General features: G+C 42.7%; 1 protein-coding gene across 1 annotated transcript; it reads right to left on the bottom strand.

Moving 5' to 3' along the window:
• Positions 1-30,401: 30,401 nt before the first annotated feature.
• On the bottom strand, positions 30,402-96,797 carry LOC309560238 (protein phosphatase 1 regulatory subunit 14A-like). Its single transcript, XM_082263814.1, has 4 exons — positions 96,073-96,797; positions 61,847-61,927; positions 51,487-51,519; positions 30,402-30,685 (listed from the first exon to the last, which is right to left on the bottom strand). The coding sequence occupies exons 1-4, from the start codon at positions 96,262-96,264 to the stop codon at positions 30,575-30,577; spliced, it is 417 nt and encodes a 138-aa protein (XP_082119940.1). The 5' UTR covers positions 96,265-96,797; the 3' UTR covers positions 30,402-30,574.
• Between the last annotated feature and the right edge of the window lie 47,382 nt (positions 96,798-144,179).

Below are 144,179 nucleotides of genomic sequence, written 5' to 3'. Positions count from 1 at the left end.
TGTGGTTTTTATTTTTTTACGCTATTAACAAAAAGACCGTCAATTTTGAAAAAAATAAAAAAAATGTTACTTTCTGCTATTAAAAATATCCAATAAAAAAAATGTAAAACATTGAATTTCTTCTTCAGTTTAGGCCAATATGTATTCTGCTAGATATTTCTGGCAAAAAAAAAAAATTCCCAATAAGCGTATATTGATTGCTTTGTGCACAAGTTATAGTGTCTACAAAGCATGGGATATATTTATGGAATTTTCAATTTTTTTTTCACTAGTAATGGCGGTAATCAGCGACTTATAGCGGGACTGCGATATTGCGGTGGACATCGGGAACTGACACTTTTTTGGGAACCAGTGACACTAATACAGTGATCAGTGCTAAAAATATGCACTGTCACTGTACTAATGACACTGGCTGGGAAGGGGTTAACATCAGATGCGATCAAAGGGTTAACTGTGTACCTAGCCAGTGTTTGTGTACTGTGTGGGAGGTGCTTTTACTAGGGGAAGGCATGGACCAATGTCCCTGCTTTGCAGGAACACAGGATCCATGCCTTCCTTACTGACAGAACGGCAATCTGCCTTGTTTACATAGGCAGACTGCCGTTCTGCCTCTGTACCAAATGAATGGCAGGTTCAGCTGGACATCGAGTCCATGGTACCTGCTTAATGGCTCCCGCTGTGTATAATCACAGTAGGAGCGAGCCACCACTGCCCACCAGCGGTGCACATTCGCACCCGCTAGCCAGAAATGCTGAATCATGTATATATACACGTGATCTGGCACACAGCTTCCCCCCTGTAGCAGTAAAATTGCTATAGGGCGGTCAGCAAGTGGTTACCATCCACACATATATGCGTCCGGGACGGCCAAGGTTTCTGTGTCGACAGCGCGCTCACTGCGAGCTCCCAGCCTAGGTACTGAGATATCATAGACAGCTCCCGGTCTCCAGTAATGATGGTCTGCGGACTCACAATTATGTGACAACCATTCACAGTGGTCACAAGATCGCTCAGTTCTCCCCCTACTAAAGACCCTGTTAAAAGGAACGCTGGGGCTGGGTGTAAAGGGGTTAAAAAACACCAGTCTGTAGAAAAACATTTCTATTATTTCTATAGCGAGACGTGCAGCTGCTGTTATAAAAATGTCCAAAAAATTTCCAATAGGCTCCTTCAACAAAAGTTGATGAAACAACTTTCTTTTGTCGAACCCAGTAGGGCCACCCACTCAACAGGAACTGGCCAGTGTTTTCTCAGTGTACCGCGAGTATGGCATTTCTCTTCCGTTTTTTAAGCAGTGAGGGCTTCTTATCTTTGAGCCTCATGCACATGGCCATATTAAAATATTCCTATCTACGATGGACCTTTCTGCCAAGAGTTGGCAGAAAAATCTAGTATAAAAAATACTTGTTTTGGCGCATAATTACAAGCGTTTATGCGTGTTTGCAGGCGTATGGCATTTGGAAGCATATGTGCATAGACTGGCTCTGTTGGGTAGAATATTAATTTCTTCTAACCACTGAAATAAATTTACGCAAATGTATGTGGGTGTTTATGCACGTTTAATGCATAAAATATGCTTGGAAGTGCCTGTAGAAATGCAGGTTTACTCCTACGTTCAGAAGGAAAAAATTAATGAAAACTGCTCGCGTGCATGAGGCCCAAACTTTTAAACTAGGTACATATTTTTATGTTTATCCTTTTCTTTCTCTATAGCAGACATAAAAATGTTTTAATTGGAGTTTTAGGCCTCTTGCACACAGCAGCTTGAAAAAGCTCAGTGCAGTTTTTTTTTTTTTGCGGAGCTGAAATACAGCCCAATATTTGTAATGTGCCTATGCACACAGGTACGTAAATATGGAAGAGCCCTGGGGCCATCATAAAAGAAATTTTAAAGATTTCTGAGTTTGAAAATATATATATATATATATATATATATATATATATATATATATATATATATATATATATATATATTTTTTTTTTTTTACAGAATTCTGAGTTTGAAAGTCAGAATTCGGGGATTAAAAGTCAGAATTCTGACTTTGCAAGTCAGAATTCTGAGATTACAAGTTTGGACCATGCTAAAATTTATTAAACACAATTCTGAGATTAAAAGTCAGAATTCTGAGATTAAAAGTCAGAATTCTGACTTTGAAAGTCATTCTGTAAAAAAAAAATATATATATTTTTAAACTCAGAACTCTTTGAAATTTTTTTTATGATGGCCCCAGGGCTTTTCCATATAAACAAGCACTGTGTATTCTTCAGTAAAATTAAAATAGAAAAATCTGCTTTTTTGGTCAGTAATTTATGCCTCCTGTGTGCAAATGCACACAAATGAGTGCAAATGTCCATACTGTGCAGAAAGTGAACGCGAGAATACGTTTTTCCGCGGACGTATATACATAAAAATGCACGTAAATACATACAAAAAAGTCTGAAAAGGTAGATACTCAAACAGAAGAATCATGTGAAAGAGGCAAGAAAGGCTGTCAGGATAGCTGCAGGTTGTTATAATAAACATAGAACAGCTTTCATGACACTGTTGCTCTGTAAAAGCTGAACTCCAGGGGAAAAAACTATATTTGCACATTTGCCATGTCTTTGCACATTATATGTCTTTGAACATTATAAGTATTTACTATTCTATTGTTGTGTGTCCCATTGGTGAATGCTTCTGGTTAGGAGAAAGTTGTAAGGGCAAGCTGTAATGCAGCGGCTGATGTACAGTGTGGTGCGGTCCCGCATAGATCAGCACAGTGGTAATGTGCCAATATTGGCGCATCACACGGTTTCAATTTTTTTTTTTAACAAACCTTATTGAGATGTCACACAGAAATCATAAAGGACAATTGCTGCACGTGCAGCACCAGTCAGTAGATTGCCTTGCACTGTGCTGAAAATAAGTACTGTACTGCACTGCAGTGGTGTGAACTGGGCAGATCAGGGGACAAGGCACTTTGCCTTGTCATATTGTGGGACTCCGCTGGAATAGCGGCCCAAAACAGTCCCACCATATGTGGTGTGAATGAACCCACAAGAGCTCCCAGCTCTAGAACATTGTATAAAGTGAAGGCTTTGTGGGTCGCTCACACTCCATCTCCTTCATTCATATAAGATTTTGTATTCTTTTAGGTTAGATTTTGTGATTGGATGAGGGGAGTGTCACGATCTCCCCTCCAGTCACAGAGCACCTGTGATTATGAATATAAAATGTTTTATAAACATGAAAAGGTTGCAGTGCTGAATTGATAAATAAACCAAAATATGAATAGAAGTGCAAAGAATGATAGGATATCTCAAATCAAAATGAAATGTCCAATAAATCAAATTCAAGTGAAAAAAAGTCCGGGTGAAAAAGGAAGTTATCGAATGCCAAATTCCCAGCACACGATGTGATCTCAGGTGTCACCCATATTTTCTTTCCTTCACCAAATAGTTAAAATGCAAACTCACCAGAAAAATATGCTGTCTAGGTTATAGGACAGCAACCACGTGTTGAGATATGAATGTGTTTCCTCTCTGGAGATTTCAGTTTGAATCAGCAAATGGTGCTTCCACACATTAAGGCCCCTTTCACACTAGGGGACTGTTCAGATCCGCCTGTCAGTTTTTCAGGCGGATCTGAACGGATACCCCATGCATCTCTATGGGGCATCAGATGTCAGGGGAGACATGTCCGCTGACATCCGATCCGATCCTGTCCATCAAACCCGGACGGATGGAAACCCTATTTTCCATCCATCCAGCGGATCGGATTGGATGAGAACGGACAGGCGGTCCGTCCTCATCCGATTCCCCCATAGAGAATAGCGGGGACCCGACACAGCTCTGTCTCCATCGGTGATTGATCCCCCCGCTGAGAAAAATGGAGTCCGCCGATGGACTCCCATGTGTGAAAGGGGCCTTAGGATGAAGCCATCAAGGAGTATTCAATCAGTCAAGCAGGGTAAATCATTAGGCATGAGAAGAGAGTCATTTCTCAGTCTAGTGTAGTAATTTATTCAAACAAGGTAAAACAATATACTAAAACAAAATAAAATGAAAACAAAAACTAGACTCATATGAGCCAAACACCGGTCAATATGAAAAATACTGCCGTTAAGGTGCAATAAATAAGGTCTTTTTGTCCAACCTTGTTTATTGCACCTCAACGCTAGTATTTTGCACATTGACTGGCGTTTGGCTCATGTGAGTCTAGTTTTTATTTTATTTTAATTTTATTTTGTTTTAGTATATTTTACCTTTTTTGAATAAATGACTACACTATGAGAAATTACTCTCTTCTCATGCCTAATGATTACCCTGCTTGACTGTTGTTCACATTAGTGTTGGTATATTGGCACTGTTTACATGCTGCTGACATCTGATTATTTGGGAGCTGACATTATCACATTTACAAAAGGTTTTATGAATGGAGGAGATGCAGTGTGAACAACCCACATAGTTTTTAGTGTATGCAAAGTACCAAAGCCAGGAGAATAGTAGGCAGGAGTTCTATTTAATTTACCTTTACTTTAACATATGCCAATACCATCTTAAATTAAATAAATAAATAATGCAGACACACCGTACTTTTGGAAATTAATTGGCCGCGGCCATTTATTATTTGTTTAAAATGTTATTATCATTAAAACATCAACATTGAAAAACTTAAACAACCTAGCCACTACGGCTCAGGCTGTATCAGCATAATTTCATAACTCCCAAAAGACAGAAGGGGAAAAAACAACCCCTTCTGTCACCAAACCCCCAGCACCGTGGCCATTTCAACACATAAGCCTAGGTCTGCATTAAAAATATTGAGACCTATCTCAGACAAATGAACCCCGTGATACCGATATAGACCCTCAGAACCACCCTCCAACTCCTTATGCCTAAAAGTCAAAACCCCTATCTTTCCTAGTAACTTAGCCAGTGCTCTATTTATGCATTTTCTAATTTTTTCAAATGGTCGCAGAGAAGGAGAAATAACCCACCGTAACCTCTGCACCAGTTCTGAAAAAATGACTACCGTCTTTGGGGAGGATAAGCTAAAATTATAAAGATCTTTACTAATCCTAAATACCAAGTCTAACGTCTTAACTAGCCCAATATCATTCCCTCCCAGATGCACAATAAGCACATCTGGAGAAGAAACATTTTGATGAAGCCTGCACAGTTCCATAAGCAAATCAGACCACACCATCCCCCTCCTACCACACCAAAAGATCTTGAATTCTTGCAGATCCAATCCCTAATTCTCTGTATACACCCTCTACCCCGCTCTCTGATGTGCTCAAAACACAAATGAATGGCCGATAATCCAAACCACTCTTATAACCTGAAATGAATTAAATAGAAATGTTAAAGCAAGTATACAACTGATAGCAATCCGATTTTCATCTACCCATTTTTTGTGTAAAACCCAATCTAGACGCTTCCGTAGCTGCCCCTATATGGAAGGAATGAGATGTTAACTTCCTGCAAGTTTAAACTATCCACACATTTCTTAAAAACTGTAGTAAACTGGTACTTTGTCAGAAGAAGGCCTGACTCGTGGATGAAAAAAGAAACAAAATTCCCCACAGGTCTAATGTGCAAATAGCTCTGAGGCAAATTTATCGGACAAACTGCCGAGCCACTAAAAACATTAAGGTTGATCCAAATACCCTTACCGCTCTGATCCGTTTTTTTTTTTTTTTGAAAATTCTTTTTATGATCTGATCCGTTTGACCGTCCAATAAAAATCCTCGCCATACCTTGTGACACTCTCACCTCCTCTGTGCGCAGACTAATCAGCTCTGAGATCCTCAAAGCCGCAAAGAAAGCAAGTGAGAAGGCCGCTCTAAAAAGGAACCCTTCGAACGATGAAAAACATATTTTTACCCGTAGCTACACATAAATTACCAAGAATCTTTGGGGTTATTGGATTTCGCACGTCCTTTTTAAAGGGCTTTCTCTTATAACCCTTTAATGCCTGCTTAACTGAGAAAAAAGAAACACAAGACGGTAAATTATTCAATTTAAGAAAAAATTACACTCCGGCCAAGATCTTCTGTACATGAGCCCATGAGTACTTCTGCATAAATAAGGACTCCAGAAATAGCAGAACCAGACCTTCAGAGAAATAATAATTTTTCTTGTTTATAGCATTCAAAAACAACAACCACATAAACCAGGCCGACTGATATCCGCCCATGTGGAGGAAGCAACCGAATTCTTAATGAGACTAGAAATTTAACCTATACGAGGGTCAATTAACAAGGGTGTACTGGCGAAAAAGGATTGCAGGGTAACCATCAATGAACCTTCTGAACAAAACATAGGACAAATGAAGGACCTAAAATGTATAAAAACGAGTCCATAAAGTCCATAAAACACAGCAGGTCTATGAACACTTGAAGGCAGCTCTGTCACAAGTGGAGAAGGTGAACTTGCAAAGTACTAGGAGAGAAAGACAGGCGCCACTCTAAGTGTAATATGACTTTGTGTTTATTAGAAATTCACCAATTTACATACTCACAATCGTGCAAGTAGCAAAACAGCAGTGGATATGCATCTCAGGGGTGCGATGAATCCGGATGCCTTGGCAGAAAGGAACCAACTTGTCCACTCAGAAGATCCGTTGCAGCCCGTGGAGATCGGCGTAGCCTGGACCCTGGGGACCCTTCTCATATATACGGGATGGAGTGCATTTATTAGAACTTTTGGCACCATACAATTGGGAAGCCACTTATATGTGGGCATCTCTGGACGTTAACTCCTTATATACCAGCATTCCCCACTCGGTTGGTCTCCAAGCAGTTTCCCTTTCTCTGCACAATTGCTGTAATATTAACCTGGCACAGGCCCAATTTGTTTTGGATGCAACGTGTTTTTGCCTCAACCACAATTATTTTGAGTTTGAAGGGTCCTTTTACCTACAGACCAACGGCAAAGCGATGGGGGCAAATTTTGCCCCCATTTACGCTAATTTGACCATGGCTATGTGGGAATCCCACTATGTCTGGAATAACAATCCTTTTACCTCCCATCTGATATTTTATGGGAGGTATATTGACGACATAGTAGTCATCTGGGACGGCCCACAGTCCATTTTCTTGGATTTTGTTCAACATTGCCATTCCAATCCATACAATTTGTCCTTCACCTCGGTATCTAGCCCAGTGGAATTGGCCTTTCTGGACCTGTTGTTGTATCACAGAGAAGGAAAAATTGAGGCCAAAAATTACACCAAGCCGACAGCTGGCAACTTGTTTCTCCATTTCCATAGTTGCCACCACCCTAGGTGGATTCAAAACATTCCAAAAAGCCAGTACTGTAGGTTGCGGAGGAATTGTACGAATGATGAGGACTATTTGGAACAGAGTGGGCATTTGAGAACTAAATTTATTGAAAAATCCTTCCCTGAAACCCTGGTGGATACCGCACAGAACCTGTATCTGAAAGGTTCCTTAGAAAAGAATACCAAACAATCCGATATACATTCTAATGGCCCACGTTTTGTCACACAGTTTCATAATAAGTTTAGGAAGATGGAAAAACTGATCACAAAACACTGGTCCATTCTTTTGGAAGACCCACATCTGAGGGATAATCTACCCCCTAGGCCCAAAATTACCTATAGGAGAGCCAGGAATATCAAGAGTATGGTGGCTCAGAGTAAATTAAAAAGCACTCCTCTTACATCTCATCTGAACCTTATTCCGTTAGTAGGCATGTACCAATGTCGGAAAAAACTTTGCCTGACATGTAAACACGTGACCCACGGGCAAAAAAAATATACCATTAAAGGCCAAACTTATCCTATTAAAACATTCTTTAATTGCTCTACAGAATTCGTTGTGTACTGCCTGACATGTCCTTGTGGCCTTTTTTATGTTGGGAGGACCATTTGTACACTTAGAAAAAGGTTCGGAGAACATCGAAGGTTCGTTGAAGCAGGTGATGACAAACATAGTGTCCCCTGCCATTTTTTGATACACCACGACCATTCCTCTTTAGGGTTAAAAGTTTGGATAATAGAATCCATACCTGCCACCCCTTCAACAGCCCAACGCTTCAAACAGCTTTGTCAAAGAGAAGCTTTTTGGATCTATACATTAGATAACTTGGTACCTGGGGGCCTTAACGAGGAGGTAGAAACCAATTCTTTGGTATAGGGTTTCCGTTATTTAGGGTCTTGGTTTTGCCACTTGTCAGTTCCCACTTGTATGTTGTGGTTCTCATGGTCCATTTCACACCAGTCACATGTGCTTGTGTGTATATAGGGCTCTCCTTTTTTTAGAATTTGATATTATACTCTATTATATTTATATTTTTATTACATTTTTATTACATATTAACATTAATATAAGAAGTTTTTTATACATTTCAACTTATCACGATAGTTGTGATTTTTATTAGATCTTAATTCCTATTTGATTGTAATAATTTATTCTAATATAGACTGTATACACATGACATGTATATGCACACATGACTCCTCTTCTTCTTATCAATAAGCCAGACAATTTATTTATTAGTTAGATATTTGGTATTTGTCCAATTTATTTAATTTATTCATTATTATTTTTCATATTTTATATATATTTTTTATTTCTATTTTTTCATTTTTTTATTATTCATTATTTTTTTATATTTTATATTTATTTTATATTGAATTATATTTATTTTCATTTTTATTTGTATTTATTTTTATATTATTTTTGCATTATCAAGATCGGTTCTAGATATTGTTTTTAAAATTGGTATGCACTTTCTTATATTGTATTATATGACCAGTCCCATTTGTTTTTACTTACAATCGTCCATGACTTAGTTTAAGTCATCACTACCGCTCAGGTGTTCTTAGTAATGTTTTCATAGCATTGGACTTACTTTAGGACCTTGCGGTAGCTTAGTTCCTCTTCCCTACAAAATGCCCCTCTCTAAGATGGCGCCACTAGAGGCCTGAGGAAGGAGCGCATGCTCCGACAACGCGTCGCCTACGTCATCACGCTCCACGCCCAAGCCGGAAGTACGCCGCCGGAAGCTCTGACTGTGTCCCCAGGGTCCGGGCTACGCCGATCTCCACGGGCTGCAACGGATCTTCTGAGTGGACCAGTCGGTTCCTTTCTGCCAAGGCATCCAGATTTATGGCACTCCTGAGATGCATATCCACTGCTGTTTTGCTACTTGCACGATTGTGAGTATGTAAATTGGTGAATTTCTAATAAACACAAAGTCATATTACACTTAGAGTGGCGCCTGTCTTTCTCTCCTATACGAGGGTCCATAAACATGGAGGACACGGAGTACCAACCTGGTCCGCTTCCGGTAGCAGCTGGAAGAATCTCTCCATCTGAAAGCGAGATAAAGCATCCGCCATGTCATTGTCCTTACCCACCACATGTGAAGCTTTCAACCATATCCATATGTTCAAAGCTAAACATTTATAAATCATATAGCTCAACAAAGCAATGACAGGGGGGGAGACTTGGATGTTAAACAGTTTATGGCATACAACACACCTTTGTTATCAGTTCTCACCATTATTCTCCTATTCCTGAATTATTGCCCCCAAACTTCCAAAGCTACTACAATGGGGAAGAGTTCAAGAGGAACTATGTTTCTCAATAACCCCTTAGCCTTCCAGCTGGGATCCCAATGCTCAGCACACCAATGCGTGCGCCAGATTGCTGCAAACCCAGCTGCACCAGCTGAATCTGTAAAAAGTAAAAATTCCCTATCCAGAATAAATTCTTCTTGCCATAACGTTCTACAAATAAAATGTATTAAAAACTGTAACCAGACTAATAAATCCTCCCTCATCTCGTTCGTTACTCTTAAATGTGAAAATGGGGACTTCAAATCTGATATTGCTATGTATAGTCTCCTCGAAAAAGCCTTTCCAATTGGCATAACTCTAGATGCAAAAGCCAGTAAGCCCAAAATCTCCTTTAGGCATACTTTCTTTTTCCTAATAATAACCAACAATCTGTTAATGTTTTCTTTCGGCAATCTAAGTTCCATAGCCGCAGTATCTATGGTAATTCCTAGGAACTCCAGACATGTAGATGAACCCTAGTTTTTTCTTCCGCCAAAGGAATGCCAAACCTTCAACAGTAACTAAAAAATTATTCTAATAATAACAAACACTCCTGCGAATCCCTTCTACCCATGAACAAGAAATCATCTAAATAATGTATTATATTCCCTGACCCTGACTCATGAACTATTACCCATTCTAAAAAGGATGCAAATGCCTCAAAATAGCTGCACAACATAAAGCAGCTCATTGGCAAGCATTTGTCCAAATAAAATTCCCCTTTTAAACAAAAACTCAGAGAATTGAAGCAATCAGGTTGAATCGGGAGCAACCTAAAAGCTGACTTAATATCCACTTTCGCCATTAAAGCCCCTTTGCCAAATTGCTTCAATATTCTTAGAGCACCCTCAAAAGATGCATATGAAACTAAAGCTAGATCAACTATTATTTGATCGTTCAGAAATTCGCCCTTCGGGAATGACATATGGTGTATTAACCTAAAAGAACCTGGCTCCTTTTTGTGTACTATACCTAAAGGGGAAATTCTGAAATTAGTGTATGGAGGAGTACTAAACTTACCTGCCATCCTTCCTTCCCTAATTTCTTTGTTAACGTTATCTACCACAATGCCCATGTACCTTTCAACTGATTTTAGGTTGTTAAGAAACTTACAACCTTGTCCAAAAAGCTTGGGTAATAAAAAACCCTCCTTAAAACCGCTAATTAGCAGCCGGGCCCTCTCCTTGTCTGGAAAAGACCAAAGGTAAGGCAGCATTTCTTGCAGCCTCACCGGAGACCATGCATTTTGAAATATTGCCCTGCTGCCGATTGGCACTAGACATTTTTTTTTAAACACTTGGACACAGGGTGCGTTCCTGAACAGAATGCACACTCATGTCTGTATCTACACAAGTTGAACTACTTACATTGCCCATCATTGAAATTAAAACAGACTCCTTTCCGATAGCTAGCACTGTTGGGCTGATTACCTGCCGGCTGCCTGTTAAAGACTGGACTCTGGCCAGTTTTTGTCTAAACGCTTCATCATAGCTGAACCATGCTGAACTACCAACATTTTTATATGCTTCTAATATTAGGTCTAAATGCTGAAACAAACCAGCACTTTTTTCAGGAAATTTCTCACAAAACACTGAAGCGTAAAACACCTGTAACCAGTTATTAAATGACTTATGCCCCATACACACATGCAGATTATCTGCAGACTTTTGTCTGCAGACTTACCTTTTTTATGTAGTGCAAGGGCCTGCCGGATTGCATACAAATTGAAAATGTTTAGGTTTGACCTCATATTATATGGTTTTGGTAAGTCTGCAGACAAAAGTCTGCAGATAATCTGCACGTGTGTATGGGGCATTAGTCTCTGTCCTCCTCCTATCCTCGTCCATTTTATCATCTTTATCATCGGTTTTTAAAATAAATTCCTTAGCCGAAGGAAGCAAAGACAAAATGTCTATAAAATCTACATGTCAGATCTTTTCCTTGAGTGTTAATGTCAAATTAAATCCCAATGGTGAAATTTCACAAGACAACGCCTCTTTAAAACAAGTTTCTGGAATGTTTTGTGATTTAGCTGAATGAAAACCAGACACATGTGCATTTAAATCTGTGAGTCCAGAAGTCTGCCTGCTGTTGGTGACATTTCATCCAAGATGGCGCCCAAACTTCTGCAGTGGAAACTTCGTGCTGTAGAATAGAGACCTGCTTCTGACACTGCATTTCACTAACGTCTTTTCACAGCTTAGTTACATAACATGTCAATGCTGGACAGGATAGGCATAGATACTGACTCACCCTGTCCGTCCATTGCTGTTCGAAGGACTGATGTGCTGCTTCTAACACTGGAATAGCTTGTCATCCGCTCTTCATCTTCTCTTTTTCCTTCCTGAAGAGTCACCTGTTGCCATGGCGACTGTTCTTCAGGCACCGGAACCTGTCTGCAATGTTTCACTGTCCTCTCTTGCCTGCCGCCCCTTACCAAGCCTCCGGTCTCTTCGTGCCTGCACGGTGTGACACACGCCCAGCGCCTCTCGCGGGAACAGACCACCCTGGTGACGGGGAATGACGTCTTCTCAGTATCCACCTTCTCTTCGCCCGCCCACCGGAGGTGACGCTGCTTCCTCTGCTCCGACCTGGATCTTCCTCCCGCAGCTCACCCACTTCTTCTTCCGGCGGCGGTACGGGGATGTCTTGTCCTTCGGCCACCGCAGCGGCTGGTGAAGCTCCCACCGGAGCCCCTTGACTCACCGACCTGGGTAATTCCAGGCATCTCCGGACCCATTCTTCTCCGCTGTCTTCTCCCACTCTCTCAATCAGCTGACGAAGGAGACTCCTCGTCTTGCCTCAGAAGGCGCTGCTTTCTCAATGGAGAAAGGCTCCTAGAACACCACAGCTTGTGCCTTCTGAGGCGAATGAGCCCCGCTGAAAACTGAACACTCTTTTATAGCCCCCCCCCCCCAGGCTATTCTAGAATCTTCCCCAGAGGTCACGTGTCCCTGCAGGTGAATACAGTCACCTGCCAATACACGTGACCTCCTCAGCCTACACTTGACTGCCTCAGGCAGCTCTTCCCGCCCTTTTTTCCCTGAGGAAAAAGGAAGGGATATAGAAATGATCCCACCTTACTGCGCCAAGGGGGAAACTTGAAACCTCCCTTCCCGCCACTTCTCTCATGAGGAAAAGGGGGCATAGAATCTGCCTTCCCCTTTTCCTATCATTCTCAGAGCTGCAAGGTCAGCGCTTACAGCAGTATCAGATAGAAAGTATGCAACATCTCCAATGTGATGCACATCATTGGGGGTATATCATTTTTACATAGCAAATGAAGAATAATTTATTTTTTCCCCAAGACTCTTAACAATTTTGCAACCTAAATTGCAGGTAACGGCACACAAATTAAGTATTTAAAATGCTTACTTGTAGAGTTTAACCCTAAAAAAAATGTTTTATGCAGTTGGAATATGTTTTTGAATTTGCTAGCAAATGTGACTTTTACATGAAGAAGCAATTCCCTTGCACCTCCTTGCACATCATAGTTCTCCCCTCTTCTGGAAGTGCCTGATTGTTATCTTTGCTGGCCCAGCTCCTCCACCTCTACTTTCACCTCCCTAAATAACCTTTCATGTAGCATCCAGGAGACAGATAAACGGGAAAACATGCTAACACTTTCTCTGAGTGAAGAATGCTTGCTGTGGAGAATTTTATTGCCATTGACCACCATTGATCCGAGGGCACACCGGCAACTACACCGTGCATGTTAGCAAAGCAATTTCCCCACAGAGCTATTGTGTTCTGACAGGGGAACACACAGGCCCAATGTCGATGTTCGGCCTGTGTGTACCAGGCTTTAAAGTAGACTTAGAGAAAGGGTTAGCTTACTGTTAATTATTCTGTGTGCAGAAAAGTAAATACAGGTTTCTGTGTGTCTATGAGGCTATCTCTTGTTGAAAAGTAACTAAGACGTATTCTGTGGGTACAAGGAAAATGACATATGCATGCAGTGTGTGGAGCAAGTAATCTCGGACTCTATTTATTTATGCTAGTTAGGCCATGCTCACTATTTGTTGTGCTGGATGTAGGAAGGTTGAAAAGTGTTTACAGTTACTTAACCCCTTTCCCAGCCTGGGCTGGCTAAGTGTGTTACCTCAGTTCCAGGGCTTTTGGTCCTAGCCAGCCCACCTGTGTTATAAAAAGGGGGATCAGCCAAGGTCTGAGGCTGCCGATACGTGAACGGGTATGGGGGTACCAGCAGATTCAAGTGCTGTGGGCTCTTTGCTGCGTTAATGATGGAACAGGGAATTACGGAGGACATCCAAGCCACGGACAAACCAGAATAGAAAACAAGGGGAAAAATTTGGGACTTTAATTGAGGCAAGATGGCGTTGGAATATTAATCATGGTTAAGAACCATATGTTTATTAAATAACAAATAGAAATAGAAAACATATATCGATGGCAGCATCCATATGCTTTATCCATCAATACCATAATGGACTCTCACCTCATGGAGGTATGTCTGGGCCACTGCATTATTCTAGTTAGGATCAGGGAAAGGATGTTGTTCATACTGAACTGGATGCCGCATCATGTCCAGTAAAGTTATGTTAACCGTCGTGGGCCGGGGATGAAGTTATTTAAAGGGGTGCATGTTGGTTCTGGCATCTTCTAAAGAAACTGGGTCTGTAAAGCACATGTGGAGTATGAAGTAACACTACTACAAAAGGGTTAGCTCAGCAAGGCAAGAAGAGAATGTACTTGCTAACCAAGTAAAGGAACAAGCTACAAGCAACCAGTCATTAAGCATGGTATCTGGTAAGGTGAAAGGTTCTCCGGTAGCAAAGGGGGTTGATGTTCTGGCTTCCTCCCTAGCAATCATTATCCAATATCACCCGTATCCGAACCTGCATTACAGAGATCTATGGCCTGGTCACAAGGTACAGGAAGGAAAGAGTTAAGTAAGAGCAGGAATGAGGTCCGCACTAGGTGCTCCCCCGGTCCCCATTCTGTTACTCGGGGTGAGGTAACAGAGGTATGTTGGACTGGTGGAGTGGGCGCAGGGCTCAGCACTTCCCTCCTAATGCAAACATTTAAGTTACAGTGTGTAGTAACATGGGACAAGTTGCCTTTTAGAGGAACTCTGCACTTTATTACTGCACACAGTGGAAGCTCATTTTTAAGGCGGGGAACTGCCCTAAAGTAGAACTATAGGCAAAACTATTTATTTTTTGGATAGAGTAGTGAAGGATTATAAGCCCTGTCAGCTTATTTTTTGCCATTTGTGTTTCATTGGGAATATTTTTCTACATTTCCTGTCCCCTAGCCAAAACAAGAAGTGAGAGGAAATCCCTGAAAATTAAGGGAATCCCTTGGGGACCCCCAGGTCACTAGAACTAGTGTTGGAAGATTTCCCCTCTATTACGTTTCTGGGGACAACCCAAAATTTGGGATTTTCTTTTACTTTCACTTTCCATGTTAATGGTATACAGGACAAATAGAGAGATTAAATCGCCCCAACTGTGGAACGGACGGCGATACAAACCTGACAAGTGTTCTAATCCCTTTGCACTCCATCCAAAACTAAAAAACAAGTTTTGCCTTTAATTGTATTTTTTTCTTAGATTCTTCACATGACCGCAGTCTCCACCTGGTCCTAGGCATTGGTAAGCATGCTCGGCCCAAGAGTTACCCCATGTGCACGGGTGCAAATGACCCCACCCACATGCATGTCATCTTCACTAGTGCGTCCCTCTTTCTCAAATTTTAGTTTGGAAGTACAGTAACCACTTAATATCTACATGTCTGCATGTAATGCTTCCCTTAGACTGCAATGAGGGTGAAGCGATTGGTATAAATCTTTTTTTCTTCCAAATGGTTAGTAATGCGTATAGACTACATTAGAGTCAGATCCTCCAATAGGTGGAGTTATGACTCCTTGGCATGCCGAATCTAAAAGCTGGCCATACACAGACAGTCTGCAGGCTAATAAAAAAAATCAATCAGATTCTCCCATCCATGCGCTACAGCACATATGGACGAATTTCCCACTGTGATTATTGTATTTTGACATTTGGCCCCGTAGGCTTTCAAAATACCCAAACAGCAGCTGCATCTGATTGGATGTAGCTACTTTTCAGCCAACAATTTTCACTCTTTGTTTTTTTTTTTTTTTTAACCAATGTGGAGCAGGAGGCAGCTGACAGGGCCACCCACAGAGAACATTTTATCCAGCTCACCAGGAACAAGCCAAAATTCAATTATGTTGCTTTAGAATCTAGGTGTTCCAAGGCCGAGTTACCAGCACTAAGAAGTGGCATGGTGTAGCCACGCAATGCTAGGATGAAAAATAAAATCCTGATGGTGTTAGACCCTATTCCCTTTAATGTGTTTCAATTCTAATTATTTAGATCTCACTGAAGAGCATTGAGCATATGTACTTGTAGAGAGGAGCTGTGAAGTCACGCTAAGGGTCTGCTTCACACTCAGATGCAGCATGTGATGTTTCCCACAAACAAACACAAGATGTTTCTCTGTATAATGGAATGCTTCTTATTACTGAAGAAAAGCAAAATGCTCATTAGCCCTATTAGACTAGCTCTGGCTGTCACAGGGGCACTGATGGAGGCCACATGTCTATAACCCTACAGGAAAACAATGACTCATTCATGGTGGGAGTCAGAGAAGAGGACAGCCATACACAATAGGATCCATCTCCAGGGAGTACCAGAATCTTTTCCAGTTCCAGACATCCAGCTTCTAACAACCGTACTGATAATTTGCAAACAACCATAAGCTGAAAAGTCTCCTTATGCGGCTTATTATCAGGTAGATTGTACTAATACTTTTTGTGAAACAAAAATACTCTTTGTAAAATACACGTATTGTAAGAATTTTAGTAAAATTAGCTGCAGATTTGCACCTGCTTTTGTTCTGTAAACTCTGAGACAGGCCTTTATGCTGCTAAGTGGAAGGGTTTGGTATGCAGCTTTTTAAAGCCCAACTCTAGTAAAAAATTAGACCTAAATAGCAGTGTTAATTTCGTCGACTAAAATATTTTAAAGTAGGACTAAAACTAAAACAATTCAGATGACTAAAATACGACTAAAACTAAAATGGTATTTTAGTCATCAAACTAAAATACAACTAAAATGACATTTTAGTCAAAAGACTATGACTAAAACTAAATCGAAAATGGACATCAAAATGAACACTACTTTGCTGGCCATTTCTAAATTGGCAACACAATTCCTTCCAGAGCCTGTAATAATAGTACAATAAAGTTTAAAACATGTATTGCAATACCGCATAAGCATAAGTAAGAGGCTAGATATCTACTAAGCTGCTGAAAGAGAATTTTTTTTTTATAAAAAGGCTTTTCTTGTATTTTTTCTTAATAATTCATGTTGGTAATATATTCAGGTAATATGTGCAATGACATTACAGCCAATAGAGTTTACAGTTTTTTGTATCTTAAAGTTGCACTTCTGTTTGTCAAAATATTGAAATGAATGAATGTCAAAATATTGAAATGAATGAAACTTGATTTTATTTATAAAGACGTTGTATATCACAATGGCTAAATCTGTGTCTGTAGTGCATGTTCAAGCCTTAATACAACAAATAATAAGCTATTGTTAGATTTTTGCACTAGGGAGTATATAATTTGTTTGGACATTCTAGAGAAATGTTTAAATAATGCATTACAATTTACCTAAACCCATTCGATTTGTAGTTGACTAAAATGTATGAGATTTTAGTCGACTAAAATAGGACTAAAACTAAAAATTCAGATGACTAAAATAGGACTAAAACTAAAATAGCATTTTAGTCAAAAGACGATGACTAAAAAACTAAAATCAAAATTTGCTTCAAAAATTAACACTGCTAAATAGTGCATTTTTTATCTTTCTTCTTAGTCTTGATTCCAAACCTCTTTCTAAGCCATTCTGCAGTGTGATGGATCATTCACAGTTTCCTCTATGAATCAAGCTAATTTTCTGCCCTAGGGATCAGTCATTTTCCCCTGCTCTTTTTTTTGGGGGGGGGGGGGTATTGGTCTCCTTACTTCCCCTTGTGCGTTCTCCAGCCCTGGAGTCTGTGAGAGGACCTGCATGCCGCTGTCGCCTACACCAATAGGAGGTGTCCACATCATGCAGGCAGTGATGTGGACACCTAAAAAGGGACCCCAGGTAGTAAAAAGAAAAAGAGGGGATCATCATGTGACCGTGGCTTCAGGTACGTAAAATGGGCACTTGTACAGTTTTTATTTTGCGGTTAGTTGGAAAGGGGTGAGAGGGAGGGTTACTAATATACTGGAGTTGGGCTTCAAATAACATACCAGTGCTTACAAACGTATGGCCACAACCATTACCTAATAGCAGATCAATGCAAACATGGCAATCACTATGCGAATACTCTGGAACCTAAAGGTTTTCTCTTCATAGCACTGCCCCCCCCCCCAAATCTGTATTATCTCCGTGGTACAAAGCCAGGGTGACATACTACCTCCGCAGCCTGATGATAGGGTTATTTTTACAAAACTAAGGAAGTACTTTTGCAAAAGCAATACATTTCACAACCCATGGAAAAAATGATAAAAAAGCCAAAGTCTACTACTTACTTCCATATAATAGGATGATTAAACCAATTTAGCAACACTTTTTTTTTTTTTTTTTTTAACACCCCAATGATTCACGGGTCATTTATTTTCAGCTTTGCTTATTTCAAAACGTCCTTTCTTAGAAGTTTGAAATATTTTACATGAATTAAAACTTTTCTATTCAAAATTGTACAATCAAGGTTTGTTGTTTTGTTTGGTGAATTAAAAAAAGCATTCACAACACTTTTCTAGTGGTAGGTTCTTTAAAACTACCTGCGCCTAATTCAGACAAGCATTTGCATCAGTTTCAGTAAGATTACACTTGCAACAAATTCAGGCAGTTCTTACTAAAAATCACTTTAAGAACATGCCATTATGGCTGCAGATTCTTAAAGAATTACCACCAATTTACAGATCAGGAAACTGGCGGTAATTAGGACCAGCTCTAAGCTGGCGTACAGAGAGATGGCAGCGCTCAGAGTGAGGCATTGTGTGCGGAGAAGCTGTCAGCGTGACAGCTTCCCACCATGGATGTTTACTAGCAAACAGTGACTCATCCTTGGCCTTATTCAGCTGCTGCGCCAGGAGATTATGTGGCTGAATGTAAACAAAGGGACTGATTTTTAGGGAATCGGTGGTGAAGGTCCTTAGAGAAATGTGTGACTTACAGATGGGACTAGAAACCCAGATGTTATTGCTGATGAAAAATTGACGATTTATAAAGGTAAGTCAATATGTTAAAATATCTATGCAGTTTTCTATATCCCAAGGAGCCGCAAGTATACTGGGATCCCCCACCCTGCACAACCAGGCACACCAAATTTCCACAGTCACTCCAGAGTCAGAGAACAGCCCGTGACTGTTTTTTTTAGGGTAATAACATTATGGTAATAACATTATGGGATGCCCACTTGACTTTCAACAAACTTCAGGGACACCTCCTAGTATATATCGTCTCTATATACAGCTCCCCTTCCTCCAGCAAACACTTGCTTGCAGAATCCAGCTATGTCAACCTGTAGTAGTTTTTGTAGCAAAGGCCCATTACAGGCAGGGACTCGCAGCCCCAAAAAAGATGGGGTGACACAGCTCACACTTTCCCAGCAATCCTTCTCTGTGGTCACTGCTCCTAGCATCACCTTTTCAGGCCCTGCCAGCCCTTCTGGCTGCAACAGCCTCTTTCACTAGCCCTAAAGGCTAACCTCTCCCACACTCCTCCAGACTGACACTCACCAGCCCACCCGGCTGACTCCCAGGAGATCTCCCAGACGTGCTGACCTGCTCCTGCACCCGGTCCCCAGCCCCCCCTCCAGACTTAGGGGCACCCTCAAGGGCCACCGACAGCCTCTTTAGCACTCCATCTTCCACCCAACTCCCCTGCTGGCATGACTCCTGCCTATTTTAAAGGAGGTTGCCAGCCCTTTTAGTGGGGATTGGCGAAGGTCTTCACAAATATTCCTAACCCTCTAATCTCGAACATTCTCCAATGTTCCAGAGAATAGGGGGGGGGCACCAGAAGAGCTGTCAGGATGAGTCATCCAGCCCCTGAGTCACGGATTCCTGACCCAGATTCACAATCCAGGCCTGGCTCTTAGCCAAGCCAATTTGTCTACACTAACGACAAAACATATCTACACTAGCTAGAGGGTGCTAAATATGAAATTGACCTATAATTTATTGATATAATTTGACCCATTAGGGTAGGAATTGTCCAAGAAAATGCAACAAAATTTTGTCAGCCTGGATAAAGAGATGTACACCGCTCAGGCAGTTTGGAACTTCACAGCCAAGGTAGTGAACAAGCACGCTGTGAGTCGTGTGAAACATGTCTACCCTCCATTTTGCTGTACCTTGCATCCTTGTTCAATAAAGCCTTTCTTCGTGAGCTATTGCCTGGTGTGCGGCCATTTCTCTTGTAGCCTGGATAGATGCCCAGAGTATTTAGATGTGTGACATGGGAGCTGCCTTTGGGACGTCCATAGGCCTTCCTCTTGCTCTACCCTGGTTGATTACTTTGGGCCTTGCTCCATGGATTTCCCATTATATTTTCATTATCCCCCTTCTCCTACCTTCTCTGCCCTGCCCCCCACACACCTTCCTTCTTCATAGTGTATATCACTTTCCTTAAATGATTGAGATTGCCTTAATCCTAACTGAGTGTTCCTCATCAGGCTCCACCCACCCAGTCTCTGCCCACCCCAATAGGAAACTCAGTGGTTATGTGTGTCTGTCTGTGTGATGGGCACAGTAGCTGTGGAAGGAGCTTAGTTATACACTCCGGCCTAAGTGTCACCACCTAAGACAGATTCATGTACCTGTTCCCAGTACATGGAAAGTGTCTACAACACTCTTTTTGAATTCCCTCCACTATGTTCCTTATGCAATAAAGGATTCTTACCTTCCTGCTCACAAACTGTTTGCACTGTACATTGAGCTGCACATGCATAGCTCATTGTACAACCTAGACATCTACCGGGTGCCGTGATGAACGAATTCCCACTTGCATGCATGGGAGTTACGTCATCCCAACCTCACCAATTCAGATGGCCTAAGATCCTGAACCTGAAGGAAGCAAATGAAAAGATGTTGACACCATCAGGGGAACTTGTGAATGTCGCATCACTAGAGTAGAGTTGTATATAGTTCTGCTTAAAGTGGAACTAAACTCTCCAATCCTTAACAGCCAAGGAAGCTGCCATCTTAGCCTCTGTTTGATCTGCAGTTGCCATGGTGCTGCACATGTGATCAGCTATTACACCAAGCATTTGATGGTTTGACAGTTTAGTTGAAATCTAACATAACCACACTAGTGACTGACATTTATCATTTGAATGATTGCCTTGAATGTTAACCGTTTTGTGGATTTAGTTGCACTCTAAAACTTTCAAGCCTTCAGATGGTTTTCTATTGTAACCAATCGCATGTGCAGCCACATAGCTACTGCAGATCTAAACAGAGGCCAAGATGGCTCTGTCTTAACCTATAAAGGGGGGTTTAAGGGCAGTTCTGCTTTAAGATTGTTCAACAATTAGGTTCCTGGGCTTGGGCAGAAAAACAATTCTCTGCGCTCAGATTATGTGTGGATAGGGGGTTAATAAATGAAATATCACCATGAATCAGAATTTAGTTACAAAACGATTTATGATTATTTAATTACATTATCCATTGTTCAGGGGGCATTAGAAGGCACTGCTGGCCAAGGCTTGTTAAAAGGGAAAAATAATCCAGCAAAGCAATGTGTTCACAGGACCAATGGAAAAAAGGCCACCCAATGTGACATGACCAGCCTCCTACCCAAGGAAACCAGCTAATTTTGACTGTTGAGCCTAATGAGGCCCAGTTCACACTTTGACATTTTAATAAAGTTGAATACAAATGAATATTTGGCCAAATTGCATGAGAGTTCTGCTATTATAGTCAATAGCACTTAGATTTACCACCTGACTGGTAAAAATAAGACTTCCTGCCAGTGCTACTAAGCCCAACAGCTTGGTAAAAATGGTAAAGCTCTGCTGATTTCCATCACCCAATCATGTGCAAGCAAACATGTTTTTTTTTTTTTTTTTCCTGGCACCTGATTGGGTATTCTTTACAAAGTGAAGCTTTACCTCATTACATTTACTAAGGATAATGAGTGCAACTGCACTTGCTGAGTACAACATGGTATGTTTGGCACTAGTGATTTAACACCATAGATTGTATAAATAGAAAAAGAAAGAAATAATCAACAAATCAGTTTAAGAACAAAAAAATAAAAAAAACTATAAACACTATTACAGTTTCCTAAAAACACACACAGACGCACAGTCTGAGAAAATTGACACCACAGTGGACAATACCCTAGAACAGGGATCCTCAAACTACGGCCCTCCAGCTGTTGTGGAACTACACATCCCATGAGGCATTGTAAAACTCAGACATTCACAGACAGGACTAGGCATGATGGGAATTGTAGTTCCTAAACAACTGGAGGGCCATAGTTTGAAGTCCCCTGTCCTAGAACCTCCAAATACCACTTACAGGAGTTCTATAATCAAAGCATAAAAGGTTTTATTTTATAACCTAGCATTGTAATAATACAAAAATAGTTATTCACAATCCAGTATAGGCTTACTAGAAAAAAATCTCCTTTCATGTTGTGAAAATATCCTTTCCTGGATTTGCATGTTCTTTTCTTATGTTTTCTAAAGGACTACATATCCCATGGTACCTTGTGGCCTGCAAGTAGAGATTCCTGTACTGACTTTGCCTCCTGAAACTCCTCCTCTCAGCACCTCTAGTTTAGAAGACAGGCTCTGTGAAACGTGTGACACAACAGGGCATAGTGAATTAGTGTCCTAGAATTCAAGGAAGTAAAAGTGTGGGGATCTTCACAGAGTAATTTTTCAAATTTCAAGATTGTTCAGATTAACCACTTCCCACCAAAAGGACGTCATATGAGCTACAGGCATTACTCATATCTTTTCTTTCAGCCGGTGATTACCTGCAAAATAAAAGCCAGTATAGTGGATGTTTCACTGCTTGATTGCTTTTAGCCCCCCCCCCCCCCCCCACACACACACACACACTCAGGGATGCTCTTCGGTGCTTCTCCCGGCTCGCCTGTGTGATCAGGAAGCTGGAGAATGAATCCACCAGCAAGGGTGGTTTACCATAGAGCTGGCTGTAGACCTGATGGTTCTTGGCCATCTCTTTGACCCTCAGAGGCCAGAAGTGATGCCATCGTTTCCTGGTCTCTCACCCAGAGCTTCATGGGGTTCGGGTGGGTGATCAGGAGATTCGCACGGCTTTGTTCGCCAACGATATTCTCATCTTCACATCCCAACCCTCCACTGACATCCCTTGTATTCATAACATTTTCTCCACCTTTCGCCTCTGCTCTGGGCTAAAAATAAATTTTAATAAAAGTGAAATCCTCCCTCTCTCGCTAAACCTCCACCTTGGTCGACTAGCTCGGTTTTTCAGATAGCCCAATCTCACATTAAGTATTTAGGTATCAACATTGGTAAATCCCCCTCTTCCATCTACACGTTAAACTTCCCACCTGTTATTAAAAAAATTGTGACCCAGTTGGAAGCATGGTCGGAACTCCCCCTCTCCCTTCTTGGTAGGTGTCATCTATAGAAAATGATGTCCTTTCCGAAACTCTTATACCCCCTTCAGACCATACCGCTACTCTTAAAACACAAAGACTCCCATATTCTAACTAAAGCTCTGCAGACTTTCCTATGGAGGAAGAAGCGCCCCCGGATCTCTCTCTCCAAACTTACTCTTCCAAAGAGGGACGGAGGGGCCAATCTCCCTGATGTTAGGCTCTATAACATTGCTTGCCTCCTGCGTATTGGGTTGGATTGGGTGTCAGGTATTTCGCGCTACTCTAACATACCTATTGAATCTCAAATGGTTGCTCCCCTCTCCTTGGGTGCTCTTTTACATTGCTCTTTGGCGTCTATCCCTCAACCTCTTAAATCCAACTGCCTCCTTAGGGACACTATTATAGCTTGGAGGGAAGCCTGCAAATTCATACCAGACTCTTACCCCTGGATGGTCATCCTTTATTCCCTCACCCGCGACAATACTCAGCTTTTGGAACTTGGCCGGGCAAGGGACTGCAATTTTTTCATCAATTATTTCACCCTGACACGGGCGATCCCCTCCCGGTGGATACCATCACAACTCGTTATCATATCCCTTCTAGCCATTTTCTTCATCTCCACCATTCTATCACCTTTGCCATCAGCCTGTGGCGTGACAAAATCCAACGCTTCAGCCCTTCTCTTCTGGACAAGTTTATGGACCTTGCTAAACCAAGTATCTCGGACATCTACAAGCCCCTCCAGGCTCACCGGTTATCCCTCCGGAATTCCCCATCTCCCTCACCTTGGTACAAAGACTTTCAATATGACAATCTCCAATATTATATTCTCAAGGGATATCACACAACGCGGACCTTTGTAATCAATGAATTCTGGAGGGAGCAGCAACTTAAAATCATTCACCGGGCATATGCCCCTTTCTCCATGGATCCCTCATCCAATGCCCCTGGTGTATGGCCCATAGGCCCTCGCTAGCACACAGGCTATGGAACTGCTCAGTTATCGCTGGTTTTTGGGACAGGATTGAATCCTTCGCATCCTCTGTTACAGGCATTCCTCTTACACGTAATCCCCTGATGCTCCTGTTCAGGCTTTTAGATGGGAGAGTGCTTGCCCTCAATTCATACCATACGTCCCTTATGGTACAACATAGACCTTGGCTCGCTACTCTCTACATGCTGGGCAGAAGAGCTATTCTCAACAAGTGGATCTTCACCTCCCCTCCTACTCTCCATGACGTGCGGACGGAACTTGATCAGCTTCTCAGGAGGGACTTACTGGACACTCTTATATCCGCACGTTCGAATCCTCAGTCTCTCTCCAAATGGGACGCATATTTGGCCAAATATCCTGTCCCACAGGCCCTGTTAGGGGGCGTAAGAAACCTTGACGTCTCATTGGTGAGATCCTCCTCGTTACAGGGACAGACAGCTCTCTCCCTGCGACATCCCAACTCCTCAACTTCCACAGACATCGACCAGCAGACCTGAGACAGCTTCACATTACTTCCTCTCCACCCTCTCCCATATCAGGATGATGCAACAAGCACCAAAAAAAGAAAAAAAAAAAAAAATGTCATGGTTTACTTGCTGATACTTGTTGGACTGGTCCTCCCCTTGTACGGACTCTACTCAGCTCCCTATATATGCAGGACCGGTCTCTACCTCATAGAAATTAAGCATTTGTAGTAGCTCAACTTCCAGAATGTTCTATGACTGTTTGCCTTGCCTCAAGAACTAGTTCCATATGTTTCTTTAGCCACATATTTCGTATTTTGTGCCTCTTCTCCCTCTCTTTCCCCTCCCCTGCAGTCATTCCTTCCTGTTTCCCCCCCCCCCCTTACCTTCCGTACCTACCCTCTATCCACTTCCTCCCCTCCGACCTCTCTCCCTGTCACCCCCCACCCCACCTTATTGGGTCAAATCTATTGTTACTACTTCTATGGTCGCCTTATTTGGCTTTGCCTGTTACTTTGACCGAGTGTTATTTGTTGACTCTTGCATTACAGTCTATTTAATGTCTGTATCACTTTTTGAAAATTTTCAATAAAAAGAAGTGATGCCATGACGTCACTTCTGGCGCCAGCAGGTGTAAACACTACCATTTTTTTTTTTTTTTTGCTGGAAAGCCTGAGATCTATTTTTTTTTTCTAATCTTAGGTTTTCCAGCATAGAGGAGAAATGTGTAAACCCCAGATCTCTGCGTTAAGAGGACCTGTCATGCCCTATTCCTATTACAAGGGATATCTACATTCCTTTTAATAGGAATTAAAGTGATCAAAAAATAAATAATGAAAGGGAAAGTGTAAAAATAAAATAAAAAAATAAAAATAAACAATAAAAAAAATAAACAAAGCTCTAACTTCCCCTCAAGCTTGCACGCAGAAGCAAATGCATATGTAGGTCGTGCCCGCATATGTAGTAAACGGCGTTCAAAAACCACACATGTAAGGTATCGCTGCAAATGTTAGAGTGAGAGAAATAATTCTAGCACTAGACCACCTCTGTAACTCTAAACGGGTATCCTGTAAAAAATGTTAAAGCGTAGACTATGGAGATTTTTAAGTACTGAAGTTTGGCACCATTCCATGAGTGTGCCCAATGTTAAAGCATGACAGATTAAGTATTCATTTACTCTGTGTAACATCTTTCACATTATACAAAAAAATTGGGGGTAAATATTGTGCTTTTTTTTTTTTTTTTTTTAGAGCCGGTTCACACTGGGGCGACCTGTCAGGCGACCTAGTCGCCTGACAGGTCGCCGTAGGTCACCTGCCATAGAGAAGCTGTGGACCCGTTCTAATAGGAGCGACAAGTCGCTCTGACTTAGAAAAAGGGTCCGGAGCTTCTTTCGACCCGGAGCGACCTGTATTGACTTCAATTACATGAAGTTCATGCCGGCCGCTCCGAGGTCGCAGTGTGAGCTGCTCACCGCGACTTCACAGGTCGCCCGGCAAAGTTGGCTCGCCCCAGTGTGAACGGGGTCGAAATCATAAAAGTGTTTTTTTTTTTGTTTTACTGTGTGACATAAAAATTGCAAAAATGACAGACATTTTATTCCCTAGAGTCTCTGCTAAAAAAAAAAAAATATTTAATATGTTAGTAGGAGTCATTTTATAGCAAAAAAAAAAAAAAAAAATTATGATTTTTAGAAGTAGGAGAGGAATGCCAGAATTGACCCGGTATGGAATTGGTTAATAAGAGCAGGCTAGAAATCATTGAAACAAATGTGGAAATGAACATAATGATTTTACATCTTGACCATAGATACACTTTAACAAACTAACAATGTAAAGTAAAACATTTTATTATAAGTAAAAACAGAATAGCATCCAAGTTATTTCTCACATGAAAAAGTAACAAACTTTATAAATAGTCTGAAAGAGCCTCAAAGCTGTGTAAGAAAACAAGGCGGCAGTACTAGTATATGATGTGATAAAATCGGGTGAACCATTTGTAAATCATGAGACATGCAGATTAGGGGTGCTCTTGATTATGGTAAAAGCTGTCACAAAGTGAGCAAAACAGACCGATAATTTTACTGCTGAAATGTAACACTGGGTGAATTAAATGCGTCTTTAAAAAAATGCCAGGAAGGTTTAATGGCCATGTTCTATATACAAATCTGTTATAAAAAAAGAAAAAAGAATTAAAAATAACCCGCTTTTTTAAGCTGAGGAAGGCAGAGAGTAAAAAGGGGGAAATGCCTCAATAAAGAAGTCATTTGACAGATGTCACCATCCCTATAAAATCATTGCACTCAGTTACAGTTCTAAGTAAAGGGAACAGTAGACTACCTTCCTTGTAGAAGATAAAACTTATGATTTCTTGCTTAGACCTCTGCATATTTGCCATATTTCCCTCTTACAGCAATGATCAGATACACTGCTACTATAGGCCACTCAGCATTAAAGCCCCCAGTCTTAAAATAAACTGTTCTATGCTGGATTTCATGAAGACTGGCTTACATTAGCAAGATTAATGGAAACTCATTGCAAAGAAATCTCTGTATTCCATAGGGTCCTTTCACACAGGCTTTCCGCCCAGTGAACTCCGTTTTGCTCAGTGGGGGATCGATTCGCCCATCCCCACTGAGCAGGCGGATGACAGGTTGGTCTCCGCTTACTTTGCAGAGGCCGACCTGTCAGATCCCTGCTCTCCTCTATGCGAGATCGGATGAAAATGGACCACCTATCCATTTTCATCCAATCCTATTCAATCTGATCCTCCAGACGGATGGAAAATAGGGTTTCCTTCTGTCTGGATTTCACAGACCGGATCGGAGAGCAGTGGGGGTCAGCGGAGATATGAACGCTGACATCCGCTGCCCCATAGGGGTGCATGGAGCATCCGATCAGGTCTGCCTAAAAAAACTGACAGGCGGACCTGATCGGAAAGCCCGTTTGAAAGCGGCCATAGATTAATTCAACTGGATGATCTAACCCATATCCTACTTCACATTTGCCCACTGGCCTCCAAACTAAGCTGTTGTGTCACAAACCATTGGAAGAAATAAAGAGACTGCTACTGCTGACCACTTTCTGAAAATGCTAGCAGCCTGGCTGTCCTACTTCAAGGAATGGTTAGCAATGGAAACCTACACATACTTCTCTTCGTACCTTACAAAAGAGAAATGCATTGTAATACTCCAATAGCAGCTCAATTATCTTCCTGCTTATTTCCCCCCTTTGTGTCTAGACAAAGCCACTGGCTGTCCTTGTCTAAAAGAAAATTCATGATAAAGAGCTGTGTTCGTTTTCTATGTTGGCAGATACAGGTCCAGGACTCGGGAGTGGTCAGGATTAGAAGGGAGTGAAAGTGTAAAAGTTCCCAAAAAACACTGGAACATCTAAGGCTGACCATACACTATACAAATTATACAAACTCTTTTAGATTTACCATCAATATTGCAGTACAACAGCTCTCCTGATTCGATTACCAATTGTCCACAAATTTATATACTTTTGGTAAAGCTAAAGGAGATTGTAAAATCAGATTGGATAGAGTAGGGCCAGATTAAAGTAGTATTAAACCCTCAGAATTTTTTAGTTGAACATACTGAGCATAATAAAATAAAAAATCCCCAGTAAACTATTTGTTACAATGCTTACCCTGGCACTTGAAAGACAAACACATAATGAGCTAGTATGCATTGCATACTAGCTCATTATGAAATACTTACCTTAGAACGAAGCCCCGCAGTGTAGCCCGCTCACCTCTCTCACAGGTGACTTGTTTGGTCGCCCTTCTTCCGGGTTTGCGGCATCCAGCCATCTGATTGGCTGGAGCCGCGATGACGTCACTCCCGCGCATGCGCGCGGAAGCCGACGGTCACGGCACAGGGCTCTGAAGGAACGGCACGAGCGGCCATTCCTTCAGGAGCGCATGCGCCAGTGATGTCACTGGCTGCATGCAAAGTAAATATCTCCTGAACTGTACATGTTTAGGAGATATTTACACTACCTATAGGTAAGCCCTATCATAGGCTTACCTCTGGGTACAAGTTGCAGAGGAGGGTTTACTTCCTCTTTAAGTTATCTGCTAAAGTAGACCTGTGATTCTTGACTTTTAACCTGTCTATCATTTCTTAACTTAATGAAACCCTTACAATTAACCTCAACACACCCTAGTTCTGAAACCACTGATCTGTTTTTTAGGTTTTTTTATTTAAAAGACTAGGTTACAGGATTAAAAGCTGCCCTTCTGCCATGTAGCTCTTCACATCCTAATACATTTGATCACAGTCAATATGTTTTATAAAAAGGTAATTCTTGCATGTGGCACAAAAAAAAAATGTACAGATTTCAGAAACATATGCTTTCCAGACTCCCTTCCTTGCCTTGTACCAGAAAAAGACAGCTGGCATCTAACTGGCTGCTGTAGGTGACAGCTCCACTTCCTTAACCTAAACTTAAGTTTGCAAATATTAAAGATGCAGGCAAGGACACTCCTACATTTCAAACATTTAAGACACAGCATTTTCCATTAGCACAAGCAACATTTCACTCGCACGCTGGAATGATATAGAATTCCAATGCTTTGGTGTCAAGGCATGCTTTTCTGACACCTTTTAGTAAAAGTTCTTCCTTTACAGGAACCAAGTAAAAAAGAATCCAATTTTTTTTAATATAAGCTGCAGCAATACAATGACCAGCCTGACCTCCAGGCACATCACACTGTAGCCATTGGTGCTCTCCAAGTAAATACATCTAAAATACATTCATTTGAACATTTGCCAAAATAACTAATTCTGTTTGGCTGCTCTTGTGTTTCACACAGCTTTGACACTGACAAGCGAGTCAAGTGACCGCACTGTTCACTATTGCAGTCCTACCCCATCCTTAGTCATCTGCCTGGGGTTTTACAAGGGCATCTTCACGGTTTCCTCCTCATATCAATTTTTTAAATACCCCCCCCCCCCCCCCCCCCAAAAAAAAGGTGTGCGTTTTAAATGTATACTGTAGATAAATGGTATTTTTAAAATATCTTTGCTGGAGTTTTGCCTCAAATTATGGCTCTTCATTATGCATCTCTACATTTACCTATTGCAGTGATGGCGAACCGTGGCACCCCAGATGTTGCACTCATGCACTCATTGACCTCATGCACTCTGCAGTGTAGTTGAGTATCATGGGAAATGTAGTTCCTAAACAGCTGGGGTGCCAAGGTTTGCCATCACTGGCCTTTTGAGTGGAATGTATCATTTTGACCAGGATCACATTAAAGTGTATATAACAGTTTACAGATCTTACAGAGGAATAAACAGGTCATCAAGAATTACTAGGGTTACACCTTCTGGGTCATTTAGGACCAGATTATTACTAATGGTTTATCACCAATGTCTAAATACTGCATATTACACCTCCAAGAGGAATTAGGAAGCCACTGGCATAACCCAAACATTCCCAGGAACAACAAATTGACCTTAGTTTAATAATACACCAGTAACAGTGCCATACTCCTAAGGATTTTCTCCCTAGGAATAGCAGTCCCATGTACAGGCTGAGCTGTTATTTCACATTCAGTAGTCAGGTTTCATGAGCAGTTTTTATATTGCTGCGTAATATTAGAAGCTCCATGCCAGCAAGTCAAAAGAGGGCTTGGTCGTGTCTCGTCAACTCTAGCTCAGGCTTCAGGCCTGTGATAGAAAAATGGTGAGGCCTTTGGTGAAGAAGCAGAACAGAAATGTGGCCCAATGGTGTGGTCCTGTCACAAGAATATGCCTCAAGAAAAGTCCTCAGGGTTTACATGTCATGAAATGATAATCTAAAACAGCGAAATCAAAGTCTCTGGCTTCATTTAAAACTTGTGCTCTTTGACCAATGACCGCAGTTGGTGTGGTGTTCTGACAGGGTCACGCTTGCTCTAGAATTGGCTCCTCATTGGGGACCTCCAGTCCATTCTTCCTCAAAATTGTCTGTTTCTGAAGCCCTTTTAGCTTTAAGAGAAGGTCTTGAATGAATTCCTGTATATAAAAAGAAAGAAATAATATTATTTGTTCAAATATTTAGCTGTTCACTGAACAGAAAGTTGTAACGTAACCAAAAAAGTACCAAAGCACTTCTTAAAAAGAGATCACTCAAATTAGAGGCAGCAGCTTGAAGAACAGGTGGCTAGTAATCACTTCATATCTGTAGACTCTGTATAGCTTCCTGTCAGGACAATTTGTTCAGAGATGTGTCAGTTTCTTGCAAAATTAATTTTGAAGTCATCCTAACAAAATTATATATTTAAGTTTTCTTTTTTTAACCATTTTAAAACAGGGCACTTTCATCCCATTCCTGCCCAGGCCAATTTTCAGCTTTCAGTGCTCTCACACTTTGAATGACAATTAATCAACATTTTTATAATTTTTTTCAAACAAATAGAGCTTTCTTTTGCTGGTACTTAATCACCACTGGGGTTTTTATTTTTTGTGATATAAGTGAAAAAAAGGTTGAAAAAAAAAAAAAAAAAAAAAAACACACTTAAGCTTTTATTGTAAAATTTTGCAAATAGGTAATTTTTTGTTCATAAATTTGGGCCAAAATGTATACTTCTACATATCTTTGGTAAAAAAATAAAAACCCAAATTAGAAGATAATTCTTAGTCTGTGTGAAAGTTTACAAGCTATGGTGCCAATCATTAAAAATTAATCATACCTAATCACACCTGATGTACTGACGGCCTATTTGAATTCTTGAGGCCCTGGAATGTCAGGACAGTACAAATACCCCCCAAATGACTCATTTTTGGAAAGTAGACAGTCCAAGGTATTTAGTAGGAGGCATGGTGAGTTTTTTAAAAGTTGGAATTTTTTCCTACAATTCTTGGGAAAATCAAGAAATTATTTATTTATTTTTTTAAACAAAATTGTCATAAGTTATTTCTCACACACAATATATGCATACTTGCAATTACACCCCAAAATAAAATTCTGCTACTCCTCCTGAGTATGGCGATACCAGATGCAAGACTTTTACACAGTCTGGCCACACAGAGGCCCAACATGCGTGGAGCACCATCAGGCGTTCTAGGAGCATAAATTTCACATATAATTTCCTGATGACCCATCACATATTTGAAGGCCTTGGAGCACAAGGACAGTTGAATTACCCACAAAATGACGCTATTTTGAAAAACAAAAACACCCAACGTATATTCTATGAGGCATTATGAGTCTTTTGAATGTGTAATTTTTTTCCCACAAGTTTTTGGAAAAAGTGGAAAGAAAATGAAATATTTTTTTTTTTTTTTACACAAAGTTGTCAATTTATAAGATTTTTCTAACACATAGCATGTACATAGCATATGCAACCAGTGCAGCTCAAGATCAAGCCCACATGATTGCCTCCATAGCTTGCTTGCCATGAAGCCACTCAGAAGGCAGGAGAAGCCAGGATCTCCAGTGGCGGACCCCAGGAGGAGGAGGATCGGGCTGTTCTGTGCAAACCTTTTGTACAGATCAGGTATGACATGTTTGCTATTTTTTTGTTATGTTGATTACGAAAAAAAAAAAAAAATCAAAAACTTTTTAATCACTATAAATTATTCTAGTTTAATTTATACAGTGAGGAAAATATAATATTTGATCCCCTGCGGATTCTGTAAGTTTGCCCCCTTACATCTATGATAATTATAGAACCTTCATTTCTTTTGTATTTTAAATGATAGAGACAGAATATCAACCAAAAATTTCAGAAACACATGATACAAATGCTATAAATGGAGTTGCAGTTCAGTGAGTGAAATAAGTATTTGATCCCCAAGCAAAACATGACTTCGTACTTGGTGGAAAAACCCTTGTTGGCAAGCACAATGGTAAGAGGTTTCTTGTATTTGCTTACCAGGTTTGCACACATCTCAGGAGGGTTTTTGGTCTACTCTTCTTTACAGCTCTTCTCTAAATCCTTAAGGTTTCTTGGTTGTCACTTGGCAACTCAAAATTTCAGCTCCCTCTATACGTTTTCTATAGAATTAGGCTCTAGAGACTGGCTAGGCCACTCCACGACCTTAATGTGCTTCTTCTTAAGCCACTCATTTGTTGCCTTGGTGGTAATTTTTGGGTCATTGTCATGCTGGAAGACCCATCCACGATCTATTCTTAGTGTTCTGGCTGAGGGAAGAAGGTTCTAATCCAAGCTTTTACAATACATGGCCTCATCTATTGGCCCCTCAATGTGGCAAAGCTGGCCTGTACCTTTAGCAGTAAAACAGCCCCAAAGCATAAGGTTTACACCCCCATGCTTGACTGTAGGGATGGTGTTCTTAGGGTTATAGTCAGCATTTTTCTTCCTCAAAAACACAGCGAGTCGAGTTAATGCCAAAGAGCTCAATTTTGGTCTTCTGACCATAGCACTTTCTCCCAATCCTTCTCTGAATCATTTAGATATTCATTGGCATACTCCAGGCGCGCCTGTACCTGTGCCTTCTTGAGGAGGGGGACCTTGCGGGCACAGCTGGATTTCAATCCATGGTGGCAAATTGTGTTACCAATGGTTTGTTTCATGACTGTGGTCCCAACTACCTTGAGATAATTCAAAAGATCCTCCTGTGTAGTTCTGGACGGATCCCCTACTTTCCTCATGATCATCCTTACCCCATGTGGCATAATCTTCCATAGAGCTCAAGACCAAGGGCGATTGATGGTTATTTTGCATTTCACCCCAACAGTTTCCTTCTCACCAAGCTTCTTGCTGATAGTCTTGTAGCCCATTTCAGCCTTGTGCAGGTCTACAATCTTGTCCCAGACATCCTTTGACAGCTCTTTGGTCTTGCCCATGATGGTGGGTTTGAATGGAAGAAAGATTCTGCGGACAGGTTTTTTTTTTTTTTTAATACGAGTTGTCGTTAGGAGCACCTTCTTAAATTGACAGGACGAATCTGTGCACCACATGAGCACATACTGTAGCCAGTCTGTGGGAGCCAGAATTACGGTTTGTCGATAGGGGATCAAAATCTTACTCCCTGAACTGCAACTCACTTATATACTTTATAACATTTGTATCGTGTTTTTTTTTTTCTGGATTTTTGGTTGATATTCTATCTCTATCATTTAAAATACACCTATGATAAAAAAAACAATAGACCCTTGATTTCTTTGCAAGTGGGCAAACTTTCAAAATCTGCAGGGGATCAAATAATAAAATTTCTCCAGTTTAAGTAATCTTTATGCCCCTTTCACACAGGCCGCCTGATCCGGTCCTCCTGACAGTTTTTTTTAGGTGGACCTGATCGGAAGCTCCATGTTAGTCTATGGGTGGCCAGATGTAAACATCCATTTACATCCAAAGGAAATAAAAAACAGAAAAAAGGCCTGTGTCATTCAAGAGATCTAACATAGGCCTGGAAATTTCTGGTTTAAAATGCAGCTAATAACTGAATGGACACACAATTACAAAAGTAACATCTATTCTGATTGGTTCCCCTGCTGGTCGAAATAAATAGTACTTGTGTAAAAAGGGGCCTAAAGGTGCCCTTCACTCACCTTTGCCTTCGGGCTCTATCACTGCACTAATTTACCTAAGAAACTCACTTATGCACTATTATTAAAGTGTATGTAATCAATGACAATGAACAAATATTTGTTCTTTTTGTCTGTCAAATATACCAATGAGAGTGTTTTGATTCATCTGTTTAAAAAAAAAAAAAAACGACCTGTTGATCCTGGCAGAAATTCTTGCGAACGGATATTATGGATTATTGGCTGTGCTGATTTATCAGTTTTATTGTTCTCAGCGATCAGTTATATTGTTCTCAGCTATCCATGAGGACTACAGACCCAAGCTTCTTTAGAAGCCTTGTTCATATCTGTCCGCCCCAATGCATTTTTGAAAATAGCTCAGGTCCTCTTTTTCCCACTTTAATGCTTTTTGAAGCCCATTTAAGTCAACAGTAATACATGATAGTAATACAGTAATACATGATAGCACATGTATGTTTTTGTATACATATTCAGCCCCACTAAAAAGCCAAAATAGTTTTTTACTGGTCAACATGAAAAATGCATTAAAACACATTGAACATGCACTTTAAAAATACATGAAAATGGAAATGCAAAGGTGTGAACCGAGTTACGGAGAAAAGGAGAGGGGTGGAATTCCCTAGTCCTATCTTGATTCGGTTGTCCAGATACAGTATGGTGGGTGAGCGTTGACGAGACTATCTTCAGACTAAAAGTGTGGTATAGTAGAATCACCAGGTGAAAATAAAGGGAAAAAAAAAGCTTAAATAAGGAAAACTCATGCAGCCATTACGTCTTAGGACTGCTGAGCTTTAAAATGTTTATTTTTTTGTTTTTGATATGCAACAAAGAGACTGAGTTGCTCATTCAGGACAAATTCTTAAACAGAGTAAAGCCCACCACTAACCCACTTATACTTGTTTTCCTGCACTCCTCTGCAGCTCCGTCAGAGCCGCTGCAGAGTGGCTTTATTGCTGAATCACTGACCTACAAACAAGAATGCAGCAAGCAAAGTCAGAGGTGAGTCAGGACTCCTAATCTGTATACCTTTTCCAGGTCAGGGACTCAAAAAAAGTACTGTAGCCAGCAGGTCCACATAACCAGGGAACATGCATTTTTTTGGAAGAAAAGGCTAGAAATGACCCTCCACATATTTTCTAAATATGGGTTTCCTTTAAAAGTCTTTTTTGCTTTTGTAGATACAGAATACACACAACAGTCAGCTTGCTGGTAAACAAGTGGATGAACTGTGAATTCGAAAAATGCTGCCTGGTTAGATCAAGTCTTACGGTAAAAAAACAAAAGAAAGAATTTTAAAAATACTCTCTACTCTCTACACAGGCTACCTTCTTCCCTATATTACATGACTTGCAGATTCTACAGAAAAGTTTAACATGAACATTTATTTATAGCAAGTTACATGGTAAAAGTTACAAATCTGACACTTGCCCAACAATGACATCAGAATGAATCACAGCTACAAAAAGAGTTCACTAGCAAAATGACATCAATGGGGACCAACTCAATTTAGATCAGCTCTTAAAAGAACTGGGTAGAAGCGGTATGTGAAACATTCACTATTGAACAGACTTTCCAATAACTTAAATGTGAAAAACTGGATTTTTGGCTTACTAGTAAAATCCTTTTCTTGAAGTACAGTACAGGACCCAGAATCTTGAACTTAACCACCAGGTTATATGCAGCTATCCTAACCCCCTTTCCCGCACCCTAGCAAGCCTTGGATTCAGTGGCAGCCAGTTCATAAGGGGTGCCATCCCCCTAGTTTGCATGCGGGGCGCCGGAGTAATGCTATCCTATAAGGTCGGTCTTCTTTTTTCAAGCACATGATTAGAGCCTGAGGCTCTAATTGGCTGCGCCCCGAACCCTCCCACTTGTGATGCTATCGAATCAATATTTGTTATCGGTTTCTGGCTTCTCCTCCAGGCCAATAAAGACAGGAGGCAGATATAAATACGACCGGGTTTACCGGGCTGAGAAGCCAGGGAAGCTGTGGCACTGTGACCGCTGATGGGGTGAATGCGGACCTGGGGGGGGGGGGGCTGTTTGCCACCCCCCCAAAATGTTTAGCACCAGCTGTCACTGCTTAGTTTTGTAGCAAGCAATAGGGGGATTATAAGGAATAGATGGAGGGGCTTGTATCCTGTAATAAACTCCAAGAAAATAAATTTGCTGGCAAGTACAAAATCCTATTTTCTTAATCATACCAGTATAGGATACAGGATCCTAATCTTAACCATGAGATGTCCAAAAGCATTCCAACTGAGGGGTTGACATCAAAACCGCAATAGGCCCACATAACAAACTGGTCATAAAGGGGGTTTTGACAGAACTCAAAGAGCAGCTTGCAACACCTTACACTCAAATCTGGCATCAGAGGCGGCTTGAACATCCACCTATTAGAACTTGTGCATGCAAACAGAAGACCAGTTGGCAGTCTTGCAAATCTGAGAAACAGATGGCATCAGGGGCGTAACTACAGGGGTTGCAGAGGTTGCAATTGCAACCGGGCCCCATGCTCCAGGGGGCCTGTGTGGCTCCCCTGTACACCTGGATAGGAGGGGCGGCGGGGGCAGCATGTAGAGAAATCATTGTCCTCCTCCTTTTTCCTCCTGTAGCTGCAGGAGGAAAATGGAGGAGATTGGTTCCTCTGTATGCTGCCCCCCACCACCACTCCTATCCAGTTCACTTGTGTTCTTCTGTCTCTGGGCCCCAGTGTGGTTTCCCCCCCCCCCCCCCCACTGTGCTCCCTCCCCTCTCCTGCCGCAGGGGATGTGTCACAATAGAGAACCAGGAAGGGGTCGGTAAATATTTAATTTTCCAGCACCTTCCTTTTCTGAAAGGACAGAGTCCAAGTCAGTGACACTGTAAAAAAATAAAATGATAAAAAATAATACAATTAAAATACCGAAAAATAAAAACTACTGACACCAGTGGGTGAACTTCCAGGATCGCAAAGGTCACACTTGAAACCGGGACCTGGCATTCCACCACCGCGGGGAGGCCCCAAGATGGCAGGAAGGGAGCCCACTGCCGAACCTGTGAAAGGGTCCCGCTGCGGGACAGTAATAAAGGGCCCCGCAATGAGAATAAAGGGCCCGAGGATCAGTGGGAAGAGCCCCAAGCTTAAAGGGAAGGGCCCAGGCCAGGGGTCCGGGGGGCCCTTCATGGTTTCTTGCACCAGGGCCCTGAAGGTTCTAGTTACGCCTCTGCCTGATGCTGAAAAGCCCATGAACCACTAATGGATCTGGTAGGTTTAGACCTAAGGCTTAGGTGATAACTTGTCTAATTCACCTAATAATGATGGAGTTAGAAGCAGAGAACCCCCAAGAACCCTCAGAAAGGACAAAGGAAGAATCAGATTTTCAAAAAGGGTCTGTAGCCAAGGGGTAGATGTAGCATTTCAAGACGGTGAAGGAAAATTTACTTGGGATGTTTCAGAGCAGGAAATAAGGAGCACAGGGCAATGTCCTGGCACAGGTGCCAGTAGCAAAACAACTTGGGGAGAAAGACATTAGGCCTCAGTACAGCCTCGTGCTTGTGTAACACCAGGAAAGGCTCTTTAAAAGGATAAGGCTGCTAACTCAGAGACCCTCTGCACTGAGGTGATAGCAATCATAAAGCCCATCTTGTGAGTGAGGTCAGACAAGTGAATAATTCTAAAGGTTTTAAAGACCTCGGAAGGGTGGAATTACCCAGGTTAAGGCCACTTGAGTCACAGGGGATTTTACAGGGTAGAAATGTGTGCGACATCCTGCACAAAGGCCTTAGCAAAAGCCAATGGTCTCTGAAACAGAACAGCCAGGGCTGAGATTTCGCCCTTGATTTTACTCAAGGACAGATACTGGTCCAAACCAGACTGGAGATAGGACAGAATGTGTCCAATTGAGTACTTCCTAGGATAAAATTTCCTAGCCTTGCTCTACTGAAAGTATGCAAAGGTAGAGTTTGTGAGAAGTTTGTTTCCTAGCCTTCAGGAGGGAAATGATGACTATACATGATAAGTCCCTATCTCTATGAAAGGGTTTACCTGCTATTCTGGTAAAACCAGTAACCAAGAAGCAGGATGGTGGATCAGCCCTTGGCAAACAAAGTCCATAAGGGCCCATCATGAGTCAGCCAGGTGTTAAAATACCACCTCGTCCTGGGTCAGTCGGTACAATGAGAATTTCCAGAACGCCTTCCATTTCAATCCTGCAGGTCAAATGAGAGAGAAGCTGTAGAGAAGAGAAGGCTTAGATGAGGTTAAGCAAATTGCACAATTGAGTCTCTAGAGCAGGGGTGGGGAATGTACAGCCCCCCCCCCATGTCATCCCAAGTCTCCCACGAGGTGAGGTGTCTGTCTCAGCTGAGCTGTCAGAACGGAGCCGATGTTTCCTGTATAGTTCCGGTGTAACGTGAGAATTACCTACCCCGTGAGAAAAACCTACCCTCGTCATTTCCGGCCAGGAACAGCTGAGCAGCGCAGCAGTGCGCATGCTCACAGCTCCGGATACGTAATGTAACAGCTGAGGCGCAGACTAGTGCGCATGCGCACTAGTATGAAATTATCACTGTGTTCCGTGAAAAAAACCTACCGACACGGCGGTTACATTAAAACATCTCGGGTGCAATACGAGTCATCTCCGCTCCTTTCCCTGTGACTTCCCTCATCTCGGCTAGTAAATATAAAAGCGGCTGGCGGCTCCGTGATTTATCTTTTCATACACCCGCCGCCGCTTTTATATTTACTAGCCGCGATGAGGGCAGTGACAGGGATAGGAGTGGAGATGACTCGTATTGCAGCACAGCTGTTTTAATGTAAACGCCGCATTACACACACTGCCGTGCAACCGGAAGTGACGAGGGTAGGTTTTTCTCACGGGTAGGTAATTCTCACGGAACACCGGCTCTGTCCTGACAGTCTGAATGAGTCACAGGTGGAGTGAAATCAAATGCACTCCACATGTGAGGAGACTAACCAATACAGGAAGCATCTTCCTCCAGCTTGGCACCGCTCCCGAGTCCCCACACGTGACTCGCTCCGTTGAACTTGTCTCTAGCCAGCATTTCCCACCAGCAGTACCAGCCAGCACTACCAGCCTGAGCCAGCAGTACCCACACAGCAGTACCAGCCAGCAGTACCCACACAGCAGTACCAGCCAGCAGTGTACTAGCCTGAGCCAGCAGTACCCACAGCACAATACTAGCCAACAGTATCAGCCTGAGCGAGCAGTACCCACAGCACAGTACCAGCCTGAGCCAGCAGTACCCACAGCACAGTATCAGCCAGCAGTACCCACAGCACAGTACCAGCTAGCAGTAACCACAGCACAGTACCAGCCAGCACTACTAGCCAGCAGTGTACCAGCCTGAGCCAGCAGTACCCAGAGCACAGTACCAGCCAGTAGTACCCACCAGCAGTACCAGCCAGCTGTACCCATTAGAAGTACCAGACAGCAGTACATGCCAGCACCTCACCAAAGAGAAGCAGTTCCAGTCTTCACATTAGGGGTGAGATAATTAAATGTTTGACCAAATATAACAGGCTAATTTTTATAGTGATCATTTTGTACGGCCCCCGAATAATATTATAAAATATCCAAACGCTCTTGGCAGAAAAAAGGTTCCCCACCCCTGCTCTAGAGAATCCATTGTGAACACCCAGGGGGCACTGGCCCTTGAAGAAAATGGTCCAATTTGTTGTTGTACCTGGATACCAAAAGATGCACAACCAGCATCCCCCACTTGTGGCAAAGAGTTTGGAACAACTCAGGTTTGAGAGTCCATTACCCCCAGACGCTGACATGCCTGGCATGTATATGGTTTACAGGGCCCGGAATGAACAGATAGGCTCAAATCGGAATTAGGTCTGCGTTTCGTAGAGTGGCATGACATCTGGTGCCTTCTTAATGGTTGATGTAGGCCACAGTAATGGTTATGGTATGACTTGATTCTGCTTCAAAGAGAAAGGAGCAGGTCTAACACCAAGACAAGCACCTTGGTGAAGAACTGGGGTGCTGTAGACAGGAGTAAAGGAAAGGGCAAAAAAAAAATTGTAATATTGACAGCTCACAGCAAAATGTAGATAATGTTGGTGGGGACGAAATGTGGGAATGTGCAGGCAAGCACCCCCCCCCTCACCCCCACCACACTTTATTAGGGACAGGCACCACCACAGACTATGGCCTTGGACCTATATACCTCTGTGGCTATCAAACAAGATGCACGGCATGCTTGGGTGAGCACTACCCAGGACCCAGTGCTCAAAGCAACTTTACAGGCTGAATACAATTCTCTAAGACTTAGCTGAGGACTCAACTGATCCAGAAATTTGCTGGAGTAAAGCTGCAGTGGCCACAGTGCAGCTAAGAACCTGAAAGAAGAATCCTGAGAGAAAAAAAAAAACCTCAACATAAAATAGGTAAACTTCTCTTAGAAGTGAAAAGACATCTATCATCTAAAGACACTAGCAGAAAAACGAGATTTGCCTGGAGTGTGAAAGGTTGTTTAGGGGATGTCACTGCAGCTTTTTTTGCCAATGTCCAATCATCTTAGGATAGCTGTATTCAGGCCAAGATCCTGTGTACTGTACTGTACAGTACATTTAGGAAATTCTCTTTATTTGAAAGGCAGAATGTTGACAAGTCACATCTCTGAAATTTAGTCCTGCCGCATTATCTGCACTTCAAATAAAAGAGATTTCCTATGAAAGATAGAGTTATAATTGATCTAATTTCCTTGCTGTACACAGCGAGGACTGAGGGTCCCTTATTTACCGCCATAGCGTTTCCATAAACTATACTGGTTCCCTTGCAGATCGCTGGCTCCTTGTCTACTTCCTGTGGCTGTACTGTGGGCTGCCCTTTCCTAATGGATGGGTCGATGGGGAGGCGCCCGGCAGACTTATGGTCGACAGGGAGCAGAAAGATGGCGTTGGGATAACTTTCTGGCTCATGGTAGTAGCGACCGGGAGCCCCGGGTGGCTGCCTGGGGGTGTATTTGGTGGCCACCTGTTCAGGAATTGAGCCAGTCAGTGATGTGTGCTGCACAGGTAGGCAAGCTAAACTATAGGGTGTCATGGTTTGTCATGATTATTATGCGGTTAATATGTCAGGCTGCCAAAGTAGGTTAATTTGCTGTTTAGGCCTTATGCACACAGAGCGTCTGAAAAAACAAGCTGCAAAGCCAGTTTTTACGCCAGGAAAAAGCAGCTGTAAAAACGTTCTTTTTGAAGCGTTTTTATTGGTGTTAATGTACGTTTTAGCCACATTTAGCAGCGTTAGTGTTTAGAAGCCTTTCTCTGCCCTCTTCTAGTTTCCAACATCAAATCCAACTACTACAGCTTAACCATTTTACGACCACCAACCGCAGATTTACTGCAGCAGGCAGCTGCTCCTGGGCGAACCGACATAGCTCTACGTCGGTCGCATGCAGGCAGTTAGAGGGCGAGCGCGCGCCACCGGCGGCACGCTCCTGCCCCCGCTCGTCAGCGGGGAAGCTGGAGCGTGTGTCAGACGGCTCCGATTGCTGCCTGACTTCGGCGATCTCTCGTCGGCTGATGTAAACACAGCCGTCTGTCCTTCTCCCTGCAATGATCACAGAGACTATGTGATCCTGCTATATAGGATCGCATGTCTCAGTGATCATTTCACAAGCCCAACCCCCCCACAGTTAGAATCACTCCCCTAGGCTTACATTTAACCCCTTGATCACCAACAGGGTTAACCCCTTCCATGCCAATGGCATTATTACAGTAACAGTGCATATTTTTAGCACTGATTACTGTAGTAATGTCACTGGTCCCCCCAAAAGTGTAAAAAATGTCAGTTAGGGGTCCGATCTGTCCGCCGCAATATCGCAGTCCCGTAATAAAAAATAAAATAAAATCGCAGATCGCCACCATTACTAGTAAAAAAAATAAATAAAAATGACAAATCTTTCCCGCAGTTAGTAGACGCAATAACTTTTGCGCAAACCAATCAAAATACGCTTATTGCTATTTTTTTTGCCAAAAATATGAAGCAGAAAACAAATTGGCATAAAATGGTAAACAATTTTGATTTTAGTCATGTAGCAGAATGTAAAAAATATATATATATTTTTTTTTAAAAAACATTGCACAGGTGATCAAATACACCAAAAGAAAGCTCTATTTGTGGGGAAAAAAAAGGACGTAAATTTTGTTTGGGTACAGCGTCGACCGCGCAATTGTCCTGTTAAAGTAACAGTGCCAAATCACAAAATAGGGCCTGGTCATTAAGGGGGAAAATTTTCCGGTCTTAAAGTGGTTAAAAACTTCTGACGTGGCCTAACGTTGTATGCAGCCTTTAGCCGTGTCCGTCCAGGTCTCTGTTGCAGTGGGTCAGTACATATCTACTTATGCGTTATGCAGAATATGTTTAAGTAATGTTGGTAAATATACACATATAATGTATTGATATAGGCATGATTAAATGTGATGTATATATATGATGTATATATCTAATGGATTTTTGTATACATTCTTGCAGAAATATTGGTCTGTTTTAGTCTCTCTGGCCCTGAGGAAGCCTTGCTGCGAAATGCATCGGCTTTCTGGGGACCCTAGACCATGCTACTTAGAGTCCGTACCATCTTTGTGATACACTGTATCAGCATTCCCTATGGGAATTTATTTCTACACGCGTTTTTCTTTCTTTTATATTTTCTACTGGATATAGGTCTATGTGATATATATTTTTTTATACATACATGCACAAAACCTCCTCTTTCCAATTGCCTATACAAAGTCCCATCTTTTCTCAGTCTTATATTTTCTATTTATCCAGGGGTATGGGCTACCTATCAAAGTTGAGAAACACTGTTTTAGACTACTGGGTAGAATAAGGTTGGGCTTGGTCGATATTATTTTTCCTTAACTATCAGCATCATGTCCCCATTCCATTTGCATAAACTGGAACATTGTTTCTAGCAAAGTGTTCTTGTTTATGGAACTATTGGCCAATTCTGCTGAAAGCAGTCACCCTTGCCAGGTCTATAGTCCCTATCACTTTTGCTGAAAGGTGGCACTGCATTGGCATTTTCTCCTAAGTCAGGATGTGGCGATACTAAAGGTTTGGGGGGCACCAGGTCACACAGGAGATGACCATTGCTGCAAAAAAAAAAAATAGCAAGGGCTGACAGCTTATTTGATTCTATTTAATTCCAGTATATATTGCAACAGGTTTACTTTGAGCCAGTGTATAGCAATGAAGGACCTCACTGAATCAGAGCCCACACAAAAAGTTGGATGTATTCATGCATAATAAAAACATCGATTTTCTTTCTCCTCTTGTCAGGATATCCTGTTTAGCTTGTTTAATTGAAACAAGTGGTTGTAATGTTCAGAGTACTGTACAGCTGTTAAGAACTTTGCAATGAACCTGTAGTTATAATATGCCTTTGTTGGAAATTCTATCGAGTTAGCCCGAATTATGCTGACAGGGTGTGATTTTTATGCTCACGCAAATTCTGAACAGGAAACATTTGTAAAGAGGTAGCAAGGAGGGGCAGTGTGGCCCCAAAAAGCCATATATCCTGTGCCTGGAGGAGGAAATGACCTGGGCAGATATCACTGCATTGCTATATTTCACAGGCAAATATGAAATCCCCAGCACTGAATTTTACACAGGCCAGTTATAAACACTAAAGCTACCCATACATGGAATACATTTTTGCTGGTTCAGCAGGTACCTGCCGAACTTCAGTTCATGCATGAACACTGGCTGTACAGAAGTTCATCTATCGAAAAATTTCTCTTGATCAGTGTAGGCTATAGCCTCTGGGGATATTTAGAGGACTTTCAAAGCGGTAGTAAACTACCAGCTTTTTTTTTTTTTATTTAAAAAAATGTAAGGAATCCACGCTGATGGAAAAATAGGTGAATGAGCGGCTGCAGCCTACCTTCAAAAAAAGGTATATGCCTCTAAAAAGGGGCAATGTACCAATTGAGAAATAGAAAGGGAGGAAGGTACTTGGCGCTGCCACACTGGTAGGGTGTAAATAAATAAATGTAGGGAAATAGATATGGATGATAAGTATTGATATCTCTCCAAGGAGTGGTGTAAATGGTTAAGAGTGGTGTAAATGGTTTCCCTACATTTATTTATTTACACCCTACCAGTGTGGCAGCGCCAAGTACCTTCCTCGCTTTCTATTTTTTTTATTTACTTACCTTAAAATGAAGACCTCCAGCGGTGCGCTGACAAGGCTTCCATCTTAACCGGGTCTTCCTTCTGGTCTAGTGGGCTCTGGTCCTTTGATTGGATGAGCGGCAATGACGTCCTCCCCGTGCATGCGTGCAGGAGCCGCTGTTTACAGCACAGGACTCTGAAGGAACGGCACGGGTATGCCATTCCTTCAGAGCGCATGCCCCTGGCGGCTTCCCAAGTAAATATCTCCTTAACGGTGCATGTTTAGGAGATATTTACCGTACCTATACATAAGAATTATTATAGGTTTAACTATTGGTAAAAATTAAGCAAGGGAGTTTACTCTCACTTTAAGGGGGGCATGCTACCCTAAAATTTCAAGTTTTTTCCCAAGTGCACTGCAGTGTGAGCACTTGTAAATGGGATTGTGATTTTATTGTTTATGAATAAAACACCGGTTTATGCAGTTCAGCACTATGTTGGCTTTTTTACCTTTTTGAGCACCACCTGCATGAAGGCTACCGCACAACCAACAGAAAATCTCTCTATGAGAGGAGGAAAGTTGAGATCCCTTAGAACAGTGGTTCTCAACTCCGGTCCTCAGGACCCACTAACAGGCCAGATTTTAGGCATTACCTTGGGGGAGATGCAGACCAGAATACAGCAAATGATATCACCTGTGATGCATTTCAGTTATCTTGCAAACCTGGCCTGTTAGTGGGTCCTGAGGATAGGAGTTGAGAAACACTGGCCTAGAAGCTGCTTGCCATTGGACTAAACACCCTTAAAGGAAAGGCAATGTTTAGACCTTTTGTAGGTCTTATTGTAAGGGGAGCGCATAAATTGGCTGGTGGTGGGATACAAGGTGGTTTCTCAACAAGCATTCACAGGAGAACGAATATTTAAAAGGACATTGTTCACCTTCATCGAAATAATATAGGAGCATTTTGATACACCCAGTTTTTTTTTTACTAAAGGCTGTCACCACTTTTTTAGTCAATATATTACATTATAAACAAGCAAGGTCTGACCAGACTTCTGAGGTTGAGCACCCCACCCCCCACACACACCTGTACTCTATCAGTGTCCACTATCAAGTAGATATAGGAGGAGTCTCTTGTAGTGCATTAGCACATCTTTCCCAGGAAGGAGTGTTATCTCCAAGGGTTAGAAAGGCTGGATTCACCCCTTTTCTATGGATAGTGTAGGACCCACTGATAATGGGGTACTTTGACGCAGTGGTGGGCTTGAGCACGATATGGCCATATGGTGTGACTAAATGTCATGGTCTTACCTTCTTGCTGTTCTCCTTCGTTTGACATGTGCTGGCGGCCATCTTGGTTTCTGGGTTTCTTGTAGCCTCCCACCCTGCGGCTCCTCCTTCCCACTGGGAGGAGCTGGATGCCTAGCTCATATATATATATATATATATATATATATATATATATATATATATATATATATATATATATATATATATATATATATATATATATATATAGGAGGTCTGTGGCTTCAGTTCCTTGCTTGGTCCTCCTGTGTTCACATGCTTCTAAGACTGCTGCTGCTTCTGGTTCCTGATCCTGGCTTCGTCTGACTACCCTGCTGGTTCCTGATCCTGGCTTCGTCTGACTACCCTGCTGGTTCCTGATCCTGGCTTCGTCTGACTACCCTGCTGGTTCCTGATCCCGTCTTCGTCTGACTACCCTCCTGGCTCCTGACCTCTGGCTTCGCAAAGACTCTGCTTCGGTTTTGCCATCCGTTTGGACTTTTGCTTTACAGCTTGATTTTCAATAAAGCCTTCTTATTTTCACTTCTGTTGTTGTACGTCTGGTTCATGGTTCCGTGACACTAAATCCCCATTTTTATTTATGGATTGTCTCCATATTTGATAGTCATTTCTTTTGCATGTGTGCGCTATTCTTTTTTAAAATATATTACATTAGTCACGGATTGTTTTTGTAAATGATAGAATTATTACAGTAATTTGCACGTTTGAGTGTGTCATTGGGGGGGGGGGGGGGGGAGAATTACACCACTGTTATACATTTGCTCTATACTTACATTTTTCGGCGTATGCATTATCAGCAGTTGGAGTTTTTTATGCATTATCAACACCTTCACATATATTAGATCATCATGGGGGCTAGGTGGCTTTTATCTGTAGGGTGTGCTGGAAAAACAATCCTGAGCCATGGAGGCCCCACCTCACAACTTACATGACTTAAAGGATCTACTACTGATGGCTTGGTGCCAGATACCACAGCATACCTTCAGAGGTCTAGTGGCACCCATGCAACGAAAAGTCAGGGCTGTTTTGGTGGCCAAAAGGGGGACCTATGCAATGTTATGTGGGCCATCGTGAGGTTATATCTGATTGGTGTAGTTGTGGCAAATATAACTATACACAGATTGTACAGAAAGCCACATGTATGGTGAGCTTAAAAATTGGTAATTAGTGGTGCTGTTCTAGCTAAGGAGTACACCATACGGTATAGCTGACAAAGTGCTGCAACTACATAGCTGTCCTATTCACAAATACAGCAATCAAAAAAGATGTGGGTCCTTTTAGGGCATAGAAACCAGCAGCTGACAAATTTCCCTGCAGATACGGATAAGCAAGACTTGATTGAAAACATCATAATGTACATTACATTCTTCCATGAAGATTTCAATAAATTATTTTGGTCTGCAATAAATGTAACCACCCATCATGTCACAATCCATTTTCTTATTGTGGGAACATTAGGAAGTATCAATCTCTGCATCCTCGGGCATTAGGCTGAAATTACTCAGAAAAACAGAATTTCCCACAAGTCTGAAAGAATTTAATAGGACAAGTCTCTGAACAACATTGAATGCCCGGGCGTTAACATTTTTCCCTCAGCACCGACAAATCACGCAGTCATTGGCAGTGACAGGCCAGTATAATTGTTCCCAAAGTAGCAGACAAACTTGGACCAAGCCTGGCCTTTCACACATGTCCTGCTGATCCCCTGAGCAATGGGAATATTTGGGTTGTTCTGACTTTGCCCATATCAGGAAGAAGCTAAAGCTTCAAATGAAGGCTGGATTTGTGACCAAAAAAATACAGGCAAAGTCTCCAATACCTTGGAAAAAAAAAAGCTCTAAAACCTAGATAAGAGCAGCATAAAACTTTAAAGGAGACTTTTAAACCCTTTTTAAACAATATAGAATGTCCAACCCAAAACATTGTAATGTATTGTATTATGTTCTCTTAATGAAGACCTAAGCAAATACAGGATAAATTATACATCAGGCACTCAGGCCACTAGTGACATGAACCTCTCTCAGAGGCGTAACTAGAACCTTCAGGGCCCCGGTGCAAGAAACCACGAAGGGCCCCCCGGACCCCTGGCCCGGGGCCCTTCCCTTTAAGCTTGGGGCTCTTTCCACTGATCCTCGGGCCCTTTACTCTTGTTGCGGGGCCCTTTATTACTGTCCCGCAGCGGGACTCTTTCACAGGTTTGGCAGTGGGCTCCCTTCCTGCCATCTTGGGGCCTCCCTGCGGTGGTGGAATGCCAGGGCCCGGTTTCAAGTGTGACCTTTGCGATCCTGGAAGTTCACCCACTGGTGTCAGTAGTTTTTATTTTTCAGTATTTTAATTGTATTATTTTTTATCATTTTATTTTATTTTTTTACAGTGTCACTGACTATGACTCTGTCCATTCAGAAAAGAAAGGTGCTGGAAAATTACATATTTACCGTCCCCTTCGTTTTTCTCTATTGTGAGACACATCCCCTGCAGCAGCCGGCAGGAGAGGGGAGGAGCACAGTGGGGGGGGGGGGGGACCAGGGGAGCACACAAGGGGCCCAGAGACAGCAGAACACATGTAAATTGGATAGGAGGAGTGGCGGGGGCAGCATACAGAGGAACCAATCTCCTCCATTTTCCTCCTGCAGCTACAGGAGGAAAAAGGAGGACAGTGATTTCTCTACATGCTGCCCCCGCAGCCCCTCCTATCCAGGTGTACAGGGGAGCCACACAGGCCCCCTGGAGCATGGGGCCCGGTTGCAATTGCAACCCCTGTAGTTATGCCCCTGACCTCTCTAAGGCTTTAGATTGACCATTGGATGAACCACTCTAGCTGTTTCAATGTGGGGAGACAACTACAAATTCTAAAAAAAACGCAAATGCATAAAAACCAGTGGGTGAATCTGAAATCAGTATTCCTAAAAGGTCAGTTCACAATTGGGGATAATATAAATCCAATAATTCATCCAATCTTCATAAAAAAAACTCAAAAACAATTCAGAAGACGTAAAGGTGTAGCAGCTGATAATGGAAAAAATAAATCAAAGTGAAATTCTATTTAAAACCGATGTGGAAAATTGTGAGTATAATGAAATGTATAAATATTGGTTTCCCAAACTAATGCAAAAAAGTGCTGGAATGATGTTCAATATAGTTAAGTAAAGTGATCTGTGTCAGTGTAGAACATATATTGTCAGTGTAGAACATATAGATGTGCAAATCTAAAGACAATATTCAGTGGTAAACATAAAATAATCAATGTAGAACAAAAATCTAAAAAGGCAATGAATATTGATCAATGTGACATTAAAAAACCATACATAAATAAGTAGATTACAAAGTGCAATGGTGCTACATAAAGTGCATAATGTCCATAATTCCTTTGGAAAGAAATGTTTTTAAAGTGACCGAAGTGCAGAGTGCTCAGGAAATTCCCAAAAAAGGAAGAAATCCGAGTGAGTAAACAGGGTGCATTCAAACTTCCAATTATAGCCCAGCAAATGTGCACAGGTGAGCACGCAATCCAACACCGAGTGCAGTGGCCGCTCACCTCCACAACACTCGGAATGAGCGTTTATATGAAGTGTTTATTCACTCCTCTCCAACCTCTCAATTATCAGCAAAGAATTCGGTCTCCAATGCTTTAAACCCAGTAAAGCAAGGCAGTTTTTTTTTTTGTTAATAAAAAAAAAAAAATGGTTATACTTTTCTAAGTACATATTGCACAAAGTGGTCCCTTACCTCCTCTTTGGCAGTCCCCCGCCTGCTGGCACTATCCGCTACTCCCTCCTCTGGGTGCCTCCTTAGCCAGTCGGGTGCTAAGGAGGCATGCAAGCTAGCAAGCCGGATTGTGTGTGCATCCATAGACACACAGCGCTGGTGAGCCTCGCACCGCTCCCTTTTCACAGGAGTTTGATTGACAGCAGCACGAGCCTATGGCTCCCGCTGCTTTCAGTGTTACCTGTGAAACCATGAAGTGGGAGGAGTGGTGCTGCAGATGGCATAGTGCTGGAGTGGTGAAAGGAGTCAGGTAAGTGTTTAGGGATGGGATGAGTAAAACAAGTGGTGGGGAGTTTACCTTAATGCAGAGAATGCATATAAAAAAAAGGAACAAAAAATGTAGACTTCGAACCACAAAAAATTATGGGATAGACCCACAAAGGTGAGGCATTTTGGATTAGTTATAGTATTGCCCCAGAATAGGAAGAAACAAGAAAGCAATGCCTACTAGCATACAAGGTTTAAAAGGGGTAAAAAAAATTATGCACTCACAAGTAAATGGTATGCCAGCATGGTGAATAGAATGGGTCATCTGCAGAGTCTCTGGTGATGGATGGATGCTGCTGTGACAAGTTTGCCGTTGTCAGTCAGCTTCTTTCGGTCGGCATAGCTGTTTCCACAGCGCCCGGGTGACGTCACATCCGGGAGCTGAGAAGGCAGGAGAAGCGCACGTTCGGAGCATGGGTGCTCCTTTATTAGGCTCTGATGAAGGAAGCCTGATGAAGGAGCAAGCATGCTCCGAACGTGTGCTTCTCCTGCCTTCTCAGCTGCGGGATGTGACGTCACCCGCGCCTCTGCACAGATCTGGGCGCTGTGGAAACATCTATGCCGACCGAAAGACTCTGACAGCCATCAGCAAACTTGTCACAGCAGCATCCATCTATCACCAGAGACTCTGCAGATGACCCATTCTATTCACCATGCTGGCATACCGTTTACTTCTATAAATGCATAATTTCTTTTTACCGCTATTAAACTTTGTATGCTACACTCGGCAGGCACTGCTTTCTTGTTTCTTCTTATGTAGAGCCTCTCCTTGCTCCAGCCGGCAGCCACTGAGTACAGCTTGGCTTATTTGGACTATTATCATCATTGACGTTTGAATACTATCTTGGACTCCCCCGCTATCCTCCCTATCCCCAACAGTTGTCCAATTATATACCTGCAGCTCTGTCCACACTAGTAGAGCGCCATAATATTGTTGTTGTTTTGCCCCATTACAGGGAGTGAGCATCAATAAAAAAAGAATTGGGCCAAGGTAAAGCCCAACTGAACCTTCGGTTTAAGTCAGCAGCTCATTTTTTTCCAAAGCAGCCAAAGCCTGAGTTGAAAATAAGACAGTCCCCTGCCATCATCTGTACAGTGAAACCCTTGCTCCCTTGGTCATAATGATGGTCTTGTTAAAGAGGTCCAATAAAATCCCTATAGTTCTTCAATTAGTAAAGCTCATGCTCCCTGATGATTGAAGTAACCTGTCTCCGACTCAGCATTTCAAACCACTCCAAAATGATCACTGCTTCCCCACCGAAAGCAAGTGCATATACTGCTGCATGCTGGCAGGGAACAGGCTGTTCTACTCTGGTTTTGGCTGTTCTGAAAAAAAAAAACCTAGCATTAATTACGGTGTTCCCCTGGCAGGGACAGCTTCCCACACCTTGCCCCCAGGCGAACACAATGGCCCCCTCACGGCCGCCGAAGACCCGATCAAAGCTGCATTCCGCTCTGATCAGGTCTCCATGCAAAAAAACATGTCATGACATCAATTCCGGGTACTGGCGCCAGATTAAAAAAAAATGACAGCATTCAAAACAGCCAAACTTAGCGTTTTGAATGTTTTAAGTGCAGAAGAGCGGTTTGGGGTCTTTTAGACCCCCAGATCCCTCCACAAGTGTACCTGTCAAGAAAAAAAATATATATTTTTTAAAATGTACAAAAATATCGGCAGATACCAATATGCATTGGCCAAAATATTGGTATCGGTATCGGCAACGAAAAACCGATATCGGTCGATTAATACCAAGTACAGCGCCTCCTTTTTTTTGCCATGGTGAGCAACCAAATAATGTACGATAGAACATCATAAAGTGAAATTACATACCTCTGTGTTGTTTGTACATAACCTCAGGAGGATCTGGAAAATACAGAACATATTACCCAATCAGACAAATTCAGTACATATTTTATTACTATTGTTAAACAGTTACAACATCTTATGACATCATTCTTTTCATACCAGACACAACTGAAGCCAAGCAAAGGTTTCCATCCAGTCTTTCCATGGAGGGCTTCCGTGTATTAAAGTTAGATGGTGGCCCTGAATTGGCATACACTACAATGCAGAGCTCAGAAGGACCAACAATTGGCGACTGCTGCTTGGTGTAATACAGCTATCAGCTCCCTGTTCGGACCTGCAATCACCTGACACAGGGAAGTTACCACAGACGTCCATCTTGGAAGATTGTAATGCTGTAAAATTCTTTGTACTCAATTGTAAAAGAAAATTGAATGACAAAGATTACTGGTAATGATGGAATGATATTTTTTAAGCATTTATTTAGGGGAGTCTAGATCAGCCTTATTAAATCAGGGTGCCTTGCAAAATGCCTAAAAATTGCCCAAAAATTGTATACAAGCCAGCAGGTGGATCAAGTTTATCTTTTAGTTCCACAAAGCCAAAAGGTTTCATCATGCACCATAACAGCCTTCTAGACGCCAGCGTCGTAACAACTAATGAGGCCGCACACCATACACACAAACCCCCCCCCCCGACCACAGCGAGACAGGAGACAGGACAGGGGAAACAGGGGAGACAGCATAGGACCCCCCCTCACTCACCCTGCCTGGATGCAGCAGCAGGCGGCGGCGGCTTCTTCCCCGTCTTCTGCGTCTCCTCATTCCTCCTCCATGCCCAATAGCATGGCTTCTCCTTTCGGCCAATCGGGAAACTGGTCTCAAAACCCGCTTCCTGATTGGCCAGGAGGAGGATTTTACCTCTAATGTTGGCTATCCTACATATGTGGTTGTGGATGCCTAATGTAAAACTATTAGTTTAGAGGTTTTTTTCACATTTTTTCAACAACTTAGAACACTGCAACAAGACAAATTGACTCTCAAAGTATCAAGTATACAATTAACCCTCTAGGCAGTTACAGCGTACAACAAATAGCACATAATGACTTTGGTAACAATGGGTCGCCTCGGAGATTGGGAGGTGAGGGAGTAACAGCCAAGGAAGCACCTTCGAAAATAGTTTAGTTTTTTAACATATACAGAGATTATATATTTTATATATATATATATATATATATATAATATATATATATATATATACATATACATATACACATACACATACACATACACATACATACATACATTACATACATTGTATCTCACAAAAGTGAGTACACCGCTCACATAATTTGTAAATATTTTATTAGATCTTTTCATGTGACAACACTGAAGAAATTACACTTTGCTACAATGTAAAGTAGTGAGTGTACAGATTGTATAACAGTGTACATTTGCTGTCCCCTCAAAATAACCCATCACAGACCCATTAATGTCTAAATTGCTGGCAGCAAAAGTGAGTACACCCCTAAGTGAAAATGTCCAAATTGGGCCCAAAGTATCAATATTTTGCATGGCTTCCATTATTGTCCAGCACTGTCTTAACCCTCTCAGGCATGGAGTTCACCAGAGCTTCACAGGTGGTCGTCTTTCACTCCTCCATGACAACATCACGATGCTTGTGGATGTTAGAGACCTTGCGCTCCTCAACCGTCCATTTGAGGATGCCCCACAGATGCTCAATAGGGTTTAGGTCTGGAGATATGCTTGGCCAGTCCATCACCTTTACCCTCAGCTTCTTTAGCAAGGCAGTGGTCATCTTGGAGGTGTGTTTGGGGTTGTTATGTTGGAAAACTGCCCTGTGGCCCAGTCTCCAAAGGGAGGGGATCATGCTCTGCTTCAGTATGTCACAGTACATGGTGGCATTCATGGTTCCCTCAACGAACTGTAGCTCCCCAGTGCCAGCAGCACTCATGCAGCCCCAGACCATGACACTCCCACTGCTTGTCTTCAGCAAACCGTTTGCAAGCTTTGTTGTGCATCATCTTTAGAAGAAGCTTCCTTCTGGGGACGACACCCATGCAGACCAATTTGATGCAGTATGCGGCATATGGACTGAGCACTGACAGGTTGATCCCCCACCCCTTCAACTTCTGCAGCAATGCTGGTGGCACTCATACATCTATTTCCAAAAGACAACCTCTGGATATGACGCTGAGCATGTGCACTCAACTTCTTTGGTTGACCATGGTGAGGCCTGTTCCTGTTAAACCACTATATGGTCTTGGCCACAGTGCTGCAGCTCGGTTTCAGGGTCTTGGAAATCTTCTTATTGCCTAGGCCATCTTTATGTAGAGCAACAATTCTTTTTGATCCTCAGAGAGTTCTTTGTCATGAGGTGCCATTTTGAACTTCCAGTGACCAGTATGAGTGAGAGCAATAAACACCAAATTTACCACACCTGCTCCCCATTCACACCTGAGACCTTGTAAGACTAACGAGTCACATGACACTGGGGAGGGAAAATGGCTAATTGGGCCCAATTTGGACATTTTCACTTAGGGGTGTACTCACTTTTCTTGCCAGCGGTTTAGACATTAATGGCTGTGTGTTGAGTTATTTTGAAGGGACAGCAAATTTACACTGTTATACAACCTGTACATTTACTACTTTACATTGTAGCAAAGTGTCATTTCTTCAGTGTTGTCACATGAAAAGAAAATATTTACAAAAATGTGAGGGGTGTACTCACTTTTGTAAGATACTAATTATATATATATATATATATATAATTTATATTAATAATAATAATAATAATAATAATAATAATAATAATAATAATAATAATAATATACACACACAGTTAGGTCCATATATATATATTTAGTCAAAGCACAATTTTTTTTTTTTTTTTTTTTTTTAGGTAATTACCAAAATATATTCAAGCTATAGTTATATAATGGATATGGGCTGAAAGTGCACACTTCCAGGTTTAATTTGAGGGCATGTACATCCAAATCAGAGGAAGGGTTTAGGAATTACAGCTCTTAAACCCCCCCCCCCCCCCATTTCAAGGGACCAAAAGTAATTGGACAATTGAATCAAAAGTGGTTTCATGGCCAGGTGTGGGCTACTCCATTATTTCTTCATCAATTAAGCAGATAAAATGTCTGGAGTTGATTCTATGTGTGGTGTTTGCATTTGTAATCTATTTCGGTGAACCTTCATCATGCGTTCAAAGGAGCTGTCCATGCAAGGCTTCAAAAACAAATCCATCAGAGAGATAGCATCAACATTAGGAGTGGCCAAATCAACAGTTTGGTACATTAGGAGAAAAGAAGAATGCACTGGTGAGCTCTGCAACATAAAAAAGACCTGGACATCCACGGAAGACAACAGTGGTGGATGATCGTAGGATCCTCTCCATGGTAAAGAATAACCCATTCACAACATTCAGAGAAGTGTAGGACACTCTCCAAGAGGTGGGAGTATCATTGTCAAAGTCTATAATCAAGAGAAGACTTCCCGAGAGCAAATACAGAGAGTTCACCACAAGGTGTAAACCATTCATAAGCTTGAAGAATAGAAAAGCATGATTTGACTTTCTCAAACATCTAAAAAAGCCAGACCAGTTGTTGAAAAGCATTCTTTGGACGGATGAAACTAATGCTGGCCATACACTTACTGGAAAATAATTTGAAAGTCTATCATTTGGTCCGTTCGTTCAGTTAATGGGCACGAATAGAAAATCGGTTTTAACTTTTCAGGCGAAAAATCGAAGGAACAGTTTGGAAAATTTTGCCAAACGAACGATAAATTGAAAGGTTAATGGTGTTTCTCGCCCAAACTGTTTGCACTAGGCATATGTGACAAAATGAACGAAAAACTGATTCATTTATGTCCATTAAACGATTTATCATTCAAAATTCGGTCTTTACATGATGGCACAATCATCTGCTTTCACGGCCGAGTGCTTGTTTTTCGAAAATGAATTTGAATGATTTTTCGTATAGTGTGTGGCCAGCTTAAGATTAATCTGTACCAGAATGACGGGCAGAGAAAAAAAAAACAGTGTGGAGAAGGCTTGGAACCCCTAATGATCCAAAGCACACGTCATCTGTAAAACATGGTGAAGGCAGTGTGATGGCATGGGCATGCATAGCTTCCAGTGGCATCGGGTCATTGGTGTTTATTGATGATGTGACAGAAGCACCCAGATGAATTCTGCAGTGTTTAGAGATCTACTGTCAGCCCAGATTAAGCAGAATGCAGCAAAAGTTGATTGGACAGCGCTTCACAGTACAGATGGACAATGATCCAAAACACACTGCAAAAGCAACCCAGGTGCTTTTGAAGGAAAAGAAGTGGAATATTCTGCAATGGCCATGTCAATCATGCATTTCACTTGCTGAAGGCAAAACTAAAGGCAGAAAGACCCACAAACCAAATAAACAGAAACACACACACACATATTATATATATATATATATATATTACACACACACACATATAATATATTACACACACACACACACATATAATATATTACACACACACACATAATATATTACACACACACATATACACATATATATATATATATATACACACATATATATATATATATATATATATATATATATATATATATATATATATATATATATATATATATTACAATAAACCATGTTCTCCAAGACGACTCCCAATTTTTCCCATGGCCATAAAATTACTGCATTCTTTGTGGTACACTTTCCTTATGGGAAACACTACAAAAGGGCCAATTGTATGGTTTTATACATCACAGGCCAAATGTTTCCAGTCCTCCTCTGATATCTATGGGCACAATAAGGGAAGATGATCCACAGATACTGGTCATGATAGAATCACCCCATCATCTTTGTCTGAATTAGGTGTCATGTATTCAGATGCAAAATTATAAAATCAAACATTATTTTCCCATGGGTAAAGCAATGCTTTTTGAAGAATGAATAATATAATGGGTCTTATGCAGAGGAAGGAAAATTGCTAACTGCCTACACAGTAGACAGTTTTTTGGATAACCCCTTTATTTTTCAGCATGCTTTTCCTCTTTTATCTGCCTCAAGCTTGTGGGAACAGATTCAGTTACAGACCACATCAAAGCTGACACTGGTTCCTAAGAAAATCCCAATAAGGACAAACACAGATTATGGCTATCAGCACAAGTTTACTCATCTATGCACAGATGCCTGTGGTCTGTCTTTTTAATGGATTCTGACCTCTATCACAGCTAGACTGCAGCCCATATCTACAAATAAAATTTGTAACAACATCTGAAACTATTAAAACTGTACAATGTCTGGAAACAGATCTGTGAAGGAAATAGCTTGAAAGTAATGAAGTGATTCTCTCATATTAGTACTCTCAATTAAAAAAGAATTACGATCAAATTAAAAAAAAAAAAAACAACAGGATGTAGTTTAAAAATGGGGAGCTGTCGAAGTCATGAAATACAATGGATTATCACATTTGAAATCCCTTTATAGAGAGGGAGGCAACTTGGTGCTCAACCTTTGAACGTCTCGTCAATGGCAATTAAAGTATTAATCGCTTACTTAAATCAAATTTGTGAAGTGGACTAATGCCAGCCATAGACTGAGCAAATTTCTTTCAGTTGCAGGAAAGAAATTTGCTCAATTCCCCCATCAACACAAATTGTGTTGCTGGGGGAATTCTAACACAGTCTATGTATTAGTTGTGAAAAATTTTAACAGATTCATGACAAATGTCCATGTGTAATATTATCTCTCACCCGCAGGTGGTTTGGTGAGCTTTGACGTCGTGTGTAAAGATGGCTGCCGCATATCCAATAGACCATGTGGTTTTTGGGGGTAAGTGCACCTATGTCTTGCTGACATCACTCACAAAACAACATTTGAGGGGTCAGCAGGAATATTTACATCCTGTGGATGGTCTCTGGTCTACAGGACTATAAATAGTGTCTAGCATGGGGGAAAGAGGTTTGATTTGAGAGGTTTTGCAGTTTGGAGCTGTGGAAAGATGCAGCGGAAAGATGCAGCCAGGATCCAATTGTCCTGTTCCAGATATCGATTGCAAGCTGTTGCCAGAGTTAAGTATTATTTGACCTTTCTTTGGGATATTGGGAATAGGAGTGTAGGTTTGAGTCTTGTTAATATTTATAGTAACTCTCATGTGCAAGAAGCTTTATGTATTTTGATGTCCAGTAAAGTTTAGTTTTATGCATTTTAAACATAAAATCAAATCAAAACTGCTAATTTTAAAATATTCCCTATTTATATTTCAGGGGCTATCCAGTATACCTTCATTATAAATTTTGTTGTTCCCACATTTGTTACAGTCTATTTGGAAACCGCACTAAAGTCAGTAATACGTGAACAGCAGCAGTGACTAATCATGAGATATAACCATAGTGCAAATCAGAATATTCAATTAGTCGTGCTAGTAAGTGAACAAACAATAAATATTGTGACAAATAATAAACAATCACATGATGTAAGTGGTGTACATTATGTAAGCGATATAAAAAAGTTCATTTAAGAAAAATAGTGTTAAAATGTAGTAATTGAAAATAAAAATATAATAAAGGCCACGCGAATATAGACACTGAAGGATTCTTTAACCTCTTCCCCACCACCCGCCGCCTATTTACTGAGGCAAGGTGGCTCTCCGGCGCAAACCAACGTAGGTCTATGTAGGTCGCCCGCAGGCAGCTAGGGGGCGAGTGCGCGCTGCGCTTCCGCCCCCACTCGGCAGCGGGGAAGCCGATGCACGTGTCAGGCGACTCCGATTGCCGCCTGACACCCGCGATCGCTCCCCGCTGAGAGAGAAGAACGGTCAGCTGTTGTAACTACAGCTGACCGTTCTTCTCCCTGGAATGATCATAGAGCCCATATGATCCTTCTATATAGGATCACAGGTCTCCATGATCATTTCACAAGGCACGCCCCCCCCCCCCAGTTAGAATCACTCCCCTAGGCTCACATTTAACCCCTTGATCACCCACAATGTTAACCCCTTCCCTGCCATTGTCATTACTACAGTAACAGTGCATATTTTTAGCACTGATTACTGTAGTAATGTCACTGGTCCCCCCAAAAGTGTCAAAAATGTCATAGGGGTCCGATCTGTCCACCACTAGGTCGTAGTCCCACTAAAGATCGCCGCCATTACTAGTAAAAAAAAAATTAATAAAAAAAAAAAACACAATAAAAATGACATAAATCTTTCCCGTAGTTAGTAGATGCGATAACTTTTGCGCAAACCAATGAAAATACGCTTATTGCGATTTTTTTTTTTTTTTTTTACCAAAAACATGTAGCAGAAAACAAATTGGCCTAAAATGTTAAATTTTGATTTTTTTTTTTTGGAGAATGTTATATAGCAAAATGTGAAAAATATTGTTTTTTTTTTTTCCAGAATTGTCGCTGTTTTTTGTTTATAGCGCAAAAAAAAAAAAAAAAAAAAAAAATCGCACAGGTGATCAAATACCACCAAAAGAAAACGATTTGTGGGGAAAAAAAGGACATCAATTTTATTTAAGTACAGTGTCGCACGACCACGCAATTATCTCTTAAAATAACGCAGTGCCGAATCGCAAAATATGGCCTGGTCATTAAGGGGGAAAATCTTCCGGTCCAGAAGTGGTTAAAAGACAGTTCATATAATGTTTGACAACCAGTCACTTGTGTGAAGAATCACTCTGTGGCACCCACTGTCTTTTAAGGAATTTTAGGGTCTATATTCACGTGGACTTTATTATGATTTTTATTAGCTTTATTTACTAATTTTTTTTACACAATTTTTCTTAAATTACCTTTTTTAGATTATTTCCATCATGCTTACCCCTTTGAAAAAGCTACGGGCTGTTGTAGCGCAACGCGTCAGGGACGAGCAGTGTCGACGTCACTTCCGGTCTTCGGCCGAGACCGGAAGTATCGGAACTCGCCGCATCGGCGGCTGCTGTATGACTTTTCTGCTGACATACCACCATTGTCTAGTAAGTGTTTAGTATCATTTATACAATAAACGTATACCCTGAAATGCTACACTATGAGAGTTTCTATTCCTTGAGCACCTGATAGATGTACGGAGAGAGATTTGTATACATCTAAGCCGGGATTACCTGATGTCTGTTTACAACACTGGGTTTAAAGCATTGGAGACCGAATTCTTTGCTGAGGATTGAGAGATTGGAGAGGAGTGAATATACATTGCATACAAACGCTCATTCTGAGTGTTGTGGAGGTGAGCGGCCACTGCACTCGGTTTTGGATGGTGTGCTCACCTGTGCACATTTGTTTGGCTTTAAGTGGAAGTTTGGATGCACCCTGTCTACTCACTCGGATTTCTTCCTTTTTGGGAATTTCCTGAGCACCCTGCACTTTAGTCACCTTTTATACATTTTTTTATTTAAAGGAATGATGGACATTATGCACTTTATGTAGCACCATTGCACTTTGTTATTGACTCATTTTATTTTGAACCACATTGATCAATATATTATTTATTGTCTTCTAGATTTATTTGAACATCGATTGTTGTTTTTATTATTGAATATCGTTTTCAGATTGCACATTTACATATGTCTTACACTGACACAGATCACTTTATTTATTTATATTGAACATCATCTCAGCACGTTTTTGTATTTATTTGGATATCAACATTTACACATTTTTTATTCACAATTTTCCACACCGGTTTTAAATAGGGTTTTATTTTTATCTTTATTTATTTTCTTCCATTTTCATCCACTACACTTTTACGTCCTTTGAATTGTTTTTGAGGTTTTTTATGAAGATTGGAAGAATTACTTGATTTATATTATCCTGATTTATACTATCTCCAATTGTCAACTGACCTTTAAGAAATACAGATTGCAGATTCAACCACTGTTTTTATTGCATTGAAGGAGCTAGAGTGGTTCATCTTAAGAGGAGAGCGCTGATTTTTTTTGCTTCTGAATACTATTTGGATATGTGGTGACACTGCCAAATCGGCTGCTTTCTCTGTGGTGTCCCACTATTGTCTTCAAATAGTTGATTTCATTGTTATTGAGGGTGTCGATTACCTCGTTTTAGCGCATAAGTTTTGTTGTATTATCATATAATGTTTGACAACCAGTCACTTGTGTGAAGAATCCCTCTGTGGCACCCACTAGCTTAATATTATGGATGCTTACCAGATGATGTGGACCTTCTATCACTAGAAAGGTCTAACAAGCTTAATAGTAACCCTCTAAGGGGTAGTGTGGTTGGAGGGGGTTCTCCTATGGGTCTTCCCGGAAGAGCAGGTGTTTTTTTCTTGTTTGCTGGCAAACGACTATTTTTAAACTAAGGCTGTTATTTTACTTGTGGAATGTTAGTGCATTTTCTATTATTTTTAATAAAGTAGCCCATACGGTATCACACTGTTGGAGTTTCTTCTCCTATATATCAATCTTCACGGCCAATCTTATTTTTATCCTGGAGAGGACTAGCGGGAGTTTGGAAACATAGGAAGAACCCCCTACCATTAGTAGGAGCCTGGAACTGCAGAACCCCACCATCCACACTACCCCTTAGAGGGTTACTATTAAGCTCGTTAGACCTTTCTAGTGATAGAAGGTCCACATCATCTGGTAAGCATCCCTAATATTAAGGTGGTGGGTGCCACAGAGGGATTCCTCACTCAAGTGTCTGGTGGCGGAACATTATATGAACTGTCTTTTAAGGAATTTTAGGGTCTATATTCACGTGGACTTTATTATGATTTTTATTATCTTTATTTTTATTTACTAATTTTTTTTACACAATTTTTCTTAAATTACCTTTTTTAGATTATTTCCATCATGTTTATGTGATTGTTTATGGTTTGTCATGATATTTATTGTTTGTTCGCCTATATTTATGGTTTGTTTACTTACTAGCGTGACTAGTTAATGGGGGAATCCCTTCCACGGAATTAATATTTTCTCCTGGCAGAACACAGTGATTATTGCTAGCGGCTAGAGCAATCGCATGTAGAATCTAGCAGACTGGTTGTACCCAAGGTGATCATTTGATCACCTTGGTAACAATCAGCCTGCCCATACGTAGTTTTGAATCTTGGCTGGTTCCTACTGAACCTGCCGACATTCAAACCGTCTATGTCCGGCTTTACGTAACTATGACAAGATGAGAAGCAGAGGTGACTATAAACAGGGGCAAATGTGAGCTGAACAGAACGTTATAGAACACCTGTGCTCAGTTAACCTCTCTTTTATTTCGTTTTTGGGTTTAACACCGCTTGAACTCAAGAAGGTATTTTTGCAAAATGCATTAGACAACAAAATCATGTACAAAAGGCAAGAATGCCAAAAACAGTTTGATCTTCCATCTCCTAACCTGTAGGTTGCTTCTTCTCTGTTCATCTGTTTCCATGTCCAGAAGTTCATCAATGTTCACCTCATCCGGCATATCCACCTCCTGCAACATGGAACAAGAATCCGATTAGCAAAGAAAAGGTTGATTATCAGGGTTTTCCTCTGGCTGATTTCCAGCTTTTTAATCTGATCACATTTGTGTGGAGGAAGCTATAGAGGAAAGGGGAGGTGTTTGAATAGTGAGCCTGCAGGATGGCTGCTGGGTCTCTCAGGGGCCCTAAACCCACTAACAGGGTTATTATTCAGTAATCACCAGAGCCGCACAGTTCCTGGAAGACATCAGATCTCCAGTGGGAACCAACATGCCGGAGATAAGTCACTTCTGAGATATCCAGAGGTCACACTGTTTTCCTAGCTAAATGACCTCACTCACAGCCATGTTTATTGAGTGAAATGAGAGCCTATCTTCTGTAAATACATTCCAACCAATGTAGACACTTTAAAGTGGGTCTGTCACCTAAATATACTAGAAGATGCCATGGTCTACTTCGTAATCCATTAGGAGCAAATTAGATATTATTTGAGGAAAACTAATTCATCAGTAGCCACCCGGGTGCAACATTTGCATTACAGTAAAATGTTATTTGGTCAGTGCCTATATGATCAAGCATCTAGAACCCTTGATACGTATCTTACCAAACACACTCAAATATACTGCTGGGAATGCTTACCTCAAGCTCTTTGCAGATATTAAGTACAAGAAGTAAGCCAAATACAAGAGCAGCGGGACAACCCCTGTACAGTACTAGGATAACCCCAAAGGCTCCTTTACTCTCAACATGGTTGTAAGGTAGCTGCCTCTTTGGCAGTTTTACTAAATTAGAGCTGACTGATTGTTAAAATGTAAATAAATTTGGCAAATACATTCATGAGAAACATTAAAGAATATGTTTACCCAACAAGTCATATTCCTTATATGTGCCTGCTATAGCATGTACTTGCATTCAAAAGCACCCTGTTCTTTTTGTTTTGCTTCCTTTGTGTGAAATACCTGGTGTTTTTTTCAGTCCCTCTGCTTACCTTTTAAAAACTAACCATACTAGGCACAGCATGGTCAGTTCTCTAGGTATGCTGAGAACTCCGCATGCTCTCCTCCAATGATGAGACTGGTCATGAAACCCTATGAACCTCTGGGTTCATTGGGTTTCATGACAAGTCTGATCATTGGAGGAGAGCAGGCGGAGTTCTCAGCACACCTAGAGAACTGACCATGCTGTGCCTAGTATGGCTAGTTTTTAATAGATAAGCAGAAGGACTGAAAGGAACAACAGGTATTTAACACAAAACTAAGCAAAACAAAAAGAACAAGATACTTTTGTATGAAAGTACATGCTACAGCAGGCACATATCACAAATATGAATTGTTAGGTTTACATATTCTTTAATGTTTCTCAGAAATGTATTTGCATTTTAACAAATCAGTCAGCTCTAATTGAGTAAAACTTCCCAAAGAGGCAGCTACCTTACAACCATGTTGAGAGTAAAAAGGTGCCCTTTGGGGTTATCCTAGTACTAGTTAGTGAGATATATATATTTATATATAAAAATCAGTCTCATGTGGTCACCTTTATGTAAAATGGTACTGCCAGTCATTGTCTGGGTCTAGATTGAAGTAGAAAATAACATCAAGGGGTTATCTTTGATGCAAATCCTATGGCAAGCTGACCTTACACTACTAAAATTTAGTTAGAGAATTTTCATTTTAAAAAGGCTCGTTTTAAGTTGTTTTCAACAGCAGTGGCAAGAAAATTCAAAGGATCAAGATGGAAAATTTTTATTCTAGGCCATGTATCCACAGACAGCAGCTATCTGGGACATGAAGTATCCAATTTAGGGTGTGTCCCTATCCTTAATTGCTAATTGAGTGAGAGGACTGGGAAACAAGGATTTCGGGCACAAATGTTTTTTTAAAAACAAATTATTTTATTCAAAACATATTTAAAACCAAAGAAAAATACAGGCATATAATTGTGTGTTAAGGACCAGACTAGACCCATAGATGGTCTATACTGTGGTGTATCTTAATACATACAGTTTAGAACAATGGTTTACATACATCTCAAAGTACAGAACAATTAGTAGTCATGTTATTCTCAGGACTATTCACTCACGATCAGACAAAAACCACCGGCGGACACCAAAATAGACAAGGTGTCGGTCCGTGGGATCAACTGAGAGTGTGAATTAACTTCCACCATATAATATTTGACCTTTGCTCGACATGTTTCGCTTTCTTAGGAGAAAAGCTTCATCTGGAGCATATCATTTCGTTTGTCTGTACAGTAATAGTCAGGCATAAATCTCAATTCCGTAGGGGAGTTTTTTAACGAAGAGGACTGTTGTGCGTTTGTGGAAAGCGCCGTATTTTGGCACCTATATGAGCATGTAGTAGTGAGGGTAATCACTCCATATTTACTGGAGAGGACGGGAGCCTAATGCATGTAGCGTGTCCCTTATGGAAAATTGTTCTTGAACAATCCCACTTCTAACAGTGAATGTGGTTTTCATTTGAGGAAAATCCATTCCAAAATCAAATGTTAAAAGTAAAAATGTTTTAATTACTTTTGAACAATATTTTTCAAGTCACCAAAAGTACTGATGAGAATTTTTTCTACACATGTTCGTATGATTGTTCATACAAGCTTTTATTCAAAAATCTACTAGTGTATGGCCAGATAAAAGCAGAACTAAACTCTCCAATCCTTTGCAACCAAGGAAGCTGTAATCTTAGCCTCTGTATGATCTGTAGCTATCATAGTGCTGCACATGTGATCAGTTATGACACCAGCCATTTGATGATTTGTTTGACAGTTTGGTTGAGAGCAGAAGCAAAAATGTGACTGTAAAGTGGGGTACACACTAGTAGAAAATCTGCCGAAAATTCCCCTCCGAGGTAAAATCGTAAGATTTTCGGCTAGTGTGTACACAACTTTCAGCAGCCAATACCGACATTTTCAATAAAAAAAAAAACAGAGGGACAAACACCAAAACTTTTATCCATCCCCAGACGAACAATTTTCGTTTAATGTGTATGCAGTACGTCCGTGAAAAAATCGGATACGAAAGACCGCGCATGATCTGAAGTTGCCGACAACCCGGAAGTCTAGGAACAATTGTCCCAAAAAAAAAAAATAAAATAAAAAAATCGGACGAGAAATTTTGTGAACATTTATGCACTGTCAACTAAAAACGGTTATGAACGCTGAGCAAGAGAGAAAAATCGGAGGATATTTTGTCCAATTTCCGTCAAGTGTGTACGGGACTTTAGCATTCCCAGCATTCCTTGAATCTAACAATGGGGCCTAGACTTGCAGAGCGGGTGTATATTAAACCTAATAGCTATGTGAAAATATTTCAGAGACGGGTCATTATTAGTCCAGAGAGTTCATTCATTATACATGGCTATATAAACAGGAAACCATTACGTCTTTTTGCCTTCTTTAAAATGTTTCTTTCGAGACACATTTATACTGAAACACTGCCTACATATCATTTCACAGGTTAAGACCTGTCACAGAGAAAGTGCTGTCTATTGCAATGGATTGTTCATATGTTCTCGTTTGTGTCCCCAACTATCCAATTAGCTTTTACAAAAAAGCCAACTGGGTACAGCACACAAGACCGTTACATTTACCACCCCATTCACATCCGTGAAAGAAACTTTAAACTCTGTATATACAGCATGCTTTGTCCACTGCAGCCAACTTCCTTGGCATTATGCTAAAGCTGCCCATACATGGATCAAAATTTGACAAGTTAGGCAGTTGGATTTTGACCCATGTATGGGGCAGGGTGGGTGAACAGAAGTCAATTCACCATTCTTACCTATCTGCCCTGTTGGATTTTTCTCCCCGCTGTCAGAGTACAAAGACACACTGAGAGGACTCCCTCTCCACCTCTACTGTGTGGATTAGGGAATCAAGACTTTTTGACTGTGGGTTGAATGACAAAAAATAATCCTCTATTGACTGCGTAGCAATTCTGCCACTTAAGCCAGCCATAGCCATCAGGGATCAGCTGAGATGTGATCATCTATGGGCTGGCTGGTTGTGCTAAAGTTGATCTATTTTTTGACTTTAGTATAATCAGCCTGTTGAATTTTTTTTAACGCGATCACTGCTGGCGGCTAAAGCCGCCGGCAGTGACCATTGCGTTCTCTACATGCTCCCCGTCAGCAGAACACAATAGCGCTGCTGAGGGATTCAAGAATCAGCACTGACTACATTGATGGGGGGAGTCAAGTGATGGCATAATCTTTGAGCTGCTTTACACACATTCCTAAGGCTCCTTTCACATCTAGGCGTTTTTGGGCTATTTTCTGCTCTAAGCCTCAGCTCTAAAAAACGCCCAACAAGACAAATCCCATTCATTTCAATGGTCCCTGTTCACATCGGAGTGTTCTGTCGCCTTAAGCAAGAAGCCCCTCGCTCAAAAAAGTACATGAGATTCTTTTTTGGCAGATTACAGGCATTTTACTGCTTTTCATCCATCACTTGTCAGCACAAAACGCTGCACAAACGCCAGAAAAAACACCTGCAAAAACAGCAACGCCTAGCTGTGAACGGAGCCTTAGACCCCAATAAGAATCTAGCCTGCCTATGTACTGCTTACAATTGTACAATGTTTTATTAAATGTGATACTTACGTAAGCTTGTTTATAAAAAACTCAAAATGGACAGAATATACAGAACAGTTATTTGGAAAGATGCTGGGTCTTTTTGTCTCTGTTCCTCACTGCAGTAATTATTAACTTGGAAAAACTGATCAATACTTGGATAGGGGTTGTCTTTCTATAAAATTTCCAAGACACATCTGTATAATAATAAACACTAACCAAATTTAACAATCACAAAAAGGCAACACATCAATCAGAGCACAGATCAATAAACTGCTAGACAAGAACAGCAGTCCTTCTTTCGATAAATGACAATTTATAGGTTGCCAAGGATCTAGGCTACTTATGTCAACAATATACGCAAGCAGCTGAGCAGGTCTGAATATTGACTTGGTCAGGCAGTGAATGGGTTAAAGTGTAACCCCAGCTTAATGGTTTCTTTTGACAAAAAGGGAGATGTCCCAGATCAATCATAACGATTATCACACACTGATAAAAAGTTAAGTTAAAATAAACATTTCTGATGTGCATGTGTGCTTTCCATTTCAGAGGGGTAGAAATATAAAACTTCAGCCAAAACCTTTTTCTTTTTTAAAGTTTGGGATAGAATGAGAATATTTAGAACATATTTCAGTTTTTATTGACCCCATCGAGACGATTTCCCTGAAATTTCTACCTCCAGAAACACCACAGTAAATAAATATAAAATTGCCAACATATAAAAGCAGAAATCCCCACTAAAAGCTATCCCCTTTGGACTTGGTCTGGTGGCAAGTAAAAATGTTGGGCATTGGTCCTCAGGATAAACAATGAGGGTGGAAAATGGGCATATGAAAACCCCTTTTCACTTAAATCTTTTTTCCCCCACCTAAATGATGCAGGTGCAGGCTACTAGTAAAAAAAATAAATAAACTGCACATTTTTTTACCTGCAAAAAAGATGTGCATTTATTTTATTTTATTTTTTACAAAGGTGAACTTATCCTTTAAATCCAATCTCTGGGCAAAATTTGGACTTCTTGCAGTCAGGAAATGAGGCAGGCTCTGATTTCCTGCCAGGGCTGGGACAAGGGGTGGGCAGGAGCGGAGGCTGCCCTGGGCACAATGATTTATTACAAAGATGGGGGCGCCCTGATCCCTAACCCTAAGTAAATGGGGGGCACAGTTTGGCATCTTTGCCCTGGATGACCTTCCTGCAGCTTCTAATGCACAAGGAGAAGCTTACAGTGTGCTGTGAAATCAGAGTAAGCAATTTCAGTAGAGGAAAGGAGCCTGTACAACTGTGCAAGATTGAACGCAAGGCTGAAGTTCAGCTTACCGTAATTACCTGCTCTGTGCAATTGTTTTGTACAGAGCACCCCCGATCCTCTCCTTTCTGGGTCCACCAATGGCAGTCTTGGCTCCTTCCCTCTGCTGAGTGACCCCAATAGCAACCTCTCGCTCTAAAGATCGCGGTGATACCTTACATGTGTGGTTTTGAACACAGTTTACATATGTGGGCGGGGCTCTGTATGAGTTCGCTTCTGCGTGCGAGCTAATGGAGACAGGGCGCTTTAATTTTTTTTTTTTTCCCTATTTTATTATTTTTGATTTTTACACATTTAAAAAAAAATGTGATCATTTTTATTCCTATTACAAGGAATGTAAACATTCGTTGTAATAGAAATAGCCACGACAGAACCTCTTGATTGTGAGATCTGGGGTCAAAAAGTCCTCAGATCTCACAAGTAAAAATCGGTTCTTTAAGCCGGTTGCTAGGCAACGAGGTTTGACGCCATCTTGCCCTCACTCGACTTCCTGTCTAAGAGGATCCAGGACCGGATCGTTGGGGGGGGGGGGGACCTCTTCCGCCGTCCCGTAAGGGTGATCCCGCAATGAATCAGTCACTGGGACCACCCTTACCTGAAAGCCGATCGCCCGCCGTTTTTAAAAATACCGGGGTTATGGCAGCTATCTGCTGCCATAACCACGGTATTTAGTGTCAAAGTAGTGATGTACATCTGCGGTAGGTGGTCGGTAAGTGGTTAATACTTACCCCCATGTTGCTGCATCAGTGTTGAGATGCACCTATCCCATGCTGACTCCAAGACCAAGAACTGAGTAATCACATGACCAATAATTGCTCAGTTCCTGGTCTGTTAGTCATTGCTGTCCACCCTGCACTACCAGTGCTTGCTGAAGTACTGGGCTGGAGAGGGGGTGGGCGCAGCTGGCTCCGGCTGTGCTCTGAATGGCGGTGCCGTGCGTCAGGCAGTGGGCTGGATCCTGACAATATTGTCGGGATCCTTTCACAGCCTGGTGTGGCTCTGCCCCATCAGCTAATAGCAGGCAACGAGTCACAGGAGAACAAAAGTAGTTGTACTCCTGTGACCTACAAGAGAAGTATAGTGAATAAAAAAAAAAAACAAAAAAAAAACCCACTTTTGGCCATACTACTCTTTTAAATCCACTGCAACAACAGCCTTTATGAGCATCATAATTGCCATTTGTAACTTGCAAAAATTTTTCAGTGTGGTTGTCTGGGTGTTGGACAGGTCGTAGGTATCATTCTGGCCACTCTAACCAAGAGTGCATATGACCTAGGCCTAGCCTGATTGTGGGATCCCCCGCCAGGATTCTTACATCTAATTGAGGTGTGGGTGCATTTGTTGGTGTGAAATCACCCTAAACCATAAATCAAGGTATAATAAATTATTATTTTTTTTTAATGGTATGTTTGAAAAGACAACTCAGCGCCTTTTAGGCTACGTTTCCACTAGTGCGACGCCAAAGTCGTGCGATTTACAGTGCAACTTTGCAGTCCAACTTTGATGCAACTTTTTTGATCGGACTTGACACACTCAAGGTCGCATCAGGCACCTTTTCAAAGTCGCTGCAACTTTAAGTCGCATTGATGGGAACGGGTGCCATTGAAATTAATGGGCGGTGACTTGTCATGCAACTTTATGTGTTCAAAGTTGCACAACAAAATCGCACACTAGTGGAAATGTAGCCTTTATGCTGGACATACATTATCCGAAATAACGAGCAAACTCATTTTCGAAAAACTAAAAATCGGCCAGAGCAGAGCAGACGATCGTGCCATCATGTAATGACCGAATTTCGAACAATAAATCGTTCAAAGGACATAAATTAATTCAGTTTGTCACAAATACCTAGTGCAAACAGGTTGGCCGAGAAACACATTAACCTTTTAATTTTTTGCTCATATATCGTGCGGCCGGCAGATTTTCAAAACTGTTCCTTCGATTTTTCGGCTCTGAAAAGTTGAAAACGATTTCCTATTTGTGCCCATTAACTGGACGAAAAACGGACGATCGGACCAAATGACAGATTTTCAAACGATTTTTCGGCAGGTGTATGGCCACCATTAGACTCTACCTTCCAAACCACCTGGTGTCAGTCCTGCCTACTCCATTTCTGATGGATTTCAAAGAACATACTCTTCCCCTTATCTTCTCCCTACTCTGCCTTATGCACAGGTAGAGATCAGCCCACAAGGTTTCTGGCAGAATCCACAAGTATTTTTTTGCATTTATCGCACAGATAAAACAAAGCATTATTAATGGTATATTAATCAGACCAAAAGGGAACAAAAAGAAGAAGTTGGTTAGGGTTTACATTCACTTTAGGGAACCAACTCTCTTCACTACTGGTGGTATGACGTGTGGCCAGCCACTGCCATCAGTAATAATTTTGTCAAAGAGGTATTTAGTATTCACAAAGAGCCGCTCATTGGTCAGCTTTACCTAAACATATCTCACTGTAAGAGAGTGCGTAATCAATGCCTTGGCATTGGTCACAAGACCAGGGGGAGGAAGCAGCAGAAATAGTTCAGATTTCACTGATCTACCTTCAGTTGCCCATTATGCCTTGCAATACCTTAATAAACCGGTTTATGGTAGGTATGTAGTGTTTAGGGTAAGCGAACACTGATCACATTAACACAATGCAGCTGATAGGATGGACACAGCTGCCCAATTACTAGATAATGAGCAGATATCCCCATAGGGAAGAGGGGACACTTGGTTGGGGGGGGGGGGGGGGATGTGCTGTCCCCTGAGACACTGATTAATGTCACCAGTACACACGACATCCATTCGTCCTTGCTGGAAAACGAATGATATGTATCCCAGAGCTTTTCCAGCCTAGCACTGGATGAATAATTCATAGAGCTTGCTTTTTATGAGCTGCATTTATGTATGCTCATGTGAGAGTACAAAACTGCAAAGTGACCTTTTCTATGAGCACGCCAATGCCTGGTGTTCTGCAAATAAGCTATACATTTAATTTTCACAGTTTAATAAATTATACAGATATAAAAAAAGGATAGGACTATTTGCCCCCTTCACAGACATGTGTATTCTATGCCTTTGTGTCCAGAGGAATTGTGGGTCAAAGCACAGGCCATTTCTGATATTCCAGTGTGCAATAATGGCTCAGGTGGTCAGAACTGCATGTTTTTACAAAAGCTGGAAAATGTGAAGAATCATAAGTGGTCTACATGCACCACTGTGGGCATCAGGCAGTGTTGGGCATGTAACTTAAAAAAGTAATTAGTTATAGTTACTTCTCACAAAAAGTAACTGAGTTAGTAACTGAGTTACATCAGTAAGAAAAGGAAATAATTTCCAGGTAAAGTAACTATTGCGTTACTTTAAAAAAAAAATAATCAAATATGTCAAATAACTTGTATGCCCCCAATATTAAATGTTAAATGAATGAAATGAACTCTAAATAGAAGCAATTATTCTTATAAAACATTTTACAGTAATTTACACTATTTTAATGTTGCTGTGGGACAATGAGACTGCGTGGTACACTGAGTGGGTACCTCAGTGGTATTTGCTGAGTGGTACCGGCTGGCTGCGTGGTGGTGGTACACTGGTACTGGCAGTAGTACCTGACCTGAGTCCTCCTGATTAACTCCTGAGTGGTATTTTATTTTTATTTTTTTTTACTCGAGTGGTACCTGCAGTGGTGGCTGGTGGTGTGGGACTGGTGGGGGTACTGGCAGTGTGGTACGGTAGTACCTGACCTGAGTCTGACGCATGAGTCCACTCCAGTCCTGACTGTGGTATTTTATGTTTTTTTTTTTTGTACCTGCTGGCTGCCGGTGGTGGTGTGGCACACTGGTGGGGTGTGAGTCTCAGTCCTGACTGTAGTATTTTGTTTTGGTACCTGGTGGCGGCTGGAGGTGGTGTGGCACACTGGTGGGGTGCTAATAAGTATATCTCAGTGGTACACTGCACCATATCCTTGACATTCTCTTAGAGTGCACTTCAGACTAGTTAGAGTGTTATTATTTACATGAAAATCAATGCTTATATGCACCGTTTATTGCTGACGTTGCCAATTCATGAGTTAATCCCAGTTTAGCAGTACAAACACAAAACTCCATTCTAAGTTACCTTGGCATAGTGATCATACTGTCTCGCGGACTGTGTCTGCGCCTACCTTCTGTGTGTTCATTTATATTCAAACCACCATTTATGCTAACCTGTACCACCACAGTTAATTTACCACCAAGACGGTCTTGTGTCCATTTCCTCCTACTACTTCACAGTCGAGGTAAAAGGTATCCAAACTTGTATTACTATAAGTGTTTGCAATAACTTTCACTCAGCCAGGTGTGTCAGAGGGGCTGCAGTTTATCTTGGAGTCGAGGCACAGTACAAAGAACCCAAATTACCAAGAGGCTCCTTCAGGGGTAGAGCTACATTATGCTAAAAGTATCTATGTATAGTATATATGGAAAACATCAAGTATGCAAAGTGCATGTGTAGATCAACATTTTTGCACTACAATCCCATAGTCCGTGATCCCTAGTCCATCTCTGGAGTGAGCAGAAGAGGGTAGCTACATTGCTACATACAGTGAGATGATGGAGAATGAACAGTCACCTTCTAACAGGAAGTTGAATCACAGCAGTAGAGGAAACAAAAAAAAAAAAAATGTATTTTTATATATATATATATATATATATATATATATATATATATATTTTTTTTTTTTTTAAATATTCATTTATATTATTTTAAACCAGATTTTATTGTTCATTTCCACATGAAGTCATCGACTGTCTGCTGATTTCAAATTCCAATTAATTAATCTATCTGGAGGAACATACCTAAAGAATCTACCAAATCCATGTATCCTAACCAGATTCCTTTGAGTTATCTAGAAAAGTGCTACAGAAATATTGTTACTGATGGCTAATGCAATGCTTCCACCCATTAACTGAAAACACAGTGCAAAAAAAACCTTAAAGGGTTGTATTGAATAATGGGAAAGTATAGCATTCACCATAGTAACAAAATATACATTCTTATTTAAAAATTAAAATAAACATCTGAATGGGCACTGAAAGTAAAGCTCTGTCCCATTTCCTTTAGGCTGGTATTTTTTTTAAATATATTATAAACTGAATCATCAGTTGTGCTTTGGAGCAAAGAAAAACCTACTTTACTTATTAGGAAATATTCACAGGCCTGAGGGACTTGGGTCCAAAGAGGGGCATTTCTTGCAAAATAGGGCTAATTGGGATGCCTATCCACAAACATATCCTTCCACCATGGCTTCCAAAAATCCTCTAGATTGTGATCAATATCTGACAACCAACTTCCCTTTAAGCCCCCATGTGCTGAAAGCCCATTTTAGAAATCTTTACGTTATCCCAATTCCCTCGGCTATTTCTGAGAGTGAGCACAGCTGTGCACCAGAAAACCACTCCAAGCATATATAACTGTAACATGGAGTCTGCAATCCCAAAATTAACCATTTTCATAAGAAATTCAGTAAACTGGTCATGAAGGAAAATACTGTACAGCAGGGTCCATGATAATGTTCTGGAAGTTATTTTAATACCATACTAAATATGTATTAGCAGCCAAATCCCAGGATTATCCAGCCAAAGTCTACAGACTCACGAGCTGTCTGCCCCTTGGACCTAGATTTTTTTACTGAACAAGAGGCACAGGTCATATTCATGTCCTTATGCAAAACGCCTCTGATGCTTGCAGAATTTTCATTTGGGACAGGGTTAAAATTTCATTTATCGATTAAAAAAAAGCAGGCACTAAAAATTACTTCATTTGCCTGTAAGCCTGTAGTGCTCAATTTGCAATAGCCCCTTCTAGCTAGGTAGTTCACCATTCCCCCACCCTCATTGCAATGCTCCAACTTCCTTCTCCCTCTAATAGTGGAGAGGCACATACAGGATCTCACAAAAAAAAAAAAAAAAAAAAGGAGTACACTCCCTCTCATTTTTGTAAATATTGTATTCTATCTTTTCATGTGACAAAATTGAAGAAATGACACTTTTCTACAATGTAAAGTAGTGAGTGTACAGCTTGTATAACAGTGTAAATTTGCTGTCCCCTCAAAATAACAACACACAGTTATTCATGTCTAAACCGCTGGCTACAAAAGGGAGTACACCCCTAAGTGAAAATGACGAAATTGGGCCCAATTAGCCATTTTCCCTCCCTGGTGTCATGTGACTTGTTAGTGTTACAAGGCCTCAGGTGTGAATGGGGAGCAGGTGTGTTAAATTTGGGGTTATCGCTCTCACTCTCTCATACTGGTCACTGGAAGTTCAACATGGCACTTCGTGGCTAAGAACTCTCTGAGGATCTGAAAAAAAGAATTCCTGCTCTACATAAAGATGGCCTAGGCTATAACAAGATTGCCAAGACCCTGAAACTGAGCTGCAGCAAGGTGGCCAAGACCATACAGCGGTTTAACAGGACAGGTTCCACTCAGAAGAGGCCTCGCCATGGTCGACCAAAAAAGTGAAATGCACATGCTCAGTCTCATCTCCAGAGGTTGTCTTTGGGAAATAGACGTATGAATGCTACCAGCATTGCTGCAGAGGTTGAAGGGGTGAGGGGTCAGCCTACCAGTGCTCAGACCATACGCCACACACTGCATCAAATTGGTCTGCATGGCTGTTGTCCCAGAAGGAAGCCTCTTCTAAAGATGATGCACAAGAAAGCCTGCAAACAGTTTGTTGAAGACAAGCAGGCTAAGGACATGCATTACTGGAACAATGTCCTGTGGTATGAGGAGACCAAAGATAAACCTTTTTGGTTCAGATAGTGTTAAGCGTGTGTGGCGGCAACCAGGTGAGGAGTATAAAGACAAGTATGCCTTGCCTTAAGTCAAGCATGGTGGCGGGAGTGTCAAGGTCTGGGGCTGCATGAGTGCTGCTGGCACTGGGGAGCTACGTGTTCATTGAGGGAAACATGAATGCCAACATGTACTGTGACATACTGAAGCAGAGAATGATCCCCTCCCTTCAAAGACTGGGCCGCAGGGCAGTATTCCAACATGATAACAACACAAAAAAAACCTCCAAGATGACCACTGCCTTGCTAAAGAAGCTGAGGGTAAAGGTGATGGACTGGCCAAGCATGTCTCCAGACCTAAACCTTATTGAGTGGGGCATCCTCAAACAGAAGGTGGAGGAGCACAAGGTCTCTAACATCCACCAGCTCTATTATGTCATCATGGAGGAGTGGAAGAGATCTCCAGTGACAACCTGAAAAGCTCTGGTGAACTCCATGCCCAAGAGAGTTAAGGCAGTGCTAGAAAATATTGGTGGCCTCACAAAATATTGACACTTTAGGCCCAATTTGGACATGTTCACTTAGGGGTGTACTCACTTTTGTTGCCAGCAGTTTAGACATTAATGGCTGTGTGTTGAGTTATTTTGAGGGGACAGCAAATGTACACTGTTATACAAGCTGTACACTCACTACTTTACATTGTAGCAAAGTGTCATTTCTTCAGTGTTGTCACATGAAAAGATATAATAAAATATTTACAAAAATGTGAGGGGTGTACTCACTTTTGTGAGATACTGTATTTCAGAGCTTTGACCTACTGTAGGAAAGTAAAGTTCATACTAAGCTCTACCTGAACTCTGGGTCAACTGGGAGATCTGGAAGATACAAAAAGAGCTTAGTATGAACTTGACTTTCCAAGACTGCTCTTGGTGCCCCAGTTTAAACTGTAAACAAATAACATATGAATAAGGCTCCATGTACACGGGACGTTAGAAAAAACGTGCTGCAAAGCTAGTTCTGACACCGGGAAAAAGCAGCTGTTCAACGTGCTTTCAGTAGCTTTTTCCATTGGCGTTATTGCACGTTTGGCCACGTTGCTTTTAGCAGCGTTTTTTCTGCCTCCATTCAAAATCAATGGTTCCCTATGGGAGCCTATTGATTTGAATGGAAGGCGCATCGCAAGTCGGATCAGGATGATCCGACTTGCGGTGCGACTTGCGCTGTGAGAATCTTGAGGGGGAACTCCACGCCAAAAATGGAAAAAAAAAACTGCGTGGGGGTCCCCCCCAGGTTACAAACCAGGCCCTTCGGGTCTGTTATGGAATTTGAGGGTAGCCCCACGCCGAAAAAACGGTCCCCCCCAAAATCCATACCAGACCCTTATCCGAGCATGCAGCCCGGTAGGGCAGGAAGGGGGAGGGGGCGAGCGAGCAGCAGAGACCGGAGACCGGCATAATCACCGGAGACATCATCTAAGGAGGACCGGAGGAAGAAGAACTGCAGAGGGCAAAAGAGCAGAAGAGCAGACAGCAAAAGAGCAGAAGAGCAGAGAGGGAGAATACCAGAGCAGAGGGAGAAGACCAGAGCGGAGAAGACCGGATGAAGATTTTTAATAAACTTTCCAAAACGTCTCCTGTCGTTATTTACATACACTGCCTTTTATGGGGTGAATGGGTAGGGGTACAGTGTACCCCATACCCATTCACATAGGGAGGGGGTCCGGGATCTGGGGGGGCCCCCCTTGTTAAAGGGGGCTTCCAGATTCCATGATTTCCCTGCCCGCAGACACCCACAACCACCGGCCAGGGTTGCGGGGATGAGGCCCTTGTCCTCAACATGGGGGCAAGGTGTTTTGGGGTGGGGGGTGCAGAGCTCCCCCTGCCCCAAAGAACCAACACCCCCCCATGTTGAGGGCATGTGGCCTGGTATGGTCCAGGGGGGGTGGGGCCGCTTGCTCGTCCCCTCCCTACCGGGCTGCATGCTCGGATAAGGGTCTGGTATGGATTTTGGGGGGGAATCCACGCAGTTTTTTTCCCCCATTTTTGGCGTGGAGTTCAAGATTCTCACAGCGCAAGTCGCACCGCAAGTCGGATCATCCTGATCCGACTTGTGGTGCGACTTCCATTCAAATCAATAGGCTCCCATAGGGAACCATTGATTTTGAATGGAAGAAAAAAAAAACAAAAAAAAAACGTATAACGTGGCTGAACGTACTTTTGCGTTTGAAACGCCGGGAAACACACGTTCGAACGCAAATAATTGCGTTCCAAAAAACGTCCCTGAGCTCAACTGCCTGCAAATGACTGTAAACAACCATGTGTACATGGACAGATAAGATAACATGTAGGTGGGTTCAGGGGCTTCTGAAAAAAACGCCCAACTGCTCCTAAACAGCCATTTACAACGTCCCGCGTACATGGAGCCTAAGAATTCAATCACTGAGCTCTTCTCTTCAGGATGTTGACTGCCTAGCTGTAAAGCAGGGGTGGGGAACCTACGGCCTGCGGGCGGTATGCGGCCCGTAAAGTCCTCTGATCCGGCCCCCAGGCTGAGGACACTGTCCCCGCTTTGCATGGCCGATCCTGGGCGGGGACGCCCAGGGCCGGCCCTACTATCAGTGGCGTAGCGTGGGGGGTGCGGAGGGGGGCGGTGCAAAATTTAGGTGGGCGAAATCTTGCGCCGCCGTGTCACTCCCGAGCCGCTATGGTGTCCCCTGTCAGGCTGCGCCCTGTTATTGGGCGAATAGGGTCATGTGCGGCAGCAGGGGGCCTGGCCTTTCTCAGATCCTGGGTGGCACATGCGCACGGGATGCTCTTGGAGTCCCGCCTCCGCCTCTGAACCGCGAACGTCTCTTCTCCTCCTCAAGCAGGATCTCAGGTAAGTCAGCAGCCAGCCAGCCACACAGCCAGACAGAGTGAGTTAGGGGAGAGCAGTTAGGGTCAGTATACTGTAGGTAGGACTGTAGGTGTACTGTAATGGCTAGTGTAGTGGGCAGTGTAGTGCGGTGGGCAGTGTAGTGTAGCGCAGTGGGCAGTGTAGTGTAGCGCAGTGGGCAGTGTAGTGTAGCGCAGTGGGCAGTGTAGTGGGCAACGTAGGGTAATGGGCAGGGTAGGGTAGTGGGCAGTGTAGTGGGCATTAACACTCTGCATTAAGGGGGCCACCAATCACTCTGCATTAAGGGGGCCACCAATCACTCTGCATTAAGGGGGGGGCACTAATCACTCTGCATTAAGGGGGGGCACTAATCACTCTGCATTAAGGGGGGGGCACTAATCACTCTGCATTAAGGGGGGGGCACTAATCACTCTGCATTAAGGGGGGGGCACTAATCACTCTGCATTAAGGGGGGGCACTAATCACTCTGCATTAAGGGGGGTCACTAATCACTCTGCATTAAGGGGGGTCACTAATCACTCTGCATTAAGGGGGGTCACTAATCACTCTGCATTAAGGTGGGGCACTAATCACTCTGCATTAAGGGGGGGGCACTAATCACTCTGCATTAAGGGGGGCACTATACACTCTGCATTAAGGAGGGGACATCAATCACTCTGCATTAAGGGGGCACCAATCACTCTGCATTAAGGGGGCACTAAGATCCAGCAGTACCAGCCAGAGCCAGCAATACCCACAGCAGAACCAGCCAGAGCCAGCAGTACCCACAGCAGAACCAGCCAGCAGCACCCACAGCAGTACCAGCCAGCAGTAAATACAGCACAGTATCAGCCAACAGAACCAGCCTGAGCCTGCAGTAGCCACAGCAGTACCAGCCAGCAGTACCTACAGCACAGTACCAGCCTGAGTCAGCAGTACCCACAGTAGTACCAGCCTGAGCCAGCAGTACCAGCCAGCAGTACCCACAGCACAGTACCAGCCTGAGCCAGCAGTACCCACAGCATTACCAGCCAGCAGTACCAGCCAGCTGTACCCACCAGCAGTACCAGCCAGCTCTACCCACCAGCAGTTCTTCTCAAAACTTACCACCACAAAGAGTGGACTGCGCTCAAGACTGACCGATGCAAACCTGGAAAACCAGTTGCCAGTAGCAACATCAATACCAGCTAACATCACATACCTCACCAAAGAGAAGCAGTTGCAGCCATCACAATAGGGGTGAGTTAATTAAATGTTTGACCAAATATAATAGCCGCATTTTTAAGTTGATAATTTTGTACGGCCCCCGAATGATTTTATAAATACCCAAATGGTCCTTGGCAGAAAAAAAAAAAGGTTCCCCACCCCTGCTGTAAAGCCTTAAACCTTTTTAATTCAAGCAACTGGCCTTTGAACTAATGCCCAAGCAATATTTTATACCTATTTTTCCTGTGCTTCTATATCTTGTGCAAAACCTGGTATTTCTGGTTATGGGGGAATCACATGACACTCAACTCTGCTTTACAGAATGCAGAGACCTTTGCTTGAGAAACAAATTATGAAGTCTAATCACCATCGCAAATCACCAAGAGTTGTCAACCTGAGCAATTTATTACCTTATGAAAGTAAAACTTGCACTGGAATTTTAGGTACGTATTGACCCCCCTTGTAAAGCCTACCAACAAGCAAACCTACTTTGCATGGTCCAGTTTGCTTCAACATACTGACTCTTAAAACTAAAACCCAATTGTAAACTGAAGTATACTGGACTATGTACATGATCATTGCACTTTTCATTGTCTTCTCAAATAAAATCACAAAACTGCTCCCAGGGGTTGAAAAATGATTCCTCTCCATCCCAGCTGATAAATGTGGGAAATGCACTCATAGTCAGGGCCGGCCTTTGGGGTGTGCGAGCTGTGCGGCCGCACGGGGCGCCCTGGGCAACAGGGGCGCTGTGCGGCCATCACAGCTCACACATGATCAGGCCGCACTGCGGGACCACAGCCTGGAGAGGGTTAACACAGGCTGCGGCCGCCGTTTACCTCCCGCTGTGACTGTGTCTTCTATAGCTGCAGTCTGAGCTGTGTATCTCACACAGCTCAGCCGCCCTCCGATGCACTGCCACTGACAGATCCCTCCTCTTCAGGGACGCCAGAGGAGAGATCGTCAGCTCCTCCTCCGGCCCCTTCTCCTCCTCCTCCCGCCCTTCTCCTTGTGGTGAGCCCCCATACTAAGGTAAGTAAGCTCTCTCCTGCATCAAATGTAAGGGGGGCTCTGTGTGGGGGTCTCTTATGTAAGGGGGGGTTTCTTATGTAAGGGGGGGGCTTTGTGTGGGGGGTCTCTGATGTAAGGGGGGCTTTGTGTGGGGGGGGTCTCTGATGTAAGGGGGCTCTGTGAGGGTCTCTGATGTAAGGGGGCTCTGTATGGGGGAGGTCTCTGATGTAAGGGGGCTCTGTGTGGGGAGGTCTCTGATGTAAGGGGGCGCTGTGTGGGGGGGTCTCTGATGTAAGGGGGCGCTGTGTGGGGGGGTCCTCTGATGTAAGGGGGCCTCTGTGAGGGTCTCTTATGTAAGAGGGACTTTAATGTAAGGGGGGCTCCGTGGGGGGCTCTCTGATGTAAGGGGGGTTTCTGATGTAAGGGGGGCTCTGTGGGGGTGTCTGATGTAAGGGGGTGCTGTGTGGGGGGTCTCTGATGTAAGGGGGCACTGTGTTGGGGGGTCTTTGATGTAAGGGGTCTCTGATGTAAGGGGGCTCTATGTGGGGGGGTCTCTGATGTAAGGGGGGCCTCTGTGAGGGTCTCTGATGTAAGGGGTCCCTCTGTGAGGGTCTCTGATGTAAGCGGGCTCTGTGGGGGGGGGGTCTCTGATGTAAGGGGGTCTTTAATGTAAGGGGGACTCCGTGGGGGGTTTCTGATGTAAAGGGGGGCTAAGTTATTAGTGATCATAAAAAAGAAAAGTCAAATGAAGTGCATAAAAAGTGCCAGAAAATGTGAAGGGCGCTGGGGGGGGGGGGGGGGGGGGCGCCACAGGATTAGCTCGCACAGGGCGCCTGAACAACTAGGGCCGGCCCTGCTCATAGTCCCATAATGGGTACATGGTAGACTTTCCACATAAATTTCTACCCCATAAACAGGAACTGCCCAGACTATCTCATCTGTCATTTGTCGCTGAACCTATTCTCACACTCTATAACTATACATTAGAACATTTTCTATATCTGTATATGTCACGCATACAGAGCAAACACATGTACATTCCTCCGCCACCCCTCCCATATAATGAGAGACTCGATTTGATTCTTCCCATCTACTGCCTCTTAGGCCTTATCATTTCTTCTCCACAATCCTGTGTGATGGGTACTTATACTATACAGCAGAAATAAAAGTCCAGCAATCTCAAGACCTGGAAAATGCTAACTAATGTGTAGATGCATTGTCACACTTGATTTTATAGTAATGAATAAACTACATGCAAATGAATGCAGGTGAACCATACATATCATGACCATTATCAGGTGTGCCCATTTACGGTCAGACTAAGAAATTAATGTAGTGTCCAATAGCAGTGGCACCCAGAGCTTTGCAAGAGAGGAATTGACATGCCACCCACTAGACTGGTAAATATACAACTTACCCTTTACAAAGAAAGTGTTGGTTTCATAAGCTACCGACAGGGTCACTTTATGGCCAATCAGCAGACAACCATTGACCAACCCAAAACTGGCCATAGATGGGTCGTTTTTTTCCACCCTGCCCCATTCAGCCAGAAGGCTGGACGAAAAAAACAAAACACCTGACAGATTCCTCCATCCACACAAAGTCAATATAGGGATCCGTCCTGGCCCCCGCCGGGACATTGTATTCTGAGAGCAGGACCCGGCGCTGTCACAATACACTGATCAGTAACTACATATGCCGATCGTCTAAAGTTTTTCAGCATGTCCTTTTAAACAGAAGTCAGTCAATCAAATGTTTGACTTCTGCCAAGAAGGAACGACCCCAAGCTAATCAATATTTGGCCTGTTTAGCAGGGATCAGTCTATGGTCACCTTTAGCGAAAGGATCGATTGGGACAGGAGATTTTCAAGGCCAATGGCTATTGTTACTTCTAAATAATGCCAGCGTGCCAACTCAACTTCAGGCAAACATAAAATACCCACACTTTATGCAGCTAAAGTTTACGTAAGCCCATTCACCAAACTCTCCTAGAAGTTTTAACATGTTAATTTGTATTGTATAAAATGTTAGCAGTTTTTAATAGTTTTAAGTCCATAACTTTTTAAAAGAATACTTAGGGATCCTGCCATGAAGATCTATGTTCAGGCACTTCCTGTTGCTGACCAAGTTTTGTCTCCCAATTAGGCTTCTGCTTTGTGACCCATTAGGCTCGGTTGACATCTATGCAGTTTCTGATTGGTGCGTTCTAAAGTGCATTTTGCTGTGTGTTTTGCATTTTTGCACATGCAATTTTACTGTGATTTGCTATTTTTATGCTTTTTTTGGCCAATTTGTTGTTGGGCATAAAACGCACTAGATTATTTTCTGCAGCTTCTCTATTGAAGTCTATGGAACAAAAAAAAGCACCGCTTTGCATTTAAAAAAAAAAGTCTCTGACCCTTTCCAAAAGCACAGAGGCTGAAAAAAGCATAGATGTAAAGGTGTTCCATAGCAAACCATGTTAAATAGACTGTAATGTGCTTCTGCAAAAAGCACCATAAAAACGCATAGGTATGAACCAGGCCTTATAGGCACAGGCGTGATCCACTGTTGTCATCAAGAAACCTGCCCTAAGAATTGTCATGCAGCTATCAATGGATTGCATGCATGTAGATGGGAGGTGAACGAAAAGAGGCTGGAGGAAATTAGCAGCAATAAGATGCAACAAAGGAAGAAAGGTATTTGACCACTTGCCGAATGGCCGCAGTACGTATACTGCAGCAGGTCGGCTCTATTGTGCGAAATGATGTACCTGTACGTCATTTCGCGCAATAGCCAGCTGATCGGCCAGAGGGAGAGCCAACCGGCCACTCGCGATCGCTACCCAGAGAGACAGAACGGCGGTCTTCCGATGTAAACAAGGCAGACTGACGTTCTATCAGATGAACACAGGGATCCTGAGTTCCTGCTATTTAGTAACATGGATCTCTGTTCATCTAGTGAGTCCACCCCCCACACAGTTAGAAAGCATCCCCTAGGGACACACCTAACTGTTTGATCGCCCCTGGTGTTAACCCCTTCCCTGCCAGTGTCATTAGTACAGTATCCATTTTCTAGATGGATGTTTATATGTCTTTCTATATATTTTTTTTATAATCTTACAATAAAAACAATTTTTTTACTATGTTGGTCTGTAAAGAGGGGGAAAAAAAAAAAAAAGTGTCAGTTAGGTGTCAGATCTGTTCGCCGCAATGTCGCAGTCCTGCTAACAATCGCTGATCACCGCCATTACTAGTGGGAAAAAAAAAAAAAAAAAAAAAAAAACTCGCACAGGTGGTCAAATACCACCAAAAAGAAAGCTCTATTTGTGGGGAAAAGAGGACATACTTTTTTTTTTTTTTTTGGGCTAAATCATCGCACGACCGCGTAATTGTCCGTAAAATAATGCAGTGCCGAATCGCAAAAAATGGCCTGGTCATTAAGGGGGAAAAAAATCTTCCGGTCCAGAAGAGGTTAAAACGATGAATACATAGTTACATAGTAGGTGAGGTTGAATAAAGACAATAGTCCATCCAGTTCATCCTGTGTAGGTGTGTGTGGCTGTAATCATCTCACATAGCCCTGAATGTTCTGATCCTTGAGATGCAAGTCTAAGAGTCTTTTGAAAGCCTCCATACTTCCCGCAGAAACCACCTCTTGTGGTAGAGAATTCCAAAATCTTGTAGCCCTAACAGTAAAGAACCCCTCACGTTGCCTGAGGTTAAAACGCTTCTCCTCTAATCGCATTGTATGCCCTCGAGTCCTCATGCAATCCCTTCGACTGAATACCACTTGGTCAGAGTTTAATCACTCCAATGTGATTGGATGAAGAACCCCCCTTAACGCCATCATATCAGCACATGCAGTGAGCACTTTCCCTCTGGAAAAATGTCTGACATCACCCTTGAATAATGAATCTATCTGACCGACCACGTTTTTTTTGCAGGTGGATCATTCGATTCCATATTGTAATAGAAGATATTTTTGAGTGCTGAACCATCCAATCAATGCAACAGAAACACAACAGATACTTGAGAAGCATCAGTGATATACAGTATTGTTGGCTCAGTGATGTCACTCTAGTTTCTTTTCTGTTAAATTACAGCACAGAAAAGAAAGCTGAGCACATGAATGCAATATTGGGACACAGCGGCTGTGTCTCATTAGAAAACATTAGGACCCCCTGCATGGGGATGCACGAAACACCTGTGCATCCCCATGTGGGAAAACACAGGCATACAGTATTGTACACCCTGTGTGAATCAGGTCTAAGGTAGGGTTGCCATCTGTCTGGAATTCACCTAGAGGTCCTAGACAGTCTTTTGAATCATGCGTCCGGGTTTCAGTCCACCTGAAACCCGGACACATTATTCAGACAGGAATGTGGCTCAGAATAGGGCTTGACAGGAGGGTGAGGGGGCACTATGTGCGCCGCTGTTCCTATCCTATAGTGTACACTAAAAAAAAAAAAAAAAAAGTACTGTGTGCCGCTAAAATGTTCGGGTTTGACTTGAAGAAAAAGTGGCAACCCTAGCCCAAGGCTAAGTTTGCATTTGTAGTTGGATCAGATTTTAAGGCCTCCTTCACATGGGGCACATGCATCTGTATCCAATGTAAAAGCGGCGTAAACCCACACAGGGATACACATGTGTTCGGTGTATTCCCATGCAGGCAGTCCCAGAGCTGTCAATTGGGGCACATTTGCCGCTCCCAATATGACATCTGTGGGGAGGTGGGTGGATTGCCCCAAAAGCAACCAGGGTGACTGCCTCCATGGGGAGGCATGGAACATCTGTGTATTCCCATGCGGGTATACATGGCCCTTACACAGGGCATGGATACATACACCCTGTGTGAATAAGACCTTACTGTCCCAAAGATGCAAAGATTTTTTTTTTTTTTAAATAACCGTTTATACGGACCTCTTCTTGATGTGCAACCATAGAAAGCCCCATTCTATTGTGGCACACCTGTGGGTTTGCTCCCGAGCCATGCGGCCTGTGTCCATAAACACAGACAACACGCTGAGGGGGGGCAATACTTTACAATATTGATTGTAAAACATCACCTTGTAAAACAGCCCCTTCAGTATGGGGAAAAAAGGGGAGCTTTTAGCACCCCTTTTCCTCATGGGATGGCGGCAGGAGCATGCTGTTTAAGGTTACTTTTGACCTTGATCAGTTGTTGAGGGGAAAGATGCACGACCTCTGAGGAAAAGGTTAGCTGACCTTTTTCTGGGAAGGTCAAGTGGCCTCTTTCCCGCTCAAAGTTCCCGCTCATTTAGCCCTGTATCTGAGGAGATTAGTGAGCTGACCTCTATCCTGGGGTCAGATAGCCCCTTCCCGCTTTCTTCTCCCGCCTTAATAGCCCACCGTTTTTTTCCGGAACCTTGTTCTGGGGTATTTAAGGGGGTGCTTCAATAAGCTCATGTCAATCGCCTCAGAAATCAGGGATGAGGTGTTCCCCTCCCTCCCTCCTTGGTTTGTCGCGGCCAAATTATTATGTGGTAGTGTCACCTTTGTTTGATGCAAAGGAGGACTAAGTTGTTATATCAAGATTTGGAGTCTTTTAATTGTTGTATTTCATTTTTTTTATTGTTGGAAAAAGATTTTGGAACAAATCTAAAATTTATACTACCCGAGTCGTAGTGGCTAGGCCTTTTCATTGTCTTTTATGATTAATTGATGCGTTTATCAATTCTTTGAAAATCAGTAATAAAACGGCCGCGGCCTTATCTATCCAACTCAATGTCTGGTGTGTTTTTTAGAACGATAATTTATATATGTAAATATATACAGTATGTTGGTTTACTAGTATCGTTATGGTTCTTGTTATGAATTCCTGCCTGCCGTCCTATTAAATTTAAACAAAAGGCAAAACATTTGTGTATAGATCAGCCTTTTTCAAACAGGGTGCCCAGGCACCCTGGGGTGCCTAGAGGTTTCTTCAGGGGGTGCCTTGGCAAAATGCCTAAAAATTGCCCCAAAATTTTAAACAAGCCAGCTTGTGGGTCAGGCAAACAAATGATTATGTATGTATATGTATGTATCTGACCACACTGCACCAATGGAAATTTATCCCTTGATTTGCATATGTGTTTTTGAATATATTTTGCTGTAATTGCAGATATGGTGATTACTCCTTGATGAAGGCATACTATTGAAAAAAGAGCCGAAACGCGTTGAATGTTTTTCGGATATTTTCTGCCCAAATTCCAAGCCTGATGACAAGCATGGAACAACAGAGAAATATGTTCTGAAAAGTCACCATATCACAAACTTTGATACTTTCTTCACCAATGAGCCTTTAACCCAACACACATTATATGTGCATTTTCCTAAATCATCTTTTTTAATAAAGTGTATTTTTATTCATATATTTGCATAAATTTAATTTCTACTTGCCCATAAAGTATCATTTTCTCTTTGGTCTGAGGCACCAAAACTCTACAAATCAGTTTATTAAGGGATGCTGGCAAACATTTTATTTTTAGGCCACTTAGAGAATCGCAAACCCTTTTCAAGCTTTTGGATAAAGCTGTCTTTTAGTTACACAAAGCCACAGGTTTCTATTGGGCACCATTTCATACTTCTTAAGTGCACCTTAGCTGAGTGATAGAGAAATATTGAGAGAGAAGAGGATTTGAAGTGGAATACTAGGAGGTACCAGTTTGCAAAAGTGTATTTGCTATGGAACAATCACCTCTAACATTGGGTTTCCTACTTGTGTGGATGTTGCTGTGTTATGCCAAACTATTCATAGTTTTTACATTTTAGAATGGGGTGCCTCATAATTTTTAAGACTACCTTGTCCATAATTTTTTAAGGGTGCCTCGAGGCTGTCCTTATTTTTTTAAAGGGTGCCTTGACTAAAGAACGTTTGAGAAACACTGGTGTAGATATAAAAAAAAAAAAGAATTATAAATACAAAAAAAAAAAAAAAAGCTTGCAAAGAAAATTTTAGGGAAAGGGCTCTCAAGCATTTCAGACCTGGTGCCAAAATAATCGCTGAGCGTTAGATATGACTGAGCGAATATCACCCAACACTGATGTGTTAACCACATCCCGCCCGCCCTATAGCAAATTGACGGCGGGATTGTGGTTGTATTATCCTGACCGGACGTCATATAACGGCGGCAGGATAATACAGCTCTGCGCGCCCCCCGGGGGGCGATCGGTGTTGCGAGGTGTCAGCCTGACACCCTGCATCTCCGATCTCGGTAAAGAGTCTTTACCATGTGACCAGCCGTGTCCAATCACGGCTGGTCACATAGTAAACAGGAAGAGCCGTTGATCGGCTTTCCTTAGTTCGTGCCTGACTCGTGGCACGAGTAAAGGAGCGCCGATCGGCGGCTCCCCTGACAGGGGGGGGTTCGGCACTGGTAATCAGATCATTGATTACCAGTGCAGACCCTCGGGGGGGGGGGTGCCACTAGAACCACCAGGGATGCCCACCCATGACCCCAGGGATGCCCACTATGGCCACCAGAGATGGCAATCAGGGCTCAGGGAGCCCCCCATTGCCTTCCCCATCAGTGCTGCCCGCCAGTGCCCTCCCTATCAGTGCTGCCCACCAGTGCCCATCATTGCCATCTATCAGTGTCGCCCACCAGTGCCGCCTATCAGTGACCATTAGTGCCCATCAGTGCCGTCTATCAGTGCCCATCAGTGCCACCTATCAGTGCTACCTATCAGTGCCACCCCATCAGTGCAGGAAAAAAAAAAAAAAAACTTTTACAAAATTGTATAACAAACAAAAAAAAAAACTTTTTTTTTTTTTTTTTCAAACTTTTCGGTCTTTTTTTATTTGTTTAGCAAAAAGGAAAAAACCCAGAGGTGATCAAATACCACCAAAAGAAAGCTCTATTTGTGGGGGGAAAATTACATACATTTGGTGTAGGTACAGTGTTTCAAAATGCAACAGCGCTAAAAAGGGGAAAATTGGCCTGGGCAGGAAGGGGGTGAAAGTGCCCTGTATTGAAGTGGTTAAACTTTAATTTAATTTTTTTGTAACAAAATTTCCATAGTGTGTAATGGCCTAATAACACTATATCATTATCACTGTAGTGGACTACCTAAAGGATGGGTAAGCAGACATCTAAAGAGCCTGCCCGTGGCAGCCCTGAAACCCAAGGTGCTCTATTATTTTAATACTGCTCTTTCTTGGAACTTACGGTCTCTTATTTGCAAGAGATAAAAATTAAAAGTTTATAATATTTGGAATAAATAAAAGGAAAAAAAAATGAACGTTATTTTATCAGACTGAACATAATGGACAAGCCAAAATAAAAAGCACCCTGCCCTTAAATCAGTATTTTTCTGCTTCTTAATGAGAATGTTGGGATGCATCTTGGATAGTGTTTTTCAGCAGGCTGTGCTGCTGTTGCTATGAAGGTTGAGGCAACGGTACATAGATGGACCACAAAGCTAGCTGCACCAGTATTACACATCCTTTGACTTGATATACAGTACAACTATATACTTAAACTATGTAGCTGCATGCCTGGAGTTCAAATTACCATTACTAAATCACTGTGCTAATTTTTATCCAAATGTACGGTGAATAAGAAAAAACATTGCTCCCAAGGTCCTATTGAACGTTGCCTAGAGAGACCACATGATCTCTGAATACCAGGAGCATTATGGGTATTTACAGTGTTTGCAGTCTCCAAACAGTCTATTTTTTTCCAATCAGATAAACAAGATGTCTGATAAACTTGCAGGAACATAAAAACAGTCTGACAACTATTGTCATAAATTGCCCAATCGTCAGAGCCAAAAACCTGATGCACAGCTTGGTCCCTCTCACACCTACTGCACAAGTTATCCGGGCGTAGACCCATGCCATGAAGCCCCAGCACAGCTTGGTCCCTCTCACACCTACTGCACAAGTTATCCAGGCGTAGACCCATGCCATGAAGCCCCAGCACAGCTTGGTCCCTCTCACACCTACTGCACAAGTTATCCGGGCGTAGACCCATGCCATGAAGCCCCAGCACAGCTTGGTCCCTCTCACACCTACTGCACAAGTTATCCGGGCTTAGACACATGCCATGAAGCCCCAGCACAGCTTGGTCCCTCTCACACCTACTGCACAAGTTATCCGGGCTTAGACACATGCCATGAAGCCCCAGCACAGCTTGGTCCCTCTCACACCTACTGCACAAGTTATCCGGGCGTAGACCCATGCCATGAAGCCCCAGCACAGCTTGGTCCCTCTCACATCTACTGCACAAGTTATCCAGGCGTAGACCCATGCCATGAAGCCCCAGCACAGCTTGGTCCCTCTCACATCTACTGCACAAGTTATCCGGGCGTAGACCCATGCCATGAAGCCCCAGCACAGCTTGGTCCCTCTCACACCTACTGCACAAGTTATCCGGGCGTAGACCCATGCCATGAAGCCCCAGCACAGCTTGGTCCCTCTCACATCTACTGCACAAGTTATCCGGGCGTAGACACATGCCATGAAGCCCCAGCACAGCTTGGTCCCTCTCACACCTACTGCACAAGTTATCCGGGCTTAGACACATGCCATGAAGCCCCAGCACAGCTTGGTCCCTCTCACACCTACTGCACAAGTTATCCGGGCTTAGACACATGCCATGAAGCCCCAGCACAGCTTGGTCCCTCTCACACCTACTGCACAAGTTATCCGGGCGTAGACCCATGCCATGAAGCCCCAGCACAGCTTGGTCCCTCTCACACCTACTGCACAAGTTATCCAGGCGTAGACCCATGCCATGAAGCCCCAGCACAGCTTGGTCCCTCTCACACCTACTGCACAAGTTATCCAGGCGTAGACCCATGCCATGAAGCCCCAGCACAGCTTGGTCCCTCTCACACCTACTGCACAAGTTATCCGGGCGTAGACCCATGCCATGAAGCCCCAGCACAGCTTGGTCCCTCTCACATCTACTGCACAAGTTATCCAGGCGTAGACCCATGCCATGAAGCCCCAGCACAGCTTGGTCCCTCTCACACCTACTGCACAAGTTATCCAGGCGTAGACCCATGCCATGAAGCCCCAGCACAGCTTGGTCCCTCTCACATCTACTGCACAAGTTATCCAGGCGCAGACCCATGCCATGAAGCCCCAGCACAGCTTGGTTCCTCTCACACCTACTGCACAAGTTATCTGGGTGTAGACACATGCCATGAAGCCCCAGCACAGCTTGGTCCCTCTCACACCTACTGCACAAGTTATCCGGGCGCAGACTCATGCCATGAAGCCCCAGCACAGCTTGGTTCTTCTCACACCTACTGCACAAGTTATCCGGGCTTAGACCCATGCCATGAAGCCCCAGCACAGCTTAGTCAAAGACTGGACCATTTATAGGTGGTCCACTATATCGCATGTTATTCATAAAGGAATCGCAACGGATTCCTGTACAAATGACATGAGAATTCAGTGCAGAGCGATTTGAGCCATACATTATGTATAGCTCAATTCTGCTGGACTTTTTTTTTTTGTCCACACTGGAATTGGATCGCATGGGTGTTCAGACCCATGCGATCCGATTCCACGGTTCACACTGCGTTCTGCAAACAGATTTGGAGGCGTCATTAACTTTATATTGACACCCACACCGATTCGCAGAGCACAGTATGAACTGCCTGCGATTCTGATTTGGTGCAGGAACCCAGCCTTAGAGGCAAGAACAATGTTGGAATCTGCGCTTATCACTCAGCAATCTTCTAACTCTTTACCTGCCAATTCTCAATGAGAAGAGAGCAGGAAGGCATTAACAGCAAATGTGCCACTTCAGTTCGTGGGTGAGCCCCAGGATTAGCCCTGGCAGGTCCCACTCCAAGCAACAAGCAGATGTTTCCTGGTCTGTTGTCCCCATGGAGTGAGCTGCCTTTTATAAAGAACATGTTTTTTCTGTTTTTGATAAAATAGAAAAGGTTAGAACCTCTGTTGAGTTTTTACTGCTACCTAGGCTCCGTTACAGAGATTTCCCCTCATATCTGTCCTGCTGGCAATGTTTTATCAATGGGAAATAAAGGGAACTCTCTAAAAACAACAGGTACTGAAATAAAATGCTTTTTTCGTAGAGTAGGGAAGGTTAGAACCCCTGTCAGGTTTTAACTGGTATCCAGGGCTCGGGTTTACCCTCACTTTGTCCTGCTAAAAACATTTAGCCTACAGGAACAACAGCAACACAAAAAAAAAAAAAAAAAAGGAATAATTTCTTTACTAAATAAAGGGGACGGCTAGGACCTCTGCTAGGTTAGTTTGGTTTTTCTGTCCTTGTCCCCGTTGCAGATTTTGCCTCAGTTTCTATCTGGTGTGCATGCTACTTTATCTAATATTGCTCCTTACCATCTCCTTGATCACATTTGAAAATGTTTGATTTTTTGTTTCTTTTAGCTGAAGCTTCTGCCTTTGTCACTAAAGTAATAAAGGACAGTCTCCTGACCAAATCCTCCCGGGATACTCACTTCACACATCTCAAGAGACTTTGGGGCAATTTACGCCACACTGCGCATGTGCTGCAGCGCGTCTTTAGGGGGCCGCCTGCAAGAGCCAGCCAGCTCCTTGACAATGTAAAAAGAGGAGGGGAGTGGGACCCAGTTTGTGTTTAAACTCTGCTTTCTTGGTGGTCACTGACCTAGTAACTGGTGTATGTTTCACAAACAGGGCTGAAACAAGGGGTGGGCCATTAAGGGAGCCAAACCAGGGGTGAAAAAAAAAAAAAAAAATCAGATTTTTTTTTAACTTAAATCAGATTTTTTATAAAATGTATTTTAATAAAATGCTTTTGCAGTAAAAAATAAAATCGACCTAAAGATAGTTTTCCATTTAAGATACATTAATAATTTTGTTTATTCAGCATGAAATGGAGCTTTGTTATGTAGCATGAGGGGGTATATTCTGCAATATTACATTTTTGGTAAACTCCTTAAACGAATCCAAGATAACATGCACTGCATTGATGCATTCACACAATTTCACAGTAACCATGTAAAATAAAACAAAGTTCATGAAAATTCCTATTATCCCATTTTTTGCATTTCTATGTACACTACAAACTGTATGATTGAATCGGTTCTTATATCGCTGTTTTACTAAACTGACTGCTTATTATTCTAAATAGGAAACCTTAATTTTGTTTGCAAATATTAAAGATTCTAACAACCAGCAAAAACGAGTCCTTACATTAAAAGAGCACCTGTCATTTCAGATCCATCATGGCAGCGCCTGTTAGCGGACATCCACTCACCTGCTGCCATCACATCCCTCACCTTGTTGTGTCACTGCCGCATCACCAGCCATCCTATTAAAGTGAGTCAACAGCGGGTCAGAGGAGGAGCCGCTGCAGGACAGAGATGACAATTGCTCTTTAAATAATTTTATTAAATAAAATCCACTCTTAAATAACAACCACCCTGGGGCGGGGGGGGGGGGGGGGGTGTAAGGCTCCATCATACGCTCAAGACCAGTGGCTGGCAACCAGCGGGCCTTGGCTTCAGGGCTGCTTTGATATTTACTGCTGTCACACCTTTGCTCCAACATGCCCACTCTCTACCCGATCCGCCACAAAATAAAAAAAAAAAAAAAAACACAAAAGTGCATGAGCAACCAACTTTTAGCAAGAAAGCAGTGCAAAGTCCATGCCAACCATGGGTAGCCACTAGCCAGAGCAAGGGGGTCAGAGAATGAATGCAGGGTTCACTCATTCTAGGTCATGCATTAGGAGAGGGGGGTGCTAGAGGAACCTGTTGCGGTACTCATCACAAAGACTGTTGCGGTACTCATCACAAAGACTGTTGCGGTACTCATCACAAAGACTGTTGCGGTACTCATCACAAAGACCGTTGCTATTACCAATGCTACTCTGTGATACAGCACCAACCATTGAACATGCTGCTTGGATTTTGTAACACAAATGGTTTATACACACAATTAGGAGTTTAGTGGCTTCCAGTACAACTCAACTTTTACTCCACTAACCATAAGAGCTGGTTTACATCAGAATGCAGTACAAACGCGCCTTTGCCGTGTTTCCCACACCATGTTCAAATCTCACTGCCTTTGCAATCTACTGCGGGTGCCAATGCATCGCTAACAGCACCCCAAATGCACTGCGTTTGCGGGCACTAGATCACATGGTACCGCAGTACCATGGGATTTGGTGCAGCACCTTTTTCAAAAGTAGTGCATGCACTACTTTTTGTGTGATCCAGTGCGATTTCACCCCATTCAAATGAATAGGCTGAAATATCTCACTACAGGAGAACGCACAGGAACACGCATTTTGGCGTGAACTGATCCTTAAAGTAAACAGTAAGGCCGGTTCACCCTGTGTGCGAAGCAGCTCGCAGCAGGGGGTCTGGTACGTCCCTGTTCACCTTTTAGGGTCTGAATTTGGTCCAAAGTTTTGGATGAAGTCGCACCGGAAACAGACAAGAAGACACACAGGACCCTTCTGCAAACCACTCTGCAGCCGCTCCGGAGATGTGTGAACCAATTCCATTGAGAGCCAGTCACAGTCTACTGACATGCGAATTGGATGCGGTGAAACCTGCATCCAATTCGCACCAGTGTGAACCCAGCCTCAAGGAGCAGCATAGCTCCAGTGTCCTGGTTTGATGCGAGGCGCAACACTCCATCAACATAATATCAAAACCTAATGCAAAAAGCAAGGAAATTCTACCAAACCCATCCCTATGCCAGACAGTGAAGCAGACTGTTCCCGTCACTTCCAATGGCACCCCAAACGCGGCGTGACGAATTGCGCTAAAAATTGTGCAAACAGAATCGCGGGATGCCTGTCCTCCAAAATAAGTTCTTGTATTTCTTTTGGGTGACAGGCGTCCTGCGATTCTGTTTGCGCAATTTCCCCAATTGTCGGGCGACAATCATGGCAAATTTGCGTTTGGGATCCGGGACGCCAATATGCAAATTGAGCCTAAAAACTATTACGTTTTTTGGCCTTTGTAGGGGATGCCAACAGTAAAAAGAATAGATGTTTATCCAGTTGTTCTTATCTGTGCTATGTTTGTGTTATCAGCTTCCTTTATGTCCATGGTTTTCAAACTTGGAAAAAAAAAAAAACAGGTATAACCAGAGCAGCCACTAAAGCTGGATACACACTATACAACTTTTGTTGTTAGATTTCCTTTAGATTTACCTTCAACTATGTAGTGCAGGGGCCTGACTGATTGCATACAAACTGAAAGTGTTTAGGTTTGACCTCATATTATATGGTTTTGGTAAATCTAAAGGAAAAAAAAAAACTAAAAGGAAATTGTATAGTGTGTATCCAGCTTTAGTGTCCTCTTAATTTCCATTGAACTAGAATAGTTGTATATGGGTTATGTTGGGCATCTACTCCATTTATAAAACAACAAGCTACCCAAACTCAAAAGGTCATTAAATTATCCATCTGCTCAACCACCATTTTCCCAGTACTCTAATAATCATGCATGTCTGCATCACATAAGTATGTACATGCATGTTATTAGTAGACTTTGCTGGGCTTTATCCATAGGAGCACATTCGTTTATATGCTGAAAAATCCAGGGCGAAACCAAATTTTCACCCCAGGCCCTCTACTAAAATTGTATGTTGATACAGTTCGCTCCGACCCTGCATGGGTTATAAAATAGTTAGCTTTGGGCACCATTAGATTGTCCATACACTCAAAAATCGAGTCACCTGACCCATTTCTGTCTTGGACAGCCTGATCTTATACAGATTTGATAACACACGTGCACACCTAACGAACGCTTGTCATTTAAAGACAACAAAAACCCTTACATGGTAACGCCATACATCTACCAATATGATTATTGAGGGATCAGAATTTGCATGCAGTACAAATTACATCTTAATAAAGCTCAGGCAAAAATTTCAGGGCAGGTCATAAATCCCACATCATTGGAAATTTTGGCTGCAGTCTCCGTTCAGCTGCTTTTTTTTTTTTTCCCCCACTCAGCTCCTTTGATTTCTCAATTGAAGTTTATTGAGCCAGGTGGTATCATCAGGGCCACCCACAGCTCAAATTTTGCCCTATTCACAAGGATCAAATGAAATTCAAGCTGTGTATAACCAGCTTTACAATTAGGGTTCTTTCACACAGGTGGACCGTTCAGATCCGCCTGTCTGTTTTTTTTGGCGGATCTGCTGAACGGTCCCCCCATGCATCCCTATGGGGCATCAGATGTCAGCGGAGACATGTCCGCTGACATCCGATCCGTCAAATCTGGACGGATGGAAACCCTATTTTCCATCCATCCAGCGGATCGGATGGGATGAGAACGGACCGACAGTCCGTTCCCATCCGATTCCCCCATAGAGATGTATGGGGAACTGACAACTGTGTCTCCACACACAGCAAGAACAGCTGTCATCCTCCTGCTCAGCAGGGGGGGGGGGGGAAATCAGCAGATCGACCCCCCCGCTGAGATAAACGGAGTCCGTTTGACGGACACATAGTGTGAAGAGCCCTAATCGAACTATTCTTCCTCTCTCATGACTTGCTGAACACAAAGATGCTCAATATTAGAGGAGAAACTTCTAACTTATTGGAAATCTAAGCATGTCCCAATCCCTCATTCTTCCATGTAGAAGAATGAAGAACCAGGATTACTGCATGTGCACTGCTGTCTCCAATGATTGATTATCTTGGCAGTTCCTGGCATTGTTCAGAGTTGTACAAGAAAAAGCAGGTATCTGCTTATATAGACAACAGCACCGATTTTTCTTTCAGATCAGGCAAAGATCTATTGTGTATGTGGTACCTGTAGACACCCCCAGATGAGGATTTCCAGAGGAGGGTGTAGCGATTGTATGGTTATAAAACCTGATCTGACCGCAATTCCCTGACAAGTGGATATTGGAGGTGTCTGCAGTGCGCCTCCTCCACCTCTCTTTTAAGGTTGTGGCCACCATCCATGTTTATGGAGCTAGCATCAGCACATGTGCCTGGGGGAGTTTGGATCGTGTTTGCACGTCTGACCGCCCTCTACCGTATATTGGAAAAAAAAAAAAAAAACATATAAAACAGTAGAGGGAGCACAAGACCAAATGATAATAGAGTCCAAATTAATTAGATTGCACTAAATAGACAGCCAACGTGTTTCGGGGATCAGAAAATACTCCCTCTTCATCAGGGCTACCACAAATCAAAACAGAATTCATTGGTATAAATCACAAATCAGACAACCTAAAAAAGATCATGGGTAACACACACACACACACACATATATATATATATATATATATATATATATATATATATATATATATATATATATATACACACACACACACACACACACACACACACACATACATATATATATATATATATATATATATATATATATATATATATATATATATATATATAAAATTTTTTTTTCCATTTTTACAAATATTGCCAGCTTATATGTATACTTTAACATTTATAACCTTTAGCACTTACCCTGCCCTCATAAAGACGCTCAATACTTTCGTCGATCCACTTCTCCACATCCAGCCTCTTCTGTAGCTCTTTGCGGTCATATTTGACCGTGACCCGGGCTTGTCTCCTCTGTATGGCTTGTCCTGAGTCTCTGTTCCTGGATGGAGAGTGGGTTTTATTAAACAGCCTCTTCCCAACCTTATTCGCTGCCATCCTCCTTAGTCCTCTGTTCTGGCTGTCGAGGGTCAGTGGTCCTTCCTGCTCAGAGCAACAAAATCATACAATCAAAATCACAATCGCTTGACCCAAGCCAGAACAACAGCTTCAGGTGTGGAATTCTATTTAGAAATAAAGTTTAGCTTAACACAAAAAGTCAATTTTTTTTTATAATTTAGGAATGATAATCAGGCATTAAATACGGATATATAGCTGGAAAGTATTGATCTCCAGTTTTAGTGATCGCTCTTGTGATCCAGTCACTGCTTCAATCCTAAATCCATTATCAGATGTGCAATCAGACCTCACAGTGCTGTCTCCTCCACGTGTGCAGGGGATCCTGAGTGTTCCAATGGTCCTATTGTGCTGGATGGAGCGGTGGTCCTCCGCTGTGCTCCCAGTGTTGGGTTGCTGTGTTCTCTGGGTCAGTCTCCTCTATCACATGCTGGTTTTGGAGCTGCACTGTGCTGTAGCGATGTACACCCTAGGCAAGCTGCTCTCAGACTGACACTGCATAGCCCTGCACAATGTCTCTGAGTCTAAGGGGAGGGGCCCTCGTAAAATCATTGTATTGTGCAGCAAATGCTGCTATATGTCCCTAGACAGCAGGACACAGACCTCCCTTCTCTTTGTACACAGACAGGATATAGACCTCTCATCTGCACATGTACAATGGTCATAGACAACTCACAACCAGCCTTCCATCTGTCCTGCAGTGCCACCCCCCCATATTACTGACATTTTAGGATATCTTGATCGTTTTTAGGTTATATGCACATTTTCCAGTATGCAATTGCACATTTTGGTGCTGTGGATGTCCTGGTACTGTGTACAGCTGTCCATAGACATGTATGGCGGAAGCCAGCTGAACGCAGCTGCGTCACTACTTGCATTAAATGATACATGCGCACATATTTAAATGCCCCAATCGCAGGTAGTGTGTGCTCGGGACTTTACGTCTGCGAGCGCGTGCCACTTTACACAAATAGTAGCGTACAGCCGTGTTCATGTTTATGGGCGGCTATACAAAGCACCAGGACATCATGGGCACCAAACGTATTTATACTGTATGGGCAAATGTGCCTGTGTGCATGAGCCCTGAAGGTAGGCATACACTAAACAATCTGATTGGGCAATCTACTTTACATTAAGGCCCCTTTCACACTTGCGCGACTTTAAAGTTGCACGATTTTACCGCATTTTGATGCGAGTTTGACTGGGCTTGAATGTCTTCTGACCTCAAAACGCATCAAAATCGTGCCAAAGTAGTGCAGGGACTACTTTGAAGTCGGTGCAACTTCAAGTCGCACAGATATGAATGGTACTCATTGGAAATAATGGAGAACGACTTATCATGTGATTTTTGCAGTCCCGAATCGCAGGACAAGTCGCACAAGTATGAAAGGGGCCTTACCAAAACTATACATATATGTACAACAGGAGGACACACCCAAACTATCCAGTCTGGCAGGCGCTTGCAGCTGATGGTAGATCTAAAGAAGATTGTACAAACAGATTATTTAGTGTATGGTGAGCTTAAGTGCCCATTCACACTACCGCGACTTGTCAGGCGACTGGCCAGCCTGACAAGTCGCGGTCCATGCAGTGATACGGGAACCATTCTAATAGGAGCGACTCAAGTCGCTCCGACTTAGAAAGTAGTTCCTGTACTACTTCGGGGCGACATCGGAGCGACTTGCATTGACATTCATTATATGAAGTCCGTGCAAGTCGCGGTTCACGTGACTTCACAGGTCGCCCCTGAAGTTGCGCCGCGCTAGTGTGAACCGCCACTAAAGGAGTTGTGAAGACAGAAGGTTTTTTTCTTAATGCATTCTATGCATTAAGATAAAAAGCCTTCTGTGTGTAGCAGCCACCCCAGCACCCCCTATTACTTACTTGAGCCCCATCTCTATCCAGCGATGTCCACGAGTTCCTTCGGCCATCCAGAACTCTCCCTCCTGATTAGCTGAGACACAGCAGCGGTGCCATTGGCTTCTGCTGCTGTCAATCAAAGTCAGTTAGCCATGCAGGAGAGAGAGGGGATGGGGCCAGGAGCCAGGAGCAGAAAAGAAGGACCCAAGAAGAGGAGCATCCAGGCTGCCCTGTGCAAATCCACTGCACACAGGAGGTAAATATAACATGTTTGTTATTAAAAAAAAGAAAAACATGAGACTTTACAATCACTTTAAGGCCCCTTTCACACTAGTGCAACTTGTCCCACAATTTTGGATCGCAAAATCGCATGACAAGTCGTTTTCCATTATTTTCAATGATCCCCATTCATATCAGTGCGTTTTGAAGTCGCACCGACTTCAAAGTAGTTCTTGCACTACTTTGGCACGATTTTGATGCGTTTTGAGGTATATGGCCCTGAGCCATTGCTCAAAATCGCCGCAAAGTCGCGGTAAAATCGCGTCGCATAAGTGTGAAAGGGGCCTAAAACCTAGTACACACTTCAAGCTCCAGTCAAAGCCGCTGTACTAATGACCCAAAATTAGTACAGTGATCCCCCCCCCCCCCCCCCCCGCCAGAACACCCCGATCAGTGCTCTCAGCCATTGGCTGAGAGTAAGTAAGTAAACACTTGGGTGTGCAATTACAAGCGTACAGCCTCAGCCTGTCATTGGTTAGTACAGGCTGTACACAAACGCCTGTCACACCAGGACACAGAGGTGCACTCCATTTTTGGTGTATGGCTCTCTGCGCCCATGTGAATGAGCAGGAATGGGGAAAAAAAATACACAAGAACCTCCTAAATCAGCAATTGTGCATCAAGTGATCTCCTGCTCTCATCCAAGTCTTTGAAGGAGAAGACAGATTAATCATTAATAGTTTCTGCTAAAATTATAAATTGCGGCATTGTGCGATCGGGGAGGATCAGTCACTTGATTGCCCTACTTAAAATCTCTAATGTAGCAGCTTACATTAAAAGTCGTATTATACAAAGAGATCCGTCTCCTGACATTTTAGTAGTGTGACCAGCCTTTGAGTAAACATGAGAAACAGATCTTTAACTGGGATTGCCAGGAAAAGCTTCACATAACATAAAGAGTATAGAAAACACCGGAGGAGAGCAATGCGGGGAGATCCTGGTTGCACGGGGATACAAACAGGAATCTAACTATCGCTCATTCTCAATGGGATTTCTATCTTTTTGTGTCCAGCCTTTATCTCAGTAATGGTATAATCCACCCACAATGGACTTTTATGACTGTAAGGCTTTCCTAGAAGAAATAAAAGGAAACCTGCACTAAAGAAATATGTGGGATGCCATTACTAACCTCTCATTCTGAAAATCACATGCCTGCCTGTCAAGCGAATCCAGTAGGCAGATAAAACAGACACAGATATAAGCAGCTATGTATTCATTATTACACTTATATTTAAATGCAACTAGTGGAAGTACCTGAATTTGACCTGTTATCAGCCTCTTGCAATTCCCTATACAGCAGAGCATAGACTAAAGCCCCGTACACACGTACCGATCGTCGGCCGAACGATCGGCCGTCTTTTGTCCGAGGGCTGTCTTGTCTGTTGAAAACTGTAAAGACTGCACACGAATTTTGTCGGCCAACAACAGCCGACTGCAGAAGTGATGTCATGTGATGGTTAACTTTCCTTGTCTTTTTTCTTTTCTGAGCATGCCCAGTCTTGCTAATCTGCTGTCTGTCAGCCGAAATCTGTACTGACTGGCGAACAATCGGCCGTTCTGGTGTTGGCCAACAAAAATTTTAATGCTTGCACGACAGATTCTGTTCGGCCGAAAGTGCGCTGTCGGCTGTCGGAAGCATCATACTAACAAGCCGAAAATCGGCCGATCGTTCGGCGGCCGAACATTTTCGGCCGACAATCGGTACGTGTGTACGGGCCTTAAGAGGGGGATCCGTTGTGCTGCAGTGCTCATACGCTAACAAGGAACACACTGATAGGAGGACAGAGCGAAGTGTCAGGCCCTATTCACACCTCAACGTTTTGTAGCTGGAAGCTCAAAAGCTCCAAAACACTGGAGGAGAAAAAATCAATACTTCTCTATGGAGATGGTTCATATCTCCACTTCAAGTCACCAGGAGCCAAACGTCTGAAGCTCAAAAAAGTTCTGGAGCTTTTTATGTAGCTCGATTCGGCCAGATTTGAGCATTTTTGGCACATTTTTTTATTCCTATAGCAATGAATGGAAACGCAACAGTCGCACGTTTTGATGCGCGTTTTAACGCGATTTTCTGCTCAAATGAAAAAATGTAACACATAAAATAGTACTAATATATGAATAAAAAATGTAAAATAAATAAGTAAAAATCGTCATAAATAAAATAAATATTGTGTAATAATACATAAATAAAAAATAACCCCTAACCTTAAAAAATAGTAACTACATGATTAATAAATATAATTTTAAAAATAATATTATTAATAATAAAATAATGATAACAAACCCCAAAAAATATTATTAATAATAATAATGATAATGTAGCACTACTCCCTTGGGAGTTGCTGGTTACGGGTTCCCCTGGGTTACCATTAGCAACAGCAGCACAGTTCAACATTTTCAGAGAGGTTTTGGCTCAGTCAGGAAGCAGTCCAGCAGCTTTGGTTTTTGTGTTTTTATTGAGAACTTGTATGGGAGAAGGAAATGAGTAGGATACTCCAACTTATATAACTATACACAATTGGCTGGGATGACTGATTAACGCTGAGTAACGCTGAGTTGCACTGTATAACGCTAGTCACGGCTAGGCCGCTGCTTCACCATGTTATAAGCAGTGAAGTAGAATTAAGTTAACTTCCCGAGGTAAACTGTACTGTACTGCAGAACAATCTTCAGGACCCTTCCTGGCACCCCCTTTGTTCCTATTCTTCAGGGTCAACTACACGGCACCCTCTTTACTGTAAAAATTCCTGTGTGAGCTATCTCCTTGATCCCCTGACTTCTCTGGAGTGGTCCCCTTTCCTAGGCAGACCCTTTGGCAAATCTCCTGGTACTCACGGACACTGTTTTTCCCGAGAGACTCTGCCAGAAGCTCCACTGTCTGCAGCTCAGCTCCACACCTGGTTCAATAGGCCGACTGCCTGAACCACCGTCCTCACATCTGCAGGAGGAGAGACAGCCATTCACCTCTTCCTGGAACTTTGCTCCCGCCAAAACGATGCCCTGTCACATGTCCCCTCTGTGTTTATAGGATGCATTGCAAGAATGCCCTCCCACTGAGACTGCCATAAACCCTGATGTCCCACTGGCTAGGTTTCCTCCACTGTCCAACAAGCTCCCTCATTGGATACAGTGGGGACACTCCCTCAGACCCAGTGAATCACACCTGGAAACATGTGACAGGCAAACTAATAGATCAGGCTCCCCTGCTAAGCAGCAGGAACAATAGATGCTTTTACCTAGCACCTGTCTAGGAGGGTGCTACAATAATAATAATGTATTTATTTTGTGTTAGAGTTAGGTTTTAGTTATTTATTATTATTTTATTTTTTAAAGGTTTAGCAGTTAAGGTTAGGGGTTAAGTATTTATTATTACCTAGTATTAATTTATTGAATTTATTTATTTATGATTATTTTTATTTATTTGTGTATTTATTTTACATGTATTTATTCATTTATTATTATTATGTTTATTAGTATTATTAGTAGCATTAACACCCTAACAAAAAATAAATAAATAATATGTAGCACCCTCCTAGATAGGTGCTAGGTAAGGAGTGTGTTTGCTCTGCCTGCTTATCAGGGGAGTGGCAGGTAAAACCTAGTTGCTCTTCTGCTTATCAGGGAGCAGGATTTCCAGTCAGGCCTGTTGCATGTGTCCGGGGTGTGATTCATCTTGGCTGAGGGAGTGTCCCCACTGTATCCAATAGGGAGGCCTGTTGGACAGTGGAGGAAACCCAGCCAGTGACACACAGGCTTTTGTGGCCGTCTCAGTGGGTTGGCGCAGACAGTGGTGCATCCTGGGATAGGCTATAAAAGCCAAGGGCACATGTGGCAGGGGGTCTTTAGGCAGGAAGCCAGGTCCCGGAAGGAGGGGGACGGCTGTCTCTCCTTCAGTTTGCTGTGGATGGTGGTCACAGGCGATCAGCCTATGTGAATCAGGAGTGTGGTGCTGAATCCAGAGGGCCAGGAGAGCTGACTGGTGGAGTAGACGGCAGAGCAACTCTTGAAAAACAGTGTCCGTGAGTACAGTGCCAGGTGTCTGCCCAGGAAGGGGGACCGCTCCAGTGGACAGAGTACGTGGACAGATGTCAGCACACACAGGCAGTGAAAGTAAGTGGGTGGGTGCCAAGTTAGAACCCTGAAGAGAATAACTAAAGCAGGAACCTTTTAAACTATCTTCACTTCAGTGGCAAGGTGAAGCAGCGGCCTTGCCGCATACTACAGCTAGTTGTCCTCAAGATTGTGCATAGTTCATAGTTGGAGTATCCCACTCATCCCTTCTCCTATCCCAGTTCTAAATAAAAACACAAAAACCAACATCCCCTGGATTGATTATTGACTGAGCCAAGGACTTTTAATGCTGATTGTCTGCTATCAGTTCCTAAGGGTAACCCAGGGGAATCCAGAAAGTGTAATTCTCAGCAGTCTTCTAGGGGGCAGTGCTACAAATAAATAACCCTAACCCCTAATCCTAACCCCAACTCCTATTCCTAACCTTTACACTAGTGGGGAAAAAAAAGATAATAAAAAGAAAAAAGCTAATGAAAAAGCTGAAATACCTAGCGACAATTGATGCAAAAGGTTTGTTTTTTCTGTTGGCTAATAAAAAAAACGCCAAAGCTCAAATTGCGCATAAAAAGAAAAAACGTGCAAAAAAAAAAAACCCACTGTGTTTAGACACAGCGGAGGCGGACAGCGGGAGGAGCGGCGGCGATTGCTGCCAGCTTCCCGCAATCGTCAGAGAAACTGACAGAAGTCTCGCCTGCTTATGTAAACAAAGCAGGCGGCTCTTCTGTCACACAGGCAAAGAGACATCATGAGTTTCAACAGTTTGAAACCCTGATCTCTCTGTGCCTGTCACAGAGCCCCCCCCCACAGTCAGTAAGCATTATTAGGCATACATTAACCCCCTTGATGACCCCCAGTGTTAACCCCTTCCTTGCCAGTGTCATTTATACAGTAACAGTGCATAATATTTAGCACTGATTACCGTATTAATGTCACTGGTCCCCAAAAAGTGTCAAAAATGTCCAGTTAGGGGTCCAATCTGTCCGCCGCAATGTCGCAGTCCCGCTACAAATCGCTGATCGCCGCCATTACTAATAAAAAAAAGTCCAAAAATGTATCCCGTAGTTTGTAAATGCTATAACGTTTGCGCAAACCAATTAAAAACCGCAGGGGTAATTAAATACCACCAAAAGAAAACTCTATTTGTGGGAAAAAAGGACATCAATTGTATTTGGGTACAGCCTTGCACGACTGCGCAAGTAACACAGTGCCGAATCGCAAAAAATGGTCTGGTCATTAAGGGGGGTAGATCCTTCCGAAGCTGAAGTGGTTAATGTGAGATCTGGGGTCAAAAAGACCTCAGATCTCACATCTACACTTAAAAGCAAAAAAGGAAAAAGGAGAAAAATGGGCCGTTTAAGGCCGTTGGGCTAAAGCGACGTTATGACCTCGCTCCGGTCCTCCAAGGCCATAGTCCTGCCTGGGACACAGAAAGACCGGATCGTGTTCCCCGCTACCAATGTCTTTGGTAAAAGGGGAAAACGACCATAAACATGATCCTGCAGTAAATCCGCTGCTGGGATCACTTTTATGTAAAAGAGGTCCGCCGGCCGTGTAGAAAAATACCGGGGTTATGGCAGCTAGCTGCTGCCATAACCCCGGTATTTACCATCAAAGTAGCGAGGTAAATACGTGGCGGAAGTGGTTTAAGTAGTGATCGACCGATATTGGTTTTTCAGATACCGATATTTTGGCCATTGCATATAGATATTGGCCAATATTTTCATACATTTAAAAATATATATTTTTTGTGTTTTATTTATTTTTTTACTTGACAGGTACTCTTGTGGAGGGATCTGGGGGTCTAGAAGACCCCAAACCCCTCCTCTGCACTTAAAAGCATTCAAAACGCCAAGTTTGGCTGTTTTGAATGCTGCCTTTTTTTTTAATCTGGCGCCAGACAGTACCCGGAAGTGATGTCGTGACATCACTTCATTGCTTATATCTCTAATTTGTACATATGTGAGTGGCATATTCAATAACATTTGTAATTGGAATTATGCTATGTGACATCATTTTACCTTTACATGAGCAATATTTGGAATATCGGCAATATCATCCAGTTCCCGGGCCGATACAGATATATCAGCAAAAGTCAATATCAGCACCCTCGATATATCGGCCTTGCCGATATTCGGTCGATCCCTAGTTTTACTTTCAATAAGTTTTTATTAAAGCATGTTAGTCACATGTACAAATACAGTCAACAGTTGAGAGAAACTGAAATACAGACATCAGGCATCCACACATAGTGGATGATTCACTGTTAGAAAACAGGGTTGTACATACATCGTATAAGAAGATATATAGCACCATAGTTGAAACTAACAGTCAGCTTACTTTAATCATAAACTGGGGACATAAGGGAAGTCGATCCCTAGTTTTAAGGTTGTCAGCTCCATCTAGTGGCCATAATGTGGTTATTTTCTAAAATACCGCAATACAAAAAAAAACAAGTAGGGAAGCAGGAATGAGAATGACAGCCCTGGAACATGCACCTGAAAAGATAATCAACAAAAGCTCTCATTTATTTATTGTGGCAGGTTCCATTTGATATAAAGTTAGAAATTTAGGTGATTTTGTCCATCCATGGTACATGTAGGCTCCTTTTTAGAAACACAAGAACAGAAATGTCCGTGTTGCCAGCAGCAGCCATATTGCAGTTGGCAAGAGTTGCAGGACAAGTTTTTATTGGCAGTCATCCTACTATTTGACCTCCAACTTCCAGGATTGCACCCGGGTGTCAGGGAGACTCTGAAATATTTGCTAAAGCATTATTAATGATGCAAGGGCACGATATATTTCACCTAAGCAAACTTGTCATGTTGGGGAATAGGGTGCTTTGTGTTCTGCTGGCTCAGCTACAAGCTTCTTCTGGAAATTATTTTAAACATTAGTAACTGTTTATACACCGTATGACATGCAAGTTATCATGGACGCTAATCTCTGCGGATACAGGAACGCCATGGGTAGGCCGCTTGGGTCGAAGCAGGATTCATTTTGTGGAACATCTTTTATATGATACTTATTTTTATAAAGAACAAAATATGTACAAAAATCACTATTCCCTTTAACCCTTTTGCTGCCAGAGCCTTTTTTGCATTTTTCTTTCCAGACATGTATTAAAAATCATTTTAGGCCTGAATATTATTTAAAACCACCAAGACATGATATTGTTTCAGAAAGCAGACACCTTGGAGAATATAATGGTGGTGGTGCCAACTGTTTATGTCACATACAGTAATATTAGTACAATGGTTTATCAAGTGCAAAGTTTCAGGAAAAAAATACACTAAAATTAAATGGCACTTTTCCACTGCAAGTACCGGCTCGGCTCTACTCGGCCCTGCTTGGCCCGGTTTGGTTTTCCACTGCATGGTACCGCATGGTACGGTGTTGGAACCTGTCGGTACAGTTTGGTATGGTTTGTATTTCCACTAAAGTAGTACTAAAGTAAGTGGGTGGGATAACAACGATTCTCTGACCAATCAGTGGCTAGTAGTGACAAATAGTCAAGGCTGCATGCAAAGGATTGTGGGATATGGTATTGGTACGGCCCTGTTGGAACCACAACTGAGGTGGTACTGTTTAAGCAAGCCGTACCGTTCGGTTTCATGTAGTGGAAAAGCCCCGCCGTACCGTACCGAACCGTTCCTACACCGTACCATGTGGTACCAGCAGTGGAAAAGCACAAAAGCGAGCCGAACCGTTCGGTTCCATGCAGTGGAAAAGCGCCAAAAGTAATACCAAACACACCCCGTTTAACCGTTTCCATACCGTCCCACGCATATAAACTGCAGCAGGGCGGCCCTTCAGCCCAAAATCCCATACCTGTACGTCTTTTTTTTTTTTTTCAATTCTGTGGCACCAGTGGTGACCCGCTCCCGCTTTGATTGGACACACCAGGAACCAATGAGCAGGTTAGGCGGACCCGATGTTCGCTGACAACCGACGATTGTTTTTGAGAGAGGAAAAACGGCAGTCTGCCTATGTAAACAAGGTAGATCACAATCCTGTCAGAGGGGAAGATGGAGATCTTGGGTTTCTGCTAAGCAGGAACACAGATCTCTGTCTTCCCCCAATCAAAGCTGCCCCCCCAATACACTTAGCAATAACTCCCAGGGAACACATTTAACCCTTTGATCTCCCCTGATGTTAAAGCAGTGTTCCAGCCTCCCCTCTCCCCCTCCAAAACACATACTGTAGCTGCTGACTTTTAATATTAGGACACTTACCTGTCCTGGAGTCCAGCGATGTTTCCATCGGCTGTCGGGTACTGCTGCCGCCATTGCCGGTGAGGGAACCCGGCAGTGAAGCCTTGCAGCTTCACGGGCGGGTCCCTGATGCACATGCGCGAAGCGCTCTGCGCATTCGGATTGGCTCGGTGGCAGGGGGGGAAGGGCCAAGCTTCCGAGGGACGGCGCCGAGGCGCCGTCTCCCGGAGGTGAGGAAGGGTACCTCCTCCCTGAAAGGTGCCAAATGTGGCACCGGAGGGGGGGAGGAAGCAAATGAGTGGAAGTTCCACTTTTGGGTTGAACTCCGCTTTAACCTCTTTCCTGCCAGTGTCATTAGTACAGTGACAGTTCATTTTTTTAGCACTGATCACTGTATTAGTGTCACTGGTCCCCAAAAAGTGTCACAGGGTGTCAAATTTGTCCACCGCAATGTCCCAGTCCTGCCATTACTAGTAAAATCATAAAAAATAAAAATTCCATAAATATATTCCATAGTTAGTAGTCGCTATAACTTTTGTGCAAACCAATCAATATACGCTTATTGGGATTTTTTTTTTTTACCAAAAACATGTAGCAGAATACATATTGGCCTTCATTGATGAAGAAATTAGATTTTTTTACATTTTTTTATTGGGTATGTTTTATAGCAGAAAGTAAAAAATATAGTTTATTTTTTTTCCATGTTGTCATTTTAATTTTTGTTTATAGCCCGAAAAATAAAAACAGCAGAGGTGATCAAATACCACCAAAAGAAAGCTCGATTTGTGAGGAAAAAAGGACATAAATTTTATTTGGGTTCAGTGTCTATGCTCAGCATAGAAACTTACTGAAAACTGAGCATGTGCAGAGTTGCCACCACAGCTGCAAAATCCCACTGCACTGGGGACACGAACAAAGGTGGAGATAGATTGCAGCAGGATCAACCAGGTTTTTATTTTGCAGATTATAAAAAATGAATCCCATATTGACTTGTGTGAGTATGAGTAGCAAGTAATACATCATTTATTGATCGTTTTCTAGGATGTGGGTTAAAAGACACTTTCATTTTAGGGCACACAAATGCAATATACTGTATTACCCAGATATAAAAGATGAGGTTGCATCAAGTAAATAGATACCCTACATGTCAAGCCTTAAAATTGTGTGCGCCTGTGGATCACATAAGATTTAGTTGAAATTAATGGTCTGGTGACAGGGTCCCTATACACAAACCTTGCACAAAAGTCCATTGTACCTACGGCAGTGGGTAATGTTATAGGGTTTACTGATGTGCAGTAATCTCTACTCCGACTAATCAATAGAATAAAAGGGTCTCCAACTTCCAGGCTGTAAACTCCGGTCCACCTATTGTCTGACCAGAGTACAACAAGAGCACATTCCACAGTTAATGCGATGTCACTAGGAAACTGACCCAAACAGAAGCAGCCTGCAAGAATATTACTCACTTACTTACTTTTTGGTAGGTGGCAACTCTGACATTTGCTCTTCTGCAGAACTATGGCCACCACTGGAATCCAAAACTTCCCGGTCTGTCGGATGCCCGAGTCCATGCTGAGTGCTGTGGTCCCCCCTGCTGGCTGCTTTGAGACTATTCAACCTGTACACACATTTCCCCATGGCCAAATACAAAAATCTCAAAATACCTTTACTGCTTGTATAGCATGTTTGCACATTATAGCACATATAGTCTATATTGTCAAAAGTATTGGGACGCCTGCCATTACACTCGAACTTTAATGGCATCCCAGTCTTAGTCCATAGGGTTCAATATTGAGTTGCCCCATCCTTTGCAGCTATAACAGCTTCAACTCTTCTGGGAAGGCTGTGCAATAATGACATCTGCAGACACTACCTAGCGGAGTAATAATTGAACACGGGTGATTGAGCTTCATCACTATTGTGGAGTCAACACAGATCTTTGAACTTTTATTTTGTTACTTTTTAATATTGCAACACAGATTCTATATTAGAAGAGATACATTAATTGTAACATTGTTATAATCACACCAGTGGTTTTATGTGTATATTTACAGTTCATGGTACACCAACTCTATTCAGTATTACACACTCTGGTCTCATTTAATAGATTTTTATTGATTGGTTATATTGACACAAATTTATTGATTGCCTATATTGAGGTTATTTTACCATTGGCTTTATTAATACATTTATGATTCACGGTATATCTACTATATTTAGCACAACACATTTTGGGTTTATATAATTGATGTTTATTATCACAATATCCGCAATGTATCACACATACTATATACAAAAACATTTTTTCTTGCACTATTAAACATTTATATGCGCAACACTCTAAGAGCCGGTTCACACTGGGGCGACTTGTCAAGCGACCTGGTCGCCTGCCAAGTCGCCGCGGGTCGCCTGCTATAGATTAGCACAGGACCCGTTCTAATAGGAGCGACACAAGTCGCTCCGACTTAGAAAAAGGGTCCTGAGCTACTTTGGGGCGGCCTGGAGCGACCTGCATTGACTTCAATGATATGAAGTCCGTGCATGCCGCTCCGAGGTCGGGGTGCGAGCTGCGCACCGCGACTTCACAGGTCGCGCTTATGTGAACCGGCTCTAACACATTATTTGTATACCAGCGCCTACCTAAAGGGGAGTGATCTATATACCATCATCATACACAGTTGCTCACAGGATTATACCAATTACATCTTCTGGGAAGGCTGTCCACAAGGTTTAGGAGTGTGTCTATGGGAATAAAAGAAAAATTGTCCATCAACACCAAAGTGCTTCAACATGGTGACGTGATCATAAATAATACTCCAACTCTTCCAAGGAACTGTGAACTGTGATAAAGTGTTCTTCACCACCATCAAATAAAATGCCTAGTCACCAGAAGTAGGATTTTTAACGCTTGTCCAATCAATAAGAGGTGTCCCTCGTGGCAATGGATGCTTCCCACTAACAGCACTATTCCATTGAAACTCCAAGAATTTTAAACATAAAGTATAGAAAAGAACAGAAGGCCCTTCATAGTGTAGTATTCCACCGTTTTATTAATAGCACATAATCGTTAAAACACTTACAAGGCAGATGATCCACAAGAGCTATTCGTACAGCAGGGACGCCCTTCCGCCTTCTACCTGCGTTCCGGACAAGACATGCCATGTTGTATTACCCTGCACGCGTTTCGTCAGTGCATTCAGTGTCATCAGGGGTTAATTCTTCCAGGAGCACATTTGTGAGGTCAGGCACTGATGTTGGACAAGAAGGCCTGGCTCACAGTTTCTGCTTTAATTCATCCCAAAGGTGTTCTATTGGGTTGAGGTCAGGCCAGTCAAGTTCCTCCACTCCAAACTCGCTCATCTATGTCTTTATGTACCTTGCTTTGTGCACAGGTCTAAATCATTTGGTGGAGGGGGGATTATGATGTGGGGTTGTTTTTCAGGGGTTGGCCTTGGCCTCTTAGTTCCAGTGAAGGGAACTCTTAAGGCGTCAGCATACCAAGACATTTTGAACAATTTCATGCTCACAACTTTCTGGGAACAGTTTGGGGATGGCCCCTTCCCCCCTTCATGTTCCAACATGACTGCACACTAGTGCACAAAGCAAGGTCCATAAAGACATGGATGAGCGAGTTTGGGGTGGAGGAACTTGACTGGCCTGCACAGAGTCCTGACCTCAACCCAATAGAACACCTTTGGGATGCGAGCCAGGCCTTCTTTCCAACATCAGTGCCTGACCTCACAAATGCGCTTTTGGAAGAATGGTCAAACATACCCATAGACACACTCCTAAACCTTGAGGACAGCCTTCCCAGAGGAGTTGAAGCCGGATGCATTCCAGATGCTTTTTTCTTCTTTTTCTGTTTTTTTTTTTTTTTTTTTTTTTACTGTACTGGGCTCCAGTGCTTTTTTATGCTTTTTACTACATTCCAGTACAGTTCTGTGCAGGAAAAAACAGCATGTTGTACTTTTTTTTTCTAGAGCTGAAAAGCACTGGAATGCACTGTGCTGGTGTGGACTATGCCATTGGAACCCATAGCACCTACTTTCCATGCTTTTTCTATGCAGAAAAAAAAGCACTGCATGTGGTGTGAACTGGTCCTATAAACAGTTACAGCAAACTGTTTATTTTTTCTTTTGGGATAAAGATTTTGCAATTCTAAATAAAAGCTGATCATTTCAAGCACCCCTGCCATTGTTAAAGCATTTGTTACCCCAAAAGGTAATAGTCCTGATATGTGGCTGCTGTACCATGTATTTGTATGAGAAAGTATCCTGTTCTCCTTGTATTGCTTCCTTTGTATGAAATCCCTGGTGTTCCTGCCAGTACATCTGCTTTCCTAATTAAAACAGACCACACTATGCAGGAGAACACACCATGGTCAGTTCTCTAGCTATGCTGGGACCTCAGTGTGCTCTCCTCCAATGATCAGACTTGTCCTGACATGCCCCCACTGCACAGCCAATCACTGGGAAGCTCAGTGTGCTGCTGATTCTCCTCCCCTAACTCTTATGCAGCTGAGAACAGAGGGTATGTGATCATTTATAAAAAAGGTAAAACATTTATTTATGATGTGTTTTTTATCTATACACAAATGTTTTGCCTTTCGTTTCTATTTTAAACTGAATGGGTTGTTTTACAAGGTGATCATTGACAATCACTTTAAATCGTTTGTCTCATCCATGTAAACTGATACATTCTGCTGGAGAGTTTATGCTGTGAAAAACAACAGATTTGCTGGCTAGTTCACCAGATGAAAATAGAAGAAAGAAAGCCTAAAAAAAGGAAACGAATGCAGCCGTCACATCTAAGAATTGGTAAGCTGCAAGATAATTAATGTTTGCTTTTGGGTTTAATACTGATTTAAAGAAGACGTATCCTTTTTGTCAGTCATTTTATAGTAATCCTTTCCTGATGGGACTACGTACTGTACATGTAGTACTTTGTTCCATCCACTTAGGAGCCCTGTACCACTGCTGTCAATCAAAGTCAGTCAGCCAATCAGGAGAGAGAGGGGGGCGGGCCGTGGCTCTGTGTCTGAGTGGACACAGAAAGCTGTGACTTGGCCCGGGTGCCCCCATAGCAAGCTGCTTGCTGTGGGGGCACTCAACAGGAGGGAGGGGCCGGGATCACAGAAGAGGGACCCGAGAAGAGGAGGACTCTGTGCAAAACCAACTGCAAAGAGCAGGTAAGTATAACATGTTTGTTCATTTTTATTTTTTTCAATGATACTTTACAATCACTTGAACTTTTCAATAAGACACTGAAGCGGAATCCAGTGCAATTTTGCATCAATAAGTGCAGTACAGAGGATGTTCTTTCCAGTCTTTTAAAGTGCAAGATAACCATGACTTTCCAAGGCCCTGTCTCTGTGATGACAACTTGAGGCTAATGGGCCATACACACTATAAGGGCTCTTACACACAGGCGCTCCGTATGTCCGCAAATCATCCTATTTTTTTGCGGATGATTTGCGGACATAATGTAAGTCAATGGCATTGCGGATGTCAGCGGAATACCATCCGCTGACATCCGATTTTCTTCCTTTCAGTTCTGTTCCGTTTTTTGGAACGGAACAGAACCCTATTTTTCCTCCGTGTAAAAAACGGAAAGGAAGGAAAATCGGATGTCAGCGGTGTCATCCGCTGACATCTGCAATGCCCATAGACTTACATTATGTCCGTATATCATCCGCAAACAGATGGGATGATATGCGGACATACGGAGCGGATGACACAAATGTCATCCGCTCCGTGAAAAAAAAAAGTCCCGCAGCGGAGCTTTCACACGGAGCGGCCGTGTGAAAGAGCCCTTAGATTTTCTGAAGACTTTTTCCGTTAGACTTACCAAAACCATATAATATGAGGTCAAACCTAAACACTTTCAATTTGTATGCAATCTGGCAGGCCCTTGTACTACATAGAAAAGGTAAATCTGAAAGAAATCTAACCACAAAAGTTTGGATAGCGTGTATCCAGCTTTACAGAGGAACATGTGAAAAACAGGGATGTGCTGGCTAAGACTAAACTAACTAGCACTAAACAGGAGGAAAGAAAGAAGGGCATGCAAAATGCAGAAGATAAACAAGTTGTAGTAATACAACGCCACCACAAGATGTCAATATAGCCCTGAACATCAAAAATACAATGATATATAACAGCAGTAAGATAGACCCTGTGTTCCAGATGCACGGTGCATTGCAGAATATCTGAACACTGATGAATGTGCATTGCTGCCATGTCCAGTGACATTCACACAGGCAATTCTGTTGTTCCTTTTAGAGCTCCTAAAACAGATGAAAAGTATTTTTTATGATTGAATAAAATTGAGCTTTAAACTTTTAATCTTGCCATCTACAGCACCCACTCAGCTATGAAAATGAGTGCCTTTGGGTATTTCAAGTTTCCTTTGTTGGCTGAAGCAGTGCAATGGGTTAAAGGACATTCCACAATGCTATGCAGAAGTTTTACTTTGTAACCCTGATGCTGAATCTGCCAAAGATAAAGGATAAATTAAGGGGCTCAATAGACTGTCCCAGATCCAGATAGATGAAACAAAAACATTATAATTACTAATCTACCTAAAAGTCTCACCCACATGGATCTATAGAGCATGTCACCTGGCTGCCTTTTAAAGGACATGTAATAAAGACATTTAAAAGTGGACAGTCCTAAAAGCCTAAAGCTCCAGACAAACCTCCAAATACACAAAATACATACAGCGTATGAGTGTTGTTTTTTCTGATAAACAATATGTATTTCTGTTCATCCAGTCCTAAGATTTACACAGCTCTGCCCCACAACACAACTGTCTAGCAGGGGAGGGGACCTGGACTTTCTCTGCTGCTGCTCCACTTTAACTTTCAGGTCTCCTGTCTACTCTGTGACTGGACATTGAAAGGAAAAGCAGCACAATGATGAGCTATCTGCAACTCAAGGCATTAAAAAACTACATGTGCATCTCATACAATTAGTTAGGGTCCTTTCACACGAATGATCCGATCAGATCCGCCTGTCAGTATTTTAAGCGGATCTGGTCGGATCCTCCATGCATCCCTATGGGGCAGCGGATGTCCGCTGACACCCGCTGCCATCCGCATCCGATCTTGTCCATGAAATCCAGACAGATGGAAACCCTATTTTCCATCTGTCCAGGGGATCGGATCAGATCAGATGAGAGCGGACAGGCGGTCCACTCTCATCCAATTCTCCCATAGAGATGCATGGGGCTCTGACACCTCCCTCTCCACACACAGAGCAGAGAGGGAGTTGTCACCTTCCTGCTCAGCGGGGATCAATGTATCGATCCCCCGCTGAGCAGCACGGAGTCCGCCGACGGAGGCGGACTGTGTGAAAGGAGCCTTACTTTATTTCAGTAATTAAATTCAAAAAGTGAAACATATATATTTTATATAGATGCGTTACACACAGAGTGATATATTTCAAGAATTTATTTTCTTTAATTTTGATGATTATGGCTTACAGCTAGTGAAAACCCAAAATTCAGTATCTCAGAAAATTCGAATATTACATAAGATCAATACAGAAATGTTGGCTTACTGAAAACTATGTCCATGTACAGTATAGTATGCACTCAATACTTGGTCGGGGCTCCTTTTGCATGAATTACTGCATCAATGCGGCGTGGCATGGAGGCGATCAGCCTGGGGCACTGCTGAGGTGTTATGGAAGCCCAGGTTGCTTTGATAGCAGTGCTCATCTGCATTGTTGGGTCTGGTGTTTCTCACCTTCCTCATGACCATACCCCACAGATTCTCTATGGGGTTTAGGTCAGGGGAGTTTGTTGACCAACCAAGCACAGTGAATTGCTCAGTGAGGGAACTAGTCCCGCTCTCCTCTATGGGGCAATTGGATGAAAACGGTCCGCCTGTCTGTTTCCATCCAATGCCATCTGATCTGCCAGATGGATGGGGAATAAGACCACCATCCTTCTGTTTTGGGCGGACTGGATTGGATCGGATGGCGGAGGGTGACATGTGTCCGCTGACATCTGCCTCGCCATAGAAGAGACTGGGGGGTCAGATCAGGTCCGCCTGAAAAACTGACAAGTGGACCTGATGGGACAGCCCATGTGAAAGGGGCCTAAGGCTACATTCACATGGATAGTTTGCTGCATTCAGAAGCGGCTAAAGCCTCGTACACACGCATCGATTATTGCCCGGGAATTTTCGGCCAACGTCCGATCGGCCGATTCTCGGCTTGTTAGTATGATGCTTTCGACAACCGACTGCGACTTTTCGGCCGAACAAAATCTGGTGTGCCCGCTATAAAATTTTTGTTGGCCGTCAACAGAACGGCCGATATTCCGTCAGTCAGTACAGATTTCGGCAGACAAAAATCAGATGAGAAAGACTGGGCATGCTCAGAGAAGCAAAAACACACGGAAAGTAAACCAGCACATGACATCACTTCTGAAGTTGGTTGTTGTTGGCCGAGAAAATTCGTGTGCAGTCTAGGCACATTCCAACCAACAAAACACCACTCTGGACGATCGGTCGGCCGATAATCGTTGCGTGTGTACGAGCCATAAGTGCTGGCTCTGGCTGCAGCAACACTCGGTGCTGTGACCACATACAATCTGGCTAATTAGCTGCAGCTAGTTTGCAAGAACTCCAAATAAACGCCCACCCTGGACTCATACTGTCTGCATCCGGGAGGGGGGTCAGAGGCTTTACTGACATGTAACCACTCAGATGCCATTGGCTTTTGATTTGTACAAATCTGAAATGTGCAGCTGACAGATGCAGCTTGTCACACACAGTATGTGGAGGCAGCATTTAGTACCACTGCTGGGAATCAAATGATTCTCGCCAGCAGCTGCCCCTGGCCACCTCGTGTGATGCATGAGACTTAGAGCTAAAAATGGCATTTTTGCTATTGTTAGTGATCACCCACAACATGAATGTGTGACGATGTGGAATAAATCACAATTGATTGTAGCTAATCCTGATCATTCAATTCACTGTATAAGTTAGTAAGCATGACCAATCCCAGCAGTCTTTATCAGCTACAGATGATGTTTAGTCACATATTGAGAAATTCAGCAAGGCATCTTTTAGGCAGGCAAGTGGGGAAAGATGTAAAAACAGACGGCCAAGCTGTGGTTATACTGTCCTCCAGCCGTCCACTCCAATCCTTGCAAAACAACTAGACAGGCCTGTGCACAAGCCATGGCGCTTTGCTTTATAATTCCGGGTGCAGAGTTTCTTTGTTTTTATTCTTTTTTAATGAAGTTTTCAAAAGCATTCGAGAGATTGCCCTTGCAGGGGCTAAGGTGGGCCATACACTGTTCAAATCTCGGCTGGTTCCTGCTGAACAATTTGAAACCATTAACAGGTAGGCTGAATGTACCAAGTTGATCAATCGATCGATCAACTTGGGTAAGTTGAGCAATCGATCAACTGGGGGACAACCAGGCCGCCAGATTCTCTTGCAATTATCGCTATGGGCTGCTATAGCTGCTAGCGATAATCACTGTCTTCTCCCAGCAGTGGTGGCTTACCCCAATTCCCCCCGCCCTGCCGGGAGAAGACAATGGCCCGGCAGGAGGGATTCCCACATCAACACTGTCTGTGTTAATAGGGGAATTGAGCAAGTTTATTTCTTTCAACTTGTGGATGCAGGAAAGAAATTTGCTCCGTGTATGGCTGGCTTAACACCCGTACAAACCGTGTGGTACAGACTCCACTTCCATACAGGTTACAAGTTAAAAAATAAACTGAAAACAAAAGAAAAACAGAGGAAAAAAAACATAAACTCACGTGTAAGTGGCTCATGCTGCAACCTTACTGAAATCAAATAAGGGCTCTTTCACACAGTCCGGTCCCCCGCTGAGCAGGAGGATGAATGCTGTGTCTCTGCGCTGTGTGCGGAGACACAGCTGTCAGGTCCCCATGCATCTCTATGGGGGAATCGGATTGAAATGGACCGTCTGTCCGTTCTCATCCGATCCGCTGGACGGATGGAAAATAGGGTTTCCATCTGTCCAGATTTGACAGATCGGATCGGATGTTAGCGGACATGTCTCCGCTGACATCCGATGCCCCATAGACATGCATGGGGGGACCGTTCAGAACTGCCAAAAAAACTGACAGGTGGATCTGAACGGTCCGCCTGTGTGAAAGGGGCCTAAAGCCCCGTACACACGTACCGATCGTCGGCCGAACGATCAGCAGTCTTTTGTCCCCGGGCTGTCGTGTCCGCTGAAAAGTGCAAAAGACTGCACAAGAATTTTGTCCGCCAACAACAGCCGACTGCAGAAGTGATGTCATGTGATGGTTAACTTTCCCTGTGTTTTTTCTTTTCTGAGCATGCCCAGTCTTGCAAATCTGCTGTCTGTCGGCCGAAATCTGTACTGACTGGCGAACAATCGGCCGTTCTGGTGTCGGCATACAAAAATTTTAATGCTTGCACGACAGATTCTGTTCGGCCGAAAGTGCGCTGTCGGCTGTCGGAAGCATCATACTAACAAGCCGAAAATCACCCGATCGGTCGTTGGCCGAATCTTTTCGGCCGACAATCTGCACGTGTGTACGGGCCTTTAGGGTATAAAACTGCACCCGGTCAGAGGCCCCAAAGGGCCCCAAAATTCCAGCCAATGTTTCACATGTAAAGTCATTGTGTTATCAAGGATCTGACATCAACGCTGTAGAGTGGTTATTTATTATTATTATACAGGATTTATATAGCGCCAACAGTTTGCGCAGCGCTTTACAATGTGAGGGAAAACAATACAGTTACAATACAATTCAAAACAGGAGGAACTAGAGGGCCCTGCTCATTAGAGCTTACAATCTAGAAGATTAAGCCATTTTGACAAGTGGCACTGCTTGTCAATCTAATCCATTGAGTTTAACAGGGCTGCACCACGATTACGGCGTGGTTGTGTGACATTACAGGGTTAAATCAGTTGGTGAGGAGATTAAAAAAAAACAAAAAAAACCTCCTCCCGCCTTTAAAATGCTCTCGGAAAAGTGTTTCAAATGCATATTGTTCCTCAGATGGTACTGCAAGCCCAAAGGAGCCCTAAAGCTCTTTCAGACAATTTTTTTCTGATAGCTCCCTTTAAAAATACCTGCGCATACTTTAGGGAAGCATTTACACCAGTTTTGTTAAAAGCCTGTTTACGCTTTCTACAAAACGTGCCATTTGACATGCTTTTTTAAAGCATTCACAATGGCAATCAAAGCACCTGTCACTAAATAAAAGGGTTATATTCACAGTTTTGCTTTGCTTCACTTTAAAAATTATACCTCATGTTGCTTTCAAAACATCTCCAAAACCTCCATAGAAGTCTATCACAACACTTGCTAACAGCACCTTTGTTTTGGATGTATGAGATTCCAGGATGCACTGAGAAACCAACAAGCAAACCAGAAAGGTGCAGAATCAGCAGAACACTAGCTCCTGTAGCTTTGCATAACTTTAATAAATAAAACGGAGAAATATTACTCACAAAGGTAAAATCATACAGGCACATGAGTGGTATCCCTGCACTGCTGATCCTCTGCGTCCTAAGAGGCTCCATTCACGGACGTGTCTTCCCCCAGCCTCTTATGCATGCGGGGCGCCGGACTCATGGAGTTCAATGGGTTTTTTTTTTTTTTTTTGAGTCACCTGATTAGAGCCAGAGGCTCTAATAGGCTTCAGAAAAGGGAGGACCCAGGGTGCAGAGCAGTGCGCCCTGAGCCCACCCATTGTGTGACAATAGCGAATGAAAATTCCCTATTGTCACTCGGATCCTCTTCCTGGCCAATCAGGAAGTGGGTCCGACACCTGCTTCTTGATTGACGACAGGCAAAAACCATGCCTTTGGCCGAGGAGGAGGCGGGAGGAATCGAGGAGACTCCAGGGGACTGAGGAGAAGCCGCCGCATCAGGTAAGTGCTGGTCGGGGGGGGGGGGGGGGGCACGCTACGCTGGTCACTCTGCATTGAAAAGGGGCACGATGATCTCTCTACATTGAAGGGGGCACACTGATCTCTCTGCATTGAATGGGGGCACATTGATCTCTCTGCATTGAATGGGGGCACACTGATCTCTCTGCATTGAATGGGGGCACACAGATCTCTCTGCATTGAATGGGGGCACACTGATCTCTCTACATTGAAGGGGGCACACTGATCTCTCTGCATTGAAGGGGGCACACTGATCTCTCTGCATTGAATGGAGGCACACTGATCTCTCTACATTGAAGGGGGCACACTGATCTCTCTGCATTGAATGGGGGCACACTGATCTCTCTGCATTGAATGGGGGCACACTGATCTCTCTGCATTGAATGGGGGCACACTGATCTCTCTGCATTGAATGGGGGCACACTGATCTATCTGCATTGAATGGGGGCACACTGATCTCTCTACATTGAAGGGGGCACACTGATCTCTCTGCATTGAAGGGGGCACACTGATCTCTCTGCATTGAATGGAGGCACACTGATCTCTCTACATTGAAGGGGGCACACTGATCTCTCTGCATTGAATGGGGGCACACTGATCTCTCTGCATTGAATGGGGGCACACTGATCTCTCTGCATTGAATGGAGGCACACTGATCTCTCTGCATTGAATGGGGGCACACTGATCTCTCTGCATTGAATGGGGGCACACTGATCTCTCTGCATTGAATGGGGGCACACTGATCTCTCTGCATTGAATGGGGGCACACTGATCTCTCTGCATTGAAGGGGGCACACTATACCTTGATTACTGAAGGCCCCTTTCACACTTTTGTAACCTCAAAGTCACGCAATTTTTTACAGCATTTTTTGCCGCAAAGCAATGCCTATTACATTTTTCTGTTTGCACCCCCCCCCCCCAAAATTTTGAGCACCAGCCGCCACTGCATTCATGTGCCTGTATGATTTTACCTTTGTGAGTAATATTTCTCCTTTTTATTTATTCAAGTTCTACAAAGCTACACTTAGTAGGTGCTTGTGTTCTCTTCTAATGTTCTTCTCCAGAGCTGTCTTCTTGCTCCAACACACAGCTGCCAGCCTGGAGTGCTCCATATGGAACTTTATGGACTTTTAATGGACTTTTTGGACTAATTTGTTTTTATAAATGTCCCCTTACCTTTTAGTCTAGGACCCAAACCCCGTGCCTATATTTGCCCCAATTCAGTTTTTCCCTTTTTTGAACAATCAACAGAGCTGGGGGACCAGGGCAAGAGAAACTAGCAGATGTCCCAGTTTGTGAGCAGCATGGGAGCAATATAGTAGGAGTTGAGCAGGGACTGGATAGAGAGGCGGATCAACACAACAGAGCTTGGGATTACTACTGAGTGGTGGATCAGCAGAGCTGGGATTTACTACTGAGCGGGGGATCAGTAGAGTGGGGGGGGGGGGTTACTAATGAACGGGGGATCAACAGAGCTGGAGGTGACTACTGAGTGAGGGATCAGCAGAACTAGAGTACTACCACTGTGGGGAATCAGAAGAGCTGGGGGTACTACTGAGCCAGGGATCTGATGAACAAGGTGTGATGGTACTCACTGTCACTGGAAGTGAAAGACAGACACTATGGGCCTGATTCATAGTACGGAGAATTGGCGTTTCGGCTGGATTTTGCGAACCGGTGAATTTTTAAGTCTGAAATTGGTATTCAAAGAACGGCGGGCGGAAAATAAAGCCAACTGTGAGATTCATTAAGATCAACTAATGTCAGGACTGGACTTAAAAACAGTCCAGCTAAAAGGTGGACTAATTTTTTCAAAATCACAAAATATGGCAGGAAAAAAATAAAAAATGTGTGGAAAAGATGTGTTATATGATTTTGAGCTAAACTGCTTTTAAACTGTGTGAAAATGTTAAGTAGAAAAAAAGATATTAATAAAAGTGTAAATTGCAAAAATAGCTCCAGAGTCAATTTCTGGCAGATAGCTCATGTGAGCATGCTCCAAACCAAAAACTAGGCTGAAAATAACGTTTTTGAAAACGTTAGTGGAAGTTTTATTGAATTTGCGGCAAATACCGCCGCAAATTCGCGGTAAAACGGCGCTATTCCGGCGCTAATAAATTTTTTTTTTTTTTTTTTTTAATTTTTTTTTTTTTTGCACATATCTATGTATGTCTATATATATATATATGAATCACAAAAATAAATATATATATATATATATATATATATATATATATATATAGATATATATGTGTGTGTGTGTATGTGTATATATGTATGTATATATATATATATATATATATATATAGATACCCAAAAAATAATTATATGTGTATGTATATATATATATATATATATATGTTTTTTATTTATTGATTTGCCTATGTGTATGTATGTATATATATATATATATATATATATATATATATATGTGAAAAGGAACACTAGCACGGCTCCTCCCCGAAAATTAAACATTGTATATGTGTGAAATTAATATATTTTTGGGTTGGTTAGATATAGAAAGTAACAATAATATATGTTTTTTTGCATATGTATATATATATATATATATATATGCAAAAAACAATATATTATTGTTACTTCCTATATCTAACCAACCCCAAAAATATATTAATTTCACACATATACAATGTTTCATTTTTGGGGAGAAGCCGTATTAGTGTTGCTTGTCATATATAACAACATACAGTTGTAGGTAGTTCAGGGATTCGAACACCCAAATACACTGTTGCAAGGCAGCGGTGCTAACCACTTAACTACCTAAAGCTAATGACATTTTTTTCAAAGCATGTGTGATTTGTACTTTAAAAAAAAAAAAATTATATATATATATATATATATATATATATATATATATTCTATTTAGACCCAATTCAAGCTCAAATAATTTTTATTTATTAAAATTTTTTGATGGACTAATTTAATCAAACTATATTAATTTTTAGAGCCCATTCACATTAGCGCGACTTGTCAGGCGACTTGTCAGCCTGACAAGTCGCGATATGTCACGGTCCATTGAGTAGTACAGGACCCGTTCTAATAGGAGCGACACAAGTCACTCCGACTTAGAAAAAGGGTCCTGTACTACTTTGGGGCGACCTCGGAGCGACTTGCATAGACTTCCAGTATGTGAAGTCTCTGCAAGTCGCGGTGCACAGCGGTGCACGCGACTTCACAGGTCACCCCCCGAAGTCGTGTCGCCTCAATGTGAATGGGCTCTTAAGGTGCCAGTGCATGTATGCTTGGTATAAAGATAACAAGAAACAAAAAAAAAAAAAAAAAACCTCAGAGACCACAATTCCCAAATAATTAACCTAGTTTAGTAAAACTGTATATAATCAACAAATTTTTAAAAATAATCCTGCATGCTGGAAATTATATATAGGTGTTTAAAACATTTATTTCTGTGAAAAATTAGTATTTTAAACTTAAATTGATAAGCTAAGAAACTATCAGTGGCATATATTATGAAATAAATGTAACAAAGTGATTATGTTTGTGTAAATTGTGTTTTGCAAAAATGTTGCAAATATGTATTGAGCTTGAGCTTAATTAAATAAACTGTCCAAAATATCCAAGTGGTTAGCACAGCTGCCTTGCAATAATGTATTTGGGTGTTCAAATCCCTGAACTACCTACAACTGTCTGTTGTTATATATGACAAGCAACGCCCCAAAAATAAAACATTGTATATGTGTGAAATTATTATATTTGTTGCGTGGGGAGCCATATTACTGTTGCTTCCTATATAGAGCCACATTACACTCTGAAAAATAGCAGTGTTTGAGCTTGCAAATCTGAGAATTTGCAAATTGATTGAACATATGCAGTGCAACCCCAGAACTCAGAATTCAACAACCCAAAAAAAGATATATAGATATATATATAAAAAAATTACTACATCAAGTCAACACACATAGGAAATGCTTTCAGTAATCTCAGAATGAGCACAAAGTGGCTTTTTCATTTAGACTAATGGGCCATACACACTATAAGATTTTCTGAAGATTTTTTCCTTTAGATTTACCAAAACCAGATAATATGAGGTCAAACCTAAACACTTTCAATTTGTATGCAATCTGGCAGGCCCTTGCACTACATAGAAAAGGTAAATCTGAAGGAAAAAGTCTTCAGAAAACCTTATAGTGTGTATGGCCATACATGATCCAATTTTCTTACAATTTTCTGTCCAATTTTCTTGAAATTTACCTTCAAGTATGTAGTACAAAGGCCTGCCTAATTGGATAAGTGAAAGTGTTGTTTAGCTTTGACATCACATTATGTGGTTTGTGGTTAATCTATCAGAAAATTGTACAACAAAAATTGAACATGTATGGCCATACACACTATAAGATTTTCCGTAGACTTTTTCCTTCAGATTTACCTTTTCTATGTAGTGCAAGGGCCTGCCAGATTGCATACAAATTGAAAGTGTTTAGGTTTGACCTCATATTATCTGGTTTTGGTAAATCTAAAGGAAAAAGTCTTCAGAAAATCTTAAGCCCCGTACACACGTACTGATCGTCGGCCGAACGATCGGCTGTCTTTTGTCCAGGGCTGTCCTGTCTGTTGAAAACTGCAAAAGACTGCACACGAATTTTGTCGGCCAACAACAGACGACTGCAGAAGTGATGTCATGTGATGGTTAACTTTCCCTGTGTTTTTTCTTTTCTGAGCATGCCCAGTCTTGCAAATCAGCCGATTGTCGGCCGAATTCTGTACTGACTGGCGAACAATCGGCCGTTCTGGTGTTGGCCAACAAAAATTTTAATGCCTGCACGACAGATTCTGTTCGGCCGAAAATGCGCTGTCGGCTGTCGGAAGCATCATACTAACAAGCCTACAATCGGCCGATCGGTCGTCGGCCGAATATTTACGGCCGAAGATCGGTACGTGTGTACGAGGCATTATAGTGTGTATGGCCCATTAAGCTGGCCATACATGTTCAACTTTTGTTGTACAATTTTCTGGTAGATCTACCACAAACCACATAATGTGAGGTCAAAGCTAAAAAAACACATTCACTTGTATCTAATTAGGCAGGCCTTTGTACTACATACTTGAAGGTAAATTTCAAGAAAATTGGACAGAAAATTGTAAGAAAATTGGAACATGTATGGCCAGCCTTAAGCCTCGTACACACGTACCGATTGTTGGCCGTAAATATTCGGCCGACGACCGATCGGCCGATTGTAGGCTTGTTAGTATGATGCTTCCGACAGCCGACATCGCATTTTCGGCCGAACAGAATCTGTCGTGCAGGCATTAAAATTTTTGTTGGCCAACACCAGAACGGCCGATTGTTCGCCAGTCAGTACAGAATTCGGCCGACAATCAGCAGATTTGCAAGACTGAGCATGCTCAGAAAAGAAAAAACACACGGAAAGTTAACCATCACATGACATCACTTCTGCAGTCGTCTGTTGTTGGCCGACAAAATTCGTGTGCAGTCTTTTGCAGTTTTCAACAGACAGGACAGCCCTGGACAAAAGACGGCCGATGATCAGTACGTGTGTACGAGGCATTAGTCTAAATGAAAAAGCCACTTTGTGCTCATGCTGAGATTATTGAAAGCATTTCTTATGTGTGTTGACTTGTAAGAAACTTTGATCATGGATGGCCAGCCAAACACTCATTCATTAGTGAACTGGTGATTTTGGTTTAGGAACCAACAGACCCAATTAATTACTTTGCTGGGCGTTTCCTATACTGGGTGGGTGTAGTTTAACCAAGGTTATATAAAGGGATGTATGAGATCATATCATTTGGCCTGTGGAAGGGCCACAGGTCTTTATGTCCGAATTTGCTTTTGGGGTGGGGGTTTGCTGGCATGCCTAAAGATCCATATTGCAGTAAGTGTATTCTGTTGGATGAATACTTTTCATGCTCTGTTTGGTATAGTTTTTGCAAAGTGTGTCTTTATGTACTCTATACATGTTTTTTTTTATTTTCATGCCTCTGTGTAGCTGTATGTTCTACTGATTTGATGGTATTTAAATGAAAAGGCAGGCTCATGCAAACAATTAACATAAAAGTATGTTGGGTATGTTTTATGCTTAATACTAAGGTGTCTACAACTTATTTTGCTTGACTTTTGGATATTGTAAGCTCTATCTATCCATCATATGTTGTATCTTTGCACTGTAATTTGAATAAAAATTACTTGATTTGGGGGTTTTGGGGGGGGGGGGGGCATTGCACATTTCACATTTCACATTTCACATTTCACATGCTTGCTTGAGTGATTACTGATGTTTTATACATGTTCAATAAAGCTATTCATTTGTACACAGCTCCTGTTTTTTTGTTTTCTTTTCTTCATATTTGTCTAGATGTAATTCAGATATCTTTTGTGTCTGTTGAATGTAATCCATTTCTTGTATTTTTTGTGTGTGTGCAATGGCAGTACAGTATGAACTTGGGTAGGGTTTCTCCATTTACTCCAGCGAAGTGTGTGTGTGTGTGTGTGTGTGTGTGTGTGTGTGTGTGTGTGTGTGTGTGGGGGGGGGGGGGGGTGGTGTGTGTGTGTGGGGGGGGGGGGGTGGTGGTGTGTGTGTGTGGGGGGGGGGGTGGTGTGTGTGGGTGGGGGGGGGGGGTTGTGTGTGTGTGTGTGTGGGTGGGGGGGGGGGTTGTGTGTGTGTGTGTGTGGGGGGGGGGGGTTGTGTGTGTGTGTGTGGGGGGGGGGGGTTGTGTGTGTGTGTGTGTGTGTGGGGGGGGGGGGTGGTGTGTGTGTGTGTGTGGGGGGGGGGTGGTGTGTGTGTGTGTGTGTGTGTGTGTGTGTGTGTGTGGGGGGGGGGGGGTGGTGTGTGTGTGTGGGGGGGGGTGGTGTGTGTGTGTGTGTGTGTGTGTGTGTGTGGGGGGGGGGGTGGTGTGTGTGTGTGGGGGGGGGTGGTGTGTGTGTGTGTGTGTGTGTGTGTGGGGGGGGGGGGTGGTGTGTGTGTGTGTGGGGGGGGGGGTGGTGTGTGTGTGTGTGTGTGTGTGTGTGTGTGTGTGGGGGGGGGGGGTGGTGTGTGTGTGGGGGGGGGGGTGGTGGTGTGTGTGTGTGTGTGTGTGTGGGGGGGGGGGGGTGGTGTGTGTGTGTGTGGGGGGGGGGGGGGTGTGTGTGTGTGTGGGGGGGGGGGGTGGTGTGTGTGTGTGTGGGGGGGGGGGTGGTGTGTGTGTGTGTGGGGGGGGGGTGGTGTGTGTGTGTGTGTGTGTGTGTGTGTGTGGGGGGGGTGGTGTGTGTGGGTGGGGGGGGGTGGTGTGTGTGTGTGGGTGGGGTGGTGTGTGTGGGTGGGGGGGGGTGGGTGTGTGTGTGTGGGTGGTGTGTGTGTGTGGGGGGGGGGGGTGTGTGTGTGGGCTAAATTGTAAGAAAAAATTAAAGTGTTTATGTATATATTTAGCTAAAAATATATAAATTAAGGAATAATACAAAATTTCCATTCAGTCGCTGTGGATGAATGTAACCAAAACATTTAATAAAAAAATCACTAAAAATGATTACTAAATAAAGATTGCTACAGCGCTCACTCACCTTTTTAGTTGGCTTAGGTCAGTGATGAACCTTGGCAACACAGGTGTTTTGTAACATTTCCCATGATGCTCACCTACACTGCAGAGTACATGAGCATTTTGGGAAATGTAGGGCAAAAACATCTTGGGGGGGGGGGGGGGGTTAAGGGTTACCATCACTGGCCTAGGTAAAACATTTCCAATACATTTTAGTTGTCTGTGTGCGCCATTTTTAAAATAAAGCAAAATCTCTTTACAATAAATTGCAAATGGCACATTGGCGTTCGCCCTGGACCAGAAATGACACCAAATTGGCTTGCACACATTCCAGCAAGTGGTCACAATCAACTGGCTAATCATGGTGAGGGCCACTTTCAGCTGTGAAGAAATGGCATTCATATGCAAAGTAAGTGTGTGTGTGTGGGGGGGGGGGGGGTCTGTGCTTGTAATCAGAGCATTGATTACCAGTGCAGACCCTTGGGGGATGCCACTAGAGCCACCAGGGATGCCCACCCATGCCACCATTGATGCCAATCAGTGCTCAGGGAACCTGTTAGTGCCCTCCTCATCAGTGCTGCCCATCATTACCATCTTTCAGTGCTGCCCACCAGTGCCAATCATTGCCCATCAGTGCCACCTATCAATGCTGCATATCAGTGCCACCTATCTATCTATCAGTGCTGCATATTAGTGTCTCATCAGTGCCTGCCAGCGCAGCCTCATCAATGCTCGTCAGTGCAACAAAAAACATATTGATTTACCAAATTTTATTACATAAACAAAAACACATTATTTTAGGGGTCAAACATTTAGGTCTTCTTTTTGCCAATAGAAAAAAAAACCTTGCAGTGATCAAATACCACCAAAAGAAAGCACTATTTTTTATGAAAATACTGTCATACATTTGTGTTAGGTACAGGGTTGCATGACCGCACAATTGTCATTCAAAATGCAACAGTATAAAAAGCTGAAAATTGGCCTGGGCAGGAAGGGGTGTAACTGCCCTGTAAGGAAGTGGTTAACTATTGAAACATGGGAATAAATATTCCAGGGGTAAGCATGCTCAGCTCAATGGTTTAGTGGTTAGTGTTCCTGGCTATAAACACTGAGAGCATGAGTTCAAATCCCAAGTGTGCCATCACCTTCTTAAATTTTAGACAGCTATAAATAAATACTGAAACTTGGCAAATGCATAATTGCACCCTGCACATATGCATGTTTGTTTCTTGAATATACAAGGCCATTGACATGCAATTTTAGGTGATGTAGCCAGTGTATTACTATGTGGCCAAAAAAAAAATTATGGCACACAGGGTGTTATCATGGTTGGGCCTTGAACTCATGACCTAGCAATCTTTAGCTGTGAGCTTAGCCCACTACACCAAAGTGCTGAATACAATCAGATATGCCTGAAAGTTTCAGATGAATAAAGAATGAAGACTGCTAATTAGACAGCTGTGTAGTCTGCTATTAGAAAATCTAAAGGTTAAAACACATAAGATACATAACTATACCTTAAAATTAAAATAAACCATAATAAATGACATTGCTGTGTAATAGTGATTCAGAATAGACAAATTTCCTTTTATGAAAAACACAAAGGGAATTTGGCTAACTCCAAACTCAAATTCAGCCTAAGTTAACTCCAAACCCGAATTCAGTCTAAGTTAACTCCAACTCCGAATTCATTAAAGCATCTAGTTGATGGTTTAACTCCAGCCACTTACCTAATTAGGATGCAATGAGTTTAGGCTGGAGTTATTTCTGGAGAAGTGAGCAGCTCTAATCCAAACTTATACTGAATTAGGCCCTATGTGACAGATACCTAATGGACACTGAGAATATGGCTTGGATTGCTTCAAATGGGGTCTGTATTTACACTTATGCTAAAGTGTATTGTACTATAATGGCAGAGACAGACTCTCCCTATTGTTTGTGTGTTGAGATTTGTTGTGGATTCTGTTAAGCCTGTCTGTCATATTGTTAAATGTTAATATTGTGTCTATCCAGATGGCTAGATAATTAGTTCAGGTTAATTCTATTTCTGTATACAATTTCATCTGCATATGTAATCAGGCAACCCCTGACCTGATGGGGTAATTTGATCAGGAGGGGGATGTGCTCATGTGTGTATAAATTGAGTGTTAAACTGTTCAATAAAGAGAGATTCTAGTACAAGCTAAGCTGTCAGCTAGCTTTGTATGGGGGCGGCTGGAAAATCTGATATCTATGTTCACGACTGGGAGGAAGCCGTATACGGATGGAGGTCCACAAGTACAGTGTGGTTTGCGGTTCCGTTACACAAGGGTACTAATGATCTGGGGATCTGCTGAATGGGGGATATCAATGAGCGGAAGATATTACTGAGTTTGGGGTTCTACAGAACCCCTTTAAAACAAAAAGAAAATCAGCACACACATACATGTACTGTAAGATATAGGCTAATTGCACTAGTATGCATTTCATACTAGCACATTATGAAATGCTTACCTTAGAACGAAGCCTTCCAGCGGCACGCTGTCACCGCTGACAGGGCTTCCTTTTTTTACCCTGGTTTGCGTCCTCGGGCCGTCTGATTGGCCGGACATGGCACAGAGCTCTGAAGGGACAGCACAGGTATGCCATGTCTGTGTGATGGCGGCAGTAACTAGGAAGAGAGCGATCCAAGGAAGAAGTGTCCGTCCCCCAAAAGGTTTATGGCATAAGTACCAGTAATTTCAGTGCAGAGTCCCGACTGAATTCTAAAGGCTGTCTACGACTCCATTTCTGAACTCCTCTGATTATCTCATATGTTTGAATTTTATCTTACCATTCCATATGGATATAATTAGTGTTCCGCATAAAAACAAAAGTGAAAATGAATAAAGTTGCACCCACGTAGAATGTATTTCATGAAAATGCCTGATGTACACAGATATGTTCAGGAGTATTCCTCAGCGGGGGCTGATTTATTTATTCAGGTGTCAGGACTAGTTTACACACCATGCTCTGTAGGGATTTAGTGGAGCCTGTCAGATGAGACCATATATGGAAGACATGTGCAGCATACTAAGCAAGATCAAATGCAGCTTTTAGGCAAGAAAGAAGTTTCATATACAGGAGGCAAAACAATTCACCGATCAAACTAGAAATCAAAGTCGCATGACAAGTCGCACAAGTGTGAATGGAGCCTTATTAACCACTTCTGGACTGGAAGGATTTTCCCTCTTAATGACCAGGCCCTATTTTGCGATTCGGCACTGCGTTATTTTACCGGATAATTGTGCGGTCGTGCGACGATGTACCCAAACAAAATGTATGTCCTTTTTTCCCCACAAATAGAGATTTCTTTTGGTGGTATTTGATCACCTCTGCGATTTTTATTTTTTGCGTTATAAACAATTTTGAAAAAAAAAAAATGTTTTTCACATTTTCTGCTATATAACCTTCCCCAAAAAATTTAAAAATCAATTTTTTTTAACATTTTACGCTAAATTGTTTGCTGCTACATATTTTTGGTAAAAGTGGTTTGCGCAAAAGTTATCGCGTGTACTAACTATGGGAAAGATTTATGTCATTTTTATTTGTTTTTTTACTAGTAATTTTTACTAGTAATGGTGGCGTCTTGTAATTTTTAGTGGGGCTGCAACATTGCGGCGGACAGATCGGACCCCTAACTGACATTTTGACACATTTGGGGGTACCAGTGACATTACTACAGTAATCAGTGCTAAAAATATGCACTGTCACTGTAATAATGACACTGGCAGGGAAGGGGTTAACAGTATAGGTGATCAAGGGGTTAAATGTGACCCTAGGGGAGTGATTCTAACTGTGGTAGGGCATGGCTTCTGAGATGACCATAGAGACATGTGATCCTATATAGAAGGATCACATGATCTCTATGATCATTGCAGGGAGAAGGACAGTCAGCTATGTTTACAACAGCCTTCTCTCTCTGCAGGGAGCGATTGCGGGTGTTAGGCAGCAATCGGAGCCACCTGACACATGCCTTGGCTTCCCCGCTGACGATCGGGGGCGCGCGCTCGCCCCCCTAGCTCCTCCCAGGCGAGCGACGTAGACCTACGTCGCTCTGCCTGTACGAGCCAGCCTGCCGCAGTATATATAACATAAGCGGTCGGGAACTGGTTAATGTTGCTAGCCATTTTGAAGTATCTCTTGCCACCCCAAAAAAGAAGTCCCTTACCTTTTCGAGAAATTGCACTGTACTGTGGCACTATGCATTATGGCGTGTGTGACAACATGCAAGTTAACAGATGTCTGGGGGTGCCATTTGGAATTACGGTAAAGTAACTGTAAACAATGACCTTGTAAAACAACTTATTCAGTTTAAAATTGAAATAAAAGGCAAAACATTTTTATAAAGATATAAAAAAAATAAAAAAAAAACATTTAAATTCCTTTTTTTTTGTTTTTTCAAAAAAGTTATTGCATTCCCTCTGTTCTCAGATGCATAAGAGCTGAGGGAGGAAAAACAGCAGCACACTGAGTTTCTCAGTGAAAGGCTGTGCAGGGGAGCCGTGTCAGCACAAGTCCGATCATTGGAGGAGAGCAGGCTGAGTTCCCAACATAGCTAGAGAGCCTACCACGGTTTGCTCTCCTGCTTAGTGTGGTCAGTTTTTAATAGGAAAAGCAGAGGGACTGGCAGGAACTCCAGGTATTTCACATAAAGGAAGAAATACCAAGAGAACAGGATACTTTATCATACAAGTACATGGTACAGCAGGCACATTTTTGGAAATGCTGGAGTAACAAAGACCTTAATAGCATTGCCACACGTCTGCAAAAGGGCAGCGGGTTTTTTGCGTTGTGGGAAAGCACGCAATTTTGCGCAACACAAAAGTGTGAATGTAGCCTTAATGTCCTGCCCCTGTGCAACACACCAAAACAGATCACTATAGTGTCAGAAGTAAAGCAAGATGATCCTTGCTTGATCCATCAGATTACAGTCAGACTGGTTGACAGTTTTCATAGGTACCAGGAGACAGCAGCAGATAATGACAGCTGGCTGAGTAAATATAATGGGCTGACTTGGATTATGTCATTTTACGGCTATTGTTTTTTCTAAGGATTAAGCAAAACACAAGAGCTTCTGGCTGCTCTCCACCTTCTTCATCCCAAGGCAGAAAAATGCAAGCAAGGAAGGTTCTTTTGGCAGCCAGGTCATGCCTGAATTCTACAGGAGAGTATTGCCAGCTGAGACTCTGGAGCCACTGATAACCTAAATGGTAGCTGCCTACATAGCAAAGTTGTAGAATCTTTTAAAATATAAATTTATGTTTAGCGCTAACCCCTAGGAGCTGCTCGTTTTAACGGGTTCTTTCCCAGGTAGTACAGAGTCCACCAGTCCCAAGTCCATTCACTCTGGCTCCAATAAACAGTCTTTTATTGGTTGTAGAATTTGTAATAGGAGAGGGGTTCAAGGGTCTTCAAACTATGGCCCTACAGTTGTTCAGGAACTACAATTCCCATCATGCCTAGCCATGTCTGAGAATGTCAGAGTTTTACAATGCCTCATGGGATATGTAGTTCCGCAACAGCTGGAGGGCCGTAGTTTGAGGATCCCTGGGTTGGGGTGACATGGGATATGACATGGGATACGTCAAAACGGCTAGCAACATTAATAGGACTCCATTCACACTTGTGCGACTTGTCATGCTACACCCTTTCCAGCTTCCATGCAGTACTCCTTGGTGAGTCCTCCAGAACAGATCCTTAGGTGAGCCTGCTTAGTTAGTTCCAAAGATGATTAGGAATAGCCCCCTCCCCAGTTCTGCCACAGCACGGATCTTGATGGACATCAACAAACTCCACCAAACCTGCCTCAGAGGGGCATAGCCCCTAAGGCTGTGGAGCTTCTCCAGTAGGATAAGAACAAGGGCTGCTCCAGACCTCAGACTTTATGTTCTCCCCAGCCACCTACTGGACACCCCTCCCGAGGGATTGGCTGAAACACACTAAACATTCAAGCTGCCCATTTGCCTCTCTCAGTCCTCTATACTCTGGAAGCCTCCAGAATGCAGGGGGGTTGGGAGCAATCAATACTGCAGCCTGTGAAATCTAGAACAGCCCAAAGGTCTCAATAGCGGCTCCAATGATTACAGAGGAACCAAAAACAACTAAATGTACCTATTTTCCTAGCAACCTACCCAGGAGGGCGCTACATCTGTATAAGGGTGCATTGTTTTGTGTTTTTTTTAGTAGGTGTACAGTTCTTTAAAGACTGGGCATTACCATTCCCATTGGTCTATGCTCTAAATACGGCCTGGCCCTTATCTTGAGCTTTAGTTATTATTTTTATATACTTAAGTCCTTTTAAAAAAAAAAAAGACTTTTTTTTAAGAAATACTGTTGTATTTAAAATTAAAAATACATCATCCTGTATATTCTTAGCATAGGCTCCCTCCACTGTCCCTAGATGAAACCAGATAACTCAATCTGATGTAGACATCGCAATGCTTCGCTTCTACAAATAAAATCCCCAACACACATCACATGAACTAAATAAGATTTTTTGCAGTCTAATGAGTTGCTCTGTTGCCATCTTGTGGTCATGTATCAATATAACATACATTGCCTCTAATGATTTAGAATCCAATAAAGTAGTTCTAAAGGCAAAGGGTGTTTTTTTTTTTTTTTTTTTTTTTAATGTAATGCATTGTCTGCATTAAGGGAAAAAAAAAACTTTCCAATAGCAGTGCCCCCCAGCCCCTGTGTCCACACTTACTTTAGTCATGTATGGATCTGGCATTGTGCATGACTGCAGGCCTTCTATCCCCTCTCTATTCTCTCACAAGTTTCACTGAGAGAAGTGGAAGCCATTGGCTCCTGCTGCTGCCAGTCACCTCCTGTAAGGAGGAAGGCAGAGGGCAGGGGCAAGCTTTGATGTGTGCATCTATGGACGCACACAGCCCGACTTTGGAGCAAGCCTTAATGAGTTTCCCTACAGCAGATGGTTTACTATGGGGGCACTCCAAGAAGAGGAGGAGTGGAGATCGCCAGTGGGGGACCCCAGAAGAGGAGAATAGGGGCCCGCTCTATGCAATACCATTGCAGGCTAGTGTAACATGTTTATTATTTTAGGGGTGGGGGACATTACAATCACTTGAATGTGCACTTAGGAAGCATTGTTCTGTAGGGTAAGGATCCCGCTCAGTAGACATGAATGTAAAAATTGGTGTCATTGCACCACAAACGGCAACATGTAGGACTTTTTACTCCAACAAACCTCAACTCAACACATTGGTACAGTATGTATGAACATTGAATTAACATTAGATTCTGGAAAATGCAGCAAGTTGTATGACAACATGTCTTGTCAAAAGCTGCACCTAAAAACATTTGGGGGGGGGATTTAGTAAATCTCTCTTGGTTATCATTCATGAAGCATATGCAACACTTTTGGCTCCAACAGCGATTCGTACACCAAATTCAGGTAGTTCTAAAAGAACGCCATTGAACACCCCAAATTCAAAACAAAATACCGACAGTTCATATCTTATGAAAGTGGAGCTAATTAAGGCCAACTCTCTTTGAATGTGCCAAAATCAAGTCCAAATTCTAAACCGGTACATGAATTTGCAGCTGTTTTAGAACGCATGAGAGACACTTTCGCACCAGTCTTTGAAAAACCCAGAAATTGTAAGGTAAGTTCCTTCTTTTTTTTTTTTTTTTTTTTGTGTTGAGCACTAAGTCTTACCTAGAAGCAAAGAAGGAATTTTTCTGAACAGTAATGTGAAGCAGAACAGAATAAAAAGTGATTTACAGCAGTGTGATCCAAACCGGTCCTCCAGGACCAAAAACAGTTTTTTATATTATGTTTTGCATATCTAAAAAAACTGAATCATTAACCACTTTACCACTGGAGGATTTTGCTGTCTTACGTCTGGGCCACTTTTTGCGATTCGGCACTGTGCGACTTTAACTGACAATTGCGCGGTCGTGCGATGCCGTACCCAAACAAAATTTACTTCCTTTTTTTCCCCACAAACAGAGCTTTCTTTTGGTGGTATTTGACCCCCTGTGCGATTTTTACTTTTTGCGCTATAAACAAAAAAGAGCTTAAATTTTGAAAAAATAACAATATTTTTCACATTTTTTATATGAAATTCCCCCAAAAAAAATGTAAAAATCAAATTTTTTTTAAATTTTTGGCCAATTTGTTTCTGCTACCTATGTTTGGTAAAAAAAAATCACAATAAGCATATTTTGATTGGTTTGCGCAAAAGTTATTGCGTTTACTAACTAAGGGAAAGATTTCTGTCATTTTTGGTGTTTTTTTTAACGAGTAATAGTGGCGATCTGCGATTTTTTTTTTGCAGGACTGCGACATTGCGGCGGACAGATCGGACCCTTGACTGACATTTTTGGGGGTACCAGTGACATTACTGCAGTAATCAGTGCTATATATATGCACTGTTACTGTAAAAATGACACTGGCAGGGAAGGGGTTAATTTTATTGGAGAGGGAGGGGTTAATGTATGCCTAGTGCTTACTAACGTGTGTGGGGGGAGGTGACTGTGTGACACAAGGACAGATCGCAGGTTCAGCTATGCTGAACCCTGCAATCTGACCCTGCCTGTCACTTAGGAGATCCGCCCGCTTGTGTTTACACAAGCGGGCGGATCTCCACACTCGATTCCCCGACGATCGGTGAAGAGCAGCGGCGATCGCCGCTGCTCCTCCCCTGGCCCGACTCCCGCTATGACTGAATACAGCGGGAGCGAGCCTCCCAGGGGAAAGGGGAATGTCTGGCGACGTAGGTCTACGTCGTCAGACATTATCGAGCCACTTTGCCGCAGTAGAGCTCTAGTGAGCAGACGGCAAGTGGTTAATTAAATGATTGTGCCCACAAGCTCACTGGACCTCTGGCAGGATCAGCAGGTATTTTTTGCACTTCCTGGACAAATATAACAAAATGCTTTCAATAGTATACTTAAAGTATAACTAAAAGCAACATTTTTTTTTTAGTTTTAGATAGAGTGCAGAGGGATTCTGTTTTTATTGCTGTCTGTGCCTTCATTATGGAGATTCGCCCTCTCTATTTGTCCTGTTTATCATTATCATTGAAAGTGAAAGCAAAAGAAAATCCCAAAGTTTGGGTTGTCCACAGAAAAGTAATATCTTCCAATGGGGATCCTAGTTCTGACCTGGGGGTCCGCAAGGAATCCACGAATTTGCAGAGATTTCCTCTCACTTCCCATATGGCTATGTGACAGGAAGTGAAGGAAAATATCCACAATGGGACACAGATGGTGAAAAAAACAATCTGACAGGGCCTATAATCCTCCCTTGCTCTATCTAAAATGAAAAAAAAAAAAAAAGTTTTGCCCATTGTTCTACTTTAAAGTATAACTAACGGCAATTTTTTAAAATGTTAAATAAAGTAGAGGGGGATTAGAGCCCTTGTCATGTTTTTATTGTTGTTTTTGCCCTGTTAGGGAGATTCACCCTCTTTATTTGTCATGTTTATCATTTTCACTAAAAGCGAAAGAAAATTTTACATTTTGGGTTGTCCCCAGAACAGTACTAGAGAAGAAATCTTCCAATGGGGAGCACAGGTCTGGTGACCCTGGTGACAACCAGGGATTCTCTCACTTTGGAGGGATTTTCTTTGATTTTCTGTATGGGCTTGCTTGGCTTTAGCTCTCCCGCTGCAAGCTGGAAGAGGATGGTGCAGAATAACATTAATCTCAGTAGAGGGAGAGAATAATAAAGGGCAATGTCTCCCTCTCAATATTACTGTAGCCCAGCCCCTGGCTATAGGAATGTCCATGAAAACTCTCTAATCTGATGGACAAATATATTCCTCCCAAAAATGAACTGATAGAGGTTATTCTGGACGTTTTAGGAGTTCACTCATGTAACCAATGCGCTCATTCAGTCACTATATTATGCTTTTTTTCCATGTACAGCCTCATTCATCTTACTAAACATTTATGCCCAAGGCCTCTCTCTGACATTCCCTCTCACTGGCTTCTGCTACCCCAATGTATAAAATTCAAAATACCAACTATGGCTTTTCCAATTTTGTCTGAGTTGTTAGGATGTTGGCATGCTCAAGATAAGCTCCCCCTTTACTTTCTCAAAATGCCAACAACAACATATAAAGCCATTCACAACTCTGCCCAAGCTCTCCAGCTTCCTTGTCACCTCCTCCAATACTCACCTCCAGAACATACACTATATTACCAAAAGTATTGGGACACCTGCCTTTACACGCACATGAACTTTAATGGCATGCCAGTCTTAGTCCGTAGGGTTCAATTTATGAGTTGGCCCACCCTTTGCAGCTATAACAGTTTCAACTCTGTGTGTCTATGGGAATGTTTCACTATTCTTCCAGAAGCACATTTGTGAGGTCAGCCACTGATATGGACGAGAAGGTCGGGCTTGCAGTCTCTGCTCTAATTTATCCTAAAGGTGTTCTATTGGGTTGAGGTCAGGCCAGTCAAGTTCCTCCACCCCAAACTTGCTCATCCATGTCTTTATTGATCTTGCTTTATGCACTGGTGTGCAGTTAGGTTGGAGCAGGAAGAGGCCATACCAAACTGTTCCCACAATGTTGGGAGCATTAAGAGTTCCCTTAAGAGTTCCCTTCACTGGAACTAAGGGGTCAAGCCCAACCCCTGAAAAACAACCCCACACCATAATCCCCCCTCCACCAAATGATTTAGACCAGTGAGCAAAGCAAGGTCCATAAAGACATGGATGAGTGAGTTTGGGGTGCAGGAACTTGACTGGCCTACACAACCCACACAGTCCTGACCTCCACCCGATAGAACATCTTTGGGATGATCATCTTCCATTAGCTCATCCCTCACAATTATTACCTTCTGTATCACTTGCCCCTCCCATTTAGATTGCAAGCTTCCATGAGCAGGGCCTTCTTAATCCTCTTGTATTGAGTTGTATTGAAAGTATGCAGTCTCCATTTACTGTGTAAAGCGCTGTGCTAACTGTTGGCGCTACATAAATCCTCTATTATAATAAAAGTTAGATAAAAAATGTAATTACATGTAGCACCCTACAGTTAGATGCTAGGCAAATGTATAGTGGGCCTTGTCTGCCTAACAGCAGGGCCATGATTTCTTTTTGTCAGGGTGTCATGGCTTCCAGGTATGCCTGCTGAGAGGGGAGTCTCCCCACTGGTCCCTGTGAGAGGCTTCTCATAGGGCGGTGGAGGAAACCCAATCAGGGGACACATTCAGGCTTGTAACTACCCCAGAAGGCAGATTATGCCGCAAGGGATTCTGGGAGTGAGTATAAGTTTGTGGAAAGTGCGTGGCTGGGTGTCTTTGGGTGGAGCAGAGTCCCAGGAGAGAGAGAACGGCTGTCTCTCCTCCTGTCTGAGGAAGAGGATGTCTCGGGTGCTTGCTGAGAATCCAGAGAGTGATGAGTGGAGCTGAGCGGGATCCGGTGTGCCAAGAACCAGCGGAGAGCAAGAGGGGTCCAGTCCCAGGAAAGCCTACACAGGTCGTGAGTACTGAGGATTGCCCCTGGGGGTCTGCCTGAAGTGTTAGAGGGGACCACTCCGGAGAAGGTTCTAGGATCCAGATATCAGCTAGCTGTAAAGGGGGTACCTAGGTTGAGGACCCTGAAGTGACAGAAGGGGTACCTAGTCAGGGGACCCTGAAGAGTTTAAGTGGGCACCTGCAGTTTGGGCCCTGAAGAGACAGTGTGCAGTGTCTTAGTTGAGATTTGCAGCCATACAGGATTTCACAACAGTCTACCTCAAGCCAGTGCAAGGCTGGAGCAAGAAGTTAGTAACTTTGCAGTACAGCAGTGTTCGTAGCTCATTGTTCTACAGTCCTGGATCTTCTGGACTCAAGATCAAGGATCTAGCACTTCTTTCAAGCCAATATATCGAGGGCCGATATGCACTTTCCCCGATATATCGGTATTGGTCCCGGAACTGGCCGATATTGCCAATATTTTTGTGACATCATTCTGCCTTCTTAGGCCGCTTCCCTCGCCTTGGACAGCCTCGTCTGTAGTGGGGACTAGTCTCGAGGGAGTGCATCACAGCCATACACCTACCCACAGCAGCCCGGTGCCAGCCAGCCACCCACATCCACAGGCCCTGTACCAGCCAGTCACAGGCACTGTACCAGCCAGCCACAGGCACTGTACCAGCCAGCTACCCATAGGCCCTGTACCAGCCAGCCACCCACAGCCCCTGTGCCAGCCACCCACCCACCACAGTGTGCCAGAAAGCCAGCCACCCACCACAGGGTGCCAGACAGCCAGCAACCCACAGGCCCTGTACCAGCCAGCCACAGGCACTGTACCAGACAGCCGCCCACAGGCCCTGTACAAGCCCGCCACCTACCACAGGGTGCCAGCCAGCCACCCACCCACCACAGGATGCCTGACAGCCAGCCACTGACCACAGGGTGCCAGACAGCCAGCCATCCACCACAGGGTGCCAGCCACTCATCCACCACAGGGTGCCAGACAGCCAGCCACTCACCACAGGATGCCTGACAGCCAGCCACTCACCACAGGATGCCTGACAGCCAGCCATCCACCACATGGTGCCAGACAGCCAGCCATCCACCACAGGGTGCCAGCCAGCCAGCCACTCATCCACCACAGGGTGCCAGACAGACAGCCACCCACCACAGGGTGCCATACAGCCAGCCACCCGCCACATGGTGCCAGCAAGCCAGCCAGCCATTAAGCATTAAACAAAAATTAACATGTTCAGTACCAGATTTGTGTCAAAATTTGTCTTTATTTTTCAAGACTTTAAATGTACAACATATCGGCCCATATAGGCCAATACCGATATGTTGTGACCAAAATATCGGTATCGGTATCGGCCCTGAAAAAAACATATCGGTCTATCCCTAGTACACACTGCTAGATTTTTATTTATTTTTTCGTTTAACCCAGCGGGCTGGACGAAAAAAAAAAAAACGGACAGCTCAGGCTTGAGCCACTGTACTAACTATCCAATGTTACTACAGCGATCTCCCCTGCTGTTCTATTGTGTTCTGACAAGGGGAACCCCACAAGAACACTCCAGTCCGCTTTCTTAGCAATTGGCCACCGGGAGCCGGTCGGCAGACCTTTTTCGGCCCATGCCCCCTTAAGCAAAAACTGACAAGAAAAAGCTGTGCTGATGACCTGTTACATTGTTCTTTAGGTATTGAAGGATGACCTAATCACATACTCCCAAAACAAAAGTGTATTGTTCTAGTAAATTCCAGTGAATGGATATTGGTCAATCATTGACTCTAATCTACTGTATCTGATAGTTTCAGACTGGCTGGTTAGAAGTTTTGATTTAACCTTAGTGAAAGTAATGTCTGTAGCCACGGAGTGCATACTTTTATTAGAATTATTACCACATTATGACATTGTTATTAGAATTTTCTTTTAGGCTGGTTTACATCCTTATTTTTTGGCAAGATTGAAAGCAGAAAAAATGAAACAAGTAAATAATTACCATACCAGAGAGTGGACTATAGATGGAGCTCTTCTCATGAGTTAATAAAACTGTTGCGCCAACATTGTAGGAAGTTCTTTTCAATTGTATAAGCAAATTAATCAGATATTGGTGGACTACTATTATAGGGACAATGCTGGTCTTTTGTGTTTTAAAGTAAAGATGGTTACACATGATCAGAATATCATACAAAAAATATTTCTTTCGTACGATAATCTGATCATTAGTACACGGCTTTCGTATAAGATTTTCCCAAGGTACAAACAGGAATATTTTTCTCTAAAGAAAAAAAATTCCCCTGGGTGGCAGGACTTTAAGGGCAACCAAACATCCAAAAAGTAGTACAAGCATGTAAAAATTGTATACGTTTATTAATTAAACATAATAAAAACCCTTTCAATGGTACATCCATAGATAAATACTATAATGTTAAAAACAAACATATATACGGCTAGCATGGTACATCACATGTCGCAGAGGACTATGCGCACATTCAGACTGGCGCGACACGATTTTGTGGGGCGACCTGTGAATCACAGGTAGCTTGTAACGCCTTGGATAAGGACAGATATATCCGTATCAGACAGCAGGCAATGGTCTCAACGGAGACCCTTCTGCTGCGGAGAGATACAGTGACATCCTTCCACCGGCTTGCACAGAAGGGTCTCCATTGAGACTGCTGAAAAGCAGTATACACAGCGAGCATTTGCACAACTTTCAGCCAGCTTATCAAAATGTATTGAAGCCAATAAACACCATTCAGGTTCAGTTTGAGGATATTATTAATTTCAATGAAACTGCTGTCACTTTAATTAAAAAAGCTGTTGGTAATAGCATGTTTAGAACTCCTTGCTAAAAGCTTGTTTAGGGTGTCAATCAGCATTCCCAAGATATGTGTTTTTATATCCCCGATACCCATTTATTTTATTTTGGCCCACAATGCACATCCACATGCCAGTAAACCATACTTGTCTTTTTGTTGTCCTGAGGGTCAGATGCAATGTTTTGTGCCTATATGTGCATACACCTCACTTTGTTGTACCACCCCTTATCACGTATTACACATGGGTGGACATGGGCAACAACACGTGCAGAGAAGTGTAAATACAGCCCAGAGGTTTTCTGTAGGCACGGCTCTTCAGACCATTTACTAGTTGAAGACCTTTTGGTATTAGGCCCATTGGTGTATTTTTTGTATAATGATCTTTGCAGGCTTCAAGATGGGAAATTTTAAAATTTTTACGGTACTACTTAAAACATACCTTTTACTTTCAGAAATGATAAAAACACAAAAATGAACTTTTAACACACAGTACAGTATGGCAAAGGACATGTCCCTGCCACATCCCTGGTTACAAGGACCACAAAGATCAATAATACTGTATGTAGAAAATGATTGGCTAAACCACATAAGTGCTTTTTGGACCCCTACTATTCTTTTACATTGGCTAAATGAGGGAATGTTTGGAGCTATTGTTAAATAGATTACTGAAACTGTGTATTTCTGGGGTTTTTACACAAAGGGTATCTGACAAATACTTTTCTTCTTTGTTTGTTCAGCCTGGTACACACTATTAGTTTTTTCCCTTCAACCCAGCAGGTTGCACAAAAAAAACTGTCAGCTTCGGTTGGAGCCACTATACTAACTATGCAAAGTAAGTATAGCGATCTCCCCTGCTGAGCTGTTGTGTTTTGACGGGGATGGGACCCCCCATCCCGCGCCCCCCTCCTCCTGCAGAACACTCCGATCAGAGCTCTCTGCCATAAGCTGAAAGTGCTGATCAGTAAGTAGTAAAATGTTATTATATCCTATCACTTAGTACCCAGTGTTAGTGGCCATCATCCCGATAGATAGATAGATACAAAAAGGGTACCCCCAATGGTTTGGGACTTTATGTGCCACTAGAACACTGAAAAAATAATACAACCGTATATAGACAAATTACAATTTTATTACAAAAGAAAACAAAAGAAATTCATACATGAACATATATATATCTAGCACAAACTATTTTGTTTTCTTTTGTAATAAAATTGTAATTTGTCTATATACGGTTGTATTATTTTTTCAGTGTTCTAGTGGCACATAAAGTCCCAAACCATTGGGGGTACCCTTTTTGTATCAGTAAGTAGGAGGTTGGCTGCTGGTTTTCCAGCATGCACGTCTGACAGAAGCAGGCCAAATGGCTACTTTCTGTCCGACAGACCGACATACACACGAGCCGAATGTCAGCCTTTTTTTTTTTGAACCGGCAAATGTCTTTTGACATTCGGCCGTGTGTACCCGGCCTTAGTGAGATACTGAAGGTCACCACATCACTGCTGCATAAGTAAAGTGACTGTGACCTTCCCATAAGCATGACTTTCTGCATTTATTGCGCTAGACAGCTAGAGTTTCACACACTTAACAAATTTTGCTTAAAAGCTTTTGTCATGGACAGGGGTCCATATCCACAGGGAGAAGGAAACTCCAGAGAATACAGGAGGCTGCATGGAGATGCAAGTGTCACAACTGTCATAGACAGAGGGAGACAGTTCAGGAGATACAGGAGCGTACCTGAGGCTGCGTGGAGACACAGATGTCACAGAGGCACTTAGTGGTTTGTGGCAGCTGTTTCACTGCCATAATTCTGCCTAGTCTGATTCCCTTGCAAGCATTATTTTTAAGTTTTCTTTGGCATCTGCTTCCCTGAGTCCATTTAAACATGTGCAACCATTGCTGAGTCCTGATGAAGAGGGAGCATGTTTTGCTCCTGAAGCGTGTTGGATGTTTTGTGCATCAATAAACATTTGTGTATGCCTTCATAAATTTGGTCTGGTGCTGGTTCTTTTGGTTCATGCATCTTTAGAGGTGGAAATAATTTTCATACATACATGAAATTTTATCGACATTGACAATCTATTGTTCATCTGTCCCGTGGGCCTAGACAACATCGAGGAAGTTTTGTCTTATTTAAATAATAATTCAATAAATGTAGGATTCATGATACCATTGAGCATGGATTCTATCTCTTTCCTTATTGCTGGCCTCTCAGTCAGGGAGGAAGGGTGATCACCAAGCTCTATAGAAAGCTACCCTCAGGGAACACTATCCCGAGAGTGCACTTGGGACATCCAGGTCACACTTTTAAAAGGGTCCTGTTGGACCAATGTTTTAGGTTGAGTACTAGATCGGTGTTCCTGATTACTAGGAACACACAATCTCTCCCTTCCTGTCTGATAGAACAGCTGTCTGCCTTGTTTACATAGGCAGACGGCCGTTCTGTCAGTCTTCTGGACAATCGCGGGAGGCCGGCGGCCGTGTCCCGCAGACTGGCTCCCGCTGTGTCTAATCACAGCGGGAGTGCGGCTCTGGAGGCGCATGCCCAGCCCCTAGAACGTTAAAGCAAAATCATGTACATGTACGTGATTTTGCGCTTAAGGGCCGCCCTGCCGCAATAAATGTAGGATGGGCGGTCCTTAACCACTTACCGACCACCCGCCGCCTATTTACTGCGGCAGGGTGGCTCTCCTGCGCAAACCAACATAGACCTACGTTGTTCGCGCGCGGGAAGCTAGGGGGCGCGCTCCCGCCCCCACTTGGCAGCGAGGAAGCCGATGCACGGGCAGGCGGCTCCGATTGCCGCCTGACACCCGCGATCGTTCCCCGCTGAGAGAGAAGGACGTTCGGCTGTTGTAAACACAGCCGACCGTCCTTCTCCCTGGGATGATCACAGAGCTCATGTGATCCTTCTATACAAGATCACATGTCTCTATGGTCATTTCACAAGCCACGCCCCCCCCACAGTTGGAATCCCTCCCCTAGGCTCATATTTAACCCATTGATCACCCATAGGATTAACCCCTTTCCTGCTAGTGTCATTATTACAGTAACAGTGTATATTTTTAGCACTGATTACTGTAGTAATGTCACTGGTACCCCCAAAAGTGTCAAAAATGTCAGTTAGGGGTCCTATCTGTCTGCCGCGATGTCTCAGTCCTTTCCCGTAGTTAGTCGTAGTTAGTAGACGCAATAACTTTTGCGCAAACCAATCAAAATACGCTTATTGCGATTTTTTTTTACCAAAAATATGTAGCAGAAAAAAGTTTGATTTTTTTTTTTTTTTTGAGAATGTCATATAGCAGAATGTGAATAATATTGTTTTTTTTTTCAAAATTGTCACTATTTTTTTGTTTATAGCGCAAAAAATAAAAATCGCACAGGTGATCAAATACCACCAAAAGAAAGCTCTATTTGTGGGAAAAAAATGACATACATTTTATTTGGGTACAGCGTCGTACGACCGCGCAATTGTCCGTTAAAATAACACAGGGCCGAATCGCAAAATAGGGCCTGGTCATCAAGGGGGCAAATCCTTCCGGTCTTAAAGTGGTTAAGTGGTTCATAAAGGAATTGTCAAAAACTGCCTCCTGTCTTTATTCACTTTTACACTTTTTTGGTGAATGGGTAGGGGGACAATGTACCCCATACTCATTTACATAGGGGTGGCATGGGGAGGTCTCTCAGCATTGCAAATTCATAGGCCCAAGGAGAGGGGGAAATACCTTTAGATTGTTATGTAAAAGGGAAGTATTCCGGATATTTCATTTAAAGACA

The sequence above is a fragment of the Pelophylax lessonae genome, assembly GCF_965119305.1.
Source record: "Pelophylax lessonae genome assembly, chromosome: 7".
Classification (NCBI taxonomy): domain Eukaryota; kingdom Metazoa; phylum Chordata; class Amphibia; order Anura; family Ranidae; genus Pelophylax; species Pelophylax lessonae.
This window is presented reverse-complemented; position numbering and strand designations above follow the sequence as displayed.

Coding starts and splice junctions, on each gene's coding strand:
- LOC309560238 (XM_082263814.1), bottom strand. CDS start 96,264: ATGGCAGCGAATAAGGTTGGGAAGAGGCTGTTTAATAAAACCCACTCT. Junction 61,928..96,072: donor AGCGTCTTTATGAGGGCAGG/GTAAGTGCTAAA, acceptor TCCATGTTGCAG/GAGGTGGATATGCCGGATGA. Junction 30,686..51,486: donor TATGTACAAACAACACAGAG/GTATGTAATTTC, acceptor TTTTATATACAG/GAATTCATTCAAGACCTTCT.